Source organism: Eschrichtius robustus, chromosome 10, assembly GCF_028021215.1.
Source record: "Eschrichtius robustus isolate mEscRob2 chromosome 10, mEscRob2.pri, whole genome shotgun sequence".
NCBI lineage: Eukaryota > Metazoa > Chordata > Mammalia > Artiodactyla > Eschrichtiidae > Eschrichtius > Eschrichtius robustus.
In genome coordinates, this window is record NC_090833.1 from 24900908 (window position 1) to 25045086 (window position 144179).

Genomic DNA, 144179 nt, shown 5'->3' on the forward strand with positions numbered 1-144179 from the left:
AGTGAATGGCCTCTATATGAGCAGAATGATGATTAATGCTTTAAATGAGATATAAACAAGATTCTAAGAGTAGAAAGAGTGGAAACATAATTGTGCATTAGTTCAGAAGTCAGAGAGTCTGGCTTCAAATTATTTAAGAAGGATTCAAAGTGTCTGCGGTACTGTCTTAGGTGTTACTCGTTTTTCTAGACCAGGGCTGGCAAACTTTTTCTGTAAAGAGCCAGAGAGTAAATATTCAGCTTTGCAGACCATAGTAATATTTGCAATGACTCAATTACTTAACTCTGCCACAGCTAAAGATAATATGTAAACAAATGGGTGTAGCTGTGTTTCAATAAAACTTTATTTACAAAACCAGGTGACTGTCTGGTTGGTCCGGGGGTCATATTGTGCTGACCCCTGTTCTAGATGATGATTCCTAGTGTGTGAGATCATTGTATTATATGAAATACCTTTGCAACATGCATAGCCAATGATTACTTGTTGTTAGATAAATGCTTAACAGTCTCAACAATGATTAGTTCTGATTTGGAGTCTTGCAAGAAAAGAGTTGAGTCTTTAGATCTGAGTCCCAGACAGAAGAGGCATTGGTGGCAGGGACTAGAGAGGGAATAGTCAAGTCTAGGAAACAGCATGCATAAAGGCCCTGATGTCCTGCTAAAGTGACCCTGGGAACCACTGCAGCATCCCTGGGTAATGATATCGCAGAGATATCAAGGGGTAAACTCTACCTTGATGGTGTAATAGAGACAATAGCAACCTCCTTTCCAGTAGTGAGAATCAGAGAAATTGCATGTCAAACACCCAGTGCTTGGTTGTGTCCTGTGACGTGCTGGGGGACATCTTTTGATCCTGACCTCTACCAGCTGTCTGATGCCAAAACTGTTGGCTTAACCTACCTCAGTACTTCTTGTCCCACTCCACTGGATCAAAATCAGTGGTCCTCTAACATCTGAAGCATAGAAGAAAAGGAGCATCTTGAATGGGATTTCTTAAGGTGCTGTCTGTGGAGCACCTGGACAGAATCACCTGGAAGTGTCCATTAAAAATGGAAATTCCTGGGCCCCATCCAGAGCTCTGGAGTCAGGATTTCTGCTATGGGGCCCATTTAAAACTAGGTTTCAGGTGGTTCTTACAAATGCCAGAGTTGGAGACCTGTTCCTGTTCCAACAAGAGCATTAAAAAAATTTTTTTTCCCCAAGGCCTCCCTTTAAGTTGCCTTATCCACACTCTTAGCTCTTTGAATCCAGTGTAATCAGTGAAAGATGGAAAATTAAGCCAACCACTAGTTTGCCTGTTTTTTTCCCCACAAAATTTGCTTTAAAAATAACAAATTGTGCAATAGATAAGTTTACATCTAAGTGGGTCTTAAAGTTGCCAGACTCTTCTAAGGTGTCCCTTATCAAACAGCCCTGTCCCCAGGTAGAACCTGCACACAGAACTTCCCTGGTTAGAAAACTCTTGCAGGGCTTCTTTCTTTGCAACTTCCTGATTTGCTTTCCTAGGTGGTCTCCCTGGGAGGGAGATGTTACCTTGGATTTTCCTGGTTAGTAATGTCATGCACAGATTTCCTAATTAGAGTCCTCCCACAGGTCTTTCTTTCCTCCCTTAGGTCTTCGCCAGTGACCTCTCTAAATGGAAAATGCCGTTATGGAGCCTCTGATGACCTCATCTGAGGGGTTCTTTGCTTTGGTGATCTTTCAGTCAAGTTAGTGTATCTACGCTAAAATTCAGTGGGATGTGAATTTTATCTGTTATATATAAAAAGTTGTAGCCACCTATTTGAAAGGTAATTTTGTCATCTTTAAGATCATAGGATTAGCTCCCAGTTATTTAATTAATGAATTGTTATTGATTGTTCATGTACTATATGCATCTAAACTTGCATAACAATGAATGAATCAATCTATCATGTTATGTTGGGGGGTGTGTGTGTGTGTGTATGTGTGTGTGTGTGTGTGTATTTATTTATTTTCATGATTATGGATGTTTGTAACAAATTTGCACATTAGTGATCTCATTTGTTGTAAAAACTTCCTGGCCCTGTAGAGGGCAGAATTATTCTTTCTGTCTTTCAAATGAAGCACCAGGAAATGAAATGATGTTTCCAAGGTCACGTGACTGGCACATTGCTGAGCCAGGGCTCATATGCAGATTCTTGAACCTGCAAAGCTGTCATCCTGCTTCTCAATTTAGGCCTGGGTCCAATTCCACCCTTGACTCTTTATCCAAATAAAATTAAGGACTTGTAGACACCCTGGGAGAAGAAATCATGGAATATTTTGCAAGAAAAAACATCCAAATAATAAGATGGCTTGGGGTTCTGACACCCCAGGATCTCTCAGCTACAACTGAGGCACAATTGTGTTTTTTATGAGACATACCTCCGGAAAAGCCAAAGGAACCACTAGATGGCAGTATATGAACATTAAACGGGAAAAAGGAGCCCACTCTTCATTTTGAGTACCTTGAGACTGCCATGGTGAAAGCCTTGGCAAGGACATCCAGTTGGAATTAACCTTCCCAAAACCATGATCAGAGATCATTGTGACTTTGGGCTCCAGCCCAAGACAGGATGGCCGTGCTTTGGTTTTATGAGAAGCTAGATCCATGTTTTTCAGTCCCACTTGCATGTTAGAATCATCTAGCGTTCTGATTTCACTTGTTTTGGGGTGGGTCCCAGGCATGGATATTTTTTGTTAAAACTCCTCAGGAGCTTCAGTGTGTTCCCAGTGTCAATAATCTGTGCTAGATGGAGGCCACCTGCCCCTGGGTTGCAAGAACCCAATCAAAGCAGCAGAATTTGAGCTCATAATGAAGTTCCAGGAATGGGGTAGGCCACTGAGCCTGCAGGAAAAAAATGAGACATTAAGACATGGTCTCTGTACTCCAGAAACCCCAATTCTAAAGGGGCTGAGATTTAAAATTCCAAATAGGATCCAGGCATGCGGTGAAGTATTCCTGCAGTGCACTCCCTGATCTGCCATGCATGCTTTTGAGTATGTCACTTGACCACTCCATAACTCACTTTATTTAATGAGTTTTGATGGGACTCCTCATTGGGAAAGTGAGAATGATGAGCTAGGTGCCTTCAAGGATCTATATAGCTGTGTTGCTAAGGTCAGTATCTTTTCCCAGTCAAGTTCTGTGTGAATCTAGGAACAACTGGGCTGTTTTGAAGAGAGGTAGACTCCCTTGGCTTGGCATTAGCTCAGCATTTCAGGCAGGACGGAGGGATCCTGCTGCTGCTTTAAGGTTTGCATTTTAGTTCATTGTGGGGAAAATTAGTTGTTGATGATAAAGCCTTTAAAACATACCCAAATTCCATGTGCTTGTTTTCTAGAAATGTGTTCCAAACCAGCAGGACTGGGGACGAGAGAGGGTGTCTCCAAACCACAGAGGCTCCCCCCAATTCTTACTTCCATCTCCCCATCTCTGTATACCCAGCTTCAACATACTGCTGGAATTTCCTCTAAGCTAGGAGTGTTACTGACCAGGGTTCTTGGCCTCCTTAATCAATAGAAACTGTTAAGAGGCCAGTCAAGAAATTCAGGCAAGCTTTACTGGGACTCCTGCTGCAGCAGGAGGGAGTGAGAACAAGTAACAGTTTCCCTTGCTCTCTGAGGCGTAAGGGGTAAGGGTGGGGGTGGGTCCAGGGGTCGGGCCTGAGGGGTGGCTGAGGTGGTTTGCCCACCCCCTTGGTGGTGCTGTGTGCAGGGGGCATGCACAGTACCCTGCTTTTGCTCCCAGCTCTTCAGAAGTGGTAGTTGGGTTTTTGGTCTTTTTGTATCTTGTCCATAATTTGCCCCAACTGCACATGCACGCAGTTATTTTTAGTCCCTTATAGTTTCTTTGTATTTTGTTACTTGAGGACACGTTTGTCCAGGTGCAAGCACTGCAGCAAAGGGTCCCAGGTCCCAGGTTCCTGTCTCAGGATGACCTCTAGAAGGTTACTTCATAATCTCCCCTTTTCGTGGGGATTGATGGGGCATAGAGGAATCGACAGCAACAACCTGCAAATCCTGATCTGCAGGATTCAAATCCTGATTATGCTTAAGAAGGACTTGAAGAGCACAGACTAGCTCTTACTCATTTCACTCATTTTAATAACTGGCACAGGACCTGGTACAGAGTAGGTGTGAGTGAATGTTTGTTGAATTAAGGTTTCTGTAGTTTGAGGTATTTAACAACATCAAGCTGATTCTAAATATTCAGATCTCAGAATCAGAAATAGCTTTGGTGCTATTTGTGTCTTACAAACACAGAATTTTATGAAATAGATTGTGTTTCCTTCTTCACATTGGCTTCTAAGGAGCTCAGAGATAAGTTAGTGGTGCACCTCTAGCAAATAATGAAGAAAGACATGCTACATATTTATTTATATGATCAATTAGTTGATTATATGAGATTAAATGATGCCTGCTTTCACTTTATTTTCCTCAAACTTGATGTTTATTGTACTGAATTATTATTGCAAGCTGCCTCAAATTCTCTTTGGAACAAGGAATGAGGAAATATTAAACCTCGGGCAATGTCTGGGACAATTCCTGGTACATGCTAAGAACTCAAAATATTTATTGAGTGAGTGAAAGGTATTTTCATCTGAATCTTTAGATTGAATTCAATGTTTAACCAAATCTATCAATCAACCTGAAAGTCACAGTCTCTCAAAATAAACTGGAATAAATGGGACGATCTTCTGGGAAATAGACCCAGAGAGGCAGAGTGACCTGCCCGAGATGACACAAAAATCCAGTGGCTCTAAGTTAAGCCCAGTTATTTTTGATTCTTGATCTACAGCATGTTCTATTACTCCAAAACTACTTCTTTTGATCTTCCAAGAGAGATAACTATCTTCAAATATCTTCAAAAATGAAATATGAAGAAAGGTATGTTCATCCAGTTGCCCCTCAGGTAAAACTGGTGACAAAATGAGAGAGTGGTGCCGCCTGTGTTTGATGGAATCACTTGTTCTGTTTATTGTTTTTCCTTTGACCAAGTCAATGACAGCTCTTTTGGTGACCTGTGACGTGATTTCCTTTTTAAGCTTCATAAGGAGAAAAAGTTAGGGAATGCTGGTAGCCCCAGTCAGCACTCTCCCGGGAGGTTGGGAAGGGATTTTTACTGACAGTGTTTGTCCTGGACAGAAGCCAGCAGGCCTGTCGGCTTGAAGCATGAACTGCTTTATCTTGTCAAACATCTTTGTCCAAAACGTGGTCAAAGGAGAAGTGAGGCAGCTGAATTTTGATGGAAATTTATCTCTCATGTATTTATTCAGTGTTCCTGTAGAGAGCAAAAGAAGTCATGTTCCTATTTAACAGCCTGACCTGTCTACTTTTCCAACATTTTCTGAACCACTCCCCTTAAACTCCACAATTTTTATTACTCTATATCCAAGTGGAAGTCTCTGCCCAGCAAACACTTAAAAAAAATACTCCCTAACCCAGAGAAGTCGTTTTCCTTTCTTAATAACTACCCTTGAGTATTTTTACAGGCATGTATATAATTTGCTCTAAAGCCAAATGTACATCTTCTTCAGACCAATCAGCTTTCACTAGTATTCCATCAATGGAATGACCAACCTGGGAGCTCTGGCTCAGATGACATAATGTCCATGAGAACCTCCATGAATGATTTACTGCTCTCTATCTGTGCTCCTGCAATGGACCCATCTCCATGATGGTGTCACCATATTACGTTACTATTATAAGGTTATCTATCTGCTTTTCCTGATGGACTGTTAGCTTCTCAAGGTAAGGTGCCATCTCTCCTTCACCTGTGAATTTCCTGAGCCTACCCAGGGCCAAGGGTGTAGTAGGTGCTCACGTTCGTATTTACTCATCCTATCGTTGATTCATTGCGGTTGCTCCTATTGTCTTACTCAGATTTCTTGCCTTCCCTGTGAGAAGTGGACTCTGCAGAAATCCTGTCCAGAAAGCAATCTGATGTGCTAGTTAGTGCAGCTCACCTGTTGGCTCACTAGTGTGAATGTGATGTGACGATCACGCAGCCCAAAGGCCTGGGCTTTGTTCACAGGCACAGAAATGTCTTCTGAGTCATGCTCAGCCAGCTATTGCCTGAGTCTTAGTCCAGGGATGGAGAGACCCAGCTCTCCTGCAGTCTCTTGAGATTTCAGCTGTTGTTTTTAACTCCTGACCTTAGCTTTCTCTGGGGAGTCTTTGAATTTGGCTCAGTCCATTTGAGATGAGATTGCGGAGGCAGATACCCTTGGGAGAGGAGAGTTTGTCCTTTGGGAGTCTGTATTTAATCCAAGGTGAGATTATGAAGCCTCGGCTGTAGCCCAGCCTACCAGGCAAACCTCAGATCTTTCTCAGGCCAGAGGTATAATGGACTGTGGAAATGTAACTTGTCACCATGGAGGAGACAAACTGTCTGGAACAAAGTCCTAGGACAAGGGAATTGGAGAGGCAATAAGTTGCTTATTTTTCTTTTGAGAGAATAGACAGGACCATCTTAGATTTCGCAAAAGAGAATGCCTTTCAATGACTCTATTTGGAAAAACGCCCTTCACGTTTGAAAGTTGGTGTTGGGCATCTATGAGCCTTAAAGCTTTGCGATCTTTAAAACTCAGACACTTGTTTTTTTCCCCCTCTTCATCCTAATCTTTGTATCCATTAGGAAGGTCCTAAAAACCAATGCTCATCCTGGCTCCCACATGCTTGAATTGCCCCAGTGAACAGGTTCTTCAAACTAAGGTTGGACACTTTCTTCGACAGGCAACCCCCAACCCTTCCTCTTCCTTCCTCAAGTCAAGGAAGTCCATTCTTTCTCACACAGCACTGTTAGTTAAAAAAAGAAATTTCTCCTATTATTGAGCAGATTTCTGTCCCTGCTGTAGTTTATACAGATTGTTTCAATTCTCCCTCTCAGGGCCACATATAGCAAATAAGTTCCTTCAGCCCCTACCCCTAAGTCTTGTGCTATTTTAGCTAAAAATTCCCTTCCTTTAAGCTTTCCTGCCTGCAACACCACTTTCAGTCTTTTACCTGTTGAGCCAATCTACTTTGAACACCCTCCAGTTTGCTCTGTTGAAGTATGTGTAACCAGATAAAGCAGGAGGGCTCATGTCACACTAAAGCCCTTGTCAACAACCAAAAGTGATTGAGAAGAAATTGAGATCGTTAATGAACTTACTTGAAAACCCCAAAGGGTTCATTTCCTGAGTCAGAGCAAAACATGAAATTCACATTTTCTATCTTCTTTATTTCTTTCTTCTTCCACTTTAGTCTTTCATCTTCCTCTGTCAAAATTCTGAGACAGCTCCCCAAACCAGCCCAGTCAGGCTCTTTTTTTTTTTTTTTTTTTTTTTGTAATTAGGACATTCACCCCTTGAGAAGTCTGGTCATAGCAGTCTATTGATCTGATAGATTTTTTTTTAATTAAAATAAAAAATTTATTTATTTATTTGGCTGTGTTAGGTCTTAGTTGCGGCCTGCGGGATCTTTTGTTGTGGCACGTGGGCTCTCTAGTTGCGGTGTGCGGGCTCTAGAGCGCACGGGCTTAGTTGCCCCGCGGCACGTGGGATCTTAGTTCCCCAACCAGGGATTGAACCCGTGTCCCTGCATTGGAAGGCGGATTCTTAACTGCTGGACCATCAGGGAAGTCCCAGGCTCTTTTAATTTCTCTTCCTCTCTCCTGTCTTAGGCTGAGTTGTTATTGGGGCAGGCTGGGAGGGGTGGGAGGGATTGTAGACACATAATTAAAAAAAAAAAAAAAAGACCTTGTTATATATGGATTTAGAATTTGTCAGAGTGAATGACCAGAAGTGAAGCCTAATCTATGCAAAGCAGAGCAAACCCACCTACCTCCCCTCTTCTGAACACTCTACTTCCGGTAACAGAACATCAAATATCATTGGCTTTTGGGCCATTCCAATTCTGCTGGTGTCCCATATTAAAATTCCCATGAACTCAAAAAGCTTAAAGCAGAACTTATCCAGGATCTGAGGTTGAGGTGAGCACATTTTCTATAGGTTCTATAAATTCACAGATTCTGTAGATTCCTGGTTGAAGTTTTCTGGGAAAAGTATAAGAGGAAAAGGAAGAATAGAGTCTTCTACTTTTATTTTGTTAAATTTGAGGTCCAATTACTTGGAAGTGAAAAGATCACTTCTTTGTTTAGCATTTTTGTCCTTTTTGTGTGTGGCTGGAGGGCAGAAATAACTCTGGTGATCCCCCACAGACCACCCCATCTTGATTGCTTGAACTATTTCAGGTCCCAGAAGTCATTTGTGGGTTTGAGGTTAGCACTTCCCTCCATTCTGCATCCCAACCTAATGGGGCCCCCTTCCCCTGTTTCCCAGAGTGTGGGACTGTTGACTGCTGACTTGAGGGTGCTGTTGCAGGCCCTGGTATCTTCTCCTTTACTTGTCTTGGGTAGTGGAGTGGTCAGTGATTTCCTCAAATGGCCCTATGTGCCCTACATCTGGCAGAAATTTCTCATTTATTTTGATCAATTAATGATACCATTCCTGAGATATTTTCTTATTTTAAAAATGGCCTTTTGTAGTGTATATATGTCCATGCCACTCTCTCACTTCGTCCCAGCTTACTCTTCCGCCTCCCCATGTCCTCAAGTCCATACTCTACATCTGTGTATTTATTCCTGTCCTGCCCCTAAGTCCTTCAGAACCTTTTTTTTTTAGATTCCATAAATGTGTATTAGCATACAGTATTTGTTTTTCTCTTTCTGACTTACTTCACTCTGTATAACAGATTCTAGGTCCGTCCACCTCACTACAAATAACTCAATTTCGTTTCTTTTTATGGCTGAGTAGTGGGAAGCAGCCGCATAGCACAGGGAGATCAGCTTGGTGCTTTGTGTCCACCTAGAGGGGTGGGATAGGGAGGGTAGGAGGGAGACACAAGAGGGAGGAGATATGGGGATATATGTATATGTATAGCTGATTCACTTTGCTACAAAGCAGAAATTAACACATCATTGTAAAGCAATTATACTCCAATAAAGACGTTAAAAAATAAAAAAAATAAAAAATAAAATATATATCATTAAAAAAAATGACCTTGGTCATTTTAACAGGAATTTGGGGATGAGGAGGATTAAATCCATTAGAAGTCAGCAAAGTTTAATTTCAACCACACTGGGTGAGGCAGGATGGGAAGGAATGGTATACTGTGGTGAGGTGGTTGTTGGTTGTTTTGATGATCATAATGTTGCTTTCTACAATTTCCAAAGCATTTCCTCACACGTTATTTCATTTGATTTTTACAACAGATTTGAATAGGAAAAGTAGCAGTTATTACTTGTACTCTGCTAATTCATAAAAACATGCTCAAAGAAGTTTACTAACTTACCCAAAAGCAGAGGACTTGTGATCCCCTCAGATCTTTTGCCTTCTAAGACTTTATTCACTCAAGCTAGGTATTTGGATGCCATTGCCTCTAGTTTTGCAATACTGACAAGACCTGTAATGATATTTCCTTACTGTTTTTCTTTAAACTGACTTATTTTCTAACTTAAATAAATATATTTAACAAGAAAACTTCATATCTCCATGGTAAATAAAAAGCTAGTATCACTTTCTAAAACTGAAAAGTAACCATGAAAATAAAAACAATGAGAATGAAGCAGTGTCCTTATATTTTAGCTAAGTATTGATTCTCACTGAAGTCTCTGATCCTAAGTCCTGTTCTCTTTTTGTTAAAAAGGGAAATTTTAGCATGTTTTTAGAGAGGTGCTGAAGTCATATGGCATCAAACTGAATCTTCCTCCTTTATATCATCAGAAAGACTAAAAAAGAATTGGAAAAGGAATAATTTTTCCAACATGCAAATCAGTGTTATTTAATATTGTGTCCGTGTGGGATTCTGTCACACATAATTTAAAAATTCGTAAGTTGTTCCCACCTGTGAGAAACACTGCAGAATACCATAGTTATATAATTAAGGAGTAAACGTGGACTATAAGTTGGGCAGTTCTGGTAGGCTACATGGGTATCAATAGCAATTGTGTTAATTGAATTCCATAAATCAGTATTTACTATTCATCCATTCAGTAACATCTAATGAACATCTACTATGTGCTGACCATACAAAAAAGAAGACATAATTGCATCCCTGAAGGAAGTTTGTGGACTTACTAACATTAGCAATGGTATGAATTTCTAAGTTTTCCATTATGAGGAAAAATCAACCTTGCTTGAGGGTGAATCAAGGAAGGCTTCAAAATGTGGTAATATCTGAGGTGGGTATTGAAGGATAAGGGTTTGTCAGCTGTAGATCTCCCAGAAGGAGTACAGCTTCTAAAAAGAAACAATGGTAGGAAAGGACATGGTTGTCTTGAGGGGTAAGTAGTTTCTTGGTTTGGCTAAAGTATAGAGCCAAAAGGGAGAGAGGTGAATGAGGTAGGGAGGTATCAGAAAAGGAGGCAGAAATGGTAGACCATACCAGTCTGAGAAGAGCTCTGTATGCCTTGCCAGGGTGTTTGGACTAGTCCTGTAGACAGTAGGGAGCCATCCAGATTATGTAAGCAGGGAAATGACATGCTCAGACGTGCATTTTAGAGAGGTCACTTTGGTGACAGTGAGGAGAGATGAGAAAGGAGAGGGTAAGATGTCGGCACAGATATCTTCTTGGAATGCCAATATTAGCTTAAGTTATTCCATGCAAATTCTATTCATTAGCTCTCCTTGCTCATGTAAAGAGTTTTGGCAGCCACACTCTGGCCAGAATGGATGATGCTCTGAATGGAAAGTCTGTTGCTTTGACCTTGGCAGAATTTCCCTGGGATTTTTACTCTTATAGAATTGCTTCATAAAAGTGGTCCAGCCCATGTGGACTGTTTCAAGGGCAACTTAGAAAAAAACAACAATGTCCATTTCATAACCAAGCAATTACTGAGGAGTTTAGCCTCCTTTTGACTTTGAATAACTTGAGTGATTAGGGACTGATTGTGTGTATTATTATTATCATTATGATAACTTTTTGCAATTCCCTCAACTCACTGATGTACACATAAGATGGGGATCCACACAGTATGACAGGACAAGGAAATCTTCAAGATTATCTAGCCCTCTTTCATGGGAACCTGAGACATGGCACAGGTCCTTGATCACAGTAGATGCTTAGTAAAGGAGCCGTAGGTATTCTGCATTAGTTGTAGTGTTTTCTCTATACCATTTACCATGTGAATTAATTAACAATTTAGTTTTCTGTTAATAGTTTGTATTATTTCTTTCTGTCTACTTTATAAAGAAATGTAATATTAACCAAATAGATGAAAAATAGGCTGTCCTGATAATGATAACATGACACATTATGAAGTGAACTGGGCACTTAACTGAAAGTCAGAATTTAAGTCTTCACTAGGCCAATTCCTATATATGTCTACTGGGACAATTCACTTTACCTGAGACTCACTTTCCCTTTCAGTAAAATGAATGCTTAGGCTATCCAGGATGGCAGATAGCTTTACCTTTATGTGCCACCTTCAGGGGCTTGGTAGTGATTGCCCAGAGTGGTGGTTCTCAACCTCATAAGAAATCTTTTCAGACTTTTTTATTCGTCACCCCACACCCCATGTAATTTTAATTTAATTTATTTATTTATTTATGGCTGTGTTGGGTCTTCGTTTCTGTGTGGGGGCTTTCTCCAGTTGCGGCAAGTGGGGGCCACTCTTCATCGTGGTGCGCGGGCCTCTCACTATCGCGGCCTCCCTTGCTGTGGAGCACAGGCTCCAGACGCGCAGGCTCAGCAATTGTGGCTCACGGGCCTAGTCGCTCTGTGGCATGTGGGATCTTCCCAGACCAGGGCTCGAACCCGTGTCCCCTGCACTGGCAGGCAGACTCTCAACCACTGAGCCACCAGGGAAGCCCCCCATGTAATTTTAATGTCACAGATATACTGTGTATCTCTTTAGGTACTGTTACCCTTTGAAAGGACACATACCATTGTAATATCTAAATATTTTTCATCTTCCTAGAACCAAGTTTTGACCCCTTGGGTGTGTACTGTCTGGTTGAGAATGCGTGGCTCAGAGGGGGTCTGCTGATAGGGGTTGTGAGGCCATTGTCATGTTCAGCAGAAAAGAGGGCTGGTTAATGTCTGCCACAGGCATGGGAAAGGGGAGCAGTAGGATGTGAGCTTTGTATGGGGCTAGATACTCTGTATAAACTTTACCACTTGAACATTCTGAGATTCCATGTTCAGTATGTATATAAGCTATATCTACCTAACTAAAAGTAATTATTTATTGTTTTTAATGATTAATGTATTGGGTGTTGATACAACTGTCAAATCTGAAAAAAATCTCAAAGTAATCAGTTTAGTAGTCATAAGCAGATAGGCCATTTTTGTGGGATATTTATTTGTAATCTTTAATATTTCCTGGGTAATTAAGATATTCTCCTAAAATATGCCTACATGCCATTGCAATGCATGAGAAATTATTCACTTTTGTTCTTACAGATTTCTCAAGATATATTTTGGAGGCAGCAGTATCTGTTTCTCAATGGAATAGCTATCAGATGATTTGTCTAAAGAACTTCCACTGCCTGGATTAAAGCAAGCCCCTGAGCTTGATTGAGTGGGGGCTCTTCATAATGAGAATGCGTGGGAATAACCCCTGTGCTTTGCTATTGGATAATTTGTTGTATTCAAATCCTGCTTTGAGTCAGGAATTATAATGATAGGGGTGGAAAGATTATTCACTCTTAAGAAGCTTGCAGTTTTATGGAGGCTGTCAGCAGAAGTAACTCATACAACCTATAAAACTATAAAATGAGGTCACATCCCTTTAACAACTGTTGCTATTGGCTTGGGCTTTGTCAGCTCTGATGGCCAACGTGTATCTTCCTTGAAGCATTCTCAATTGATTCTCACAGTTCCTTTGGATACTGGCTTATGTGTGTAAATATATAGGTCCCTAGTGTAGACCTATTATGACCTCTTTGCCATGCAGTGGAGCTTCTGTTGTTGCCAATCACTGCTCCATTGGACATTGGCATCCTCAGTTGGTTATCGTGGCTAAGGAGAGGGCCTTACTTTCCTCTTTATCATTTCATTCAAATATAGAACAAGTTCTTCTCTTAATTTATCACCACACACTCGAGCCTAGATTATAAATTTAGAACACAACTCTATTGAATGTTGGGGATTATAGGAGGTAAGTACAAGCAGAAAATATTCAAAAAGTGCTATTTCCTGTGCCTGCTTTCAAGGACTATAGGTCCAGACTCACTCTCCCAAGGCCTCTGAATTGTCATTGCCCATCCTACCTATTTCAAATAAACCATTTCACTTTCTCTATAGGAGTCTCCCTGACCTACAGTGTATCTCCTTCACCAGAGTTTAGACCTCAGTTTATGAAGGTCCAGAGTAAGAAAAGAGTTGTATTCTCCTTCCGCCTCTCACTGACCAGTCTTGCCTGTTTAGTCCTCATATATTGTCCTTCTCTTGAGGATAATGTACAACAAGGACATCCATTCTTTTTAGAGGAAATTCTGCCCCTCGGCCTATGGCCCCCCAAAGACCATCACATAAGAATGCAATATTTCATCATCATTTCAGCAAGCCTAGGTTGTTGTTCATCATGAGTAACATCATAGTGTGGTTCAAAATGACTTAAACATAGCCAATGTAATCTCAGCCTCAGCTTAAAGTAAAAGCAGAGTCTTCCCCATTTTTCCTGAAGGTTTTAGATCTGTACTTCCAATCTAATGTGAAAAAATTCTAGAACACACACACACACACACACACACACACACACACACACACATTATTCCCCAAGAACAAGCAATAATATACAATCATAGGAAAGATGAAAACTAAAGAAATGTTTTCTCTAAAGAAGCTACAAAGTCTGCAGAGATACAGCTATGCTAAAACAAACATCTAACATATATATCAGAGAATTCTTTACTTTTTAGTATAAATACTTACATTCAGATTAATGGTGACTTCATTTTTTCTCAAATGTATGTTGCTTTACATCTGGGTAATTAAAGGCCCCAGTGGATTCACTTTTTAAGAACAAAGGACAAAGGATAGTATGACCCAAAGGTAAACTCAATTCTTTAGCTCCTAGAAGATAAAAACTACTGAGAACTTTGAGCTGATTTTGTTTTTTCAGCATTAAGACTTATTTAAAAAAAATCTTAGCATCCAGTTCAGTGAGAGCATCCTGTTACCTTACAGCAGGTGCTGGCAAACATTTTTTATAAAGGGACAGATAGTAATATTTTAGATTTTGCAGGTCATATGGTCTCTGTCACAACTACTCAGCTCTGCCGCTACAGTGCAATAGCGGCCATAGACAAACGTAAATAAATGAGCATGGCTATGTTCTACTAAAGCTTTAGTTAGGGACACTGAAATTTGAATTTTATATAGTTTTCACATATCATAAAATAGTATTATTCTTCTAATTTTTTTCAACTATTTAAAAATGTAAAACCAGTCTTAACTTTCAGGTCATATAGGTGGCCAGTCAGATTTGGCCCACAGGTTTGAGTTTGCTGATCCTTGCACTAGGGCCCTGTATTATATTATAAAATTATATATCCACATTAAGTTTTATGGAAAGTATTAAAATAGAGGGAAACACAGAGCACCATGGGACCATGCAGAACCAATAAACCCAACTTGGAAGAATCTTTACCTTTTCAGACTTTGTATGTAAATCTAAACACATCTAATTCCTTCCAAGAGCAGCCTGGAATCTTTTGCGATTTCAGTGTGTTTCCCTTTGGAAAAAGACAACTTCCTACATGTCAAAAGAAAAAAAAAAACTTGGAAACTCAAATGTGAAAGACAATTTTGATGAACTAGGCAGAAATAAGGCAGAAGCATATGGTTTAAATTGTACTTAACAGAGACATGTGTTTCGATCTTGCCATTATGAGAAATGTGACCAGTTTTCCTAATGGTTAGTGAGCACTCCTGGGGTTGGGCCCACAGAAGCCTAGTTGAGTGGGTATAGGTGTGTGCAAAGGGACATTCTGAATATGGATAACTTGTGTGCATGTGGACGTATGTGCATGTCATGGTGAAACAACACTCACTAATCATTTGCCTTTGGTAAAATATTCTTCTTTTACTTCCACCTGTCAAAGACCATTCTTTTTTTGAAGTTTAAATCAAATGTCATGTCCTCTGAGAAACCAGTCCCAATTTCCAGCCACCCTTCCTCCTTTTCCATTCTCCTGTCAGAATTGGTACTTTCTTTGTTCACTCTTACAAGTCCAACTTGGATGATAGCTAAATCTCACAAGATTGGGGCTCTTAAAGTAAGAATAATTTATTTTCTCCTCTTTATAGTATCTTTGCCTCATCTCATACTTGCTACAGGGTAGGCAATAAAAACAACTTGCTGAATGTGGCAAAATGACCTGAATGTATTAGTGACCATGGCTAAATGATAATACTTTAATTTTAAACACCTCACCTGTGTTCAGAAAGGTTTTTAAGACATTTGCATGTTTCCCTGATTGGGGGAGGGTCCCGCTTGGGCTTACAGAGGTTCATTCTCCCATATGACAGATTAAAGAGAACCCTGGTTCTTGGTTGTGCTAACTGTTCTTCCCTTTGGTAGATAGTCACCAGCCTTGCGTTTTTAACAGTAACTCGTGTGCACGCCTACATTCCTGCCTAGCCTGAAACATGACTCACTGGGGCTCCAGCCAAGGTGCTGTCAAGCTGAGGGCCCATTTCTGTGAATGTGGATTCAAGTTTGGGGTGGGAGATGGGGAGGCAGACAGGCTTCCAATGCAGGCTTTGGATGCTGGCTGGCTAGGTGAACTTGGGACAAGACCCTGAATCAGATACCATCAGAGGTCATCTAGTCCAACAGCTTCATTGTTTAAGTGGGAAGGCCAAGGCCCAGGGGGAATTGCCTGGCTCAAATTCACATGGCTTACTACCATAAGAGCTGGCTTCCAACTAGCCCCTTTGTTCCCAGTCTAAGATTCATTAAAATTACCCAGTTAATTAGTCAATTAACCAAACATCAGTGAGGCCTACCATGCATCAGGGCTTCTGCTGGGCACTGGGGGACCCAGATGAATCAGGCATGCTCTTCGTCTTCTCAGATCCTGCGTTTCAGTGGAGGTATAGTGTAGCAGTAATGGTGCTAGCTTGGGCTTCATATACATTTGGGTGTGAGCTGCACGTCTGCCCTTTTCTGATTGTGGGAACCAGAAAAATGAAATGCGTATGTCCACCTCATAAAGCTATTGTACAGATTTAATAAGGTAATTCATGTAAAACCCTTAACATAATGATTAGTACCTAGTAAGTGCCCAATAATTTGTAGCTATTGATTATTATAATGAAGACACTCAACCCTTGGACCAATCAACTGTCTCAGTAACCTTATTTGAAAAGTACAGGATGGCAGGCAAAATATTTGGAGAAAATTGACCTCAGAAATATAGTGCAAGATTAGCTCCCTTGCCTCCGATAAGGTTGATTCTAATCTGTCTATTGAAAAGTAAAAGGTCATTTTCTACCTTTTGCTAGAACTGAGGGTAAGGAGAAGAGAGGGATTGTGGTGATCAAATGAAAAAGAATTTCATCTGTGTGGAAACAGCTGTATTCACTGTATCCCTGGCAAGCTTAGGCTGCATGTAAATCCTGCCACATTTGCTTCTTACTTTTCACAGTGAGACATCATTTCTTTTACAAATAGAGACCAGATTCACATTACCCAGCTGACTGCTGTCCCGGCCCTGCCCTGATTTGGCCACCTCTGGGGCTCCCCCAGAGCTGGGCAAGGGCTCCAGGCTGGTCACTGCTGACTGGTTGGCAGAAGCGGGTCACAGCCTTAGAGGCACTTTTCCGATCTCGTTTATGGCCAGGGGCCCATGGGGTGCAATTCCCCCTGGTTTCATGTGGTGTTGCAATCGAAACTATTGAATCTCAAAATGGAATATAATTAAGGCCAGGTTAATAAAGTGTGTTCTACTCATAGCCAGTAAAGGGTGTCATGTTTCTCCTTGCAGCTTTAGGCAAGGAAACTTAATCTCCAGCTTTGTCAGGGAAGACTGAATCACAGGTGTGTCATCGAGCGGAAAGCCTCTTGTTTTACTTGTTACAGTTACTGCATGGCCAGTCTCATCTTGGTGGATTTGTACTGAGCACACAGAATCCAGCCCATGACCAGGCCCGAAGGAGAGGTCTTTGTGTAGGAGGACTTAGGGGACTTTCACTGTCTGCTGGATCCTGAAAGCAATCCAGGAGAAGGTACCTTTGAAGTATGGAAGTCCTTGGGAGCACAGGGATGGAGGACTGTGAACAAAAATGAAGGCTCCAGAGTAGCTTCCAGTGAAATCTTCTTAGTCTTGATCTTGTCTTTCTTGCTGATTTGAGTCCTTTTCCTTTCCTTTTTTCTTCCACTACTAATTTTTCAAGACAAAACATCACAGGCTTCCCTGACATCCCTAAGTAGAGATTGTTAATGCTTATTAGTGCTCCCTTAGAACTGGAGACTACTGTATCATCAATATTTAACAATTATGGCCACTTACTTTGTTTACTGTGGCCCAGGCTCTGTGCTTCGCACTTGTGTATGTTATCTAACCCAATCCTCTTGACAACCTCTATATTATACATGAGGAAACTAAGGCTCAAAGAGGGTAAATTTCCCAGGGTCACATATTGAATTTATTTATTCAACAGATGTTTATTCAACACCAGTTACATGCCAGGCCCTGGAAGACACATTCCTGAGCAAACAGCCAAAAGATCCCTGTCCTCATAGAATTTATATTCTAGTGGTTTGTGTATGTGTGTGTTTGTGCATAAAAGAATAAACAGGTAAATTATATAGTACGTTAGAAGAAGATCAGTGCCATGGGAAAATGCAAATGTGAGACTGAGCAGGGATTTGAACCCAGAGCTCCTTTATACCTGACACGTTCTTAACCACTCAGCTATGTTGCCTATGGTTCTTGGATCTTCTTGTAATTATCTATTTACTTCCAGACTCCCCCTCCTAGACTGTACATTTCTCTGGGGCAGGACCTTTCCTTAATTAGTTCCCAATCCTGGCAGATAGCTCAATGCCTGGCATGGAGTCAGCATTCAATGAATGTTTGCTCACTGTGTGAGTAAGAGAGTGACCATATGATGACACAAGAATATACCAGAAAGCAGTAATTTCCCAGGAGACTGGCCAGTCCTTGAGGCTGAGCTCTGCCACAAATGTATCCTGTTACCCTAGGCAGTTGTTGGAGCCCATAAAATCTGCAAAATGGGAAAAACATAATAACTGTTTTTTGACTTCCTTATAGATATGTCATGAGGATTAATGAGACAGTGCATGCTCAAAGACTTCAGTTTCTTTGAAGAAAAGGACTCGTGTTTTTCTGGCAGTGTGCTCATTGTTCAAAATTCCAGCAAGGACCTGGCATGGTATTTTCAGGAGCAGTTGGTCCCAGAGAAATAAAATTTCTCTGACAAGGTTACTAAGCAGGTTTTATGAGCTGCCTCTTTCAGGCTGTGGGCCTGTGTGAGGGTTTGCTACCATTTGGAGCAACTGTGAAAATGTATTTTTCCCCTTTGCCAAAGTGAGCTCTAAATCAGTTCAAACCCAAATTTTCATGGATGTTTCTCTCCCATTGTGGAAGTAAAATGCTGTTTTTTATTTGAGTGAAATCCCATTTGTTGGCTCTAAAAGGGCAGCTATTGGAATGCTTGTCAGCCAAGTGCCAAGTGTAAGTCACCAAGAAAAGTGGCCTTGGATCCATGTTTCCTAGGAAAGAAGGGCTCTGCCACTGGATGGTAGAACTTTAGAAAATGGGAAATCCCAGGAATGTCAAATAGCATGAAAACTAAGCAGGAAAGTTTGGTTTAATTTTCTTTTGTTGCTGATGAGCCAGCACCCCAAACCTATCCAGTCACTCCCACACGTAGAATGCAAAAGGAGGCCCTCTTGGTATTTTCCTGTTCACCTGACGCTGTGTCCTTAAGCATAATGAACTCGGTTAACTAAAAGCATTGCCAAGATTATATTTGACATTGCTAAATAGGTCAGCATTGTAACATTTGCTTGATATGGACAATATGCATTCTCAGGAGTGGAGAGCTGTTTCCTGGTGGGGAAAATCCCCTAGTATTACTCAGCAAAGACAGGTGACAGGTAATAAGAGTTTGGATTTCTCTGGTGTCTCTTCTCTAAGAGTTCAAAGGTCTTTCTTCTATTGTGTTGGCCAAAAAGTTCGTTCGGGTTTTCCATACGGAAACCTGATACTTTACCTTGGTCACCTCTATAGCTCTGTTGTGAAGGCAGAAGCAGGTGTTTTGGAGAAAGGAAAGCTGAGGCACATTTTATTGAGTTGACCTACTTCATGTTAATATTGCTTGACTCAATCAAGTTCAAGTCTCCTGCCTGATATAATAGCCATTAATCAACTTAGACTAGGCATTGAAGACCTATTATATACCAAGTAGGCTCATGCTAGACACTATATATGTGGTAGCTTATTTGATAAACATCATTATTGCTGTTTGCTAGTTTAAATAGATTATCCAAATTGACAAGTAATTTGTCATGCCATTACTTATATACTATTGTATCCAAGTTCAGTGTCTTTGTCTACATCAAGATGCCTCCTTTTACCATTTGAAAAATAGAGTTGGCTCTGATTCTGATAGAGCTATATTGTTGCCTAGGCCTGGGTTGAGATATGGGTGCCTCAGGCAGCTAATTTGGCATTTGCTCATATCAATATTTAAAATATATATTCTCACCATTTATTTTAGTGAGAGAGGAGAGAAATTGATTTTCTATTAAACTAAATTCCTTTCCCTTTATGGTTAAATTTAAAATGAGTAATTCACTACATGCATGGATGCTAACATAACATTTTAATGTATTTGGCATAGCTGTCCAACTCACAGTTTTTCCATCAGTTATAATTGGATAGTATAAGTCACTCACACTCAGAAGGATAAAGGTAACTTCCAAGAATATAGTTGCACAGTCTCATTCAAAAGGAGTTTAAAAATTGCTTTTTCCCACTTTTCTGTTTCTCATTCTCATTCTCTCTTTAGCTTTTTTGTGTGATTTACTGAACCAAATGGCTTCTTTGGAAGCCTATTAAAGGGATTAAAATTTAAATATTACACAAAATCACTTGTTGCCAATAAATGGCATGACCCCAGGTATGATTTGGTTTTAGATTTTCCTCTGGCTTCCAGGAACAAACAATTGGCTGGTCTCAGGCTTGGTGGCCTGGTACTTCTTGCCCTGAGCAACCTCCATCATAAAACTAATCAACAGCGATAGGGTGACCCCAGTGAGCAGTGGATGTAAACTTCCTAATTGAGGGTGCTCTCTATTTCAGTGAGAGTAGAACTAAGTTCAATTGTACCAGTTATGTAAGTGGAAACCTGAGGTAACTGCCAGTGGTTTTTGACTTATTCCCATGACATTTAAAATTTTGTGGTGGAGACTTCTGTTTGTATCCTTAGTCTCATCTTCTCTCCTTCATGAGCACCTAGGAAGACTTCACATTCCAGTCTTCTTGAAGTGAGATAGATTATTGTCTAATTCTGGCCAATGAACATTGAGTGGAAATGATAACATGTCATTTCTGGCTAACGAGTTTAAAAGCAAGGGTGAGTCCGCTGCTCTCTTCCTTCCCTGACAGTGCTGAACCCTGAAGCCATGTTTTAAGATGGTAGTGTCACAACCTGATCGCTCACTCCACTGCCAGGCTGGGTCCCTGAATGACTAGATGGAGCTGAACCTTCTACTGACCTGCATTAGACGTGTGTCAATACCAGGAAAGAAACCTTTGTAGTGTTGTATCCCTGAGACTTGGGGAATCTGTTTGGCATCCTGACTAATACAGTTGGTGTCCTGGGCAGCTACCTGGCTGGCCCACTCCTTTCTCTGATTGGATTTTGTATATCTTTTATGAGTTAATCCCATGTTCCTCTGTTCTTTAGTTATAAAGCGAAGGTGCTTTATGGACAGTCCAGGTTTGGCTTGAATTTTAGTGAACTCTCCAGAGGGATACTTCATGAATTCTGGGCTGATGAGTGCTGCCAACAAGCCATACAATACTCACTCAGTTTCGGGCTTTCAGGATAGGAAGCAGAGGGGGAAGTGAAGGTTGAAAAAAGGAACAGGAAGAAGAGGAGGGACTAGGCCACTGGGAATAATGAATGTTCTAAAATGATTAGAATTGGGAAAAAAAAGATACAAAAAGGACTAAAGTCTTCTTCCATTGTGGTCATTCATGGAGTCAATCAATGATGCCCTCATTGATTCACTCTTATCTCCCTGCTAAAGTCATTTGCCCAGTACATACACGGTAAGATTTGTTCCAGGCTAGATCCTGAGCTACAGAGAGAGGAAGGACACATGCCTTGGCCTTCAGTAGCTGATATTTTGGTAGGGGAAGCATTCACAGAAAAGGGCATTTGCAGTTCATGGAAGCAGGAAAGCAATATAGAACTTGCAGATGCCACTGCAAGTGGGAGTGAGGGACTTCAGAGTGGAGAGAAAGTTGCTGCCAGGGCAGTAATGTCTTTAGGGACTGACCCAAGGCTTTGAGGTCCAAGAACGTTATCTAGTCAATGTCCCTAGACCTTCGCAAGCTCACTTTCATGCTGAATGAATTCTTCCTTCTCACAGTAGTGATGTAGAAACTAAATGTCAATGCCTGAATTTGTAAGATAGAAAGATACCTTGTAGACACTGTATTAAAGAAGTAACAATAAAAATTTATCACTAATAATTACTGCCACTGTATCGAGGGCTAAGTGCAAAACATTGTGCACTACCTGTGCATTATGTCATGTATTCCCACAACCATCTCATAATGTTGGTGTTTATCTCTTTGTTATAATTTCAGAGAAAAGGAAACCGGGCCTCCAAGAGATTATGTTAGTTGTCTAAGGTCTCTAAGAAAATGGTTGTGTTGGGTTTTGAATACTGTGGAGTTTGGTACCATAGGCCACACTTCTTCACATTATGTTGTACTGCCAGCCTAGCAAGGAGAGGAAATTAATCCTTTACGTACCTTGGTGAACATGGAAGCAAAGTAAATGGAATTGGATGGCTTGGAGCCACAGGGATCCCTGCTCCATGATAGAACCTCCTCTTCAGTAACCAGAGGGCTGTTATCACTTAGGGTCAGTGTTGGCTACCCAGGCAGGGCTACACAAGCTCTGAGAAGTTATTCTTTTAGGATTATTTTTCTAGACTAGCACATGTCCTCCAGATATGAGCACTTGTTCAGAGAATAGAGTGTCAGAATGTTAACTTCTAACTCTGACAAATGGAACTGTAATAATTATACTTTATTGACAGAACCAAGGCTATATAATACTGCTTGAAGTCCTTTTGAATTACAAAAGCATACAGACCCTCTCCCTTCTCTTCATTAGCTTCTCTTCCACAAGGATTTCTTACCATGGATTGGTTTACATCTTTCTCCATCATTGCATGGTTGTGCTCTGCTCCCCCTGCCTTGAGTTGGAAAGTAAGTCAACTTGGCTTGGAAGATGCTGGTCTCTTCATGCTGTGGGGACTTCCTTGGTTCACTTTTTCAAGGACAACAGGCTGTAAATGAGAACTCCTCTACATAGACCACAGTGCACAGAGCCGAGGTAGAGTCCATGGTAACATGAAAAGGAACTCAGAGGGGTTCCACAGCGGGAGCTGCACCTGGGATGGGCGATGTGGCTGGACTTGGAAAGTTGAGCAAAATTTTTCCAGGAAGAGAAGATGGGAAAGACATTCGTCAGGAGGAGGGGATGGCATGCACAAATCATGGAAGCCTGGAGAATGACCTGAGTGTTCAGGGCAATAGTTAGCAGGTTCATGTGGCTGGAAGTCAGGATGCCTGTGGAGACTAGAAGCTTCTGGAGGCCAGAGGCTGTTCTTTCTGCATATCTAGCAAAGGCTAAACGAGAGTGGATGCTCAATCATAATTTGTTGCATGAACGCTTTGGTGGTTGAACAAATGGAGGAAAAAAAGAAGTCATGGGAAGACCTATGCCCGCCCCTAAGCCTCTTACTTTAATCAGTACCCTGTTAGATCTTAATGGGAGCGGGGCCACCAGTGTCGCTCTTTGCTCTTCACCTGTGGACTTCAGGCCTATTCTTAACTGAAAAGGACCTTTTTGTTCACTTTCTCTCCTTTTTGTAGTTATTTCTGTTTATAATTTTAACGTAATCCATCTGCCTTTATTTCTCTTAGTTTCTTTGTTTCTCTATGCAGTGTCTAGTTTTAGTGGAGAAAGATCTAGATTTGTAGTTGGAAGCCTTGGGTTCTAATCCAAAGTTTACTCTTCCTGGCTGGGTAAACTTTTGCAACTCACTCGATCATTTGATGCCTCAATTTCATCGTTTATAAAATGTGAATAATAATGCTTACCTCATAAGAATGTTATAAGGCTCAAATGTACCATGCTAGTGTTTCTCGTCGTATGGTCTGCAGATTTTTGATGGAAAATGAAGGAAACATCCATCTTGTGGCTCTGTGAGTGTGGAATGTTAAGGTTGGACAAAATATATGCAATTCTCAAACCTTTAATATGTTAAAATATCTTATGATCACCAAAAGGGGAGGATGGTGGGTAGAGTGTATAAAATGCAATATTTTGGTGGCAGGCGCTTTTTTTTGCCTACTTGATACCCTTTCCCATTTTCTTCTTTGCTGTAAGAACCCCTACTTCTTCTGGTGTCAAATATGCCCAGCTCCTTTGCAGCTGGTCTTTGGCAGTTCAGGGCTTGGTACTATAACTCTTACTGTTATCTCTGCTCGTACGGACTGCAGGTAGGACGTGATGTTTGAGTGGGGCCTTGTGGGATGAGTAGGAGCTTTCACAAAGCACGGAAGTGGAGGTAGGGAACTCTGTGCAGAAGGCACAAGGCCCAAAACAGCTCGTGTGTGAGAAGGGCCCCAGCTTACTCAGACCCTTGTCCTGGGTCTGAGTAATGGAGCGTTGTGAAAGCAAGGGGTTAGAGGGAAACGACATAAATCATTAGCTTCCTCTTCTCCAGTGACATCATTATTTGCTCACAAGATCATGCTCTGTGACCTCCCTCTATTATAACTATGTGCTGTGTTTGGGAAACAGGGCTTTCCCCAGGCCAACTTCAGACATGCTCTAATTCTCCTTGCTGAAATGCACAGGGAGCAACTGGGAGGAGCAGCTCTCCAACAATAGTGAAGGCGTTCTTTGGTCTTAATTCTTCCACTCAGACACTCTTAGGTGCTGCCCCTGGGAGGTGGGGGTGAGTATCTCCCAGTGGAATAGGGCACTGTGAGCTCAAGCCTGATGTTAGCAGCAGCAACCACCATGTCCATGGCCTTTGGTCCCTGTGCCTAAAGGTGGACAGCTTTATAGAAAAATATTAACACAGCAAGCAGGTGGGGATGACAAGGGCTCCCGAGAGACAAGTACAAAAGCAAGATTATGCCAAACAGACCCCAGAGGCTACTGACACCTGGGTTGAAAAGGAAAGGTGAACTTGGGTACTCTAGAGCAAACTAAAGGAGATTCACTCTGCTTCTGCAGGTGTACCCTTGGACTTCAATCATCAAATCTATTTCAGAGGGAATTTGTCCCACTCCACCGAATCTGAGTCAGGTGTCCTCCTCTGGGCTAACTCATACCTCAGCCCATGTTGTAATAGACACCTGCCCTGTTCTGCTGCTCCCTTCACAAGGCTGTGGGCTAGGGCCCTCTTCACACTGAGGACTTGTTCCTCAGTTTCCCCAGTACCTCATAAAAGAAATGCCCAATGAATGAAGGAATGCATTTATTTTAAACATTTCAGTGGTGTTCAGGCCCAGTTTCCTAGGTTTAGTATCATAATCACCACTCTCCACACTCTTTTATTAATTAAAATTACTACAATTTTAATTTTTAATGTATGACTAGCTATCATATTGAGAAGACCAGTTCCACCCCAGTGTTCATTACAGCACTATTTACAATAGCCAAGACATGGAAGGCAACCTAAATGTCCATTGACAGAGGAATGGATAAAGAAGATGTGGTACATATACACAATGGAATATTACTCAACCACAAAAAAATGAAATACTTCCATTTGCAGCAACATGATGGAGCTAGAGATTATCCATACTAAGTGAAGTAAGTCAGACAGAGAAAGACAAATATATCATATCGCTTTTATGTGGAATCTAAAAAACATGAACTTATTTATGAAACAAAACTTATTTTGTTTAATGAACTTATTTACAAAACAAAAACAGACTCACAGACCTTGAAAACAAACGTATGATTACCAAAGGGAAAAGGTTGGGGGGAGGGATAAATTAGGAGTCTGGGATTAACATATACACACTACTATATATAAAATAGCTTATCAATAAGGATCTACTGTATAGCACAGGGAACTCTACTCAATATTCTGTAATAATATATATGGGAAAAGAATCTGAAAAAGAATGGATATATGTATATATATAACTGAATCACTTTGCTGTACACCTGAAACTAACACAAAATTGTAAATCAACTGTACTCCAATATTAAGTAAAAATTTAAAAAAAGACCAGTTCCTTCACTACTTATAATAAGCCAAGGGTCACCCCATTGTTTATGTCTGTCATGCCCTGCTTTGGAGAAGGTGTACAGTTGACAAAGGCATTTCACACACAGGGTTCCAAAGTGGTTCTCACAATATCCTTAGTCCAAGAAGAAGCTGTCATTCTGTTTGTAGGCAAGGCACCTGAGGCTTAGGGAGACTAGTGGCCTCTCCTGCTCAACACTGTGGGTGTGTGGACAGCTGAGACTTGATTCCCCCTTCTCCTAAGGCCCCGCTCAGCAGGCCTTCTGCTTCATTTGCTGACTCACCCAAGTCAAGGGTGGTTATTACACATTTATTCCTTTAATAATAAAGGTGACTAATTACCAATTTTCTCTGTCTTGATGGTTTGAATCCTTTAACGGGCAAATAAGCTGCTTTACAGAAATGCACCAGAAGGAAAATTATTGCTCTTCTTTAAACTAAAAAGGAAGTGATTATTATAATCATGGTGATGATGCGGTCAGGCTCTCTTCCATTCCCCCAGCAACGCTTGATGCCTCACTGTGTATACATCTTCAGATGTTCTTCCTAAGTCTTCCCGTGTGAGGTAATGCTGCTTACAACCTTGGAATCTCAGTGAGAGAATATGGTTTGAAAATAAAATGTAAAAGTATTTTCTTCTCAAAATTTAGAAGATTGGGACGAGGGAAAGATCAAATACTTGAGTAAACATGGCAGAGCAAAACAGTTAAAACACATTGTAATTCTGGGATTTTTTTTTCTTTTTGACATTTGTCAGATTCCTCATTTTATGCTCATGCTTGTTACTGAACATTATTGCCTCTGAATGTCCTGATCACATGCTGAAACCAACCTGACCATCCAGCATGAAATTTTTACCTAGGATTCAAGAGATTAGGTGAACCCTGTTTCAGAGCTCCGTGCCAATTTCTGCACTCGCTTTGGGGTAACAGATCTAGAAGCAGAAGTTAACAAACTGCTTTCCATTTTTACTCCCCTAAAGGATTAGCCCCTGCCTTTATCCCGAGGGGCCCTAATGTGAAGCTTTAGAGATTGCTTCTGATGCTATTTTCTATGTGCTATTTTCTGGGTGAAACCAGGGGTAAGCACTTTTGAAGACCCATAAAAGCTGTGTAGAGTCCTCCCATTCCTCAGGACTCTGAACTGTCAGCTGCTAAGGAATATGCAGTTTGAAGTCATTTCTATTCCCAAGCCTGACTTCCCTTCAAGGAGAGGAGGAAGAAGTCCTCTTGGGCCCATGTTGGCGACCAAACTTGGGAGCGGTAAGGCCCCTCTTCCCTCAGGTGACCTCCTGTGGATGGAGAACCTGAGCCCCACCGTGAAGCTGAAGCTGGCAGTCACTCTCCAGACCTCCCTGGCAGTTCAAGGGATCCATCAGCTGCCGAGCATAGTGTGCCATGGGAACCCTCCCAGCAGCTTTGATCCCGAACCATGTGTGTTTTCGGATTGGCTTGCAGTGGAAGGAGCGTAATAAAATCAGTGAGGCCCAAAGCACCCAGGGAAATGGTAATCCTTTGTCTCTTCGAGCCAAGGGCAAGGAACCTCAGGGCTCAGAGAAGCCTTGATGGCTGTCCATTCCATCCTCCCATGGCCCACCATGTGGCATCTGGCTTGCACACCTCTACAGGTAGGGAGTGCTCTGCTTGATCCCTCTCTCCTCACTCATCCCATCCCATCCCACCCAGAAGCAGTCTGACTCTCTGAAAGTTCTCCATTCAATTCAACAAAATCCAACAAACCTGTAGTGAGTGTGTACTCCAGGCCAGGCACTGTGTTAAGCACTGGGGATGTGGCAGTGAACTCCCAAGATATCTACCCCTAAGTGTCCCAAGCGCAACCCTCCTACGTCTTCCTCCCTTCTACAGCTGTGCTCATATTTTTTTTTTTTTAAAGATGAGTGGTAAAGCAAATATTTTATTCAGATCTCTCTGCTTCATTCTGTCTCTCCCTCTTCCTTCCCATCCTCTATTCTTTTTTTTATAAATGTATTTATTTAGTTATTTATTTTTGGCTGTGTTGGGTCTTCGTTTCTGTGCGAGGGCTTCCTCCAGTTGCGGCGAGCGGGGGCCACTCTTCATCGTGGTGCGCGGGCCTCTCACTATCGCGGCCTCTCCCGTTGCGGAGCACAGGCTCCAGATGCGCAGGCTCAGCAGTTGTGGCTCACGGGCCCAGTTGCTCCGCGGCACGCAGTATCCTCCCAGACCAGGGCTCAAACCCGTGTCCCCTGCACTGGCAGGCAGATTCCCAACCACTGCGCCACCAGGGGAGCCCCTGTGCTCATATTTGAAAACAGAGATCATGTCCACAGGTTCTAGTCTTCTTTGCTGCAGACTTAACATCCTGTGTCCTGTGCTTCTCTCATGTTCCTCTTTGTCTATATCCTCCTGAAATTTGCATCTAGAAGGGAACACATAAGGCTGGCCTAGGATGGAAGGGGTGTTGCTGGACTTTATAATATGGCCCTACAGCAAGATGGTGCCTTAGCCAGTCATATCTCAGAATGTGGATCACAATATTGATTATAGATGGAACTGAATTTGGGATACATATGAGATATATCAGAAAGAAATCTCCCACCAGTCTGACACCCCATTATTCCCAACTCCTTTGATATCTTTTATAATTGCCTTAATAGAAAAGTCAGTGATCAGTCTCCAGGGGCTTTTTGAGCATGCTCTGGGTTCCTGCTGGGAACCTCTTCCCAGGCAAGGATCACAGAGTTATAAATTCCTATACTTTAGGCCCCAAAGGCCCTCCATTCACAATGTTCCCCAGTCTGCTTTGCCCTAGAATCTACTCTGTCTTCCTGATAAGTACCTCCTATGTGCATGCAGGGCTGGGGCTGGGGGGAGGGGTTAAAGGAGTAGTTTCGCTCCACCCCTCTCTCCATATAGAGCAATTCTGAGCACCTGGACGCTCCTGCCCTTCCTGGCTGCAACCACACCGTGGATTCACTGGACTACTGGCTCTGCTCTGTGACCTCCTGCTTCTGAGAGGGAGATGGTTCTTTCTGACCCTTTTCTCTGCGTCAGGTGGTCTGGCAGGGAGTAGGAGAGCGTGTGTGGGGTGGTGGGCAAGGTGGTACCAAGGCTCCATGTCTGGTTCCTCCCAAGCACTCAGTATAGTGCTCAGCACACAGTAGGTGCTCAGTAAATTTTTACTGAATGAATGAATGAGTATTAAGTAACTGATGTTACCCTGAGGAAGCTGTATTCTCTCTCAGGTTTCTCTGGGTACTCTTTTATCTTCTAATGGGGACCAAGTGTTAGAGGAGAGCCCTTCTTTCTCAGCAGGGAAGGGGAGATGAGTGTTTTTGAATACCCGGTATGTGCCAGGAACTTTATATATATTACCTCAGGAAGTCCTCATAGCAACCCTTTGAAGCAGGTGTGACTGTCTTCATTTTACAGATGAGGAAACTGAGGTACTGATTGGTAAATCACTTGCCCAGGGACATAAAGCTGATAAGTAGCATGATAGGATTTAGAATACCTCAGTCTGTCTGGCTTCAAAGACTTGGTTGTCTTTACACTGCACCAAATTGGCCTCTTGATAGGGTTGTGGTGAGAACTGGTCGGGCCTCTGCACCAGGCCCACAGTTTTCCCCAGGACACGCACCTGAGTAGGCCCTCAGTGTCTGGCCCTTAGCACCCACTTGGTACCAGGTCATCTTCTTGGGCCATCTAAAACATGTGGAGGCCTGAGAGCTGCTGCTTACCATGGTCTGGGCAGAAGATCATATCCTAGTCTACAGGGTGTTCAGGTTGATTTCCCGGACTGGCTGGTGACCATGTGAACGTAAATAGGAATAGTCCTCTGGAGAGGCCTATCCTTCTGTAACTGTAGAAGGCAGGCAGAGCATCTTCTGAATATCCCCAGGAACATTCGTCTTTTCCAACCGAATGATCTGGAGATGCTCCTTGCCTTTCTCATTTCCTCACTCCAGAGTGATTTGAAGATCAAAAAGTTCTAGAAACATATTGGCCCAGTTTATCTGTGTGGACTCAGGACTCTTTGTGCTAAGATTCCTGGGGCCTCTGGGAGAGTTTCAGCATTGAATCCTAAGCGTATGGCCTGCAGGACCCAGGCAGACTTGAGTTCAAATGCTCCAGAGTGATGCTAGGACCAGTGCTTACTAGCTGCCTCAATTTCCTTTTCTGAAAAATAGGGGTAAAGATGCCTATTGGAGTATTGGAGTACATTAGATGCTAAACAGATATCATTATTAGTGTTGATGTTGAATTGGAGCTAGAAGGTCCTTTAGATGTCAGCCTGTGATTTGACTTAAGTGTTTTCCAACTCACCTTTATATAGTATTTTTTTTTACAATTTAAGGTGGGCATTTTTGGTATTACTATTATTTATATACATAATGGGAGCATAAAATCTTAAAAGAGGTTCAGTGAGTTACTCACCATCTTTCTTTTAGTGCAGAAGAGTGGAGTGGTAAGGCTCTGTAGTCAATTCTACTGCCCTTGAGCAAGTTATCATCTCTGTGCCTCAGTATCCTCATTTATAAAAATGGGATAATCCCCCTCATGGAGTTAGCTATAAGGATTAATTGAGTTAACACTGTAAAGCATTTGGAATAGGCAGAGTGAGCACTCAGTTGAGCCTTGCTTGGAAGGACACATGACCAGCGAGCAGAGGACTGGGACTCAAAGCCAGCTCGGATTCCACACACCACCCACTTTCTGCTGTCCTGGACCATCCCTCGCCCAAATGCTACTTTCAAAATGAAAGACTTTGGTATGTTCCAGCCACGGCATGCCTGTTATTCACCTCCCCAACCCCTGGCTCTCCACCTCTGCCCCCTCCCCCAACCTCCTACTTTATTTGTTTTTAATAGATGAGGAAATCCAGAAAGGTTAAGTAACTAAGTCTTAACATAGTTTGTGGCAACCCAGGATTACCATTGGGCTCCTGATTTCTAGACTGTTACTCTTTTAGTGAACCCAATATCTAAAAATTAAGAAAGGAATGAGATACACCCACACACGGAGTGAAATAGCCTATCTTGAATTTCATTCCTGCCTCCAACTAACACTCATAACTCTTGTGATCAGTAATTCATTCCAACAGTTCTGATTTCTCCACGTGTGATTCAGCATATATTAATCGTGGCAAGTAAACAGGGTTTGGAGTCTCCATGGGAAAAGCACTTCCTTAGAAGTTCTGCATGACTGAGCTGCCACACATGCTTCTCCTGGACAGTGCCTGGAATTCTGGATTACATTTGTTCAGTTCCACATCCCCTTTTCCACCTCCCCAAGGGTAGGACAAGTGCACGCTGGGGTGGTGAGATCCACGTGTCAGATAGAGGGAGGACGGTCCCAGTGGCTCTCCGGAGGGTATGCTGAGGAGGGCTGGCTCATGTGCTGGAATTCCCAAATAAAAACACACAAAAAAACCTATCATCACATTGGTGTAGAGTTCTTACTTTTCAAGTTGGAGTTCCTGGAGCCTGTTTCCTCCTGCTGCAGCACACAGTGTTTCTGTGGGTGGGAACTCCTAGTGCCAAGAGAAGATATATGGATAAGCTTGGGAAGTAACTTTGGCATTCAAGGTGACCCTGTAGCATTTAACCTTAGCCTACCTTTGCAGTTTACCTTGCATGACATTCCTTCATGCACCCTGTCTTCCAGCCAAGGTGAACGGCTCATCCTGTCCATGCCCTGGTGGCCTCCCTGCCTTTGCCCAGACAGGCCTCTTTCTCTGGAATATCTTCCTGGAATGCCTGAGCTCTTCATCTCTACTAGCCTGATCCTACCTAGTCTTCAAGATGTAGCTCACACGTTGCCTCCTGACATCCTGTCTGATCTCTGGAAGTGATGCTTCTTCTTCCAGCCACTCAAAGGCTTGTATCATTATTCATTCAGCAAATATTTATTGAGTTCCTCCCTTGAACCAGGTACTGTTCTAGGTATTTGAAGTACTTCAGTGAACAAAGATCCCTGACTTTGGAGAGTTTACCTTCTGGTATTTCCCTTAATTTATTGCTAATGCTGGATATATGTAGTCCTCCTGACAGACATTATGCCACTCAAGGTCAAATTGATGTCATGTCTGATACCTCTAGGTATCTTTTCAATGGCTTCTTATTGCTCTTGGTATAAGCACATAAGTGCTGAGCATTTCCTACTTGACCTTCTTTGGATCCAGCCTCACTTCATATCATTCTCCTTCTAGCATTCTCTATTCCTGCTTTCTTTTGGTCTCCTCTGCTTACTCTGCTGCAGTGCCTTTACACATGCTTTCCTTCTGAATGGAATGCTCTTCCCTCTCGTCTCTACTTAGTTACCTTCAAATCTCAGTTGAAGCGTTATTTCCTGAGGAGAGCTTCCTTGGCCTCCCTGACTAAATTAAGTACCTTGCCGCTTTAGGATATCATACCAATCACTTATCACATTTGCCAGTTTACGTGTATCCGTGACTATTTCACTCATTTCTGTCTCCCATTTCAGATGGTAGTAAGTAACTCGCAGGCAGAAGTGGTGTCTATTTTTGTTTATCATTAGCAGCCCCAGCACCTAATAGGGAGTCAATAAGTATTTGTTGAATGAATCAATGTATGAATGTCCCCTAGATATCATATATGCCGAATTATCCACGATGTGCTCACACAATAGATAGTGCATTGGACTTCTATCCACAGTGGGCTCAGTTGTAAGCACTCTGTTCTTGCCTGTACATTTTTGGTTGTTTGAACATCTGTCCTAATTTGAGCTTCAGAAAACATAGCCACCCTGACTGTAGCAATGTTCTGTGCATAGAGAAGGTGCTCAATATATTTTTATGATTGCTAATTGAGTAAATAAATGAATTCAAAGTTTGGTAGAATGAGGAGGTTAATGGGAGTGAGAATCACGTATTAGAGGAAATTTTGTTGTAGCTAAAGCTGACAGTGGTATGTCTGCTAAGATATGGATGTACACATTTCAGAAAGGCTCATCAAAGGAGGTCTAGGCCTGCTAGAGGTCTGTTTATATTGTGTCAATGAGGGATAAGGTGGATCTTCCTAGAATTGCCACTTGAGGCATACGGAGTTTTACCTAAAGACCTTGCAGTCAGTGTAGAAGACTAGTCAAAATGGAAGATAAAGTTTTATGTGAGAGAAAAAAGTAACATTGGGTAGTAATTCTTTCCTCTCTTGCCATTTGCTCTCTTAAAAGAAATCAATAATAATATCTTAAGTTCACTGAATAAAGGAAAACAGTTGTCAGTTTACAAAGCAAGTTCACATCTATTAGCTTATTTTTGTTATTATAATATTCCAGTGAGAGTGATATCATTGTTACCTTTTTTTTTTTTTTAACAGATGAGGAAATTGAGACTCAGAAATCCATGCCCAAGGACATGTGACTGTTGTGTCAGCCAGGATTGCCTAGGTTATGCTGTGGTAACAAGAATTCCAAAACCTCCGAGTGTGACGAAGGTTTGTTTTCTTGCTCATGCTGTTTGTTCATTGTGTGTTGGCTAGGAGGCTCTGCACCATGCCTCATTCAAACATAACAATGTTTTCTCCTACCTCTGTGCCTTTCCACATGCTATTCCCTTTACCTGTTATCCTCTTCTTCCTTCTCTATCTGGTAAACTTTTACTTGTTCTTCAAGAATTAGATGAAGCTTCACATTTTCTTCTTTTAATAGCTGACAAATAGAAGGTTTATGTTTATTAGAACATTATGTTACCCCATTGTCTATACATCAGGAAGTGGATGCACCTCCTTTCTGTCTTCTTTACAGAGTCAAGCAATATATGTTAGCAAGATACCAAGACACCAGTGGCAAAATCTTGGGGAATCTTGGTTCCTAATGCAGGAGTGTATGTAAACATAAAGATGATCAGAAATCTATCAGCCGCCATTGGTCAAATAGCCGAAAAGATTGTACTGCGGCACAACAGACATCCCTAAATCCCTTAGCCCGATTAGTATTAGCTAACCAGGGTGACTTAGATTTTCTACTGGCTAAATAAGTAGGTATTTGTGCTATTTCTCACACTTATGGGTTATTTTTTTAATTTAATTTCTATTTTACATTGGAATATAGTTGATTTACAATGTTGTATTAGTTTCAGGTGTACAGAAAAGTGACTCAGTTATACGTATACATATATCCATTCTTCTTCAGATTCTTTTCCCATATAGGTTATTACAGAATACTGAGTAGAGTTCCCTGGGCTATACAGTAGGTCCTGTTGATTATCTATTTTATATATAGCAGTGTATATATGTTAATCCCAAAATCCTAATTTATCCCCTCCCCCCATTTCCCCTTTGGTAACTGTAAGTGTGTTCTCGGAGTCTGAGTCTGTTTCCGTTTTGTAAATAATTTCATTTGTATATTTTTTTCTTGAAAACCTTCACTGAATTGGGCTGAAATGGTTCTGAGCCTGACATTCACAAAGTTCTCTGGACTTAACGCCATCAGATTATCCTGCCATTGATGGTTTACTTGACCATCAACTTTGTGCCATAAAGTAGATTTTGTGTCTCTTGGAGGAACGTACTGTGCCTTGGTTATTTCTCCATTCTTAGTGACATTCATGAAGCCTGACTCCAGACAAGTGCTAATTGAATGGAGAATGACTTAAGCATGGTTGAGAGTTTAGCTTGGGAGAAAGTTGAGAATGATGGGCTGTCCACTATACTCATTTATACTGCAGTTCTAGTATGGTGTTTAATTTTGAGAAACTGGACCCTGTGAGGCATGTCAATTTGATTTACCTGTAAATTGTACTCCAGAGTAGTTGAGCCGTATTAAGCTATTGATCAAGATGTTTAAGATTGACATTTAAACCCTGATGAAAACCTACCAAGTACAACTGGTTTTTAGATTAATTCATACAAAGCTTCTTGCTCCTGGCAATAATAGATCATCAAAACTAACCACATCTCAAGACCATTCCGTCTAAATAAATTCAAGTAAAATTTAACCTGTCAGTTTTCTCAAGCTTTAGTTGTATCTTTTTTGTTGCTTTTGGATAGCTTGATACATTGTTGTTTTTCTTTTCTGTCATAGCTCTGGACTTTGACAGGTCATTGTTTATAATTTGGCAGGTCGCTTTAGTAATACACCTGTTGACTGATTCATTACAAAGGTTTAAAATATGAACTTTCAGTAAATGGGGAGCAGTGATTTTTTTTAATGAGTTTTCTCATTGCATCCCATTAGCATCATATTCAGAATGGAGTACTTGTTAGAAAAACATTGGACACATGTTCCAGCCTCTCTCCAAAACTGGTGTGGGCGTTTCAACTTCAGGGGACTGTGTGTGATTTTAGTAGGGCACTGCAGATATGGTGAAGCTAGATATTCCTATGTGAGCACACCCGAAAATGAATGTGGTCAGAAAAACAGGCCTTCCTTTTTGAACCCCAGGCTGAACCAGAGCCTAGGGTGCTAAGAGCATCTGTGATGCTTAGAGGTCCTCTGGTTCGTTCTCAGGTTGCAGAAGTAGGAGAATGACTCTGGTTTTGGAGTCAAAACACTGGAGTCTGTATCCCCCCTTTTCCTGCTTGTTTTGTCAAAGATTGATCACACAGGAGGCATCTTTGATTTCTTGCTGGCCAGCAGCCTTTGGCTCAGGGTTTAATAGGCTGAGGATGCCTGTAGGGAGGAATGGTTTTCCACTGAAGTGAATTTTGCAATGCAAATGTTCCTGGTGCATGGTCCTCTGTGATCCTGCGCAAGTTGCTTAAATTCTCTTAGACCTGGTCTCCTTGTTTGTTAAAAGGAGGAGGATAACATTTACCTTACAGGGAGTGGCATCTGTAACGTGTCTGGCCATACTGGTGTTCACTAATGGTCAGTTCCTTTTGCAGTCTTTCTCTTGTGTTTGGGGTGGAAGAGACTGACTTATTTACACTTCCTCTCTTCTCTGCAACTCTCAATGCACACGAAGCCATTCATGAAAGGGACAGGAGAGGCCATCTGGGTCAACCCCAGCACCTAGTATGTGAATCTGGGTGGGGCGCTATGTTTTGTGTCTCCAAAGGCTGACATGTTATGGTTAAGAATACTTACACTGAATGCTGGATAACTGAAATGTTGACTGACATTGGGAAACTCAAAAAAATTTAATTTTATTTCCTTTTGTTATTGGCATTGTGATTCCTGTTTCCACTAAAAACCAAAATTAGAGATTTCATGGTACTACTATAAAGAGTCTTTTGAAGGTATTTTTGGTTAGCCAAACCACAGAGTACAGGGAATACCCTAAGAACTTTTTTTCCCTTATGAGATTGGAAGGTAGATTTTTATAAGGGATATTCATCCAAATGCCTATCTGGCTCTTTCCAAATGTTCCAGCTTATCATGGCTTTGGTCATCTTCTGGCATTTTCTTCCATCAATATGAATTGAAAGCTTAAAGTACAAAGGAAAGAAAGAAAAAATAACCCAAGTTCTAGGACCATCTAAAATATGTGAATATTTCTTGCTTCAAATAGCAGGGAAAAAATAAGGTTATTTCTTTCTCTGTTCAGCTTCCATCTAAAGAGATCATTTTCAGGTCAGAAGGATTTTTGATATTTCCCAGACTTTCCTATAGTTCTTGAATACATTTTACAGCATAAAGCTCTTGAAATTTCTGTATGAAATACTTATAAAAACTTTTTTTCCTTATAGTTGATTTCTAATCTCATAGCGTTGTGGTTGGAAAAGATGCTTGATATGATTTCAGTTTTCTTAAACTTACCAAGGCTTGTTTTGTGGCCTAGCATGTGATCTGTCCTGGAGAATCTTCCATGTATGCTTGAAAAGAATGTGTATTTCTATTGCTTTCAGATGGAATGCTCTCTGTATATTAATTAAGTCCATTTGTGCTAATGTGTCATTTAAAGCCTATGTTTTCTTATTGATTTTCTGTCTGGGTGATCTGTCCATTGATGTTAGTGGGGTGTTAAAGTCCCTTACTATAATTGTGTTAATGTCAGGTTCTCCTTTTATGTCTGTTAATATTTGCAAAATACACAAACACGTGTAGGCTAAACAATATGCTGCTAAACAACCAATGGATCACTGAAGAAATCAAAAAGGAAATTAAGAAAATCTAGAGACAAATGAAAATGAAAGCATGATGATCCAAAAACTACGGGATGCAGCAAAAACAGTTCTAAGAGGGAAATTTATAGTGATACAAGCTTACCTCAGGAAACAAGAAAAATCTCAAATAAACAACCTAACCTTACACCTAAAGCAACTAGAGAAAGAAGAACAAACAAAGCCCAAAGTTAGTAGAAGGAAAGAAATCATAAAGATCAGAGCAGAAATAAACGAGAGACTAAAAGAACAATAGAAAAGATCAATGAAGCTAAAAGCAGGTTCTTTGAAAAGATAAACAAAATTGATAAACCTTTAGCCAGACTTATCAAGAAAAAAAGGGAGAGGGACCAAATCAATAAAATTAGAAATGAAAAAGGAGAAGTTACAAATGACACCACAGAAATACAAAGAATCATAAGAGACTACTATGAACAACTGTACACCAATAAAGTGGACAACCTAGAAGAAATGGACAAATTCTTAGAAAGGTACCGTCTCCCAAGACTGAACCAGGAAGAAATAGAAAATATGAACAGACCAATTACCAGTTCTGAAATTGAATTGGTAATGAAAAAACTTCTAACAAACAAAAGTCCAGGACCAGATGGCTTCATAGGTGAATATTACCAAACATTTAGAGAAGAGCTAACACCCATCCTTCTCAAACTCTTACAAAAAAATTGCAGAGGAAGTAACACTCCCAAACTCATTCTATGCGGCCACCATTACCCTGATACCAAAACCAGACAAAGATACTACAAAAAAAGAAAATTACAGACCAATATCACTGGTGAATATAGATGCAAAAATCCTCAACAAAACACTAGCAAACAGAATCCAACAACATATTAAAAGGATCATACACCATTATCAAGTGGGATTTATTCCAGGGATGCAAGAATTGTTCAATATACGCAAATCAATCAATGTGATACACCGTATTAGCAAATTGAAGAATAAAAACCATATGATTATCTCAATAGATGCAGAAAAAGCTTTTGATAAAATTCAACATCCATTTATGATAAAAACTCTCCAGAAAGTGCGCATAGAGGGAACATACCTCAACATAATAAAGGCCATATATGACAACCCACAGATAACATCATTCTCAACTGTGAAAAGCTGAAAGCGTTCGCTCTAAAATCAGGAACAAGACAAGGATGTTCACTCATGCCACTTTTTTTAAAATTAATTTTTATTGGAGTATAGTTGCTTTACAATGCTGTGTTAGTTTCTGCTATACAGCAGAGTGAATCAGTTATACATATACATATATCCACTCTTTTTTAGATTACCTCTCCATTTAGGTCACCACAGAGCATTGAGTAGAGTTCCTTGTGCTATACAGTATGCTCTCATTAGTTATCCATTTTATTTATGTTAGTGTATATGTGTCAATGCCAGTCTCCCAATTCATCCCAACCCCTCTCCCCAACCTTGTGGAAGAAATGTGGTATATATACAGCATGGAATATTACTCAGCCATAAAAAAGAGTGAAATAATGCTATTTGCAGCAACATGCATGGACCTAGAGATTATCATACTATGTGAAATAAGTCAGATAAAGACAAATGTCATATGATATCACTTATATGTGGGATCTGAAAAAATGATACAAATGAACTTATTTATAAAATAGAAACAGACTCACAGACATAGAAAACAAACTTATGGTTACCAAAGGGGAAAGTGGAGGGGGTAGGGATAAATTAGGAATTTGGGATTAACAGATGCACAGTACTATATATAAAATAGATAACCAACAAGGACCTAACATACAGCACAGGGAACTATCTTCAATATCTTGTAATAACCTATAATGGAAAAGAATCTGAAAAAGAATATATATATATATATATGAATTGCTTTGCTGTATACCTGAAACATTGTAAATCAACTCTACTGTAATAAAAAATAAATTATAAAGGACAAAATATATACAATTAATGAAAAAAAAAGTGGCTGCTGATCAGAATGAAAAAAAAATACTAAAAATAGAACTACCATATGACCTAGTAATTCCACTCCTAGGTATATATCCAAAAAAACCAAAAACACTAATTTGAAAAGATACATGCACCCCAATGTTCATAGCAGCATTATTTACAATTGCCAAGATATGGAAGCAACCATCATCATTCAACAGATGAATGGATGAAAAAGCTGTGGTATATATATTTGTGTGTGTGTGTGTGTGTGTATATATATATATATATATATATATATACACACATATATATATTATGGAATGCTTCTCATTCATAAAAAAGAACAAAATTTTGCCATTTGCAGCAATATGGATGGACTTGGAGGGCATTATCCTAAGTGAAAAAAGTCAGATAGACAAAGACAAATAAATACTCTATATCACTTATATGTGGAATCTAAAAAAATACAAGAAACTAGTGAATATAACAAAAAAGAAGCACACTTACAGGTATAGAGAACAAACTAGTGGTTACCAGTGGGGAGATGCAACAGGGGTGATATAGGTGTGGAGGAGTGAGACGTACAAACTATTGGGTATAAGATAGTCTACTAGGATGTATTGTACAGCATGGGGAATATAGCTGGTATTTTGTAATAACTATAAATGGAGTGTAACATTTAAAAATTGTAAAAAAAAAGTTGTCATACCCTTACCCCTAAAGGAATAAAAAATCCAAATAGCAATGTATATATCAAAACCAACATAAAGTAAAGTAGTATCTTAACAGTGAACATGTAGCATATCTGATTTAACCACAGAATATTTGCCATCAGTATACATCAAAATTGTTACATGAACAAGCCATAAGTAACTTTAGCATTCCTCTAGTCTTTCAAGCATAATGCTATATTTATTGAGATATTTTTAGTATGCAATTCAGATTGCCTTGATTTTGACAGAACTATAAACACTGTTGGGTAAAATCCCTAAGAAAATAGCATATTTTGAGTGAATCCAAATTCTAGGCATGAAATATGAGGGATGAAACTTGAAATCCTGTTTTCTGCTTTTTCCCCTCCCTCCCTCCCTTCCTTCCTCCCTCCCTCCCTTTCTCCCTCCCTTCATTCATTCTTTCCTTCCTCCCTCCCTCCCTCACTCCTTTTCTCCCTCCCTCCCTCCTTACTTCTCTTCCTTCCTTTTTTTTTTTTTTTTTTAAATTTTTTGGTGCTTGATCCCAGAAAGCTGTGCCACATTTCTAAGAAAAGATTTCTCACCCACTCCCTGGTTGATAGCACTAGTTCATTAGCTGTAATATTTTCACTAACTTCAGGTTGTCATGAAAACTATCCCAAACTTGGAAGTAGGAAAATGAGGATACTGTATCTTCTGTCATGACAGTGTCAGTGCAGTTCAATAGACTTTCTACTGACTGAGCTGTTCTATAGCTCTATAGGGACACCATGGTGACTAGTAGGTTTTTGTCTGGTAGAGAGGCAAATAATTTCTATTTGGCGGAAAAGATAGCCCCAAAGATCAAGGGTTATGGCCATGTTGGGCAATGGCCACGTTTGTATCTAAATGCAGAGATCTGTTATTTATCACCTATGTGTACCTAACTTCTCAAATACTTGTTATAGCATTTATGAGTTCCCTCATACATTCATTTTATATTGGAGTCTGAAAATATACCTGAACAGTATGTGTGATATTTTATTCATCTTTTAAGAGCAAGTATATTTTATATTTATTTATCTTGGTAGAATTAATAAATCTATGACATCCAGTGAGCTACAAGTTAGCATTGACTAATATCAGGGAGCCAAGGTGATCTCTATAGAAATTTCCATACATTGTCTTATACCTGGTAAGCGCTCAATGAATGTCTTAATTGTTGCTGTTATTATTGCTAATGGAAAGGCAAGTAGAGGGAGGCCAGCTCAATGTGAAGCACTCTTGCCTGGTGGTGCAGTCAGCTTTAACCCAACTGTTACTATCTTGGGCCAGAGGATGGAGGTAGGAAGGAAGTACCATGGGAACATTGATAAACAAGTCTAAATAAATTCCCTGGATATTAAAATATATTTTAACATACATTTAAAGGAAGAAAAGGCCAGCAAATAAATAGTTTTGATTACAAAACCACAGGCTTATGCAAATAAGTGTATAGATACATTTGAGAATTCTTTGAAAGAAACTGATATTGGAGTATGTTTGAGCATAAAATAACCATTAAAAACTTGCAAAATTAAATACTCTCTTTCTTAAAAAAATTTAGAACTCTCCCCATCATATTTACAAAGCAGTGGTAACTCTATCATGAGAGACTCATGAAAATTCAAAGCTTGATAGATTTTCAGAAATTAGCTCTTATAAGAGGCTCATCTATACCAGAATTGCCTAGGGACAGTGTTAAAAATGCAAATTCCTAGCCCCAGCCTAAGACTTGCTGAGTTAGAATCTTTAGAGAGTGGATCCAGGAAAGTAAGGGTGTGTGTGTGTGTGTGTGTGTGTGTGTGTGTGTGTGTGTGTGTGTGTGTGTGTGTGTGTGTTAGGAACTTTAACATGCCCCCAGAGGATTTGGTTGTGCCTTTGAGTCTGGGAACCACTGGTGGGGAGATCATTGTATGGATGAGCATTTGAGGTCTACAGCAGTTGAGGACCTTTGCTGATTTTGTTGTAAAAGGCTTCTTTCATTGGCATACCTTAGGCACCACTGTGCATCTTTCGGAACTATAGAGTCCTTACATAAAATTACTCAATTGAGGGGAAGTGAGCTGCACCATTATCCCAAGGGCCCAATATTGGCCAGGTCTGAACTTAAGCCTCCCCACTTTTTTCAAGGTACTTTCTGTGTTTGTCTACCTTCCTAGGAAATCTTCCACTCTGAAGAGTAAAAACCACTAACAAAATTTCGAGAACATACGAACTTTCTGTAAGGCAAATTGGCTTTGCCAATAAGAAGCCTTAAAACTGATTGTATCCTTCTACTCTTTTATTCCACTTTTTCCAATATGATCTAACAAAAACCAGTGATCAGAATTGCATACACTCATTTTTTACAAAATTATTCTTGGTAGTGTTTTTTTTTTTTTTCTCAACTGCTATCTTTTTATTTTTATTTATTTATTTTTAAACATCTTTATTGGAGTATAATTGCTTTACAATGGTGTGTTAATTTCTGCTTTATAACAAAGTGAATCAGCTATACATATCATATATCCCCACATCTCCTCCTTCTTGCGTCTCCCTCCCATCCTCCATATCCCACCCCTCTAGGTGGTCGTAGAGCACCGAACTGATCTCCCTGTGCTATGCAGCTGCTTCCCGCTAGCTATCTATTTTACATTTGGTAGTATATATATGTCCATGCCACTCTCTCACTTCGTCCCAGTTTGCCCTTCCCACTCCCCGTGTCCTCAAGACCATTCTCTACGTCTGCGTATTTATTCCTGTTCTGCCCATAGGTTCATCAGAACCATATTTTTTTTTAGATTCTGTACATATGTGTTAGCATATGGTATTTTTTTTCTCTTTCTAACTTACTTCACTCTGTATGACAAACTCTAGGTCCATCCACCTCACTACAGATAACTCAGTTAAGTTTCATTTTATGGCTGAGTAATATTCCATTGTATATATGTGCCACATTTTCTTTATCCATTCATCTGTCAGTGGACACTTAGGTTGCTTCCATGTCCTGGCTATTGTAAATAGTGCTGCAATGAGCACTGTGGTACATGACAATTTTTGAATTATGGTTTTCTCAGGGTATATGCCCAGTAGTGGGATTGCTAGGTCGTATGGTAGTTCTATTTTTAGTTTTTTGAGGAAGCTTCATACTGTTCTCCATAGTGGCTGTATCAATTTACATTCCCACCAACAGTGCAAGAGGGTTCCCTTTTCTCCACACCCTCTCCAGCATTTATTGTTTGTAGATTTTTTGATGATGGCCATTCTGACTGGTGTGAGGTGGTACCTCACTGTAGTTTTGATTTGCATTTCTCTAATGATTAGTGATGTTGAGCATCCTTTCATGTGTTTGTTGACAATCTGTATATCTTCTTTGGAGAAATGTCTATTTAGGTCTTCTGCCCATTTTTGGATTGGGTTGTTTGTTTTTTTGATATTGAGCTGCATGAGCTGCTTGTAAATTTTGGAGATTAATCCTTTGTCAGTTGCTTCATTTGCAAATATTTTCTCCCATTCTGAGGGGTGTCTTTTGGTCTTGTTTATGTTTTCCTTTGCTGTGCAAAAGCTTTTAAGTTTCATTAGGTCCCATTTGTTTATTTTTGTTTTTGTTTCCATTTCTCTAGGAGGTGGGTCAAAAAGGACCTTGCTGTGATTTATGTCATAGAGTGTTCTGCCTATGTTTTCCTCTAAGAGTTCGATAGTGTCTGGCCTTGCATTTAGGTCTTTAATCCATTTTGAGTTTATTTTTGTGTATGGTGTTAGGGAGTGTTCTAATTTCATTATTTTACATATAGCTGACCAGTTTTCCCAGTACCACTTATTGAAGAGGCTGTTTTATCTCCATTGTGTATTCTAGCCTCCTTTATCAAAAATGAGGTGACCATATGTGCATGGGTTTATCTCTAGGCTTTCTATCCTGTTCCATTGATCTATATTTCTGTTTTTGTGCCAGTACCATACTGTCTTGATTACTGTAGCTTTGTGGTATAGTCTGAAGTCAGGGAGCCTGATTCCTCCAGCTCCTTTTTTCTTCCTCAAGATTGCTTTGGCTATTTGGGGTCTTTTGTGTTTCCATACAAATTGTGAAATTTTTTATTCTAGTTCTGTGAAAAATGCCATTGGTAGTTTGATAGGGATTGCATTGAATCTGCAGATTGCTTTGGGTAGTATAGTCATTTTCACAATGTTGATTCTTCCAATCCAAGAACATGGTATATCTCTCAGTCTGTTTGTATTATCTTTAATTTCTTTCATCGGTGTCTTATAGTTTTCTACTTACAGGTCTTTTGTCTCCTTAGGTAGGTTTATTCCTAGGTATTTTATTCTTTTTGTGGCTATGGTAAATGGGAGTGTTTCCTTAATTTCTCTTTCTGATTTTTCATTGTTAGTGTATAGGAATGCAAGAGATTTCTGTGCATTAATTTTGTATCCTCCTACTTTACCAAATTCATTGATCAGCTCTAGTAGTTTTCTGGTAGTGTCTTTAGGATTCTCTATGTATAGTATCATGTCATCTGCAAACAGTGACAGTTTTACTTCTTCTTTTCCAATTTGTATTGCTTTTTTCTCTTTTTGTTCTCTGATTGCTGTGGCTAAAACTTCCAAAACTATGTTGAATAATAGTGGTGAGAATGGACTACCTTGTCTTGTTCCTGATCTTAGAGGAAATGGTTTCAATTTTTCACCATTGAGAACGATGTTGGCTGTGGATTTGTCATATATGGCCTTTATTATGCTGGGTAAGTTGCCTCTGTGCCTACTTTCTGGAGGGTTTTTATCATAAATGGGTGTTGAATTTTGTCAAAAGCTTTTTCTCCATCTATTGAGATGATCATATGTTTTTTCTCCTTCAATTTGTTAATATGCTGTTTCACATTGATTGATTTGCATATATTGAAGAATCCTTGCATTCCTGGGATAAACCCCACTTGATCATGGTGTATGATCCTTTTAATGTGCTGTTAGATTCTGTTTGCTAGTATTTTCTTGAGGATTTTTGCATTCATGTTCATCAGTGATATTGGCCTGTAGTTTTCTTTCTTTATGACAACTTTCTCTGGTTTTGGTATCAGGGTGACGGTGGCCTCGTAGAATGAGTTTGGGAGTGTTCCTCCCTCTGCTATATTTTGGAAGATTTTGAGAAGGTTAAGTGTGAGCTATTCTCTAAATGTTTAATAGAATTCGCCTGTGAAGCCATCTGGTTGTGGGCTTTTGTTTGTTGGAAGACTTTTAATCACAGTCTCAATTTCAGTGCTCGTGATTGGTCTGTTTATATTTTCTGTTTCTTCCTGGTTCAGTCTTGGAAGTTTGTGCTTTTCTAAGACTTTCTCCATTTCTTCCAGGTTGTCCATTTTATTGGCATATAATTGCTTGTAGTTATCTCTCATGATCCTTTGTATTTCTGCAGTGTCAGTTGTTACTTCTCCTTTTTCATTTCTAATTCTGTTGATTTGAGTCTTCTCCCATTTTTTTCTTGATGAGTCTGGCTAATGGTTTATTAATTTTGTTTATCTTCTCAAAGAACCAGCTTTTAGTTTTATTGATATTTGCTATTGTTTTCTTCATTTCTTTTTCATTTACTTCTGATCTGATCTTTATGATTTCTTCCTTCTGCTAACTTTGGCGGTTTTTTTGTTCTTCTTTCTCTAATTGCTTTAGGTGTAAGGTTAGGTTGTTTATTTGAGATGTTTCTTGTTTTTTGAGGTAGGATTGTATTGCTATAAACTTCCCTCTTAGAACTGCTTTTGCTGCATCCTGTAAGTTTTGGATCGTCCTGTTTTCATTGTCATTTGTCTCTAGGTAGTTTTTGATTTCCTCTTTGATTTCTTCAGTGATCTCTTGGTTATTTAGTAGTGTATTGTTTATCCTCCATGTGTTTGTATTTTTTACAGATTTTTTCATGTAATTGATATCTAGTCTCATAGCGTTGTGGTCGGAAAAGATGCTTGGTACAATTTCAGTTTTCTTACATTTATGAAGGCTTGATTTGTGACCCAAGATATGGTCTATCCTCGAGAATGTTCCATGAGCACTTGAGAAGAAAGTGTATTCTGTTGTTTTTGGATGGAATGTCCTATAAATATCAATTAAGTCCATCTTGTTTAATGTATCATTTAAAGCTTGTGTTTCCTTATTTATTTTCATTTTGGATGATCTGTCCATTGGTGAAAATGGGGTGTTAACGTCCCCTACTATGATTGTGTTACTGTTGATTTCCTCTTTTATGGCTGTTAGCATTTGCCTGATGTATTGAGGTGCTCCTATGTTGGGTGCATAAATATTTACAATTGTTATATCTTCTTCTTGAATCGATCCCTTGATCATTATATAGTGTCCTTCTTTGTCTCTTGTAATAGTCTCTATTTTAAAGTCTATTTTGTCTGATATGAGAATTGCTACTCCAGCTTTCTTTTGATTTCCATTTGCATGGAATATCTTTTTCCATCCCTTCACTTTCAGTCTGTATGTGTCCCTAGGTTTGAAGTGGGTCTCTTGTAGACAGCATATATACTGGTCTTGTTTTTGTATCCATTCAGCCAGTCTGTGTCTTTTGTTTGGAGCATTTAATCCATTTACATTTAAGGTAATTATCGATATGTATGTTCCTATTACCATTTTCTTTATTGTTTTGGGTTTGTTATTGCAGGTCTTTTCCTTCTCTTGTGTTTCCTGCCTAGAGAAGTTCCTTTAGCATTTGTTGTAAAGCTGGTTTGGTGGTGCTGAATTCTCTTAGCTTTTGCTTGTCTGTAAAGGTTTTAATTTCTCTGTTGAATCTGAATGAGATCCTTGCTGGGTAAAGTAATCTTGGTTGTAGGTTCTTCCATTTCATCACTTTAATATGTCCTGCCACTCCCTTCTGGCTTGCAGAGTTTCTGCTGAAAGATCAGCTCTTAACTTTATGGGCATTCCTTTGTATGTTATTTGTTGCTTTTCCCTTGGTGCTTTTAATATTTTTTTCTTTGTATTTAATTTTTGATAGTTTGATTAATATGTGTCTTGGCATGTTTCTCCTTGGATTTGTCCTGTATGGGACTCTCTGTGCTCCCTGGACTTGATTGACTATTTCCTTTCCCATATTAGGGAAGTTTTCAACTATAATCTCTTCAAATATTTTCGCAGTCCCTTTCTTTTTCTCTTCTTCCTCTGGGACCCCTATAATTCGAATGTTGGTGCATTTAAAGTTGTCCCTTAGGTCTCTGAGACTGTCCTCAATTCTTTTCATCTTTTTTTCTTTATACTGCCCTGTGGTAGTTATTTCCACTATTTTATCTTCCAGGTCACTTATCCGTTCTTCTGCCTCAGTTATTCTGCTATTGATCCCTTCTAGAGGATTTTTAATTTCCTTTATTGTGTTGCTCATCATTGTTTGTTTGCTCCTTAGTTCTTCTAGGTCCTTGTTAAACGTTTCTTGTATTTTCTCCATTCTATTTCCAAGATTTTGGATCATCTTTCCTATCATTACTCTGAATTCTTTTTCAGGTAGACTGCCTATTTCCTCTTCATTTGTTTGGTCTGGTGGGTTTTTACCTTGCTCCTTCATCTGCTGTGTGTTTCTCTGTGTTCTCATTTTGCTTAACTTACTGTGTTTGGGGTCTCCTTTTCACAGGCTGCAGGTTCATCATTCCCATTGTTTTTGGTGTCTGCCCCCAGTGGCTATGGTTGGTTCAGTGGGTTGTGTAGGCATCCTGGTGGAGGGAACTGGTGCCTGTGCTCTGGTGGATGAGGCTGGATCTTGTCTTCTTGGTGGGTAGGACTGCGTCTGGTGGTGTGTTTTGGGGTGTTTGTGACCTTATTATGTTTTTATGCAGCCTCTCTGCTAATGGGTGGGCTTGTGTTCCTGTCTTGCTAGTTGTTTGGCATGGGGTGTCCAGCACTGTAGCTTGCTGGTTGTTGAGTGGAGCTGGCTCTTAGCGTTGAGATGGAGATCCCCGGGAGAGCGTTTGCTGTTTGATATTACGTGGAGCTGGGAGGTCTCTGGTGGACCAGTGTCCTGAACTCGGCTCTTCCACCTCAGAGGCACAGGCCTGACACCTGGCGAGAACACAAAGACTTTATCAGCCACATGGCTCAGATGAAAAAGGAGAAAAAAAGAAAGAAAGAAAGAAAGAAGAAATAGGTAAATAAAATAAAATAAAGTAAAAAAGTAATTAAAATAAAAATTAAAAAAATTATTTAAAATAAAAAAAATTAAAAAGTAATAAAAAAAGGAAAGAAAGAAAGACGAGAGCAACCAAACCAAAAAACAAATCCACCGATAACAACACGTGCTAAAAACTATACTTAAAAAAAAAAAAAAAAATGGACAGACAGAACCCTAGGACAAATGGTAAAAGCAAAGCTATACAGACAAAATCACACAAAGAAGCATACACATACATACTCACAAAAAGAGAAACAGGCAAAAAGAATATATATGTATATATATAAAAAAAAAGAAAGAGAGCAACCAAATCAATAAACAAATCTACCAATTATACTAAACTCTAAATACTAAGTTAAGATATACCTAAGACCAAAAACAAATTAGATGCAGAAAGCAAACCCCAAGTTTACAGTTTCTCCCACAGGCCACCGTTTCAATTTTGGGATGATTCGTTGTCTATTCAGGTATTCCAGAGATGCAGGGTACATCAAGTTGATTGTGCAGATTTAATCCACTGCTCCTGAGGCTGCTGGGAGAAATTTCCTTTTCTCTTCTGTTCGCACAGCTCCTGGGGTTCAGCTTTGGATTTGGCTCCGCCTCTGCGTGTAGGTCGCCTGAGGCCATCTGTTCTTCACTCAGACAGGATGGGGTTAAAGGAGCAGCTGATTAGGGGGCTCTGGCTCACTCAGGCCGGGGGGAGGGAGGGGTATGGAATGCGGGGTGAGCCTGTGGCAGCAGAGGCCGGCGTGTCATTGCACCAGCCTGAGGTGCACCATGCGTTCTCCCGGGGAAGTTGTCCCTGGGTCACGGGACCCTGGACGGGCTGCACAGGCTCCCGGGAGGGGAGGTGTGGGTAGTGACTTGGGCTTGCCCACAGGCTTCTTGGTGGCTACAGCAGCAGCCTTAGTGTTTCATGCCCGTCTCTGGGGTCCGCGCTGATAGCCGCGGCTCGCGCCTGTCTCTGGAGCTCCTTTAGGTGATGCTCTGAATCCCCTCTCCTTGAGCACCCTGAAGCAATGGTCTCTTGCCTCTTAGGCAGTTCCAGACTTTTTCCCGGACTGTATCCTGGCTAGCTGTGGTGCACTAGCCCCCTTCAGGCTGTGTTCACGCAGCCAACCCCAGGCGTCTCCCTGGGATCTGACCTCTGAAGCCTGAGCCTCAGCTCCCAGCCCCCACCCGTCCTGGCGGGTGAGCAGACAAGCCTCTCGGGCTGGTGAGTGCTGGTCAGCACCGATCCTCGTGCGGGAATCTCTCCGCTTTGCCCTCCGCACCCCCATTGCTGCGCTCTCCTCCGTGGCTCCGAAGGTTCCCCCCCACCAACCGCAGTCTCTTCCAGTGAAGGGGCTTCCTAGTGTGTGGAAACCTTTCCTCCTTCACAGCTCCCTCCCAGAGGTGCAGGTCCTGTCCCTATTCTTTTGTCTCTGTGTTTTCTTTTTTCTTTTGCCCTACCCAGGTATGTGGGGAGTTTCTTGCCTTTTGGGAAATCTGAGGTCTTCTGCCAGCTTTCAGTAGGTGTTCTGCAGGAGTTGTTCCACATGTAGATGTATTTCTGATGTATTTGTGGGGAGGAAGGTGATCTCCACATCCTACTCCTCAGCCATCTTGAAGGTCTTCTGTATTTTTCAAATTTTCTATGATAAATGTTTATTAAGTTTATTATCATAGCAGTGCCATAAATTTTACCTTTTCAAGTTTTTCTTCCTATTTTTATTTATTTATTTATTTATTTATTTATTTATTTATTTATTTATTTATTTATTTATTTATTTATTTATGGCTGTGTTGGGTCTTCGTTTCTGTGCGAGGGCTTTCTCTAGTTGCGGCAAGTGGGGGCCACTCTTCATCGCAGTGTGCGGGCCTCTCACTATCGCGGTCTCTCTTGTTGTGGAGCATGGGCTCCAGACGTGCAGGCTCAGCCATTGTGGCTCACGGGCCTAGTCGCTCCGCGGCATGTGGGATCTTCCCAGACCAGGGCTCGAACCCATGTCCCCTGCATTGGCAGGCAGATTCTCAACCACTGCACCACCAGGGAAGCCCCTCTTCCTATTTTTTACGAAGAAATTTGTTAACTAAGTCTTGAGGGTTAACAAGATGTTAATGATTGATGTTTGACTAAGAGACTAATTCTGTTAGGAAATTTATTATCTTTCACACACTGTCAGGCAGTTTGCTGAATGCAAATGAGAAAGATTTTTATTATTTAATAAGTCTGACCTCTGCCTGGCAATGCGTTAGCAGTTCCAATTACTTTATTCATTTTAAAGTCAAAGACTTATTTTTCAGATGTAAATTCAAATTATACTCCTTCCCTTCAATCTCCTTTTCTTAATCTGTCTAAGTCAATAATGCTTTCATTTCTTTTACCTGCATGTAACAGCAGATGTTGAAGAGCCAATTAATTCTTTGGCTGGAGGGAATTGCCACACCCAGAGAGCATCTGTCCAGTCCTCCGCTTCCTTTGAGGCATACTTTGTCACACATGTGGAGAGTTTGTGCTGATAGTCCCTGCAGACTAGGGTTGGAGTTTTCCCAGGGCACCTTGATGGATAGGGCAAGAGAGTAGAAGGGGCAAGGGAGTGATTTTGAAGTACATCACAGAAACCCACCTGGGGAAGAAAAAAGTGAGGATATGATAGGGATGATGGAAAGTAACAAATTGTGGGCCAAAGAATTGTTGATGTGGGCAGGTTAGAGTATGTGAGCTGGTAAGATAGGAGGTGGGCATCCAAGAATGGGGTGTTAAGGAAAGAAATTCCAGACTGGTGTAATATTGGTTGATAAGTCCAAGATGTAACTAAGGATAGCAGTGAGAGGCCCGGCAATGGATGAGTAATCTACATGGATGATGAAGTCACCAAGACTCTTATCAAGATGATGAGAGCAGTGGTGGGAGAAAAAGAGTCACCAAGTTCTAAACTGTTCAATGAATGAAGATACCAGTAGTGAGGTGGGTCCAATGATACATCCTTCAATGAAGCTGAGTTGTTTGTTTTCGTTTTGGAGTAGGAATTAGGGAGTGGGGAGGAGAAATGATGTGGAGGCAGCAAAGGGGATCAAGGAGGACATTACCCCATGAGATAAAACATAACTTATAACTCACATAACTCTAGAGACTCACCTTGGAGACTTAAAGCTGGCAACTTTCCTCCTTAGCTCTCATTCTTACTTTTTACCTTTCCAACCTACCTAGTTTATAGCTTGGCTTCTCCCTCTTGATTCTAGAGTCTCCTGTTGGCAAGGCCCCTCAGTGTTTGCCCAGTAAAAATGCTTAATGAATGTCAGATAAAGAACTCATTTGATTAAAATGTGCTTAGGGAGCTTTCAGGATTTTGGTTTTCCACAAATTGGGAAATGAACTCTCTTTGGAAATCTGTTCCCTCAGAACCTCAGATGGCCTCATCAAATTCCTCTGGGCTTTGAGTCTTTTAGTAGTTTTGGCTTGGAATTCCTTATGTAGGCACTTACCTTTCCATCAGCATTTCTTTTCCTGAAATGACTTGTCTCATGTACCCTCCACCATTACTTGGTCTCTGGTATCCCTCAGGGGAAGGTCAGATGCCCTGCTCTGTACCCTCCACACGTGCAGGCTCACTTGTCTTCTGAAATGCACATGCATGGTAATGTGTAACAGGCCTCTCTTGAATGGGATCGGATTTTGTGTCCTGGCTCACCTAACTGTGAGATCTGTAGAAACTAATTAACACATGAAGAAATTAAGGATCAAAAAGATTGAAAAACTGGCCCAAGATCTTAGAACCCAATAAGTATTAAAAACCAGGTGATGAGATTATAAAATTTGGGCTTTCTCTATTACCCCCAAATACTTCTCACATGTTTTCTATCAGTTGGTTTTAGGGGGACACTTTTCTCTTAATTCTAACAAAGTATCTAAGTGTGGGCCTCAAATCATGATTTCTATTATTTTTCAACTCAAATGGAGCCTATATAAGAATGACAGTAACAAATCCACCCCTATGCATCAGTAACCTACACATCTTCCTGTTAATAGAATGTGTCTTTAAATTGCATGACCACTGTTTTATCTTTGGTCAGCCCCTAATGTTATTTCTGTCATAAACAATGGTCCAGATGCTCAGTGTTTGGGAGGAAACACCTTTCCTGCATAGCTTGGTCATGTGATGATGGGCGATTAGGATAACTGTGACTTCATTGCAATCATGAGTTAGGCAACCAGGAGATCACATGTGGGGCATAGGGTGATCTGCCTAACACAAGCCATTTTCCATAAGCTACTCCTCTGTAGAAATCAGGGGTTTTCAAGTCATAAAGCTATATACAGTATGTCATGGTTCTGCCCAATGGGCAAGGAAAAGGGGCAACTCATTTAAAGTAGAAAGGGCATGAGACTTGGAATCAAATGTGGATTAGAATCCTGGCCCTGAAAGTTTCTGCCTGTGGATCATCTCATCATTCTTAGTGTCAGAGTTCTCAACAATAAAACATGATTCTGATATCCCTTTCTTAGGTCAATAGTGAAAAACATATGGAGTGCCCATATATAGGCTCTAAAAGTATTACTTTGTATAAAAGGTTTTCTAGAGGATTAAAATCTTAGTATTTGTTTCAGAAGTGACTTGGTGCAAATAACATTTTAAATTATAACTTCCTTTCAGTGCAATATTTTTAATATATTAAAGCAAGGACTGTGACATGGCTATTTGAATGAAGTTGTTTTTCCTTATGTTTTACATGTTTTGTGGGGTTCTAGATGTTGGGTTCAGTTTTTTTTCAACATAGAAAAACAATGATATTCCTAATATGGTTTTGTGTATCTTAACACAGTAGGCAAGAACAGATCTTTGGTGAAAGTTAGTGTTCTTAAGAAATCAGAGTATAATTAAATGTTGTTTTCTTACTATTACTCACACAACAATAAGAACTCCTCACAAAATGTACAAAGGACTTTCAGGTCAATTATCTTCTTAGAACTAAATCCTCAACACTCCTGAGAACTAGGAGGATTAGCATTTGCTCTTCACCTTAATCTTGATCTGGTATTTGAGATATCAGCCTCTAATTAAAATGTATTTATCTTTACACAAATTCATCTAAAAATATAATTCTTCGCCTATTTTACAGACAAAATGGATCACATGTATTATCTTCATTGTAATTCTCAAATTCTCCTTGCTAATTTTCAACTTTTCAACCTCTACATCTGTAAATCTTGTCCATCAACTCAAAATAATAGTGTTTATGCTGCTTGGAGTGGGCCACGCGTTTAGAGGGAAAGCTAACGAGTGCCCTTTCATCCTCTGCAATGCCACCTAACAACTGTCAAAATAATAGTATCCTAGGCCTGTGAGATCCAAAGGCAAGTCTTGGTTTTGTGAAAGGGGAAATACAACAAAAAGAAAACAAGCTGTGGAGTTCACCTGAGCCAAGCAGCGCTCCATCCTGTTTATTATTTGCAGAGAGCTGGTGTTATTTCAGCCATGTTGTCATTTGTTGTCATTTTGAATGTGCTACTGCAGTACTGCTGTGGCCATTGAAATTCCTGCCATTACTGTGAGACTTATCATTGTAACCCCATGTTCCAGGGGTGGGCTTTCTGGCCATTGCTACTGACATATATGCAGGGGATAAAAAAGAGCTTCCAAATTAGCTGTGTGTGTGTGTGTGTGTGTGTGTGTGTGCGTGCTTACGTGTGCATGTGTGGTTGGTTAGAGGGGAGGAGGGGCCACAATATTAGTTACTTAGTTTCAGGTAATCAGTTTCATAGTCTCAGTGTTGGAGGAATGTTTAAATGCCATCAAGACTAGCCAACCCTTATTTATCTATTTTAGCCTCAAAATATTATACAAACTATAAATTCACTTTTTAAAATTAGAAAATACATATAAGCAAAATGGAAACAACAACAACTATAATTTCACCACTTATGGATAAGTATAGTTAGGAATTAGGCGCATAACTGTCCAGAGTCTTTTCTGTGGATTAGATTGTACTATAGCTGACTATTTACTTAACAATATATTGCTAAGTATATAAAATACATAGCTACATCTAATTTTTATAGTGTTCCATTGTCTAGGTTTACCATACTTTTTGTAACTAATCCTCTATTGTTGGATTTTAGTTTCTCTTTTTTTGCTATTATAAATTATGTGAAATGAACATCCTTGTACATACATCCTTTCACACCCAACTGATCCTTGAAAACTTCCAGTATTGGGAAACTGCCTATTGCCATTGACCTACCCACAGCAGATCTCACTAGGGTATGGGTTCTAGAAATGGGACCCTTAACTGAATCTGCATGATATAGGGTCTCTGGAGCATGGTCCCTGTCACAATGTGTTCCCATGGTTCTTCTGTTCTCTGCATATTCTCTAATGTCACTAATTACATACTTCCAGTAATGGCTTCCTCCATTAGACTGTGGTTGCTCAATCGTCCCAGGCTGTAGGATTATTTATGATGTCGACAATGTCACACATTGTCAGAGGTCTTCCGCCTATCTCTAATTCACAAGTTGTCATCTTTTCCCCAACCATTTTATTGCTTTATCAATGATTATGTCCATGTTAGTGAAAATGAAAAGCAATTAAAAAAAACCCCTGAGTTACAAGTACAGACTTAACTGTGTAACAAAGGGCACTAAGCCACTGATAGGTAAAAACTCCCAGGAGGTAGCAGGCTGAACAGAGAGCCTCTGAGAGCTTCTCTGAGCATTTACAAGATGCCCTGCTTAGGAAGTCAGAGGGCAAGTTCTTGAGTTAGTGCTAGGAAACGTAATGAGTCTCTGTAGCTGGGCCATCTGTCAGGGTTGTAGTGGAGGTAAGATTCTGAATATCTGGCAGGACAGTAGACTGCTCTGTACTTTCTGTCTAAGCTCACCCTGACCAATTTCTAGCATACAAGAGTAGGTCCAAGCAAATCACTTCTCTGGGGCAAAACAAGTGACCTTGGCTGATCTAGGCGGTAAGGCATGGAGAGGAGAGCAGGAACTTCATCAATCAGCGTGTAGTCCAGGCAAGCCAGCTAAAGCCCTCCTGATTATCTGCTAATCTTCACCCTTGGTTTCTTCTCCCATTTTCTTGAAGGAGTTTTAAGATGTGGAAAATTTTGCAATTTAATTGCAATTTAACAACCAACAGGAAAAATTAATCTGGAAAATCCAGATCTATTCTTAGATAGATTTTGTGTTCCACTGTGGATCAAAATTGTCTGAGTGTGTGCATGTGGGCACACACACACATACAGAGGCATAAAAAGTGGCCATGGTAGATAAATCACTCATGTTGCAGAGCACACTCAGTTCAAGGTTGGGGGTACAGTTCCCTTTGACACAACCTGCTTGATAGCTCTTGTTGGCGGAAAGCATAAAACAGCACCTAGAGCATGTACACACAGGGCACTGTTAGATAATTACATATATATTCATTTATTTTAGAAAATATTTTAGAGACAGAAAGTTTTATTGGATTGGTACTGTTTAGAAATAGTGTAAATAGTGTAAAATAGTTTAGAAATAGTGTAAAATGGACTGGAGTATATTATGTTAAAACTGTCCTCCTGCACTAATTGGCATTAGTTCTCTCCTCTTGGCATTACTTAGAATATGTCTCTATGATTGACTGTCAGAGATTAGAAATGGTTCCTGGGTCTTCTCTTATAGTGAGGTAATAGCTGTGTTTTAGTTTCAGTCAATACTGTATTTCAAGTGTCATATGTAAATGTGTAGTTCTCTACCTCCTGGTTTTGAGAAGGGCAGTAGATGATCAACACAGAGGGCACTGACAGTCTGAAGTGGTGAGTGTGGAGGTGAGAAGTGGTGCAGAAAGGGAAATGAAGAAGGAAGGCAATTGGCAAAAGGGAAATATCCTGGACTGGGGCCCTGTCCTGTCTTTTCAGTTCATCTACTCCTGGAATGGTCCAAAGAAGAAAGAAGCCAAGGCATCCACCATTTGGTGTCATACCTGGACAGCCCAGCCTCTCTCATTACATGAAGTTTTCATACACAGATGTGTTAGAAAGCCAACAAGTCAAATTATGTAGCTAAAATGAGAGACTCAGCATTAAAAATGATAGTATCTCTGGATCGAAACTTCATTTTGTAGATGAGAAATCTGAAACACAGAGAGGGGATGGGATGCGCCCGAGGCCACTCAGTGAAGTGAGTGCAGAACTCAGCTCTCCTGTTTTCCAGGTTGATGTCCTTCTCCAAGTGACATTTTGGGAACAATGTGAAGTGAAGCGGTTTAGGTTAGCAGCTACATTTGGTGACCGGTGTTCTCTAAAAACCGTCCTAAACAAGAAACTGCTTAGATAATTGCACAGAAGATATTTGGCACATTGGAATTCCTTTATTCTAAAAAACTACACATTTTTCTTTTCTGGTTTTGCCATTTAGATTTATGGTTTGGCTATTGGTCTAGCAGGCAGCAAGATATATGGTTGTTTTGCTAGGTTGCTAAATACCTTTCTTCACTCTCTTCTGAAGAGAATTTTCTGCTATTCCTCTGTGGAATGTTTTTGTCATTCATTACAAAAAGCAGGCACGCAAAATCATAGAATCACAAGCAAACCTCCCTGGTCCCATCAACATTTGAGTAGTAGTGCCCTTCTACTTCCATAAACAATAGTTTACCAGGGGATTTTGTTGCTGCTCCTGTTATGCTCTGGGAAATGGTTCTTATGATCCCCATTTCGGGGCTGTGGAAACTGAGGCTCAGGAAGGGAATTTATGTGTTCTGAGCATTTGTGCAGATTCTCTGTAACTCAAGCTTCAGAGAGGCAGCAAGAGGAACGGGGGGCTCCATTTATCCCACCTACTACTTTCCTATTTGGAGCCCCCCATTTTGGGCCCATCCAGAATTACATCCAGTCCTTCCTTTATCTCCTTTCAGTTTAGCAAACCTAATAATTTCAACTTCCCATATGCTCAGCATTAGTTGTCCAGATGAGCTGAGAGGGTAGGTCACTGCAAGGCTTGATCAAACCCCATTTCACATTTTCTCAAAATGTAGGCAGTTAACTAGGGCCTTGGCATTCTTTGGTTGTATCAGCTATTTGAAGAGTTTATTTTCTTGGTTGTTTGTACTTTCCCCCTTAGTATTTGAATTGAATTTATCTCCCATTTTATTCCTATTTTATTATACTTTCATTGCTCTGCCATTTAAAAAATAAAACCATGCTTGAATCAATTTTTAACACATGGTGTCTGAGGTTGGAAGACATGATTTTGTTTCCCAGTTCTTCCTCTCTCCAGATTTGTGACATTGGCTAAGTCTAGTCCCCACTTTGGGCTTTAATTTCTTCACCTGTAATATTAGGGTTTTGGACTAGATGACCTTTAAGGGCTCTTTCTGGTCTGAAATGCTCTACTTGCTTCTTTCTTTCTTTTTTTTAAATCAATATTGACTTTCTAAACTAAAGTTGATGGTCAGGACTTTTGGTCTAGGACTTCTTTTAGCAGAATTTGATTATTTTGTTTTAGATAGAAGGATATGGGAACTAGGCAGGTCTGGCCAGGATGGCCTCAGTTTGGGATAATCTCTATATGGTATCTGGGTTTCTCAGAAATTGTCCAGGCAAAGCCCTCTCAGCTCCAGATCCCTGAAGACATTGTGTCAGTTGCTGCAGTCTCCTGCACTGCTCAGTGTCATGATTTGACAGGCTGGGGATACGGATGCTTTCAAAGTATGACAAAACTTGGGAAGGGGAAGCTGGGGATGAAGTGAGAGAGTGGCATTGACATGTATACACTACCAAACGTAAAATGGGTGGCTAGTGGGAAGCAGCCACATAGCACAGGGAGATCAGCTCGATGCTTTGTGACGACCTAGAGGGGTGGGATGGGGAGGGTCGGAGGGAGGCTCAAGAGGGAGGGGATATGGGGATATATGTATACACATAGCTGATGCACTTTGTTGTACAGCAGAAACTAACACAACACTGTAAAGCAGTTATACTCCAATAAAGATATTAAAACAAAAAAAGAAAAACAAGTATCACAAAACTCTTAGCAAACTGTTAACAGGTAGAATTGCAGAATTTTTATTTGGTTATTTCTTTTAAAAAAACATGCTTTACCGCTTAGATTATGAACTCTGTGAGGTGAAGCTTCATATCCTCATTTTACAGAGGATGTTGCTGAGGTCCAGAGAATGAGTAAGTGAGAAAGCTGTGATGGCCTAACTCCATCTCTCTTTCTCCATTTGAAACCTTCCATTTTAGGTTAAGTTTGTGAAGTTAATCTAACATTGTGCCAAGACTCTTTGAGTCACATAGCTGCCTTCCCCTGTATTAGAGCCAGAGACAGAATTCAAGTTAAAACCCTATTAACCTGAGAAGTGGCACTACTCTTCTCAAATAATCTTGTTTCACACCAGGCTCCATTTGGGGGAAGCCAGTTGGCCTCAGGTGCCACGAGGCCATTTGGCCATTGCCCCAGAGAACAATATCCAAACTCCATAGCCTGGCATTCAAGGCTGTTCAAACTTGAGTTACAACCTGTTTACCTTAACCATGTTTAAGCCTGGCTGGCTCATGGTTCTAAGCCTTTCTAGCCTATTCTTGATCTGCTATGATTTACTCTAGTATACAGCTGACACTTGACTCCATCTCCAGTAACTATCCCTATCCCACCCTAACATTTTAGACTCAGTGTGAATACTTGGTATCCCCAGTTTATCTCAAGGACTTGGCCTGGAGCTTCCTTCATGTTCTTTAGCTTCTTTTCCAGAGAAAGATACCTTTATCTGCCTTTTGGAACTCACCCTCTGGTTCCAAGTTGCTTGGCTGGCCTTCTAGAGTACCTACTAGGGTGGCCCAGAAGTAGGGAATTCAGGACAACCATTGTAGATTCCCTGAGTGCCTCCTCTGTGCCAGGCTTGGGCTAAGCTGGGGATATAGAGATGGATTAGACACTCTCCTGCCCTAAAGGAACCTAGGACCTGGTGGAGAATAAAACTGTCTAAATAAATAAGGGTAGTAATATGTTGTGGGTGCTAAGAGAGAAATCCATATGGAGTGAGTGAGGAGTATAGAGAAGGGGCAAGTCGGCTGTGCCAGGGTTGTGGAGATGGTTGAGGAAAGCTTTAGAGATAAGGTTCTGGGTCCCCAGGGACATCCCATGTGAGGAAGGAATGCTTCATACAGAACCAAATTTCCTTCCTGGGACCAGGGAATAGATTCTCTAGAAACATGAAGTCATTGGTTTGTTAATTAGGCCTTTGCAGACAGAGTAATGTGAGAAAAAGATCAGAGTCTCTTGAATGGAGATCTTTGACATGTGGGATCCAGAGTGCTCCATAGCCAGCCAGCCTGGCTGTGGGTCTAATTAGGTCTTCTTCAGAGAAGGGTAATTCCCAGCAGCGGCTGCAGTGGAAATGCTAAATGTGGAAGGCTGACAGAACAAGACTTGTTTTATCTGACTGAAATGAGGGGGAAATGGCTCTTGATGTGACCTTTCTTCCATGTAGGGTTGTCTTTTAGACTTGGAAAAACTGGCTCAGAAACAAAATGCCAAGTGAAATGATAAGTCCAGAACATTAGTGGATAGTAGTTTCCCCAAGATTATTCTTCTTCACGTGTGTTATCTGAGAAAGGCACGTTCAGGTGTCTGCCCAGTCCCCCTCCCCACTTCACATACAGAGGGTGTTGAGTTGCCTGGCTCTCTGAGAGGGGTGTTTCACCGGACACACTTTTCCATGGTGACGTTGGTGGCAGGGCCCAGTGTCTCTGCAGGAAGTGGAGTGGTGAGAGGAATGGAAAAGAACAATGTTTTCCAGCAGGACCATTACCTTATGGAAACTGTGACACTGATTTGCAAATATCCCTTTTCTCTGACTACCTGGGGCTTTTATTAACATCAGACACCATGATGTTTTTGATTCAGAGTTGATGAAATAAAGCTATCATCAATTAAAATGTATACAAGTTAATCTCAGGATCATACTGTTGAGTGAAAAATAAAAGGCATGGAAGAATACAGACAGTATGATTTTATATAAAGGTAAAAAAATAAACTAAATATGTGTGTGTGTTTGTGTATGTGTGGTATAAAGATGCAAACATGTGTACAACTATAAAATTAAGCAAGAAAATGAAAAACACAAAATTAGAGAAGGTGATTACTAATTTTGAGAGGGAGGGAATGTTTGGGATGGGGTGGGACACCCACAGAGGATTTCAAATTAATAATAATAGTCTTTTTAAAAAAGTGAGCAGTGAGAACAGAGGTGTTCATTGTTTGATAACTCTTTATATGTTACATATATTTTATGAATATTATGAATATTTACTATATTTAGTTAAACAATTAAACTGAACTCTTCTAACAAACAGGAGTGGGTAGAATGTGTATGGGGAGGGAGGTAAGTGTGTGGCTTACACCCATACATTTGAAGGAAGGACACTTTATTGGTTGCCAGCTTACTGTGAGTCAGCATGACCATGGCTTTCCTTATATCAGCAATTGCTGTATACTTTGAATAAAACTCTGTGTGTAGGGACTTCCCTGGTGGCGCAGTGGTTGAGAATTCACCTGCCACTGCAGGGGACAAGGTTTCGATCCCTGGTCCGGGAAGATCCCACATGCCGCAGGGCAACTAAGCACGTGCGCCACAACTACTGAGCCTGTGCTCTAGAGTCCGCGAGCCACAATTACTGAGCCCGAGAGCCACAACTCCTGAGCCCATGTGTCACAACTACTGAAGCCTGTGTGCCTAGAGCCCATGCTCTGCAACAAGAGAAGCCACTGCAACGAGAAGCCTGCGCACAGCAAGGAAGAGTAGCCCCCTCTCACCACAACTAGAGAAAGCCCACACGCAGCAATGAAGACCCAACACGGCCAAAAAAAAAAAAAAAACTAAACCCATGTGTAAAAACTGAACCCAGGTACCCCTCTTGAATCAAAAGGTTTTTCTCTCCCTGACGTGGGAAGTAGGAATGAAATAATATAAGGTGAAAAAAAGGGCAAGGTACACAACTATGCACAGAGTTTCATTCTGATATTGTTTATGTGCACACATTAAAAAGGCTTGGAAAATGTCTATTAAAGTATTTAAAAGGAGCTATTTCTTGAATGATATCTTTTCAGGAGAGAAGATGGATTTTACAAGCAGCTGTCCTGTTGGTCTATTTCATTTCCCCCCATTTCTGGTGTGGTGGGTCCATCCTCTCCATCATTTTGTGCTGCCCAATGGGAGCACTGCTTTCTTTTCTTTATGTTTTAATTGTCTATGGAAGATTCTCCTTTCTGCTTTCCAAAAATGATGAAAATTTAATTTGGTCTCTGGAGCATGTTAGTGAATTCAGGAGCCAGGAGACCAGCCTAGGAGTAAGGAAATATGCAGGCTGGACAGAGGATTGTCATGGGAAATCTAGGATGTATGGTCCTGGCAAGCACAGCATAGGCCAATAGTAGCTCGCTTCCCACCTATTCCCTCTTTCTTTTTCAGTCTACTCCACTGTCCCAGGTTAGGTTTCCTGTGTAGCAGACTGAGACTTAGATTAGTGTACTGGAGATGTATTAGAGAGTATTCTTGGGACCAACATCTGGGGAAGGGAAGGGAAGAGGGGGATATGAGAGATGGGAGGGGCGGGAGGGAAGGAAGCAGGATTGGGTGGAGGGAGAACTCAGGCTGGAATGTAGTCTCAGTGGAAACCTCAGCAGACCCTGCAGGGAATCATGAAAATGAGATAATAACCCTTCAGAGCTGTTCAAAGTTAGGGTGATAAGGCTGGACCTTTATACCTCATGTCAATCAGACACTGGATGCTGGCCACCTCAGGAAATGGGCATGACCTTGGATGAGGGGTCTCTCCAGCTGAGGCAATCCCCAAGGGGGGAGCCGACAGCAGTCCCAGCAACTTAATCCCAAGTCCTTCATTCTTGAAGTGGGATCTGGGTGGCATGTTACACCATACCTGCAATCAGATTATTTTTTTGTTAAAACATGAATTTAATAATGTAACCTGCTGCTGAAAATTCTTCTGTGGCTCTCCATTGCCCACAGGAAAAGGACCAGACCCTTACCTTGGCGTCTCATGGCTTTTTGCACTCTGATCCCAATTCTTTCTTTCTGACAGTATTCCCCACCCTTGTCCATAACCTAAGAAAAACACACCATATTCCAGTTACATCAACATTTTCACATGCTGAATGTACACCTTTATATACCGTTTCCTCTGTCTGAATATCTTTACTCTCTCAAATTCTTACTCAGTCTTCAAAGCTAAGCTCAAATGTCCCTTTGTCTGGAAGGTCTCCAGGCAGTCTTTCCTTTCTGTGGGTTTTCACATCCCATTTTCCTTCTCTACTCATATTATTTTCCCTTTCTTTTCTTCTCTCCTCTCCTTACTTCTGCTTCTCTTCCTTGTTCGTGCACAGCTCTTCCCCATTTTCTCTGACTTCTTTCAAGTTCATTATGCAGGCCTTCACTGTGTCACTTATTCTGATATGCTCTAATTATTTGACTAAGAATAGCTGGCATATCAACATCAGTGTCACAGGGCCTCTTGCTTTATTAGGCGAGTTATGCAGCTTTTCTTAGAAATAGTATCAGAGTTGTTCCCAATACTGCCTCTACCGAGTAAGAGGCAGCTTATTCGTAGTTATTTGTTTTCGTATCTGACTCCTCCAGTAGAGTGAGAGCAATTTAGGGCCAGGGAGTCTGCCTGTCATCAGGTGTACCCTATGCCTAGCAAAGCCCTGTTGTAAGGGGTGGCTTTATTCAATGTCCGCTGAATGAATGAATATTGCTACATATGCCTTGTTTTCATTAGAGAAAAGGGTTGATGCTGAAATGAAAGTGAGTTCCTTTGTTAAAGAATCAGAAAAAGGATGATAATAAATGACCACATTCCTTTCTAATATGCTCAGCTTTTTATTGCTGGGTTGATGTCACTCATGAGTTAATTTGTGTGATAAATTATCTGTTGCAAATGTAGACGTTCGCTTATTCCCATTTGTCCCTTATACACATTGGTAGTGGACGCTGATTGAGGTCCTACCATGTGCCAGGCTCTGCATTCATAATTTCTAATCCTCAGAATAATCCTACTAGATAGATATTGGTACACCCATTTTGCGGGTGAAGCAAGTGAGGCTCAGAAAGGCTCAGCTAAGTTGTCTGAGATGATACGCTTTCCAATGACCAGAATTTGAACCAGGGCAACCTGGTTCCAGAGCTCTCCCACTTCCTATTACTTCCTACTGCTGAAATTCAGTGTACTGATACCATTAGTGCATATGGGCAATAAGAAATACTTTCCTGTTAGAGGTGGAAGTCTTTTTCGAGAGCAATTCTGCTATCTTTTCAAAGAAAGGCCACAAAGTTCATATGTTAAAATGAAGCGCTGCTACTTTGATGTTGGCATTCTGTCTAGAAGTGGGCAAATTAAATTTTGTCTGTGTGTAATTTCTTCAACTATGAATTAGTGAGAGAGTGGGTGAGAGTCATTATGAAAAAGAGTAATCTTAAAATACTCTGAAATATGAAAATATAATGAAACAATTCTACATTATCATTATGTATTATTATTACCAGGAAAATGCTGCTGCTAATAGCTTATCATCACAGTGATTTCTCCATGCCAGGCACTATGCCAAGTGCTTTCTATGCATCATCCCATTTGATCCCCACAGCAACCCATGAGGTAAACGTGATTATCATAGGTACCCTGTGACCTAGCACTCTTCTTCTTAGGTATTTACATGAGAGAAATGAAAATAATAGTCCACAAACGTACTTGCATAAGAATGTTAATAGTACTTTCATTCATCAGATGTCTGTTAATAGGAGACTAGATGAACAAACTGTGGCATGTTGGAATATTACTCAGCAATAAAAAGGAAGTACCACTGATATATGCAACAACATAGGTGAATCTCAAAACCATTATGCTGAATGAAGAGTATATAGTTTCACAAAAGTACATGCTATGTTGTTCCATTTAAATGAAGTTTTAGAACAGGCTTCTGTTGGTGGAAAAACATCAGGACAATGGTTACCTTTGGGATGTAAGCTTGAAGAAGGTATAAGGGAATTTTCTGGGGTGATGGAAATGTTCTATGTCATGAATAGGGGCTTAGGTTACGCAGGGACATGCATTTGTCAGAACTCATCGAAGGGTATTTAAGGTTGTGCAATTCATTGTGTGTAAATTTTACCTAAAACATTGCAAACAAATATTGAACTCTGGTTAATCATATGCCCAGATGTTTAGAGGTAAAATATACTGATGTCTGTAACTTTTCTTGAAATGCATCAGAAATAAAATGGCTTGATGGATAGAGAGAGATGGTTAGATGGCTAGATATGTGATAAAGCAAGTATAGTAAATGCCAGTATAGAATCTAGTTGGTGGATATCATGGGTATTCATGATGAATTTCTTTCAACTTTTATATATGTTTGAAATATTTCATTAAAAATGTTGGAAAATGAAATAATAGATATCCAAAGAGGGAGGGTAATTAGAATAAACTAGAAAAAAGTACCCTGTTTAGTCCTTTTTCTGATACAAAATAAGCGCTTTCACCCAACAAAGCTCAGAGGACTCTCTCTTGCCTCCACACTGGAGTCAGAACTCCATCACATTCCAGCGTTTTACTTCTTGGTCCTGCCTGATGTTCAGTTCATCTCCTGCCACTCCCTGACAAATCTCACTCATTAGCCCCTTGAGATGACTTCTTCCTCCCTGCATTCTCCATGTACTTTTAGGCCTCTGTGCCTTCACCTTATACAGTTTCCTGTGCTTGGAAGGTCTCCATCCCTGTAAAATCTATACTTATCCTTATGGGCCCAGCTCACGTGTCCCTTATTGCCAATTTCTATTATAGTGCTGATCACATTAAGGTTGTTTCCTTCTATTTCCCCCTCAGGACTTAGAGGCCTTCGAGGACGGACAGAGTCAATGTCTTAGCTATGTCTTCTATGCTTAGGGCCTGGCTTGGAGCTCGGTGCAGAAAGCAAATTCAAGAAATATTGGCACAGGCAGCAAGAGCAAGAAGTGTTGGGTAGGTGAAATAGAATAGACCTGACATTGAAAAATCCCTGCACCATTCATTTGCCACTTTGGTCTCAGATCCTTTTCTTGCCCTTTCTTTGCTCCATTCTGTGTTATAGGGAGCTGACCCCTGCAAACAACATTTCCCAGGAACCGTTACCAGCTGGCTTCTGGTTAGATTCAGTCACTGTGAGGCACTGGTGAGAGATTAGAGGGAAGAGAAGGGAGGAAGCCAGGGTATTTCTCTCCTCCTCTCTCTACTTAGGAAAGTGTCCCTTTCCTAAGGACAGTGACCAAGTCTCCTGTACAGTTCTGTCTGCCATCGAATAAACTCTCCCTCTGTGGTCCCTCCTTCTGCCAGGCAGCTCTGCCATGGTTCCAGCTGCCTTTTGGTGACCTCAGCTCCTGGGCTCTGGTGACACCACACACTCCCTTTATTCCTCCAGCCCTTGGGATGGTGGTAGCTTTTAGCTCTTCATAATCTCTGATTTGACTTTCTATTCTGTACTTGGCTTTTAGGCTCCTCTGAAACCTTTGTGGCTAATTTCTTATATAGCTAGCTTGAGCTTTATTTTCCTGACTAGAGCCTCACTTACATAGCCGCATACTTTGTACCTCAGTTTCTGCATTTTTAAAATGAGATGATTGAGATATAAGATCACCAATTTCCTCCTTGCTAAAATTTCGATTGAAGGAAGATATGCTTTAGCAAGCCGTCAACACTGGCCCATTTTGAATTTCAAACAGAGAGAAAGAAAAAGTACTCCTAACATTTCCACTTAGTACCTTTTGTCCTTCCTGATACAGTATCCATTTTGTTCAGCCGGGGCTCATCAACAGGGGAGAGAGGTGAGATTCCACCTGGAGTCCTGCCTGGCTTGGTGATTGAATGTTGCCTATTATGTGCCAATGTCAAAGGTACCAGCACTGATTATATAGTGACCAGAGGTCAGTGAGAAGCAGCAGGAGCTGGTGTGGCAATGAGGAGGGAGGGACCTGGGATCAATGCTGACCCCAGCCACTGCCAGCTCTGGCACATCTCTGAAGACAGCAAAGACCTCGGAGTTAGTGTGAGGATGGAAAGAAACTTGGAGAGGACGAGCTACTTCTCTGCTGGGACCTGCTAGTTCATGGTCATCAATTATCAGCTAACATTTTACCTACCCATCTTCTAACTTCCAAGTCTAGCATTTTCCACCTTATCAGTCTCTGTATTGTATAAAGCGTTATTTTATGTTTGAAAAGAAAGACAAAAATGAATAATATCTAATCCTTTCCCTCCGGGAACTCTCAATCAAGTAGGGGATATAGATACATGTATGACTCTCATTCATAAAAATAACGCTAACATAGCGCAAATAACATGTTTGGGGAATACCATGAAGAAGAAGGTATTCTGAGAGGAGTGTTTTGGAAGGAATTGATGGAAGGGTGAGATTTTGAACTAGGCCTTGAAAAATGATGGTCAGACTTAAGCATGAAGGAAAAGACATTGTGGCAGAGTTAACAGCCTGAGCAAAACACAGGGTGAGAAAGTGAAGTTCCTATGGGGAATAATAACTGAAATGATAGTAGTGGGTAGAAACAGATGGGAAGAAGGCAGGAATCAAGTGTTGAGTCAATATGGGATGGGGCATTTATAGTCTATTCTTATGCACCTAGGAGTCAGTGAAGGTTTTTGAGCAGGGATGTGGCAAAATCAGATCTCTGTTGTGGAAAGATTGGCCTTGTGTCCTGGGGGCATATGGATTGAGCAAGGAGAAGGAATGAAAAGAGCCCCATTAGGAAGGAGGCTATTGCAGTAGCCAATCTACCACCACTCTGATATCCCCTCAGAGGCCATGGACTCCTTAGGGTAATCAAGACAAAACAGAAATTAGTTGAGCTTGCATCATCTTAGGAATATTTACAGATCTCAAGAAGATTTGGAAGAATGACCAATATCTGGGTTTATACATGGCAGGGCTCATGCAGTGGGCTGTAAGGGGTCAAGGAATTGGGGCTCTTGTGAGAGTCCAGCTGAAATCATTGACCATGAAATCCAGTAAAACAAGGAAGGGGGTTAGCTAGAGGGTCAAATGCACGAAGTCCCACTGCAGGCAGCACTCAGCAGCTGTAATATCGGTGAGTGGGGAAGGACAGACTGTGAGATTAGTGAGGCCCTAGAGGGTTTCATAGATGCCCAATGGTCACTTCTTATACTCTTATCTCATGCATCATGAGAGAATGGGAGTTGGTCTTTACCACTGTGTTCTTTCAAGCACATGTGGAGGCAGAGGGTAGTAGGGACAACATAGGTTCTAAAGTAAGGGATCATAGGTTAATTCACAACTCTATACTTACTGACCCTGTAACCTCTGAAGCAGCTCTTCACCATGCTCTGCCTCCTTCTGCTGCTCCTAGAAAAGCAGCCTGGTCAGTGGTTAACAGGGAGGGCCTTGTGGAATTGACTTAACTTCTCAGTCTCAGTTTCTTCCTTAGTAAAGCAGGGATACTAGTATTGCCTACCATTTGGAGTTGTGAGAATTAAATGGGATAATGCAAGCTAAGCTTTTAGCACAATACATGGAACACAGTAACTAATTAATGATATAGTGTAATTACCATATTGTGTTACTAATACATAATCATAATTATTAACAACTGTAAAATGGGCATACAATCTGTAGCTCTGAGAGTTTCTGTGAGGATCAAGTAATGAATATGAAAATGCTTTTAAAACTATGAAACACTGTACAGATGTAAGATATTAATTATGATGATAACAATGACCTGTTTGAAATGAGATGCTCCCTAGGCACACATACAGAACCAGTGTTGTGTGATTGCTGAGGGAGCGGCTCATTTCTCCTGGATGGTTAGCCTGCTTTGTCTGCCCTGGCTTCTCTCACTGCCTAGAATTAGCTGATAATTGCTCATCCACCCATGCTGCCCTGAGTGGGGTGTTTGGTCTATTCTCGCTGTGGCTGATAACAAGGATGCTGCTGCGATAAGCAGATAATGGATGAAGCCAGCGTTCGCTCCGAAGGCAGCCTTGGGTGGTCACCAAAAGCCAGCACTACCCAGCCATCTGATGATGGAGAACGCAGAGCCCAGTTGCATTTAGAGCCTCATCACCTACAGATCCGTTAAGAAATTTGCCCGAAGGTCATGCAGTGGGGAAGTAGAGAAGTCGGTTTTGGAGGCCTGTTTTGATTCTAAACCTTGGGTTCTTTTTGCTTTGTGTTCTTTGTGCCTCTGATTGCCTCCTTTGAGGGTGACAGAAAGGGGTTAATTAGTGTGTTGGGATGGAGGAAGTTGGCAGAAATATCCTGATGAGCTTGAAAACCCTCTTGGCTGTTTGTATTAGAGATGATCACTGAAGGAGTGGGCAAAAGACCTATCCTGAGGGGAGTGCTAATTATTATCTATTTGAAAAAAATGACGGTTGCCATTCCCAGAAATCGTGGCAAGAGCTGATGTTCAGCCCTGGTAATCTTTCCAAGTAAGAATGAGCACTAGGCCCAGCAAAATTATCTTTTCCCTCCCAATCATTTTTGCTCCCAATTTCAATGAGAAGTAAAAAATTGCTTCAGTTCCAAACCTCAGAGTCATCTAACTCCTTCTGCCTCTTCCTGTCTCCAATCAGTCCTAAACTCTGTTGATTTTCCCGTCATAAAGGCTCTGTCTCACAGTCCCTCTATCCCTACCTTGGTCAGGGCCCTGCTCCATCTCTCTATGTCCCACTCACCCTGTGCATAGGCACCAGCGTGAGCTTTCAGAAGCAAAACTCTTTTCACATCATATTCTTTCTCAGAGTACTTCATGACATGTCCACAGTGTATAGAATAAAGTTCATGGGCATGGTGTTCAAGACCCTTCAAGATCAGGCACCTTTGTCATCACTCATGCTGCCCAGCAACACCCTCCTTACTTTCTCATACTCATTCTTCAAGGCTGAGATTAAAAATAATCTTTGTTGTGAAGGTTTTCTTGATTCTCTTGATGAGGAATAGTCAGTTACTCCTCTGCATTTCCACAGTCCTGGTTTGGGTGTGTTTATTTCATGCTGTTTTATGTATTCCGACTTATCTGAGTGTTCATTTTCCTGCCCAGATAGCAGGCTCCGTATGAGCAGAGGCTGGGCCGTATCCATCTCAGCATCCCAGAGAGCACCCATTGATCCCAAGCAGCAGGCCACAGAAGGGACTCAATTAACACGTACTCATTTGCCCCCATTCTACTGCAACTACCTAGCTGAGCCACATTAAAAAACAAAGCAAAGCAAAACAAAACATAATAAAACCCCCCAAGACCCCTACTTTTGTCTGAATAACTCATGTATAGAGAGTTTCTGAGCTCATGAGTAGATCTCATGATCTAGTTGTGCCTAAAAACTACAGGAAAAAGAGATGTTCAGGCATAAAATCAATGAGCAACACACCAAAGGTAGAAAAGCAGATCCAGGATACTCTCCTCCCTCTGTTTGCAGCTAATAGTGCTGTCCACATATTTGGAGGTGGTGGGTGTTTCATTTATTTGCTTATTTTATATATTTTTGCATTCTTCTTTTTCCTCTTACATTAGATGCATTGTCAGGTGTCCCTAAATTGGGATTAAATTATTATGCGAGCTGTATATTTTTAACATGGTAGCTTGAGCATATATTATAGTCACTTCTGTGTCACCAAGTCCAGGAAATAATAGAGAAGACAGATATTAAAATAAATCTGTATCTACCTGATACGGGGAAACTATGAGAAATCAGAAACTATGAGAAATCTCTGAAAGACAGAAAGCAGACGGATTTGGACTAAAGATGAAAGAACAGCCTGGGACAGGTGTGATAGGATTGTACCATGAAGGTGACAGCAGCACCAAGAATGTGTGGGTTCTGGGGCTGGAGGAAGCTCAGGAGACACCGAGAGGCCAGGTGATAGGGGTTCCATAGAGGGAGCAGCTAGGCGTGTTGACTTCACTTGTTGGCTAGGGGAGGGGATATTTGCTCCCAGGCAGAAGTAGCATGTGGGGTCTTTGAGCCAGAGGGATGGGCCCAAGGTTCAGGTGGCTGGCACTGCTGGGAGAAACATTTTAAAAACAGTGTCCTTAACATTTAGTAAGAGAGAGAAACCAGAGCACATGAAACAACAGTGAATGTTGTATACAGACATTTGAGTTGGGAATGAGATAAGGTCACTGACTTAGTAATTCAACAGATGGGAAGTTCAGCCTTGAGTCCTCACCATTTAGGGTCACAGCCATCTCAGTTTGCCCAGGACTGAAGGGATTTCAGAATCACTTTCTGTGCTAAAACCAAGAAGGTCCCAGGCAAATAGGGACAGGTTGGTCACCCCGCCACCATCCTTCTTTTTCTTATCTATCAAAGCAGTGTCTCATTTGACCTCTTGTTTCAAAAGCTGCTCTGGCTACTCTGTGGCTCAGTTTTTGGCAATTCCCAATGTTGGTAGTGTGGGTCTCAGATCACTTATGTAACACATGCTGTTGCCCCCTATGATTTATTGTTGTCACTGAAAACATTTACAATTATATTAATTTGGCATATGTTGAATGAGATATGTAATCATTATGATTCATGGAATCAGGAGACCCGTATTGTATTTGTCGTATGATTTTTTTCATGGCCAAACCAAGTTTTAGTTTTCATTCTAAGTTCTCCAGGTTCTATAACTGTTGCTGATGTCCATGCCCTTCTTAATTACACTGATCTAATCAACTCCAGCATGGAATTATATACACTTAACTGCAGGTAAGAAAGCAAGGTTCTGGGTCTGATTCTGTAGCAGTTGGAGATCTCTGGCCCCAAGCTTGAGAAGGTATCTGTGGACATTCCTGGGTACTCATCCAGCCAGACTTCTCCCTATCAGATGGTTTCAGCAGCTGTGTGCTATTACCCATCCACAAGTCAGGATCTTTAAGCATTTGTAACTTTAATTAATTCATTCATTTATTTGGTCAATCGGCAAACATTTATTGAGAAACTATTATGTTCCAAAAAGTTCTGGTGTTGAAGATTTAATAGTGAATGAATAGACAAAATCTCTGATTTCAGGACATATATTCTAGTGGGAATGGGACATTGATAAAAGAATGAATGAACAGACAACCACCACAAAACTAACTACAAGTAAACAAGAAAGCTGTCAGACAGTGCTGGATGCTTAGCAGATGAAAAAGGCTAGGTGCTTTGATGAAAATTTCCTAGGTAGTGACTTCTTCTTGGTGGTCAGGAAGGCCTTTCAAGGAGGTGACATTTAGGTTGAAATTGAATGGCGGGCAGCTGGCCATGTAGAGATGGGGAAATGGGACAAAAAAAGGCATGCTTGTTGGAAGAAAAGCTAGGAAAAAACTCCCAGGAGGAAATAAATCTGAAGTATCTGAGGATCAGCAAAAACCCAGGGGGGCGGGAGCTGTAGGTTAGCCTGAGGTCTCAGGAGGCTGTGGAGAGGAGTTTGGGTTTTACGCTAAGTTAGTGATAAATCTGTGGAGAATTTTAAGTAGGGGAGAGATAAGATACAAATTTTAAAAAAAATCATTCAGATTGTGGTGGAGAGAAGGGATAGAAAAATCTGAGTGTGGAGGCAGGGAGTCCAGTTAGGCTGCTGCAAGAGTGGTCCAAGGAATGATGATGGTGGTGTTGGCCTGAATGGTGGTAATGAAGGTGGCAAGAAGGAAATGATAATGGAATATATGGTGGAAGTAAAGTCGATGGGACTTGGGACTGATTTGATGTGGGAAGGAGGGTGTGGTGGGTTGAATTGTGGCCCCCAAAGATATGTCCACCTGGAACCTCAGAATGTGACCTTATTTGGAATAAGGGTTTTTGCAGATATAATTAAGATAAGGATCTTGAGATAAGATCATCCTGGATTACACTAGGTCTGAAATACAAGGTGAATGTCTTTATAAGAGACAGAAAAGAGACAGACACAGAGATGCAGAGGGGTAGGTCATGTGAAGACAGAGGCAGAGATTAAAGTCGTGCATTTACAAGTCAAGGAATGCCAAGGATTGCTCACAGCCAACAGAAGGTAGAAGAGGCATGAAATGGATTCTCCTTCAAAGCCACCAGAAGGAGTCAACCCTGCCAACGTCTAGTTTTGGACTTCTGGCCTCTAGAACTGTGAAAGAATAAATTTCTGTGGTTTTAAGCCAAGTTTGTGGTAAATTTGTTATGGCAACCACAGGAAACTAATAAAGAGGGGAAGAGGGAAGTCAAGAATATCTCCTGAGTTTTTTAGTTTTAGCTACCTAGTGGATGATAATACCATTTACTGAGATGGGGAAGACTGGGAGAAGAGCAAGATTTTCTATAACTAGTCTTACCTTCTAGAGGTGGCAAGGTGGAAGGAATTCTACATGAAGTAGAATTCAGTTCCAGCTTGCAGATCCAGGGAAGAGGAGAGGGGTAAGCAGAGGTGGTTCCAGGTCTAGGGTTAAAATACAGAGGGGAGGGCCAAGAGCATTGTTCAAATAAAAGACTGACAGGGGGATCTAGTGTGCCTCACTCTAATCTTCCTTCCCTTATTTGTGAATGAACTTGGGGCATTTCCTTAATTTCTTTGAATCTCATTTGCTTCATTTTAAAATAGAAGTTTAAAAAAATGTAGCACTTTTATTTTGGAGTGAAGATGTTATCCTTTATTTTTATCATTTTCCTAAGATGTTTATTAAAGATCAACATTTTCCTCTTTTTATTCCACCTACAATATCAAGAGAATTAGTTGAAATGCACTATTGTGGTTAAGGGGACGAATTCCCCATCAGTAGAAGGAAGCTCTGCTACCTTGCAGTATTTGGGAACAGAAATGTGTTCAAACCAGCTGCGATTTCCAAGTGCCTTAAATGTTATTTGAAAAAATTTTCAGGAATTTCCCAACTTTTCATTCAAGAAATTCCTCCCCCCACCCCCTGCCAATGCCTGGTCCAAAAGGGATCACTTTACTGTAATATGGTATTTATAAACACATCAAGGTATTTTATTGAAAAGAACTTTCAAATTGGGGAATCGAAGAAAAATCTTTTAAATCATTAAGGCAATTGCCTCTTGCTTTTCATGTAAGATCATGGATGCCATGATAAAATCAGTGCAATTGCTCAACCCTCCTGTGTCAGTTGCCTATAAATTTTCAGGATTCAGTCAGTAATCCTTGAATGTGCTGACAGATTCTTTAGGGTTCGGTTACTGCGGTTAGAAAACATCTAGGAAGCTGTAAATAATGGCCTCCCTGTCTTTGCTCAAGCTGTTTTCTCTGCCTGAAAATCCTCCCCCTTCCCCATTGTCACATCCATCCTGGTCTCCCCTAATCCTTCAGCACACTGCTTAAAGGCCCCATTTCCAGGAAAATCACTCCTTTTATTACATTCATGATGAGGTGGAGATCTTGGGAGAACTCTAGGCATTCCCTGCCCCGACTCCACACCAGCCAGCTGTGACCCCATCCTCCTTGGACCTCCTTCCCATGGCAATTTCTGTACCTCTCTCAGCTTGCTGGACACTGTCTCCCTTAAGTGCTGTAGTTTTCCTTTTCTTGTTTCTTTCTTCTCAGCATCTTGATCTATACTCTTTTCACCTCTGCTTTCGCTCATCACAGCCTTACACAATGAGGAATGGAAAGGGTCCATGAGCATGGATGGATGGATACATGCTTATAGGCATGTAGGCATGCTGAACACACATGCTGTCTATGAATTTTGAAGTGGCTCTTTCTTTGCCCCCATGCTTGCTTTGGCAGTATACAGCAGGTGCAACATAGATGGACTGTTCTGACACTTGGGTCCTTTTCAATTTAGCTTCTTGAACCACCAGTTTGGCTCCTTCTTCCTTACTTCTCAATTCTCCCTTGATTCATTTTACTGCTCAGTCTCCCATAAAACTTCTCCATAATACTCACAGCTGGTTTTCCCTGGATAATAATTCAGCTTATCTCTTGACCATGGCTTCTCCTAACTATGGCCTCTCTGGTGTGATGATAGACTCTCGAATTACCTTGGATAAAACGCTTCTGAGCTCAATCCATTCTTTGGGACTTCCTTTCTTTCTTCTACTATTGGACCTGTCTTCATTTTATTAATGGGGTGTTTTTTACCTTATTGATAGTAACTCAGGGAAGAACTAAACTCCAGAGACATTATACTCTCTTTAGAGAGACAAAGATTTAGAGAAAGATATATGGCAGCCCCAGTTTATTTATACATCAGGTTTCATGGAAACCTTGCTTTAGAGTATAGAAAAACTACCTGAGCTTTGTAGATTCATTTTCTGAACAGCTGTAGTTTTGGGAGACCCAGATCCATGTAATTACTTGGTAAATCATAATGGGGCCCCACAGTACGATGGCATGACTAAGGAGAAGGGTGGCTGTAAAGACATAAGACTGTTTTTCCAAAGTTAGGCAAGAAAATCAGATTCATTGCTTCCAAAATCCATCCTGTCTATTCACACCCACCTCATATTGATAATTTTATTGATGATATAGTTTAAAAGATATCACTAGATTTCTGACTGTCAGTGTTCAAAGGCCCTTAGAGACTGTCTAGTGTGGTGTTTTCCAAAGTGAGAGATTATACCCTCTTGGTACTGGGGTCATTTTGATGAGGTATCTAGATACAATACTAAATACTGTTGACTCATATAGTACGAGGCATTCCCTTTTTAAATTCTCCAGGCCTTCTGATTAACCAAGGAAAAGGCTGCAATTTGGAGCCCAAATGTCCTTATCACCTCTCCATTACTTACTAATCATCTTTATTTATTCATTTGTTTATAAATAAAGCAAAAGCAAACACAAGGCTCAAACTTTCTATAGGCAACTGTCTCTATGAAGTGAATTTTTAATGCCTCTGTTGTCACTGTGTTTATTTTTCATGTTTCATGATTACATGTGGCAAGGGATATTCATTTACTATTTAACATGGTAATATAAGCTTTCCATTTGCAAATATTTATATAAGTAAAATTGTGAGTTAACTAAAAGGGAAATAATGACACTTATTGAGACCCACAGAGTCTCAGGCTTTGGGAAGTCCGTGGTGAAAAATAAAGATGCAGTCCCCACTCTCTTTAGAATTAAGTCAATTTGTTGAACCTCGCAGTTTTTGTGACTTACATTTGTCCTTCTAATTTGGAGCTTCTAGGAATTATTTCCACCAAGTATGTGACTTAATTCTACCTTTTGGCAATGAACTCCTCAAGAATACATGATGCAATGGGAAGCCAGGCAAGGCTGGGATGTGTTAAGGCATTCCAGATTGGGGCCACTCCTGCAGGCAACAGGCTTCATACAAGCCTCTCTCCATTTTATGAGGCGATTTAACTCATGGCTGATTCAGGAAAGAGCTAGTCCACTAAATGCTTCCATGGCTTCTGTCAGAAGATGGCTGGGTACTGCTCTTGAAAGCTCTCAGGATATCATGTAATCCCTTTCCCCCAGCAGAAGGTGGATTGATGCCACATCTGAGAAGTGATTGGTGGTGTTGTTTTCAGGAACCACTTCCCCTCAGTCGTCATCCTAGCTTTCACTTTTCTAAATCAAGTGGGGGAAAAAAGATATTGGGGTCTGGTGAACATCTGGGTAACACATTAGTCAAAGGAATCTGTTTCTCTTTTCCTATTACAGCGAGGAAACTATCCTCCATTCCTAGCAAAATGATTAATGATAGCACACGGAAGCCAACAGCGTATGAGCTTTTACTTTACTTTCTTTTTTTTCCCTTCTACCTGTGGACGATAGGCTTTTCCTATCTGTGTTCTGGCTTGGGACAGTCAACATTCCAGGAATCTATCAGGTCTGTTTCTTGAGAGGCCTGTGGATTTGCTGATTGACTTCCTTTTTGGTGCACTTGAGCAATTATTTGTTGTAGATGAAGCAGAAATTTCTGAGGCATAAAAATCTGCCTTTGCCCTCTACTTCAATTTCTCCCTATCTTTATCAGGTGAAGGCAAACCACAGCCCAGACAGACAGGAAGGCACATTCACAAGTGTGTGGTGACCTGAAAGTGTTGGCTGACTCATGAGTGAGGTCAGGGTCACCTCCTGTGGCCACCTGATTTCAGACACCACGGAGACAACAGAGACCTAGCCCCAAGCCCCCAGCTCAGCCCTTCCTGCAATGGCTTAAGGCCTCACAGCTTCCACTGCAGTTTACAAGAGCTGGGAAGAGCTATGCATGTATGTAGAAGTGGGGATTTTTGTGTCTTCCTGTAGCCTCATGAGGCCAACGTGGCATCCTCTCTCTGCTGTAAGACCCTCCCTGCCCACAATTCTTACTTCCATTTCCATTTTTTTTTTCAGCTTGACCATTCTCCTCTGAGTACTCCCCCCCCATTCCCACTCCTGAGCACACAGGGCAGCCTCTCTGTTGTGATCTGGGTCTATAGGACTGCTTCTCTTGCCTTATTCCCCCAGATTTGCACCCCTACACTGACTGTTAACTCCTTACTTCCTCATCCTCCCCTCACACACAGAGGCCATGGAAGGCCTCAACTTAGGGCGAAATCTAAGCCATGCTTTTACCACAGAGAAGTGCCTCCCTCTCATCCAGCCAACTTCCTGGCTAGCCCTGGATCTTTGGGAGATTGGTCTTATTTGTGGCTCATTTGTCATCCTCACAGGCCCGAACAGTGAGTTAGATAAGGGTAGGAGAACTGAAAACCTTGTGTCTTCTGAAACCCATCCATCTCTGTGCCTCCCTCCTCATTCTTGGGCTCCATTTACAGCTTTTCCCAGGCCTGTTCTTTCACTCATTTTGCACCCAATTCTCACAGCTCCTGCTCCTTTAACTAATGTCCCGTCTCCTGGCTCAGTTAGTTCTCACCTCAGAGCATGGGGTCTGTGCTCACCTCCTTCATCCTCTCTCTTACTTAAGTATCTGTGAGTCCCATGGAGGCAGAGAGCATGCCTGATTCATCTCTGTTTTCTCCCTCATTCACAGTACAGGGTCCAGCATGTAGAAATCACTTCATTCGCTGACTGAAAACTGAAAGCGATGGTTGGGATATGCCTCTGTGGCATGATATCGGGATGTGATAGAGCCCTTTATGATCGTAAACACACCCAAGAACACCTGAAATGGAAGCAAAAGCCAGTGAGGGAAGACACAGAGCACAGCCCTTCATTCCAGAGTCTCTAGAGTCAGGCAGTACTGACTGAGTGCCTTTTCTGTGCCAGGTGCTGTGCTGAGGAGGGGAGAAAGATAAGATCTTTTGGAGCTTTGGAGCTTACTGTCTAGGGGGATGTATACATGTATGCCTTATACAAAATAATTTAACTTATAAAAAGCTAGTTCCATTTATGAATATTAATGAATTAGAAGTGGGGATAGAAAAATTATATAACATGTAGAAATGACAGAAATGATAAAACTTAGGAAACATTTAAGAGAGTTACATAACATGTATAAAAAAAATTCAGTTTTATTTTTATTTAAAAAACAAATGGTGCCCAGTTCGTCGAAGACCTTATAACCCAGGAGAGATCTGATTGCATCTGGTGAAGTGTGTCATTACTGAATTGTTGCAATGTGCCTCTCCATGTGTAATACCTGGTAATTACACTACATATCTCTAGATCGTTTATGTAGTTACATGAGCCTGTGTTACCTATACAAGTAAGCAAAGCTTTAATAATAAAAAGGAAGCATTTAGTCAATAGCATAAAATATCTGTAAGAGAGAGTGGTTAACAAGCTTATTAAAAGGTTAATAAGCACATTAATAAAGTTAATATATTTATGCTCATCAAGTTAACCATTTGATGATATTGATGGTGTTTATTGTAGAGCAGAGGGCATCTAGTGATTAGATCTAAATATATGCTGAATCATTAGTTTCTTTTCAGAGACATAGAAATAGATTTTTTTATTTTTTCAGTACAGTTTTATGTCTTGTGAGAACAAAGAACATCAAGCAATTCAGGGATACATTCCTTCAAGGTTTAAAAAATACAGATCAGCATGTGCACAGCTAGTCAGTATGGCCTCGGCACCTGGGAAGGGAGTCGTCGTATGGAAGGAGTACCAGCATTGGCATCCCAGGAAGGGAGGCATTTAATCTTTATTTTTAGCATGGCCATTCTTTACTTCTGGTCAATACACACTTTTCTGTAGTAATTAAAGCAGATGTACAATGTATGTTTGATAGGCCACAAACAGGCTATTTTGTGGCCTATCATGTATAAGCCAGAATGACTTCCCCATACCTCAATATATGAGCATTTCTTTTTATCACAGGTTACCAGAAACTTAGTATCTTAAAACAACACAAGTATTTTATCTTACAGCTGTAGAGGTCAGGCATCTGAAATGGGTCTCACTGGGCTAAAATCAGGGTGTCCACAGGGCTGTATTTCTTCCAGAGGCTGGAGGGAAGAGTTCATTTCCTTGTCTTTCCAGCTTCTAGAGATTGCCTCCATTCCTTGGGTCATGGCCTCACATCACTCTGACCTCTGCTTCCATCGTTACATCTCCTTCTCTGACTCCTGCCTCCCTCTTTCACTTACAAGGATCCCTGTGATTACACTGGGTCCGCTTGGGTAACCCATGGTAATCTCCCCATCTCAAGAGCCTTAATCTTAGTCATACCTGCAAAGTCCCTTTTGGCATATAAAGTAACATTCATAGGTTCTGTGGATTAGGACATGGGTAACTTTGGCAAGGGGCACTATTCTGCCTACCACAAAAAGTACCTAAAAAGAATTCTTAGCTAGATACATGAAAGACTGGGGGCTAGAGGTGTGGAGCAATGGCTCTACCATGGTGCCCTTGAGACTTTGCCTCTATCCACATAGACTATGCAGGCAAAGACTTGACCTGTGGTGCATCTGGGTGTTGGCCCTGTGATCCTCCCAGAATGTGAGAGGATGGGAGGCCTGTCATGAGAGTTTCTCATTGCCTCCTGGGTTCTGATGCTGTAAGAGGCTTAGAAATAGATTTTAAACTAGAAGGAACCTGACTATCTCTTAGGTAAGAGTAACTGAACAAATACTGTACATGTCATTTCAATGTCTCTGTATAATATGTGTTCCTTTTTAGACGAGATTGGGCGCGTTCAGGGTGGTATGGCCATAGACTGTGTTCCTTTTTAGTTTATAAAGAGGTTATAAAAATAAAATGACAAAACATTTTGTATTACTGACGTAACAGTGTTTATATAAGGTATACTTCTAAAATTAAAAAAATTAAAAGTTATGTGTATTTAAGGTGTACAACATGATGATCATATACATACACGTAGTGAAATTATTACTGCGGTGAAGCTAATTAAATGTCTTCTCATATAATTACCATTTTTCTGTGTGTGTAGTAAGAGCGCCTGATATGTATTCTCTTAGCAAATTTCCAGTATTCATTATATTATTATTAATAAAGTTTATTTTCCACTATACTTGCAACTATAATTAGAGCATTATTAAATAGAATTTATGAGAGTATGCAAATTTCTAGAGACTAAATGATGTATAGTTAAAAATCAGAATAAGCAACATTCTGCTTTAGATCTTAAAGTCAACATATCCCAAAGGTAGTATCTTTTCCCATTAGCCAGTTAGTGAGCTGTTTTCACATCTACTGATTATCCGTATGATAATCCAACTGTAGAATGCAAAATGGTGTGAAGTTGTAAACAGTAACAACAAAACAGCTTAACAGTGGCTGTGTGAGGAACTCGCAATCACTGAAACATATATTCTTAGGTATCAATTTTTTTTTGAAGGAGGTGTTTAAACCCTCAAAATATATTGATGACAAGTCTGAATTTTTTTCAGAAATGTTTATTGAATTCTAAACTATTGATATTTTACATAATGGTCTATGGAGTAAATATTTGAGCATAGGCCATCCATTCTCCTGAATGTTGGAGAAAACTAAAAGCCATTTTTCATGGAGAATTCTGGCTCAGTCCCTAGGCATGTGGCTCTCAGATCCGTGGGCTGGGTGGATATGTATGTAGACCACGGCATATTTCCTGGTTAGGAACCCAGAGCCCACTAGGGCAGTGTTTTTAGACTGTGGGTTGCAACCCATTAGCAGATCATAAAATTAGTTTAGTGTACTGCTGTCCAGTAGAAATATAATGCAAGTCACATAATAATTAAAAAATTTCAGCCACATGAAAAAAGCAGTTGAAGTTAATTTTAATAATAAATGTTATTTAATCTATTATATTAAAATATTATTTTGACATGTAATGTAAAATTATTAATGAGATATTGTACATTCATTTTTTGTACTAAGTTTTCAAAATCTGGTGTTTATTTTACCCTGGCACACCTCAGTTCAGACTAGCTACATTTCAAGTTCTCAATAGCTATATGTGGCTATTGGCTACCAAACTAAACAGCCAAGCTCAGTGCCTGCAAGTTTATACATTGAAATAGAATAGAATAGAATGGAAAGTTTCATCAGGCATTGCTCATAGTAAGGTCATAGTTTTTCAGGGGATGCAAAATGTGTTTCTGAATGAGGGTTGTGGTTTAAAAGTATGTTTGACAGACTCATAGACATAGAGAACAGACTTGTGGTTGCCAAGGGGCCAGCGGGGAGGGAGAGGGATGGACGGGGAGTTTGGGGTTGGTAGATGCAAACTATTACATTTAGAATGGCTAAACAACAAGGTCCTACTGTGTAGCACAGGGAACTATATCCAGTATCCTGTGATAAGCCATAATAGAAAAGAATATAAAAAAAGAATGTCTATATGTGTATAACTGAGTCATTTTGCTGTACAGCAGAAATTAACACAACATTGTAAATCAACTATACTTCAATTAAAAAAATTTAAAAAAATATGCTTGAAAGCTGATGTATTATAGCACGTTGATCCTTCTCCCAGCTTAAGTTTCTATGGAGATGTACTAAAGACAGTTGCTTTCTTGACAGTATGAAGAGCTCCATGGGGCACTTGCCAGGCTCACCACTTCTTGATGTCTACTCAAGCCTTAGATACTTAGATATGTATCAAGTAAGACTTAAAGGAGTACTTGAAGGATTATGCAACTCACCAGTCTGCATGTATGCTCAAACTTTTCTGGACCAATCCAGATCAGCAGAGAGATGGGGCCCTTGACTCTAATCAGGTTTTTTTTTTTCTATAATTTGATTTTGGTGTGACGTCTTCATAATAATGTTCAAAGCTGCTATAAGGACAGTGCTGTCACCATGTGTATGGGCACTTTAACACGTTGCTGAGGGAATGTGCATTGGTACAACATTTCTAATGGGCAATTCAGTGATGCATAGCAAAAAAATTAAAAATGTGTGTGCCCTTGGACCCAGCACTTCTAGGAGTTTATTCTTCCACTTCCAGGAATAAATGAAGGTGATAAATGTGTGTGTAAAAGTTCAGCTCTACTAAATGCATTGAGGTATGTTGGACTGGATCCTGGAATAGAAAAAGGACATTGGTGGAAAAACTACTAAAGTCTGAATAAAGTATGGAATTTAGTTAATAATAATATCAAAGTTTGTTTCTTAGTTGTGACAAATATACCATGGTAATATAAGATGTTAATGTCAGGAAAAACTGGGTGTGGATGTATGGAAACTCTGTACTGTGTATGCGACTTTTCTGTAAACCTAAAATTACTTTAAAACAAACTATTTATTAAAATATTTAAAACTTTAAAAATTTAATTTTTTATAAAAATAAGGATTTTCGTTGTAGTAATACTTGTAAAAGCAAGAATTTGGAAACAGGCTAAATATCCAGTCTCGAAGATTGCTTAAATAATTTTGATGCCTCATAGGATGAAGTACCAGGCAGTCATTTAAATGATGTTGTAGAATTGTATTTTTCAACAAGTAAAGATGCTCATAATATATTAAGTGAAAAAACAACTTCCAAAATGTTGTTTTATTAAAATATGTGCATAAAGAGGATTGGCAGAATGTTCACCAAAATATCAAGAGTGGTTATCTCTAAATCAATGAGATTAGAGGAGATTTTTAAAAATATATATTTTGTGTGTATATGTGTTTTCTAGTTTTTCTTTACTGTGCTTGTATTGGTTTTCTAATAAGAATTTTTTAAGATTTTTTTTTTTATTTGCAAAAGCAGAATAGATGAGTCAGAGTGCCCTGACATGGCGTGACAGCGATGAGTGTGCTCTTACCACAAACTTGGAAACAAGGGGCTCAGAAATCAACATCGAGAAGTATTAGCATTGAGTTGGGTGAAATCTCTTTAAAGAATCAGAATGACTCACAGGCCAGAATTAATGCTGGCTACAACCAAACTTGGCATTCAGAAATGCAATTCGGAATGTGTCTGTTGGAAAAGAATTGGTAAAGGATGCATGTGTCTAAAGGAAAATCCACAGAGATGGCTGGTGCCCATCTCAGCAGGCCCCAGAATGAATTGCCCTGTCAGACTGGCCTCAGTTTCTCTTTCTTCCTGATAAGTCTGCCCCATGGTGAATTGGAAGCATCATCATGTTATCCTGGCCTAATAACAATAAGCATTTAGATCAGGTTAATTCTCTGACTCTAATCAGGGTTAGGCCCACTAAAGAGTCTGCCGGTCACTTGGCTCTCCATGTAGCCTGTCCACAGCTGGTCAGGCTGACATGAGCATCCATCCACTTGACAATGAGTTTCCTCATTGTGAATTAGCAGATTTGGCAGCGAATTTGATGAATGTCTCTGTGAGCATTGTTAGAATGAGTCAGTGCTCTGGGTCCAGTCCATCCATGGCTTTGACAGGAGGAATTTATGAGCCCAGGAGGGGAGGGGCCAGATTGTAGACCCTGTAAATTGCCCAAGATAACAGTCTCCTTTGGGCCTTGTCAGGCATCCTCTCAGCCTTATCTCCTCAATGCTACGAGTTGTATTTCTCTTGGTATGTGGCAGCTCACTCATTTTTTTTGCAGTGCCTTGCCATTCCATCTGATATTGAGAAAACCACTCTGGGTAGGGCAGCAGAATCCAGTGGGGTGAGTGCTACAGGAACCAAGTCAAAGAACTCAGAGAGACATGAGAACCTGACAGACTTCCACTGGGGGTTGAGTCGTTTCAGGTATCGACCCCAGGTTGGTCGAGATAGCTTGTATCACTGTCCATCATAGCTCTGTTGTGGTGAGAGAAACATTAAACTTGGAGTCCGCAGGTTTCAGTGCCACGTTTTTGGCCTCATTATCTGGGTGACCTTGCACAAGCCAACTTTTAGGTCCTTGACCATAAAGTTTAGAATATATGTAACACATAATAATAATAATATGTATTGCACAGAATTTTTATAAGTTTAATTGCTGTGATTGATGGAAAAGTATACCATAAGCTGAAAGAACTTTACCAAGTAATGTTACTTCTCTATTCATGAGCCATAAGTAGAATTTCTGTGTGTGAGTGATTCTTGAAATGCAAGCAAATTGAAATTTTTGTGTCCTAGAAAGTGGAAAGCCGATTTAGTTTGTTATGTAACGTATAGAAATCTATCAATTACCGAAAAGACAGCCAGCAATGCCCTAGCTTGCTCAAAACTTCATAATTGAATATTTAAATTATATTAAGACTCTAATAACTAGGTTTTGTTCTGAATGATTGCTTTGCATCCAAATTATATTTCTATTTACTTTTTTTAACGTACAATTTTATAAAGGTGATTCTTTTTCTGCCAAAAATTACAAAGTGCTACAGAAGCCTCTCCAACCTAGAAGCCCCTAGAATTCTTATGGGTAATTTTTTGTGAGCTTATGGCCACATTACCTGATTCCCTTGTCTGGCCTGTGCCCTACTTGGAAGATTAAGTTCCCTTGTGACCTTTGCATGGCCACACATAGTACAGCAAGAGAAAGACCTCTGGAACTGTAGTTAGAAGACCCTCATTGTGTGGCTTCTGGTATATCATTTCACCTCTCCAGGTCTCAGATTCCTTTAATAAAATGGGAAAAAAGACTTTCTTTTTCCATTGGGCATCTTTATCCACCATCGGCTTCTTCTTATTTGGTTCACACTTTTCCCTCTGCTTGGAATGCCCTTAATCCTTTTCTCCTGTTGAAATTCTACTTGTCTTTCATGGTCAGCAGATGATACTTCTTATTTGAAGCCTTCTATTCTTTCTTCAGTTAGATAATCTCCCACCTCCAAACTCCTATAGCAGTTAAACTGTGCTTCTCTCTCACTGCATTTACTCCAGTTTAATTATTATAATAATTATTGGTGTATAGGCAAAATGATCATATCCATGTAACAGAGCTTTGTTTTTGATGAAGACAAAGCTACATGAAAGTTTATATAGATATCTTCTCTGAATACTGGATTATTTTTTAGTGAGATAACCATAAGAAAATAGATAACTGAAAAGAAAGTCCATTTCAAGGAGAGACTGAGCTGTTAAAACTATCTTAGCAGTGATAAAGTAGGATCCATCCTAGAAAGTCTGCCTCAGGAAAGAAGTTTGAGGGGAAATCTGGCCCCGTTTCTAAAATTTCTGACCCTAAGTATCTCATTTGTTAAGATGTGTGAAAGGGAGTTTGCCTTGTTTGCGATGCTCAGCAACTTTGAATACCGTTCTCATATCTGGGGAATATCTTAATTATAAATTTTGCTTCCTCAAGGAAGAAGCCAGCATTTTCAGGGCATAGGCGTGACCACATGCTCCATTAGCCAGAGCTATTCATGTGAGAATTCATTTTATTTGGAGCGATCTGGGAATCAGCTGTTGTAAGAACTCCATCTTTTTTAGTGAGAGTGGTGGTGTGGCATCTGTTCTGGGGGTCAGCGGTTGCTGCCTCTTTGTGTCCAGGCCCCAAGATTGGTGGTGCAAGCCACAGTGTCCATGCACAGCTGCAGGGACGGAAATACCTTTACTGGAGTGCTTGAGTAGTATGATTTGGGTGTTGCTCCTGGTGGGTAGACTCCAAACTGGATGTAGGGCTTTCTCCAGAGGTTCTGTGTACTATTTCAGTAAATCTCTTTTCTGCTTAAATTTGATGGACGGATTCACTCGGTTGCAACCAAGAACTCTGACTAATAAGGTGGACATAATTCTATATGACAGGATGTTGAATGTGATTCTTCCAGTTTCCTTGGAATTTTAGCAAAAATCCCAAAGGAGAAGAAAAACATAATAGGTGCACTTCCTAAAGCAAGGTACTGGGTACCTCTACCAGACCACCTGAACAACTGTAGATCTGGTTCTGTCAATATTAGCCAAATCCCTTTCTAAGCTGTATGAGAGGTGGAAGATGAACCTCCAGGAGAGTGACGAATTCCTTTGGAGAGAGTTGTCTTTATCCCATGGGTCTTTTTTTTTTTTTTTTTTTTTAATAGCTACTTTATTTATTTATTTATTTTTGGCTGTGTTGGGTCTTCGTTTCGTGCAAGGGCTTTCTCTAGTTGCGGCAAGTGGGGGCCGCTCTTCATTGTGGTGCACGAGCCTTTCACTATCGCGGCCCCTCCCGTTGTGGGGCACAGGCTCCAGACGCTCAGGCTCAGTAGTTGTGGCTCACGGGCCCAGTTGCTCCGCGTCATGTGAGATCTTCCCAGACCAGGGCTCGAACCCGTGTCCCCTGCATTAGCAGGCAGACTCTCAACCACTACGCCACCAGAGAAGCCCTATCCCATGGGTCTTAATCCAAGTAAGAGAGCCTTGGAAGGAATCATCAAATGAAACTTGAGATCATGTGTCTCCTGTAGGTTGAGGGAATAGAGGAGCAGATACTTAACTCATTCCTTGTCTGTGACTCCAAAGGCCATGATTCAGTGATGCTCATATTTTCTCCACTGGGGGCTACTACCAGATAGAAATGTATATGCATATATTCATAACCAAGTCACCTAGTTTGTAATCTGTATATAGTGCTCACACTGTCAGCTTTGTATAATCTTTTCATTGTCCTCTTGAAGCCCTCCATTAAGGAATTCCCTGTAGGTGTTATTGTAGCCAGTGATCTGGAGTGAATGGATCCCAAGTCTTGCTGTAAAGATTTTGGTACCTGAATAGGAGGAATAGTTGAACAACTCTACCACCCTCTACCCCGTTATCCCCCCTCCCCAACACACAACCGTCATCTTTGGAAATTTTGATCAAATCAGGCAAGTATTTATCGTGTTTGCCCTGAGTTCTAGACACCCCTAGCTCAGTACCTGGCAACATGGTGGATGATTCTTTCCTAGAAGACATCCATTGTGTTTGATATCAGTTTTTGTATCAGTAGCCAACAGCATTTTTAGCAGCCTAAAATGATGATTAATGCTTGTGACTTTCTGGCATCCAGTAATGTTATCCCCCATTTTCACTGAGGCTGGCAAGGACAGAGATATTGCATTTGTCTTACAAATTCACTCGGGCAGAGCCAGAGTAAACATTGACTGGAGGTTCCATTTAAGGCCAACTCATTAGAATTTTAACCAATTTGCAAGAATAATCTCAATTAGCACAACTCATTAGACTCTAATTGGACTTTAAGCCCTTCTTGTAACCTGGTAGCCTCAGTGGGGCTCCCGAGGATGTGTTGTCGGGGGTGGATGTCTACAGGGTTGTGTACCTGTGGACGTGCCAAAGAGTTAATTTTCCTACAGCAGGGTGGAGCAATCCAAAGAAAACAAATGAGGAATCAGACTGGCTTGACAAAAGCACTATATGATCGTAAAAGGCAACAGGACCCAGGCTTTGCATTAGGAAAAAAAAGAAAAAGACTTCTTTTTCTTTCTCTCATCACAGCCAAAAGATGCTGCTGATGCTAATCTATGCTCAAGATTGGTCAAAGAAAATATCTTTGGAGAACAGCCACTGCTCTCTCATTCCAGGCCAGCTTTAGGTAACCTTAGGATGACTTAGTATTACGCCAAAACTCTGTCCTGGCCCTAGTCCTAGCCTAGTACCTATCATGCGCCTGCAGCAGTGTCTCAGGCGCCTCTTCACTCTGGAAGGTATCTGTAAAGTGTCTAACCCGTGTTCTTCCAGTTAACTCTTTATAGATGCCGGTGCTTCCCCTCCCCCTTACCATCCTGGAAGTTATGAAATCTTAGAAATATGTTGATTTCAGTTGTGAAATATATCACCTCAAGACTCAAGACACCCACTATCTTTTCATGTGTTTGATTCCCGGGAGTTCATGGACTTGGAAGAGAACCCAGGGGTCCCACCCAGCAGAACTTGCAACTTGCAATAGCATGCACAGGTGCTGATTGCCATCACTTCCAGTAACAGGGGTTCATCCTGTCTTCCTGTCTTCCACCCACCCAAGTCTTTTGATTTCTGGAGCCACACTGACTATGCTGAATCCAGCTCCCATACAACAGACAGCCTTTCAAACACGTCCACAACTTCCTTGACTCGCTCTTCTTCAGGTGAAGAACTCCTTCCTCCCTCAACCAATCCTTAGGTGGTGCTGTTTCGAGATCTTTTTCCATCCTGACCTACAACCCTCCTCTACTTTTTTACTCTTTCTTATTTACAGTGAAGGGCTTAAAACAGAGAACATCCTTTCCCCTGCACTCCACTCCCAACACTGGCATAGGATATATTTTCACCTTTCTCCCCCTGGCCTTTATACTTCTGTCAATATGGTCAGCCTGTGGTGCCTTTAGCTTTATCTTTGTCAGACCTTTGGCTCATACCAAGCATCACGTCGACCAGCCTCTCATACCCTGGCCTTTTCCATGCAGCAATACAACTGGGTTCTGTGATGCCCCTAAGAGCGGGACTTTGTACTGACCTCATTTAACTTTGTCTTGTGGGATCTGGATGGTCTTTCTCAGTAACCCACTCAAGTATCAAGAAATAAGGACTGTCCAGAGCTGTGCCTTGAGGTGAGGTGTAGTCTCTGTTGTTCACCTATTGTAGCATACTGGCTTTTACTCAGAAAGCCCAATTTGTGATTTTTCTCACCTGCAAATCTCCAACCTACTGAATTCCATATTCTGGCCTTGTTTTCTGCTCATAGGGCAGTGTCTTAGAAGTGAAGAGAGCTTTGGAGAAGGTAAAAAATAGAGGAGATATTCTTCAACTCTTTTTCTTTCTTTGCTTTCTTTTCAGGGATTGAATAGTTACCCCTCAAGAATCAAGTCATAGTCTTTCAAACTTAAAATGTCATTTATTGGGACTTCCCTGGTGGTCCAGTGGCTAAAACTCTGTGCTTCCAATGCAGGGAGCCCGGGTTTGATCCCTTGTCAGGGAACTAGATCCCACATGCATGAGAATTCTCATGCCACAACTAAAGAGCCTGCATGCAGCAACGAAGATCCCGCGTGCCGCAACTAAGACCCAGAGCGGACTAAATAAATAAATAAATATATTTTTTTAAAATGTCATTTATTTCTCTATTACTTACAATCTAATAGAGGCTGGGAATGGGGAGAAGGGCACAGTCAGCATGTAATAGAGGAAAGAGCACTGCATCAGGAGCAAGACTGCTTCATGGGTATGTGACTTGTGAAGTTACACTGGGCCCTGGGCTCAGAAGAGCCCTGTGTTTGGCTTAATGCTCTGTTGTTGCCGTCTTGAAGTTCTTCCTTATTGAACAGGGGGCCCTACATTTTCATTTTGCACTGGGCCCAACAAATTTTGCAGCTGATCCACCTTGATTAGGAGTGTTTCTCTCTCTCCCCCCTCACTCCCCAATCTTGGCATATTGTCTTACCTCATATCTGCCACAGGGAAAATAATAGGATTTCCACCTCTGGCAATCTATGAGTCTAAAACAGAAAAGGTAGAAAGAGGGAGCAGTGGGCTCTGTCAAGAATTGCAGGTAGAAATGAAGCTTCACATAGGTCTTTTTTTTTTTTTTTTTAATATATTTATTTTATTCTTACATTTATTTTTGGCTGTGTTGGGTCTTCGTTTCTGTGCAAGGGCTTTCTCTAGTTGCGGCAAGCGGGGGCCAGTCTTCACCATGGTGCACGGGCCTCTCACTATCGCGGCCTCTCTTGTTGCGGAGCACAGGCTCCAGACGCACAGGCTCAGTAGTTGTGGCTCACGGGCCTAGTTGCTCTGCGGCATGTGGGATCTTCCCAGACCAGGGCTCGAACTCGTGTCCCCTGCATCGGCAGGCAGATTCTCAACCACTGCGCCACCTGGGAAGCCCCCACATAGGTCTTTTGAACTTAGTTGGTCCAGGTCCTTCATTTTATATTGGAGGAAACTCAATTCTTAAAAGAGAATGTGGTCTCCTCAAGTCCCATAACACATTGGAGTAGAGATTTCTGTGGATGACTTCCCTCCCCAGAGGAGCCTACCAGGAAGGGAGCCAATGTAGCCATCATAGCCGTTGTAGGCAAGGATGCGGCCAATGATGGAGCAGGGAGAGTGAGCTCAGACACTTCTTACTCCAGTGCCTGCCTTTCTCCTGCTCTCTGAAGCACACACACACATACTCTAAATAGATTTAAGCAACTTTGGTGCAGTTCCAGTGATAAACCCAAACCACACAGAGTCCTAGGTAGGAAATTGATCCCAGTGGTGTAGAGGAGTATGGAGATGCCTGCCAACCATACATCCTCTGGGGACCTCCAGGATTGGCTTGCCATTTGAGTGACCTGTAGGTACTTTGTCCTTCCTAATGCTGTTCTCTCCCCCTCCTTCCTATAATCCCTCTGACTTTTAACATCTCCTTTCCCAAATGCCAATATCCCCTCCATCTCTTTCTTTTCCCATAGTTACTCTTCCCTTGTAAATTTGAAGCCCCCAGCCCCCTCTTGTGTCATGTAAATACTCATGACTTGTAGCATCTGCCCTGAGTGCAAGCTTCTCTCTAACCAACTTTCTCTGCTGCTGGGGTGACATGCTGAGGCTAAGGTCAGAGGGAAGAAGGATGTGAGGGTTTAGGGAGCAGCTCCTCCACAGTTTACTTTTTCCTCCAACTATCTTAAAAATACAGTTTCACATCGCAAAGATTTGTGTCCTGTTGGAAACCCTCTTTGGATCTGTGTACTAGTTCCATGTTTCTCCTGCTGGAGTAATTTTGACTATATAATTCTAAAACACTCTTAACTCTCAGCCATGCTCCTCCGTTATATTACCTGGCCCTCAACGGCATGTAAGCTCACCTCTTCACTTTGCCTTGGACCAGGCTCCCCAACTCTTGCTAGAAGTGCTCCAGCTTCACGGCTCTTTCAGTTTCTAGAAAGTGCTCTGTATCCTTCACCTCAGAGCTCATGCTTGAACAACTCCCACCCCACTTTCCCCTACCACACTTCCCAGTGAAGCCTTCTTTGGCCATTAGACCAGTTTATGTATCTCCAGTGTTTACTCTCATTAGCATACCACTTATGGCTCAGTTACAATCATGTTTGTTTCCAATGTAGTTATGACTATTTTGATTCAGGTTTGTGTCCCTCACAAAATTAAAACACAAAGGGCTAAAATTTACCAAGAGTTTACTATATCCCAGGGGCTTTACATATGTCATGTAATGTTTAAAATATTCCTAAGAGGTAGATACTGTTACTGTCATTCCCATTTTACAGATGAGGAAACCGAGGCACAGAGAGACTTAATCCATTTATATTCAAAGTCACATGACTTACAGGTGACAGAGTTGGTCATCAGACCAGATAGGTGGTTTGGCTCTAGAGCCCATGCTCTTCACTTCTGTGCCATCTGCTATGACACTAGGAGCTGTGGCTGTGTTTGCTTACTGTGGTATCCTCCATGCCTAACTCCTGGCATACAACAGGTCCTCAATAAATACATGTTGATTCCATGATTGGTCATGGAAGTTGACCAATTACTTTTTCTTAATTTTATTGTTTCTTTGCTCCTTGTTGCACGGAGAAGGGAATAGGACACATACGTGTACACAATAATGCTGGTGGTTAGAACTCTGCCTTCGAAGCATCTGGTACTTTTATATGCAGACCACGGAACCACTGGGAAAGCAGAGCTGACAATAGGATTATGACTTCAGGACCTGGTGCTGCAACCTCACTGCTTACCTTTTAGTTACTGTGGCCTGTCCTGACCATGCTCTACCTTGGTGTCAGTGTAAAATAGCCCTGCGACACTTCTGATGAAACCCGACCCAAGAATCATGGAAAGAGATGACGGGTGGAGACCCAGCTGACATTCTCTCTTTCAGATGTGGTTAAGGGTAGAATACCCTCTCAGTGTGTCCTAAGCTTGGCTATATTGTGACTAAGGAGGATGATTCATCAGTTATCTTCCTATTTTTACTATTAAAACAATTCTAACCCAACCCAGTTTCCATTATAATGGAGGGAAAACCTCAGCCATGTTGAGTTTGTTAATATTTAAAGCAGAGATTGAAGGGGTTGGAGAGCATAAAGGCAGTCCCTCAGGGAACACACACCCTGAATTATGGTCCATTGCAGAGCTTAAGGACAAGGAGTTCTGATTACATCCCATGTTATTTCATTCAAGTATATAAAAATTATCCTGGGCCAGGCTCTGTAGTAGTTGTTGTGGGTACAGAGAGGAGTAAGACAAAATTACTTCCCTGGGTATGTGTCTATGGGAGCATACATCTGTATGGGGGGGAGGGAGGTATTCACTGTAATACCAGGCTGAGTGTGCTGGGTTAGTTCAGTTAACTTTGTTAAAATGCAAGAAGACCCTTAAAAGAAATGCCATTTGGGCTCTGTCTAAGAGAATCTGGAAGATTGATCAGAAGAGATGGTGGAAAGTGTATTACAGGTAAGTAGGATAGAATCAACAGAGGTCTGAAAGATGAAGGTATTTTGAGACATAGGAAACCATTGGTCTGGAATGGATGGTATATTAGGTATTGAAGGAAGGCCTGTACTACATGAAGAGGAGAAAGCATATTGGAGCCACACCATGGAGGATATTTACAGTTTAGCTAATGGGGGAGAGGTGGTCCTGGGGGAAGGGATCTTCCACTTCACCTCTCTCCTGTCTCCAATATCCTAAGTTAAAATTCAGGTCCAAAATAAGAAGGCCGAAGGCAGAGAAGATGAGACCCATAGTCCACAAGAGTCGTCCTTCAAGAGGCCCGACCAGCTCTCCTTCTTCCTAAGGATTTAATCCACAAATGCTTATTTCATATCATCCTTTCAGCACCATTCCACCTATGTGTCAAGCAATCTATATATCGATACTAAATTAAACCATAACTGAATTCCTACTATTTCAAGGTGCTCTGTTAGATGTTGAGAAGAGATATCAAATTGAATAAGACAAGCAGCCTTTGTGTGCCAAGTTTTTACTATATTTTTACAATAGTGCTCTGAGTTTGGTATAGATGATAAACTGAGGCTGTAAAACGTTAAGTAGCTTGCCCAGGATCATGTAGAGAGTGAGTGGTTGAGCCTGAATTCAAACTCTGGAAGTTCCTGGACCTCGGTTTCCTAATCTGTTATGTGACGAGACTATAAATACATCATGGAATAGCTGAAGATTAAATGAAATAGTATAAGTAAAGCCCTGGCACAGTGCCCCACACCTAGTTAACTATTGTTATTTTTATTGCTTTCTACAGAGTTAGTGCATGGCAGAGCTGCGACTGGGGCTTAGGGGTGTCTAAGCTACCCCCAGGGTCATGTTCTTTTTTGTAGCTCTGTAGTGTCTCCCTGCAATATGATACAGCATATTTTGGTTTAGCTTCTCAATATCAAAACTGAAGGTATAAATAGACTAGAGAACCAAGTGGCTTAAAGTCATGCTGGAAAAGTGATGAACAAAGTAGATGACTAGTCTGAAATATGTGCCAATCTGCCATTCTTCAGGATTCACTAAGCTCTCTCCTAGGATCAAATCCAATTCCAGTGAAAACCTGCATCCAGCAACTGTCGGACTTGAGCTCCTGATGGCTTGCCTTCAGATAAGAGCAGTATGACTTTATGCTCATTGCTTCTACAGCAGTCACCACATCCAAAAAGTCTTTGGAACTTGGCAGCTTTAGGCTTGCATCCTAATTCCAACTTGTGTGCTCTCTGATCATGGGTTAGTTACTTAATTTCTTTCAGTTTCAATTTCCTCCACTGTCAAATGGGAATAATAATACCCACTTACAGGGTTGTTGTAAGGTTAGATGAAAATTAAAATTATATACAGCATTTGGTACTGTATCTGACTAACAGAAACTCTCTCTGAGTGGTAGCTTTTATTTTAAGAAAGTTTACATCTTTCATAAGAAGGTCGTTGATAAGTCTTGGATAACAGTCCATATGATACGTATACTTTATTAAGTACTTCTTTGAAAGAGAGCGTCATTTCTCCTAGTCCAGCTCTTTCCGTGACATTACACAGAGAAATATACAAGAAGCCAGCAGGAAGCCCAGAAGAGATTTGCTGCCACCCCAAATTTCATTCTAAACAAACCCACTGCAAGGAAGCCTGCACTTACACAAAGATAAATCAGAATGCAGTTACTCCCTTCTTAAAGGACTTGGAAAGAGTATTTGAAATCTGCCCAAAAGTAGTTTGGGAAGGCTTAAATGTAAAATGAAGAATAAATTTTATATTAGGATCTTGGGTGATTATTTAAAATTTATTTTCCATTTTATCATGTTTTGCAGGAAAAGATACAAAAACAAGTAAAAAATGTAAAGGGATTAAATATTTAAAAAATTGTCTTTTCTTCAGCTTTCTAGGAGCACATAATTAAGTCCAACATGTATACTCCACTTCCTGTATTATTTCCTTTTTGCTGTCCATTTTTAATGTCCGTCATTATATTTTCATCTTAACTCCATTATTTCTTATTCTATTTCTGTTCTCTCCTTTTGTATTTCTAGGTTGTTTTTTGAGGGCAAAACACCTAGTTCATTTGGTCAGTTAGTCAAATTATTGTTTATTCAATTATAGGAAAAAATTAAAAACCGCAATATAAAACCAATAATAATATAAAAAAAAGAACCCAACAAAATACCCAACCTACCATCACCAACAACAACAGCCATCAAACCCTACATCCCAGCTTTCTCTTAGGGACTCAGTAGATCAGCTTCAAAGAGCTGACTGTGCTGTTCAGTTTTTGTTGGCAGTGGTGGTAAAGCCACTCTCTTTTTGTTTATAAAGTCAGCTAAATCAATCCCTCATTCATTTATTCCTCTTTAATCCTGAAGAGTTGAGTGTCCTTTCATGGTATTTCTTATTCCTAGAGTGGCTGAATTTTTCAACCAATGAAGAACTGATTTTTAATCCTAACCTCATCACTTAGGATCTAGTCACATAGTCTATGACTCTGTTTCCTTATCTGTAAAATGGGGAACTACTATGAGGATCAATTAGATAAGAGATATGAGAGCCCTTTTTAAGGGCAAAATGATGTATGCATGAAGGTGATTATTATTCCTTGTTGAAATCCTATTGCAAAACTATTTTCTCAAAGAGGCGATAGTTACCTTTAATAGTCCATGGAATCATTTGGGACTAGAAATATAAATACTAACTACTGTTTATTTAGAGATACCCTAATCCTTTCTTGGATAATAAATTATATATGAGAAACATTGAAGAAAATTCTCACTTTACTGCATTTAAAAGCATGGATTCTGTTGATCTCCTAAATAATTCTTAACCTCCAAAATTCTTGTTCTTGAATCAGTTTAGAACCACTTCCTCTACTCTTATAGGTTACAAATCTGATCTCCCAGAATTTAAAGGCATGGGACATCAGATTACCATACCTATTGTTTTTATGAATCTTTATAAAAGAACATAAACCCAATCTGATTTAATCCATCCCAATTCAACAAACATCGATGAGCATTCCAGTCGATGCTAGGTACCAGGGGAGGGACAGGAGAGTAGAAAGTTGAGCATAGACTGTAGAGAATGATGAGCACCTATGCAAGTTAGCTTGCTTGAAATTTGTCCTACTAGCTTCCTGAGAAAACAGTAATTTAATATTTGTGTTATAAAACTTCATGTTTTATAAGGTACCATACTTAACTCTTATTGTATCTTCATAATAATCATATGAAATATATATATATATTGCCATACTTAACTCTTATTTTATCTTCATAATAATCATATGAGATAAATATTCACTATTTCTCTATTATAGGTGAGAACCTTGAGGTTTAGCAAGGTTAAAATTTGTTTAAGTATGAATCCCCAGCTAGTTAATGACAGAGCCAAGATTTACACACAATAGCCTGCATCTAAATTCTGTTGTTTTTTTTTTTTCTTTCTTACACCACATTGCATTCATCTTAAGAAAGATAATACATTCAGCAAATAAATTATGTCTCATTTTAGTGTTTTAATTTGGCATAAATAACATCTCTTTCTCCTTGCCAAGTTCACTAGTACTCATCTGTCTGTTCTCATGATATACTAGACATACTAGAGCTTTGAACATCTTGGAAGAAAGGAACTGTCTAAATTCAAGGTATTAGTTTTGCTATTACTATGAGCCAAGACAAATGAAGAGTGATGAATAGAGCACCTCTTGTCTTACCAGAACCCTTTAATTAAGGAAATTGGTTATTTTCATTCCCTGTAGCTATGTAATGATTAATGCAACACAGCACAATACATTCAGAATGTAAGACATATCTCACTAAGACCAATCAACAAGTGTACTTCTTCAAAGAGGAAAGAATAGAGGCCAGATTGGACCCAGTGCTGACCTCTGATTTCTATAGTGAAACAACATGATAGATTTTGCAAATTCTAGAGAAGCTATTTATTTCCAGTCTTGGGACCATAAAATTATCTAGTGGAACCAGTTTTGAATAAATTTCTTTTATATAGGTGGAAGTGAAAAAAAGAGAAAATCAGTTTGGCCTCCCAGAGCAAACAGAAGATATTGCAGGGCAGATAAATAGCTAATTAATGCTTCATCATACAACACCCCTTATAGCTATACAAAAAAAAACAGTTCTCAGTATAATATAGACAAAGTAGAATTACAATAAAAGCAGTTAAATAACTTACTTTGTCTCAGCTACCAACATTATGGCAGCTGGTGGGCTGTGGGTATATATATTCAATTAACTGTCTTCATCGCTTAGAGAAACTGGGCTGCTGCTTAGTAGCTGTATGATCTTGTACAATTTGCCTAAATTCTCAGAGGTTCAGTCTCCTCTTCCGTATAATGGAGGAAATAATATCCATATCGTGAATTTCTATGTATGAAGCATGTGTTTGAATACGGCTCCAGCTTAAGTAAGTGAATAATAAATTGTAGTAAAGATGCTGATGTTGATGATGGTACTTTGGCACCATGTTTCCACCACCTTTTGAATAGGCCAAGCAAGCATTTCTCAACCACTAGTCTTTGGGTTTCACTGGCAGGGGCTGGGTCTTAGCCACAGCTCTGGCTCACTTCTTAGGAATTTGGCTGTGTCCCATAGTATCACATCCAATGCTTTCATTCAGTCCCAAACCTCCAGCACAGCCTATGCTGAGCAAGAAAAAATGAGGGCCCTGAAGAAAGAGTGCTATTGCCCTGCCTGTGTCCTTTGGATATTTGAAGGCCAGTCACCTGGTCCTTGGGCTCACAGTATCTCAGGCCTGTTCTTCTTCTGGGATCCTGCTGGAGTGTCTGTTGAAACTGTCACAATCTTGGGATCATGGCTGGTAGGATGAGAGTCAGAGTTATGATTAGACCTCACCTCTGTGCCACTGGCTTCTGATTGTCACCCCTAGGCTCAGAACTTCTTATGAGCTCCAGACAGCATGAAAGGAAGAATAATTGATGATTGTGGGTCCCTATGGAGCTTCGTAATCTTGCATCAGAGTTAATGAGAGTCTACTGTGTCTCCCCCACTGGAGACCATGGATCTCTCCAGGCAGTATGTGTGTCTCACTCTTTGCTTTGTCTCATGTCTCATCTACTGCCTGTTGCATTGTAGCTTCTTGAATTTTTAGTGAATTGAACTTTCTGAATTTGGTCTTTAGCACTGTACTCAATACTGATGATGATGAAGATGATAATGACAATGAGAGTGATGGAGGAAGAGAAAATGACAGAATTAGAAGGGGACAAATGTAGTCAACAATCATGGGATACAAGCTGTGACTCAGTGCTGGATGTTCAGGAGGGACAGAGGATGTTACACCAACTGTTAACTAGAGAAAAAAATGGCTCACATTCCCTCTAGAGACTTAAATTAGAAAAAGGGTTTACTCCCATGATCCACACAATAGTGTAAAATCGATAAAAGCCAACTTTTATTAAGTACTTACTGTGTGCCAGTCATTGTTCTTAGCAGCTTACATCTATTATCTCATTTAAGCCTCCCAACAACCCTATGAAGAAGTCAGTATTGTTATTATTACCTCCACTTTATGGATGAGAAAACAGAAGCATAGAGATGTTAAGCGATAGATTCAAGATCACACAGCTTGTAATTGGCCGAGCCAGGAGTTGAACCCAGGCAGTGTGACTCCAGAGCTATCCTCTTAACCAATACTGTTGCCCTTGGGACACAAGGCTGTAAAGGTACAGCACCCTAGGTGCAAAGTGAGATGTAATCACCTTGGAAAACTGGGCGTTACAAACTTGACTGTGGTTGTATTCTTTATTCTTTCACTGATCAGTTAAGACAAATTAAAAATTTAATTTTAAGCAAAAGCCATAAATCAGTTGATCAAAAAACTCAGAGGGGAAGGTAGAATAAGATCATGGTTAAAGCGGACTGAAAAAGGCACAGGTGAGGATGTTTCCTAGACTCAAGGATCCAGATGTAGACACACGTTACCTGAGTGATTGGGAAGACGGGAGCTCTAAGGCTGGAACCAGCAGATGATAGTCCATTCCCAGATACAATTATTGCCTATCAAAAAACTGGACAAAGTGGAAGCATCAATAATTCTCAGTGGACTAATAAACAGAAACAAGGGCTTGATTTTGAGTCCGTTATATTATCCTCTGGTCTTTCCTTTTTGTATAGACCTAGCTATGATGTTCTCTCTTGAATATCTTCATTTTTATATAAAACAGTTTTTGTTTCATTTTTTTCTGTGTGAGAAGGTAATACACCTCCCCAGTAAGACACACTACAGAAATTGATTATTAATCATTAGTTGTGCACAACAATTGTTTTTACATAATGGTTCTCTACATCCTGGAAGGTTAGGTGTAGATAGGTGTTAACATCTGTCACCTAATTACAAAATAGTGAAATTCACATGAAAGCCTTTGATCTGGAAGGTTGTGTAGTACAGTCTTGAACTCCGTATTAAACACACTTGGAGACCAGAGAGTAGTAGAAAATGTTCCCTTAGCTCTCTCTTCGGGCTGCCATTCCATTGAACAGATTCTGCTTCAGATGGATATCTAGAAGTGCTTTAATTCTGATGCTCCTCCATCTTTCCCTTTCATCACCTCTGTCTTCCCCCACCAGGGTCCTGGTTCAATCTTACCACTGCCCTTTGTAGCTAATCCTGGAGAGAAGCTGATGCTTTCCTGGCTCCATTCTGGAGCACAACTGTGGATTCTCACATTCTTTAGTATAGAGCCTTTACAGACAAACAAACCTTCCTGGTAGTATTAATACCTTCTTAGAGCAAAACTGAGTCATTATTATGCTGTAAGATGTCCTTACCTCCAGAGATAATGAGGCGGGAGATCACAGAACATGACAAAGATCCTGAAAGGAACAGAAACTCTATCATGCCACAGTCTGTTGAAATACAGTCATAATCTTAGTACTTTGGCCATTTGAATACCTTACCGGTTGGTGGCATGGCCTACTGGACAATTCTTGAACAAGAAATGGGGAGATACTGATTTGAGTCCAGGTACTGTCACCTACCCACTATGTGATCTTTGGCAAGTCGGGTTTCTCTCTGAGTTTTGGTATCTTCATCCATAACACAAAAGAGTTATACTAATTCAACGATTTCACTCTTTTTTAAAAAAATACTTACATATCCCTTTCTTTAAATAAATGTTCTTGGGATTTTAAACAGATCAAATATGAAAGCAGGGTGGCTCTGGGGTTCAGGGTCTCACCCATGCATACTATCTTCCTCCATCTCATGGTAGACCCTGGGGTCCTGTGTTTAACAGTTCTAATATCATTGTAATAGTTTATATCAAAGATCTTTTCCAGTTCCAAAATTCTGTTTGACAACATCAAGCAAAGGCAATAGCTTAATGAAAGTCAGCGTATACATAAAATCCATGTTAAGCTTTTTTTAAAGTTTTACTGGGAAAACAAAAACAAAAGCCAAATAGTTCCCTAATATATTTCAGCCTAAAGTAGGATTATTCTTTACCTCCAGGTGAAAAACTTGCAGTAATGTCAGAGACCATAGACTTCAAAGGAAGTCAGGAGTTGAGTTTGGGAACAGAAATCAGATTTCATTCCTATCTTCTATACTTCTTGTAAGCATAAATGCTTCTGAATCAATCTGTAGAGCATCATTCGATTTGAGATTCTGGAAAGTAGTCACACCATATCCATATTTCACAGTGCAGTTATTTCCACACAGGTCAGTTCCCCTCAGCAGATTTGTATCAGACCCCACTGAGTGTTCTGGTGTACGAGGTTCTGCACATGTAGTAGCCTTGAGGGTGTTGGGCTATTCTGCCAAAACTGTGAGTGGCCCTGGTTTGTCACCTGGTTGGCTGATTGATATTCTGCATTGCCTGATTCATAGTTGGCCCTCAAAAATATCTGTTGAGTGAGTGGATGAATTCAGTAAGATGACTCAGGTCACTGAAAGGTCCCAGTGGCCACTCAAGCCAAGCCTTAATGAGAACTAGCCTAACAGTTGACACAGACATTTAGAGACCTAGCCAATTATTGTTCTTACACACATGTGACCATGGGAACATGAGCCTATAGAAATGTTTTATGGGCTTAGATCATAACTCTGCGAAATGAGAGCAGAGTACTCAGAACCTTTGTTTTATATTCACAGGAGCAAATAATAGCTAGAATTCAGGCCTTCAAGGATGATCTTTAAAAATTAATCGATAATCTGATCCATTTAAGAAAAAGTAGAAATGTATATTTGTAAGGTGTCATGCTGCCTGTGTCTCCTTGCTGGTGACCAGAAACTCAGTAGTCTAGGATTGACTAATCTATTATCCACTTTAAATTAGGAATTTTGGTTTAACATAGGCAAAGGCAGGAAAGAATATCCTATTGGCAGAATCCTAGTTCTTTTCTCTCTAGAGTATATTTTATGCTCACTGGGTTGAACCAATTCCTCATTTTGTTTTTGTGATTTCAAACTATGTAGAATATGTTTGTAATCTGAATCTAGTTTTTGAGTTCAGGATGGTTACTAAACTGTTGTATGGAGTTGTAAAGTTTATAGAGTACCAGGGCAGCATTTCTCTTACATGTTGAAAAACAGATTTGACTTCTGAGATGCTCTCTGACAAAAGGGTTCTGAGATCAAGCAAATTTTACTGAAATGATGCAACAGAATCAGTGTTGGGTTAAAATTACTCTTAGCTATTTATAAATTAGTGTGAAATATATCTAAGAGTTTGTGTTACTTAAAATCTTGTTCCAGTTGAATATAATTTTTAAATGCTACTGATTAATACTGAAGTTACATGACTTAATGAAGTAATGAACTGCTTAAATGAAATTTTACCAAAAATGCTTAAATATAAAATAAAAGTGAATTTTAATATAATCATTTGATGGAAAATGATAAAAAATGAATTAACTCCATGCTTTCTTAAAGAGACTAGTATAATAAATGCAGTAATTTTCCCTTCATGCCCCAGGGTTATCACTATGAATACTGGGCAATGTTATGGAACAATGAGGCCTTCACAACTATATATGTGGGCCTCTTTGCCTCCAGATCCTTTAGTTCTTTGAGTTCTTGTTTTGTGTTTTTATTGACAGGCTTCATCATCTCTTCTCTGAAGTTATTACCTTCTTATTTCTCTCTCCATTCTGATCCATCAGGGTTTTTTTTGGTTTTTTTTTTCTGATGTGATGTGGGATAGGCTAGTGCAATTTTTACAACTATGTATAAAATAAGATAATTGCATTCTGAGATCCACAGCTTTAGTAAAGTGTATGAGTATTACTTTAAATTCGTGATATTTAGGGAACACTTATTTTTACTTTTCATTTATTTCTGCTCTATTTCCTGGATCTGAATAATTCCTGTCTTGAATTTGCAGAACTTCTATTTCTTAACATATATGATTAATGGATAAAAATTTTCTTCTGTTTTATTTTTTAAAATTAACATATTTTATTATAAAATACCATTAGTTACATTCTCAATTAACCATATCTATAGATTGCCTGGCAGTTCCAACCAGTCTATCACCAAGGAACTTCCATTCACCTGGTAGCAACATATCATAATTACAAACAAATTAAGTAAGAATGAAAGGCTCATTAAGTTCAGTGATTGCACACAAAAAAATAAATGAATACCATGATACAGAGCCATCTCAATCACACCAAATGGAAAATTTGCAAATGACCCTAAAGTGACAAAATAGGACATCTATCACTTCCACTGAAAGCCACTGATTCAGTGGTGTTTCCACTATTGATAAAACTGAGCTGCCTGATGATATTGTATTAGACTTCCATATTTGTTCACATCTCTGTAGAGAGAAGTCATGTGCAAATCTCTGAATAAATCATAAATACATTAAAAAGATTATTTGACCTTGAGAATGACTTGAGTATATCACAAAAACCAGAAACCATAAATGAAAATTATGAGAAATTTGATGACATCAATAAAAAACCTCTGAAGACTTTTATCTTTTAGATATACAGACTAAAGTATTCATAGATTAACTAATATGATATTTTGCATTTGCTACAAAAGAGTACAGGGTTGATGGAAGGAGGAGTTTAAAACGGGAACAAGATTGTCCGTGAATTAATTAACTACTGAAGCTGGGTGATAGGCACTTGGGGTTCACTTATACTTTTCTCTTTTTTCTCTAGCTCTCTTTTTTTGTATGTTTGAAATTTTTAATAATTAAAAAAAAATCTTTTATGTGGCTAAAAACAATCATAGAAGTTTGAACCACCACACTGGAAAAATATTCGCAGCACTAGTAGATAAAACAAGGGGCAATATTTCTAATATAAAAAGAACTATTAACCAATGCATGAAAGAAACTTTATACAAATAAAAAAGAATGGCAATACACATGAACAGACAATTCACAAATGGAGAAATACTAATATCCAATAAATATATATGAAGATTTTCAACCTCACTGATAGTCAAAGAAAAGTTAATGAACATAAAACTCAGCTGTCAGATTGGCAAAGATTAAGCAGGTTCAGGAAAAAAAAAAACCCTCAAAGATAATGAGAGTATAGGTAAATGATGTAATTTCCTATATGGTCTCTGGAAATGTGAATTGGCAGAAACCTTTAAGAGTGTATCTTGGCAATATGTTTCAAAATATAAAATGTAAATGTACATTGACATCCACATTCTACTTATGGAAATTCAAAGGAGATACTGGCACAAGTGACAAAAGTGTGAACATTAAGATATTCTTGTTAATATGAAAGATAGAATATTATGCCCATTAATAGGAAGCTGATTAAGTATTCTATAATACAGACAAATAATGAAATATTTTACAGCAATTAAAATGTTTATATTTTCCATATTTATTGCTGAGGAGGAGATCTGTGACATATATTTGAGGAAAAAAGCAGTATTTAAATATTTGCATTTTCCAATTTACAGAAAATACATGAAATTTATGTATACATGCATAGAGGAATGTCTGGAAGAATGTTCACCAATTTGTTAAGTATGACAGTCCCTATTGGTTGGATTTCTGGTGATTTTTATATTATTCTGTGTATTTTTGTATATTGTATAATTAAGAAGTATAATTGATCAAGAACCAATTTGTTAAAAATCATTTCATAAGCCTGACTTCCCCATTAGATATTGAAGTGCTAAGGGACTGTGAGCATGTAATTCAGCAATCACTGTATTTCTAACTCCTGTTGGCGCCCAGTAGGTGCTCAGTGAATATTATTGAGGTTAAATTGAATTTTATCTACCATCTTTCCTTGACATCCATTCAGGCAAGTGTTTTTATGTTGGTATAATATATGGGTCTGCCCATATTTTCCTAGCATTTTAAGAGAAGCACAGAGTGTTAGAGTTGAAAAATTCTTTCTCTTCACACCAAATTTCCTACTTTGTGGACAAGGAAAACATAGCTCGGAAAAGTAAAATGACATATTCAGGATCATAGAGCTAATGGTTTCTGAACGTGAGCTCTATGAGAGCAAGCATTTTAATCTGTTTTGTTTATTTCTATATCCCCAGTACCTAGGATCTGGCACATAGTAGGTACTCAATAAATATCTATTGAATGGATAAATGAATGCATCTTCTTACCACTTTGGGTCAGGCAGTTTGTCCATTTTTTTTCCCTCTATGATTCCTTTTTTTGAAATAGATTCTCAAAGTGGATTGTTGTATAAAAATCATTTCTTTAAAGATGCCCTTTTGAGGGGTAGGTGATTGATTGACATGCTGATCATCATTGTTATTGTCAATGAGATGAGGACAGTGAAAATAATTATAAGGAGGCCTTGTTTCCTTCATCATTGATAATTTACCTGAGCTCAGGATAGCTCAGACCTGACACGTTATGGATCAACCTTGGTAAGACTGGACAGTGGAGAGGAGAAAGGAACCAGAGTTGGGCAAAGACACAATCTCCAAGGCTTAAGGTAGACCCAGGTGCATGCCTGGCTTTAGAGAGGTCAGGGAGCAGTCCTGGAAGAACACTTCTGGGGTCCAGCATCCCAGGGATATTTCTGGAAGCAGTTGGTACTGCATCATCTCATCTGGGTCATTCAAGGTCTGGGAATCCATGCCGTGACCACCATTTAGGAGTGAGGCTGGGGAGCAGACAGATAGCAGCTCCTCAAAGTTTGGAGGAGCTGGACTGGGATTTAGTCCTGTGAATGTGGCCTATATGAGCAAAATCATGCAGGGTCCTAGTGTCTCATTAGATGGAGTGAGACCGAGCATTGGGCAACTCCAACTCCACCAGGTCAAACAATATTATTACAGATAGGTGATAGGAAACAAAAGCACAATTCTTAAGGTGGGACAAATCTAGATTGATAGATACTGAGAGTTATAGTATGGAACTACACAGGAGTCCTGGAATGAGAGAATTAGAACTTAATTATAATTTTACTAGAAACCCAAATTAGGCAACCCAAGTTGGAAGCATGGCCTAATTTCAAGTACAGTGGGAGGTGTGATAGGGAAGATTAGCTGATATATTGACCTACTTAGCAGGTACTAGCATAGGCACTGGGGTAGAAATAACTATTAAGGAAGAGAACATTTTGGAGTAGTACTAGGGCAATCAGTGGTAGAGGCTGACATCATCTATTTTCTGTCATTTGTGATGAGGTTTGTTCATGCAACTCATCTGTTGCTCTGTTTACTTTTAGTATATATAGTTCTTGTTTACTTCTAATCAACTAATCCTCACCTAATCCCTTGGACAAGAGAGACATTCATTGGAAGACAGTCAAAAGGAAAATACTGTGACACATTTAAAAATATATAGGACAGATAATTTTCATGCAATCAAAACATAGACTAAAAGTTTTAGCCCTTTTTTTCATTTATTCAAAGTAGGCTAACATTTCTTCTTAAGTTTATGTTTCTGAGCAATATTCTAATCTATTTATCATGGACAATAAAATAAAGTCATTGAAAGGTGTGTGTGTATGAGGGAGGAGACTGGAAATATTACTTCATTTTATCACATTCTTAAAACCAAGTTTGGATTTTGTTTGTTTTCAGAACTCTTTCTTTCTGTTGTGGGATCCACTGGGTCTTTTTTACTTTTTCCCTTCTATGGAGTCTGCTAGCTCCTGGTCAAGCCCCAAAATGTAGTTCAGTAAGATTTAACAGAACTCTGGGTAATGACTTTAAATGAATACCGCCCACTGTGAGCGTTGACTTTGGGGACTGTTGGCAAAGTAGATAAGTCAATTTTAAGGATTATGTAGGGGAGCTGCAAAACAGTTCCTCTCCCTGTTGATGGGATATCCTGTTCACAGCTCCTGCCTCTAGAAAGGCTTTGATTCGGCAGCAAGTTGGAGCTTTTAAACACTCCGATGGGCCTTTGTTGGCAACTGCTCTGCCTGCATGCACAGAGGGCTCATTCTTCCACAGAGGGCCACATGGCCTGCTGATGGGCCATACCAGTTTACACTGCTGTTGCTAGTGGGAGGGAGAAGCAAGCAAGCAAGCATGGATCAGCGTGGCCTATAAAGGCACCGTTTATCCCTTTCCAGCTCAGTATCCTCTTCTCCAAGTGCATGCCACCTTCAGTGTGCCTCTTGTTTAGTGGCCTTTAAGCTGCAATTCTTACAGACTGAAATACCTCTGACACTCCTTTAAAATAAATTCCTGAATATACAACAGAGGCTCTTCCAAGGTGCCATCCCCAGTGTCCCTTAGGGGAAATATTTTGTGAAGAAGTAATGTCATCACATGCCCCTTCACACACCCACCTTTCCCTTTGATCTTAGTGTTTACCTGTGGCTTATTGGTACCAAAGCAAACTGGGTATTGAACATTTGACTTTGAAATAGGTCTGGTTCTCCAATAGGCATTCTTTGAAGTCAGATCCATTATGCGTTGTTTATTGCCCTTTCAAACATACCCACATGTATTTCTAAGACCAAGGCTCTTCTTTACTCATTCAAAAGGAGCACTGGAGTTTGTTGCCATATTAATTATCCTTTGATATTTTTAAAATGGGAAAAATAATATCTCTGGAGTCCATTTTGTCCACTTACAAATTATTTTAACAATATATGTTAAGGGCAATTTTCCATTCTCTCTATTCCATTACTATCTTCCAAAGCACAATTACATGTCAATTGAATGACTCAGAACTTCTTCTGCCCAAGTAATAAATCATAAGTGTAATGGGTAAAAAGAATTTGTCATTGTTCAGTGTGTATACAGAGTTATGTGGCATATAACCTCAAATTTCTTTCAGATCATATATAAATACATAATAAAATAATAATACTCATTAGTCAACACCAAATATAAGTTCCAGATGTCTGAACATCAAAGTATTTATAGGCCTATAGGAACCGCCTTGAGACAGAAACAGTTCTTCAGAAATGGTACTGGAAGAAAGCAGGCTATAAAAACTTCCCAAATTCTCTGAAACAAAAGCTATTCTTATTTATACATAAATTATGAATGACTTTTTAAGGGCTGACTCACTGGCCAGTGCATGTGCCTACAAATCTGGTTTCACAAGAGAATGAGAGCCGACTGGACTAACAGGAATTCTACAACGAATCATTTTTTTTCCAGCTTGCATCTAAAGCAAGTCAGTTTGTCCAAGGTTTCAGCCACCACTCTTGTAAAGGCACAGTGGGTTTATTGCTCCAACTGGGAGCCCTGCCACAGCTCTGATGACATTTAAATCGCCTAGCAGGAGCTGCCTGTTTCAAGTGAATCATGGACGAGCTCTCTTGTTTGCAAAGAAGCCTTTTTTGTTCTCAAGCTAGGCCTTGGAAGAAGGGACTTGACAGCCCCCTCAAATGGTGGGATTGGAATGCCATCAGGTGGACCCCTTGCCTGAAATCACTCACCCAAGAAACTGCAATTTCTAAGTCTTTTCTCTGGACAGTGGCCCTATGTCCAGGTGTATTGCCCTGGCAGACAACAGCATCAGCTTCTAATCTCAACTGTGCCATTTATTCATGGCCTGATATCAAACAAATTAGTTGACTTTCCTCAGGTTTTCCCATTCATGAAATGAGATGTGATACAGAATAACCTTTCAGGTCCTGTCTGTCTTTGATGAGCTAGGATTTGGTTTTCCTCTACACAAAAGTAAATAAATGAATGGATTACTTAGATCATCAACATGATGTATTAGATCCCAGTGATCAAAATTGCTAATGAGTGGCCTAATTAATCATGATTTAATATACGATTTCACTGTTAACAAAGACCTTCCAGGACTTGAAACATTTCTCTCTTGCAAGGAGGAGAAGGGGCAGGATCTGATTATTTCCTGAGAGTTTAAGTATGAAAAAGTAAAGCCAAGCAACTCATTGGCAACATGAAAAAAAATCCTATTATCTTTTTCTTCTTCAGATCTTCTTCTTATAGGAATTTCTTACAGGAAGGAGGGAAAAAAGGAATGCACTTTTTTAAATGCAGTGATTCAAACCCTCCAATGACTGATAGTGTATGAATGTCAAGAATTTTGAACATGAGTTATCCATCCTAATTTTTCTACCCAAAATGCTTTTTGTTGATTTTTCTGATGACTGAAAAATGTCCCTAGCCCAGGAGTCAAGATGGCAGTGTGGGAAGACGCAGAGTTAGCATCTCCCCACAAATAGGGCATCTGCCAGCTACTGGTGGGGGACTCTGACACCCAAGGAGATGGGAAGAACCCCAAAGTGAACTGCCGCCCCATGCGCCTTGTGGGATCTTGGTTCATGAGCCCAGGGTCAGGCTGAAGCTCCTGTGGTGGGAGCTCTGAGTCTGAACCACCGGAGTAACAGAGAACCTCAGACCCCAGGGAATATTCATCAGAGTGAGGTCTCATGGAGTTCCTCATCTCAGCACCAAGACCCAGCTCTACCCAATAGCCTACAAACTCCAGTGTTGGAAGCCTCAGGCCAAACAAGCAGTAAGACAGGAATACAGTCCCACACATAAAAAAAAAGGAAAAAAAAAAGGAGACAGCAAAAAATATGTCACAGATGAAGGAGCAAGTTAAAAATCTACAAGACAAAATAAATGAAGAGGAAATAGGCAATCTACCAATCTACCTGAAAAAGAATTCAGAGTAATGATAGTAAAGATGACCCAGAATCTCAGAAATAGAATGGAGGCACGGATTGAGAAAATACAAGAAATGTTTCACAGAGATCTAGAAGAACTAAAGGACAACAACAAAAAAAGATGAACAACACAGTAACTGAAATGAAAAATACACTAGAAGGAATCAATAACAGAATAACTGAGGCAGAAGAACGAATAAGTGAGCTGGAAGGCAAAATGGTGGAAATAAATGCTGAGGAGCAGAATAAAGAAAAAAGAAAGAAAAGAATTGAAGACAATCTCAGAGACCTCTGGGACAACACTAAATGCACCAACATTCGAATGATAGGGGTCCCAGAAGAAGAGAAAAAGAAATGGTCAGAGAAAATATTTGAAGAGATTATAGTTGAAAACTTCCCTAACATGGGAAAAGAAATAGTCACTCAAGTCCAGGAAGCACAGAGAATCCAATACAGTATAAACCCTAGGAAAAACACATCAAGACACATATTAAGAAAACTAACAAAACTTAAAATCAAAGAAAAAATATTAAAAGCAGCAAGGGAATAACAAAAAATAACATAAAAAGGAATCCCCATAAGGTTATCAGCTGATTTTTCAGTGGAAACTCTGCAGGCCAGAAGGGAGTGGCAGGATATACTTAAAGTGTTGAAAGAGAAAAACCTGCAACCAAGATTACTCTACCCAGCAAGGATCTCATTCAGATTCAATGGCAAAGTCAAAAGCTTTTCAGACAAATAAAAGCTAAGAGAATTCAGCACCACCAAACCAGCTTTACAACAAATGTTAAAGAAACTTCTCTAGGCGAGAAACACAAGAGAAGAAAAGACCCACGAAAACAAACCCAAAACAATTAAGAAAATTGTAATGGGAACATACATATCAATAATAACCTTGGATGTAAATGGATTAAGTGCCCCAACCAAAAGACACAGACTGACTGAATGGATACAAAAGCAAGATCCATGTATGTGGTGTCTACAAGACACCCACTTCAGACCTAGGGACACATACAGACTGAAAGTGAAGGTTTTTGCACGGAAAAAGATATTCCATGCAAATGGAAATCAAAAGAAAGCTGGGGGCTTCCCTGGTGGCGCAGTGGTTGAGAATCTGCCTGCTAATGCAGGGGACGCAGGTTCGAGCCCTGGTCTGGGAGGATCCCACACGCCGCACAGCAACTGGGCCCGTGAGCCGCAGCTGCTGAGCCTGCGCGTCTGGAGCCTGTGCTCTGCAACGGGAGAGGCCGCGGTAGTGAGAGGCCCGCACATTGTGATGAACAGTGGCCCCCGCTTGCCACAACTGGGGAGAGCCCTCGCACAGAAACGAAGACCCAACACAGCCAAAAATAAATAAATAAATTAAAAAAAAAAAGAAAGCTGGAGTAGCAATACTCATATCAGTTAAAATAGACTTTAAAATAAAGACTGTTACAAGAGATAAGAGGGACACTACAAAATGATCAAAGGATCAATCCAAGAAGAAGATACAACAATTATAAATGTTTATGCACCCAGCATAGGAGCACCTCAATACAGAAGGCAAATGCTAACAACCATGAAAGGAGAAATCAACAGTAACACAGTAATAGTAGGGGACTTTAACACCCCACTTACACCAATGGACAGATCATCCAAACAGAAAATAAATAAGGAAACAAGCTTTAAATGACACAATAGACCAGATAGATCTAATTGATATTTATAGAACATTCCACCCAAAAGTGGCAGAATACACGTTCTTCTCAAGTGCACACGGAACATTCTCCAGGATAGATCACATCTTGGGTCACAAATCAAGCCTTGGAAAATTTAAGAAAATTGAAATGGTACCAAGTATCTTTTCTGACCACAATGCTATGATTTGGAAATCAATTACAGGGAAAAAACTGTAAAAAACACAAATACATGGAAGCTAAACAGTGTGCTACTAAATAACCAAGAGATCACTGAAGAAATCAAAGAAGAAATTAAAAAGTACATAAAAACGAATGTCATTGAAAACACGACAACCCAAAACCTATGGGATGCAGCAAAAGCAGTTCTAAGAGGGAAGTTTGTAGCAATTCAGTCTCACCTCAAGAAACAAGAAAAAGCTCAGATAAACAATCTAACCCTACACTTAAAACAACTAGAGAAAGAACAAAGAAAACCCGAAGTGAGTAGAAGGAAAGAAATCATAAAGATCAGAGCAGAAATAAATGAAATAGAAACGAAGAAAACAATAGCAAAGATCAATAAAACTAAAAGCTGGTTCTTTGAGAAGATAAACAAAATTGATAAACCCTTAGCCAGACTCATCAAGAAAAAAAGGGAGAGGACACAAATCAATAAAATTAGACATGAAAAAGGAGAAATCACACCCAACACTACAGAAATACAAAGGATTATAAGAGACGACTACAAACAACTATATGCCAATAAAATGCACAACCATGAAAAATGGAAAAATTCTTGGAAAGGTACGATTTTCCAAGACTGAACCAGGAAGAATTAGAAAATATAAACAGACCTAATACAAGCAATGAAATTGAAACCATTATGAAAAATCTTCCAACAAACAAAAGTCCAGGACCAGATGGCTTCACAGGCGAATTCTATAACACATTTAGAGAAGACCTAACACTGATCCTTCTCAAACTCTTCCAAAAAATTGCAGAGGGAGAAACACTCCCAAATTCATTCTACAAAGCCACCATCACCCTGACACCAAAACCAGAAAAAGATATCACAAAAAAAGAAAATTATAGACCAGTATCACTGATGAACATAGATGCAAAAATCCTGAACAAAATACTAGCAAACAGAATCCAACAGCACATAAAAGGTATCACACACCATGATCAAGTGGGATTTATCCCAGGGATACAAGGATTCTTCAATATATGCAAATCAATCAATGTGATACACCACATTAACAAATTAAGGAATAAAAATCATATGATCATCTCAAGAGATGCAGAAAAAGCTTTCAGCAAAATTCAACACCCATTTATGATAAAAACTCGGCAGAAAATGAGCATAGAGGGACCCTACCTCAACATAATAAAGGCCATATATGACAGACCCACAGCAAGCAACATACTCAGTGGTGAAAACTGAAAGCATTTCCACTAAGATCAGGAAGAAGACAAGGATGTCCACTCTTGCCACTCTTATTCAACATAGGTTTGGAAGTCCTAGTTACAGCAGTCAGAGAAGAAAAGGAAATAAAAGGAATACAAATTGAAAAGAAGAAATAAAACTGTCACTGTTTGCCGATGACATGATACTATACATAGGAAGTCCTAACGATGCCACCAGAAAACAACTAGACCTAATCAATGAATTTGGTAAGGTTGCAGGATACAAAATTAATGCACAGAAATCTCTGGCATTCCTATACACCAACAATGAAAAATCAGAAAGAGAAATTAAGGAAACACTCCCATTTACCATTGCAACAAAAAGAATAAAATAACTAGGAATAAACCTGCCTAAGGGGGCAAAAGACTTGTACTCAGAAAACTATAAAACACTGATGAAAGAAATCAAAGATGACATAAACAGACGGAGAAATAGACCATGTGCTTGGGTTGGAAGAATCAATATTGTGAAAATGACTATACTACCCAAAGCAATCTACAGGTTCAGTGCAATCCCTATCAAACTACCAATGGCATTCTTCACAGAATTAGAACAGAAAAATTAGAACAGAAAAACAGAACAGAATTAGAACAAAAAATTTTACAATTCATATGGAAACACAAAAGACCCCGAATAGCCAAAGCAATCTTGAGAATGAAAAACGGAGTTGGAGGAATCAGGGTCCCCAACTTCAAACTATACCACAAAGCTGCAGCAATCAAGACAGTATGGGCAGTGTGAGTAGCTGGGCTGTAGAGAGCAGGACGGTTCCTCTGTGGATGTACGGCTGGGAAGCCGGGATAGGAGGTACAACAGCATAAAGTTTGCAGTGAAGACTTAGCAGTTTCAGCTCAACTGGAATGGGAAGTATCATCTGAGGTCTGCCTCATGAGATTTACAGGGACCTTCAAGATGGCAGAGGAGTAAGACGTGGAGATCACCTTTCTCCCCACAAATACATCAGAAATACATCTACCTGTGGAACAACTCCTACAGAACACCTACTGAACGCTAGCAGAAGACCTCAGATTTCCCAAAAGGCAAGAAACTCCCCACATACCTGGATAGGGCAAAAGAAAAAAGAAAACACAGAGACAAAAGAATAGGGACAGGACCTGCACCTCTGGGAGGGAGCTGTGAATGAGGAAAAGTTTCCACACACTAGGAAGCCCCTTCACTGGTGGAGACGGGGGGTGGGGGGGGGGGGAAGCTTCTGAGCCATGGAAGAGAGCGCAGCAATAGGGGTGCAGAGGGCAAAGCGGAGAGATTCCCACACAGAGGATCAGTGCCGACCAGTACTCACCAGCCTGAGATGCTTGTCTGCTCAGCCGCCGGGACGGGTGAGGGCTGGGAGCTGAGGCTTGGGCTTTGGAGGTCAGATCTCAGGGAGAGGACTGGGGTTGGCTGCGTGAACACAGTCTGAAGGGGGCTAGTGCTCCACAGCTAGCTGGGAGGGAGTCCAGGAAAAAGTCTGGAACTGCCTAAGAGTCAAGAGACCATTGTTTTGGGGTGCGCGAGGAGAGGGGATTCAGAGCACTGCCTAAATGAGCTCCAGAAGCAGGCGTGAGCCATGGCTATCAATACGGACCCCAGAGATGGGCATGAAACGCTAAGGCTTCTGCAGCAGCCACCAAGAAGCCTGTGTGCAAGCACAGGTCACTACCCACACCTCCACTCCCGGGAGCCTGTGCAGCCCACCTCTGCTAGGGTCTCATGATCCAGGGACAACTTCCCTGGGAGAACACACAGCGCGCCTCAGGCTGTTGCAACGTCATGTCAGCCTCTGCCGCCGCAGGCTCACCCCGCATTCCGTACCCCTCCCTCCCCCTGGCCTGAGTGAGCCAAAGCCCCCTAATCAGCTGCTCCTTTAACCCCGTCCTGTCTGGCCCTCAGGCGACCTACACACAGAGGCAGGGCCAAATGCAAAGCTGAGCCCTGGGAGCTGGGCAAACAAAGATGAGAAAGGGAAATCTCTCCCAGCAGCCTCAGGGGAAACGGATTAAATCTCCACAGTCAACTTGATGTACCCTGCATCTCTGGAATCCTGAATAGACAGCAAATCATCCCAAAGTTGAGACTTTGGGAGCAACTATATAGACTATAGACGATAGACTTGGAGTTTGCTTTGTGCATCTAATTTGTTTCTGGTTTTATGTTTATCTTACTTTAGTATTTAGAGCTTATTATCATTGGTAGACTTGTTTATTGATTTGGTTGCTCCCTTCTTTTTTTTCTTTTAAATATATATATATTTTTCCTTTTTCTCTTTTAGTGAGTGTGTATGTGTATGCTCCTTTGTGTGATTTTGTCTGTATGGTTTTGCTTTTACCATTTGCCCTAGGGTTCTGTCTGTCCGTTTTGTTTGTTTGATTTTTAGTACAGTTTTTAGTGCTTGTTATCATTGGTGGATTAGTTTTTTGGTTTGGTTGCTCTCTTCTTTCTTTCTTTCTTTCTTTTTTTTATTTTTAATAATATATTTTTTAATTTTTAATTTTAATAACTTTATTTTATTTTTTTCTTTCTTTCTTTCTTTCTTTTTTCTCCCTTTTCTTCTGAGCCGTGTGGCTGACAGGGTCTTGGTGCTCCGGCCGGATGTCAGGCCTGAGCCTCTGAGGTGGGAGAGCCAAGTTCAGGACACTGGTCTACCAGAGACCTCCAGGCCCCACGTAATATCAAATGGCGAAAGCTCTCCCAGAGATCTCCATCTCAGTGCTAAGACCCAGCTTCACTCAGCGACCAGCAAGCTACAGTGCTGGACACCCTATGCTAAACAACTAGCAAGACAGGAACACAACCCCACCCGTTAGCAGAGAGACTGCCTTAAATCATAATAAGGTCACAGACACCCCAAAACACACCACCAGATGTGGTACTGCCCACCAGAAAGGCAAGATCCAGCCTCTTACACCAGAACACAGGCACCAGTCCCCTCCACCAGGGAGCCTACACAACCCACTGAACCAACATTAACCACTTGGGGCAGACACCAGAAACAATGGAAACTACAAACCTGCAGCCTGCAAAAAGGAGACCCCCAAACACAGTAAGTTAAGCAAAATGAGGAGACAGAGAAATACACAGCAGATGAAGGAGCAAGTTAAAAACCCACCAGACCAAACAAATGAAGAGGAAATAGGCAGTCTACCTGAAAAAGAATTCAGAGTAATGATAGGAAAGATGTTCCAAAATCTTGGAAATAAAACGGAGAAAATACAAGAAACGTTCAACAAGTACCTAGAAGAACTAAAGAGCAAACAAACAATGATGAACAACACAGTAAATGAAATTAAAAACTCTCTAGAAGGAATCAATAACAGAATAACTGAGACAGAAGAACGGATAAGTGACCTGGAAGATAAAATAGTGGAAATAACTACTGCAGAGCAGAATAAAGAAAAAAGAATGAAAAGAATTGAGGTCAGTCTCAGAGACCTCTGGGACAACTTTAAATGCACCAACATTCGAATTATAGGGGTCCCAGAAGAAGAAGAGAAAAAAAAAAAGGGACTGAGGAAATATTTGAAGAGATTATAGTTGAAAACGTACCTAATATGGGAAAGGAAATAGTCAATCCAGGAAACGCAGAGAGTCCCATACAGGATAAATCCAAGGAGAAACACGCCAAGACACATATTACTCAAACTATCAAAAATTAAATACAAGGGAAAAATATTAAAAGCAGCAAGGGAAAAGCAACAAATAACATACAAGGGAATCCCCATTAGCTTAACAGCTGATTTTTCAGCAGAAACTCTGCAAGCCAGAAGGGAGTGGCAGGACATATTTAAAGTGATGAAAGGGAAAAACCTACAACCAAGATTACTCTACACAGCAAGGATTTCATTCAGATTCGATGGAAAATTAAAACCTTTGCAGACAAGCAAAAGCTAAGACAATTTAGCACCACCACAGCAGCTTTACAACAAATGCTAAAAGAACTTCTCTAGGCAGGAAATACAAGAGAAGGAAAAGACCTGCAATAACAAACCCAGAACAATGAAGAAAATGGTAATAGGAACATACATATCAATAACTACCTTAAATGTAATTGGATTAAATGTTCCAACCAAAAGACATAGACTGGCTGGATGGATACAAAAACAAGACCTGTATATATGCTGTCTACAAGAGACCCACTTCAGACCTAGGGACACATACAGACTGAAAGTGAGGGGATGGAAAAAGGTATTCCATGCAAATGGAAATCAAAAGAAAACTGGAGTAACAATTCTCGTATCAGACAAAATAGACTTTAAAATAAAGACTATTACAAGAGACAAAGAAGGACACTACATATTGATCACGGGATCAATCCAAGAAGAAGATATAACAATTGTAAGTATTTATGCGCCCAACATAGGAGCACCTCAATGCAGAATTCAAATGCTAACAGCCATAAAAGGGAAAATTGACAGTAACACAATCATAGTAGGGGATGTTAACACCCCACTTTCACCAATGGACAGATCAACCAAAATGAAAATAAATAAGGAAACACAAGCTTTAAATGATACATTAAGCAAGACGGACTTAATAGATATTTATAGGACATTCCATCCAAAAACAACAGAATACACTTTCTTCTCAAGTGCTCATAAACCATTCCCCAGGATGTATCATATCTTGGGTCACAAATAAAGCCTTGGTAAATTTAAGAAAATTGAAATCATATCAAGTATCTTTTCCGACCAGAACACTATGGGACTAGATATCAGTTACAGGAGAAAATCTGTAAAAAATACAAACACATGGAGACTAAACAACATGCTACTAAATAACCAAGAGATCACTGAGGAAATCAAAGAGGAAATCAAAAAATACCTAGAAACAAATGACAATGAAAACACGACTACCCAAAACCTATGGGATGCAGCTAAAGCAGGTCTGAGGGAAGTTTATAGCAATACAATCCTACCTGAAGAAACAAGAAAAATCTCAAATAAACAACCTAACTTTACACCTAAAGCAATTAGAGAAAGAACAAAAAAGCTCCAAAGTTAGCAGAAGGAAAGAAATCATAAAAGTCAGATCAGAAATAAATGAAAAAGAAATGGAGGAAATGATGGCAAAGATCAATAAAACTAAAAGCTGGTTCCTTGAGAAGATAAACAAAATTGATAAACCATTAGCCATACTCATCAAGAAAAGAAGGGAGAAGACTCAAATCAATAGAATTTGAAATGATAAAGGAGAAGTAACAGCTGACACTGCAGAAATACAAAGGATCATGAGAGATTACTACAAGCAACTATATGCCAATAAAATGGACAACTTGGAAGAAATGGACAAATTCTTAGAAAAGCACAACCTTCCAAGACTGAACCAGGAAGAAATAGAAAATATAAACTCACCACTCACAAGCACTGAAATTGAAACTGTGATTAAAAATCTTCCAACAAACAAAAACCGAGGACCAGATGGCTTCACAGGTGAATTCTGTCAAACAGTTAGAGAAGAGCTAACACCTATCCTTCTCAAACTCTTCCAAAATACAGCAGAGGGAGGAACACTCCTAAACTCATTCTATGAGGCCACCATCACCCTGACACCAAAACCAAACAAAGATGTCATAAGGAAAGAAAACTACAGGCCCGTATCACTGAAGAACATAGATACCAAAATCCTCAACAAAATACCAGCAAACAGAATCCAACAGCACATTAAAAGGTTCATACACCATGATCAAGTGCGGTTTATCCCAGGAATGCAAGGATTCTTCAATATATGCAAATCAATCAATGTGAAACAGCATATTAACAAATTGAAGGACAAAAAACATATGATCATCTCAATAGATGGAGAAAAAGCTTTTGACAAAGTTCAACACCCATTTATGATAAAAACCCTCCAGAAAGTAGGCATAGAGGGAAGTTACCTCAATATAATAAAGGCCATATATGACAAACCCACAGGCAACATCGTTCTCAATGGTGAAAAACTAAAACCATTTCCTCTTAAGATCAGGAGCAAGACAAGGTTGTCCACTCTCACCAGTATTATTCAACACAGTTTTGGAAGTTTTAGCCACAGCAGTCAGAGAACGAAAAGAGAAAAAAGCAATACAAATCGGAAAAGAAGAAGTAAAACAGTCACTGTTTGCAGATGACATGATTCTATACATAGAGAATCCTAAAGACACTACCAGAAAACTACTAGAGCTAATCAATGAATTTGGTAAAGTAGGAGGATACAAAATTAATGCACAGAAATCTCTTGCATTCCCATACACTAACAATGAAAAATCAGAAAGAGAAATTAAGGAAACACTCCCATTTACCATAGCAACAAAAAGAATAAAATACCTAGGAATAAACCTACCTAGGGAGAAAAAAGACCTGTAAGTAGAAAACTATAAGACACTGATGAAAGAAATTAACGATGATACAAACAGGTGGAAAGATAGACCATATTCTTGGAATGGGAGAATCAACATTGTGAAAAGGACTATACTGCCCAAAGTAATCTACAGATTCAATGCAATCCCTATCAAACTACCAATGGCATTTTTCACAGAAGTAGAAAAAAAATTTCACAATTTGTATGGAAACACAAAAGACCCCGAATAGCCAAAGCAAACTTGAGAAAGAAAAACGGAGCTGGAGGAATCAGGCTCCCGGACATCAGACTATACTACAAAGCTACAGTAATCAAGACAGTATGGTACTGGCAGAAAAACAGAAATATAGATCAATGGAACAGTATAGAAAGCCCAGAGGTAAATCCATGCACATATGGTCACCTTATCTTTGATAAAGGAGGCAAGAATATACAACGGAGAAAAGACAGCCTCTTCAATGATTGGTGCTGGGAAAACTGGACAGCTACGTGTAAAAGAAGGAAATTAGAACACTTCCTAACACCATACACAAAAATAAACTCAAAATGGATTAAAGACCTAAATGTAAGGTCAGACACTATAAAACTCTTAGAGGAAAACATAGGCAGTACACTCTATGACATAAATCACAGCAAGATCCTTTTTGACCCACCTCCTAGAGAAATGGAAATGAAATAAAAAATAAACAAATGGGACCTAATGAAACTTAGAAGCTTTTGCACAGCAAAGGAAACCATAAACAAGACGAAAAGACAACCTTCAGAATGGGAGAAAATATTTGCAAACGAAGCAACTGACAAAGGATTAATCTCCAAAATTTACAAGCAGCTCATGCAGCTCAATATCAAAAAGACAAACAAACCAATCCAAAAATGGGCAGAAGTCGTAAATAGACATTTCTCCAAAGAAGATATACATATTGACACACAACACATGAAAGAATGCTCAGCATCACTAGTCATTAGAGAAATGCAAGTCAAAACTACAGTGAGGTATCACCTCACACCAGTCAGAATGGCCATCATCAAAAAATCTACAAAGAACAAATGCTGGAGAGGGTGTGGAGAAAAGGGAACCCTCTTGCACTGTTGGAGGGAATGTAAATTGATAGAGCCACTATGGAGAACAGTGTGGAGGTTCCTTAAAACACTAAAAATAGAACTACCATACAACCCAGAAATCCCACTACTGGGCATATGCCCTGAGAAAACCATAATCCAAAAACAGTCATGTACCACAATGTTCACTGTAGCACTATTTACAATAGGCAGGACATGGAAGCAACCTGAGTGTTCATTGACAGATGAATGGATAAAGAAGATGTGGCACATATATACAGTGGAATATTAGCCAGAAAAAGAAATGAAATTGAGTTATTTGTAGTGAGGTTGATGGACCTCGAGATTGTCATACAGAGTGAAGTAAGTCAGAAAGAGAAAAACAAATACCATATGCTAACACATATATATGGAATCAAAAAAAAAATCGTTCTGAAGAACCTAGGGGCAGGACAGGAATAAAGACACAGACGGAGAGAATGGACTTGGGGACGTGGGGAGTGGGAAGGGTAATCTCGGATGAAGTGAGAGAGTGGCATGGACATATAATACACTACCAAATGTAAAATGTATAGCTAGTGGGAAGCAGCAGGATTGCACAGGGAGATCAGCTTGGTGCTTTGTGTCCACCTAGAGGGATGGGATAGGGAGGGTGGCAGGGAGATGCAAGAGGGAGGAGCTATGGGGATATATGTATATGTATAGCTGATTCACTTTGTTACACAGCAGAAAATAACACAACATTGTAAAGCAATTATACTCTAATAAAAATGTTAAAAAAAAAAAAAAAGACAGTATGGTACTGGCACAAAAACAGAAATATAGATCAATGGAACAGGATAGAATGCCCAGAGATAAACCCACGCACATGTGGTCACCAAATTTATGACAAAGGAAGCAAGAACATACAATGGAGAAAAGACAACCTCTTCAATAAGTTGTGCTGGGAAAACTGGACAGCTATATGTAAAAGAATGAAATTAAAACACTACCTAACATCATACACAAAAATAAACTCCAAACGGATTAAAGACTTAAGTATAAGCCCAGACACTATAAAACTCTTAGAGGAAAACATAGGAAGAACACTGTTTGACATAAACCACAGCAAGATCTTTTTTGACCCACCTCCTAGAGTAATGGAAATAAGAACAAAAATAAACAAATGGGACTTAATTAAACTTAAAGGGTTTTGCACAGCAAAGGAAACCATAAACAAGACAAAAAGACAACCCTCAGAATGGGAGAAAATATTTGCAAATGAAACAGACAAAGGATTAATCCCCAAAATATACAAACCCCTCATGGATCTCAATATCAAGAAAACAAACAATCCACTTAAAAAATGGGTGGAAGACCTAAATAGACATTTCACCAAGGAAGACATACAGATGGCCAAGAGGCACATGAAAAGATGCTCAACATCAGTAATTATTTGCAAATCAAAACTGCAATGAGATACCACCTTATGCGGTCAGAATGGCCATCATCAAAAAATCTAGAAACAATAAATGCTGGAAAGGGTGTGGTGAAAAGGGAGCCCTCCTGCACTGTAAAATATAAATTGATACACCCACTATGGAAAACAGTATGGAGGTTCCTTAAAAAACTAAAAATAGAAGTACCATATGACCCAGCAATCCCACTACTGTTCATATACCTTGAGAAAACCATAACTCAAAAAGAGTCATGTACCACAATGTTCATTGCAGCACTATTTACAATAGCCAGGACATGGATCCAACCTAAATGTCCATCGACAGATGAATGGATAAAGAAGATGTGGCATATATATACAATGGAATATTACTCAGCCATAAAAAAAATGAAATTGAGTTATTTGTAGTGAGGTGGATGGACCTAGAGTCTGTCATACAGAGTGAAGTAAGTTAGAAAGAGAAAAACAAACAGCGTATGCTAACGCATATTTATGGAATCTAAAAAAAAAAAAATGGTACTGGTGAACCTAGTTGCAGGGCAGGAATAAAGAGGTAGACATAGGGAATGGACTTGAGGACATGGGGTGGGAGGGCAAAGCTGGGGCCAAGTGAGAGTAGCATGGACATATATACACTACTGAATGTAAAATAGTTGGCCAGTGGGAAGCAGCAGCATAGCACAGGGAGATCGTCTCGCTGCTTTGCCATGACCTAGAGGAGTGGGATAAGAAGGATGGGAGGGATGCTCAAGAGGGAGGGGATATGGGGACATGTGTATGCTTATGGCTGATTCACTTTCTTGTGCAACAGAAACTAACACAGTATTGTGAAGGAACTATACTCCAATAAAAATCTATTAAAAATAAATAAATAAACCTAGCCCAAATGTGCATCTGAAAAAGAAAAAAAAGAAAAATGTCCCTAAGAAAGGGAGTGTTTGGTTCTTGAAATGTTGAACAGGGAGCTGAGTATTTGGATCTGAGCTCCATTGTACTTTGGGAAGCTGTCTTAAGCAGAGGTAACCATACTTCTTTTCCTCCTTTTCTCAGAAGGAGTTTGTTTTTATCTGCACACTTGTCCATGTGCATAATCCTGAATTTCCTCTGATAACAAAAATTTGATCACTACAAGGTGGTAATAGTGTTCACTTATCAGTTTTAATTATTAAATAAATAACTTCAAGCTACACAGGCAATGTGGAATAAAGTCAACATGGAAGAGAGATTACTTAAATCTTGAAGCTCCAATATTGCACAATTAACAATAAATCCATTATTACTTGATGTCTTTTCTCAAACAAAAAACACATGTGACTGGGAATTTAAAAACTGAACAGGCATTGGCGAATGTTTTCCAAATATAATACACCATCCTGACAGCTAATGCATCAGCAATGTTTACTTCAGCAAATGTTTCCAATTTGGAGGGGGAAAAAAATGAGTGTCTAATAATAATCTTCTACTTTTGAACACGTATACGGTGCTTTAGAGTTTACAAAGCACTTTCAGTGTATACATCCACGCAACTGATCCTTGAAACCACCCTGGGAGGTAGACGGGACACATATTATATTATCTTCCAACAATTTGCCATTGCCTACTCTTGTCATGCTGTTTCGTGTTTTTGTGACTTCACACGTGCTCTTCCTGAGTCCTGGAATGCCCTCTTACCCTTCCTCCTCTGTGCCATTTTCCATCTAGTTAATTCCCAATCATCTTTAAAAATCAGTGCAACTGCCACCTCTTTGAAACCCTCAGTTGAAATCCTCCAGTCTGATTTAGTTCTCTCCCTTCTGTGCTTCTTCCGTGACCCATGTAGTGTAACAATGATCACAATTTACTGTAATCATTTTTTTGCTTTTCTGTCTCTCTTACTAGACTGTGCACTAACTTGATTACATGGCTCTTTTTTCATTTACTTGACACTGTCACTGTCACATAGTAAGGACTCAACGTTGAAAAAACGAGTGCACTCTGTTTATGAGATGAGGAAACTGATGCTCATGAAATTAAGTGTTTTGTTCAAAGTCACACAGCCAGAGAGGTGCAGAGGTTGAACTTTAACCTATGATGCTGGTCTCCCAGTCCTGTAGTCTTTCCTTGATATCATGCTGTGTTTGCTTTGCTTGTTTCTATTGAAATCTATTAAATGATCATGGATATAACATAACAGCATCTTGAGGGTATTTCTGCAGCACATATAAGGAACCATTGAGAAGAAATATGCTTTTTTCTAGTTATTTATTCATTTATTATTTTTAATTCACTATTTACTTCCTATTTTCGTCCAACAGGGATTTAAGGCAGCTTAAAATAATGTTTATGTAAAACAAGGATAAAAGACAAGGAGCCAGGTAAAAGAGAAAGTAAGGAGGGAAAGTATTGTGTCAAAAATCTTAGGCTAAGGAGAGTGACTGTTGAACTTAAAACTTGGCCTTGAGCTTCCTGGGTTCCAAGTAAACAAGGGAAACATAATGTGCTATATTGCTCTTATTATTATGTAAAGAGAAAGAACATCATGGCAGACAGTTTTTCCCCTAGCATTAAACTTTAAGAGGAATTTATTGCATATGTATTTATATGAGTTCATGAAAAACATAATAGAAAAGCTTTCACCTGCAGCTCACAAAAGAGAAATTTCTTAATCAAACATTTATTGAATATCTCCTCTATGTTAGACACTGTATTGGAACAAAGATTCAAAGATGAATAAGATATGACCTTGCCTTCAAAAGATTTCACAGTCATCTAGAAAACAAAAGTAATATACAGCTTACTAGACATAAAGCGGCAGAAATTTTTGACAAGAATATACATACTTAGGCATATTATCAATGTTTGATGAATGAAAGGATTGATGGCTTATTTGTTTTTGTTTTTCTTAATTCTTTCATTTAAAGTCTATGTGCTTTGCAGCAAAGGAAAATATAAACACGATGAAAAGACAACCCTCAGAATGGGAGAAAATATTTGCAAATGAAGCAACTGACAAAGGATTAATCTCCAAAATTTATAAGCAGCTCATGCAGCTCAATATCAAAAAAACAAACCACCCAATCCAAAAATGGGCAGAAGACCTAAATAGACATTTCTCCAAAGAAGATATACAGATTGCCAACAAACACATGAAAGGATGCTCAACATCACTAATTATTAGAGAAATGCAAATCAAAACTGCAATGAGGTATCACCTCACACTGGTCAGAATGGCCATCATCAAAAAATCTACAAACAATAAATGCTGGAGAAGGTGTGGAGAAAAGGGAACCCTCTTGCACTGTTGGTGGGGATGTAAATTGATACAGCCACTATGGAGAACAGTATGGAGGTTCCTTGAAAAACTAAAAATAGAACTATCATATGACCCAGCAATCCCACTACTGGTCATATACCCTGAGAAAACCATAATTCAAAAACAGTCATGTACCACAGTCTTCATTGCAGCTCTATTTACAGTAACCAGGACTTGGAAGCAACCTAAGTGTCCATCGACAGATGAATGGATAAAGAAGATGTGGCACATATATACAATGGACTATTATTCAGCCCTAAAAAAAAACAAAATTGAATTATTTGTAGTGAGGTGGATGGACCTAGAGTCTGTCATACAGAGTGAAGTAAGTCAGAAAGAGAAAGACAAACACTGTATGCTAACGCATATTTATGGAATCTAAAAAAAAAAAAGTGTCTGAAGAACCTAGGGGCAGGACAGGAATAAAGACTCAGATGTAGAGAATAGACTTGAGGACACGGGGAGTGGGAAGGGTAGGCTGGGACAAAGTGAGAGGGTGGCATGGACGTATATACACTACCAAATGTAAAATAGATAGCTATTGGGAAGCAGCCGCATAGCACAGGGAGACCAGTCTGGTGCTTTGTGACCATCTAGAGGGGTGGGATAGGGAGGGTGGGAGGGAGACGCAAGAGGGAGGAGATATGGGGATATATGTATATGTATAGCTGATTCACTTTGTTATAAAGCAGAAACTAACACACCATTGTAAAGCAATTGTACTCCAATAAAGATGTTGAAAAAATACATAAAGTCTATGTGCTTTGTACAGTTGCTGTTCAATATAAGAAAGTATGTGCTTTAGAAGCTTATAAACATTATCCATACATGGAGGCATCTTTTTCAACTCTAGCCCTCTCGGAAGTAAACCAATAATAAATTGTCTGGACTCAAGAAAACATGGTTAGAGTGAAAAGTCCACATTTTGTTCCTGTAATTTGTAACGCACTCAGAAAATCCCAAGGCTGGCTCAGAACCAGCTGACAATCCCTCCAGCTCTGGACTTATAATGGGGAGCCTATTTTTCTTTTTATTACTGGTAACTGGAAAAGCCTAGCAACTATTTTCCGTTGACATTCCCTCCAGGATGGAGAGCTTGTTTTTCCTAGATTTTCGTATATTTTTAGATGGTCATCTTGGGCAGTCTGGCTTCGTATCAAAAGTGTTTTTAATTGAAGAGGTTCTCCCTTGGGCTATTGGGTAGAAAAATACATTCTCTGTATCTCCGTGTCTATTTTGGGGGTCACAGCTGGATTCCAGTTCTCCATCTTTTTGCAAAGTGGCTGCTCTTCCATCTTATCCTTGCAGTGTGCCTGAAAAAGGAAGGAAGGAACAGAATCTATGATCAGTCTTCTAAATGGCTGACTTAGAAGTGGCAAAAGCAGGAACCTTGGGCCACCTACTCCATTTTCTCAAACTTCTGGAAAATGTAAAAAATGTTGATGCAGAAGCAGGAATGTTGATTATTGGACAATAAAAAAATGGTGGTCTCCACCTTAAGATTTGCTGTTGGATGGAACTTATGGGAGTCTTATTTACACCCAAGGACACTGCCTCCTCCTTGCGTTTTTCATTTGTGTAGTTGTCATTTTCTTAGAGGTAGAACATGATAGTGCTTAACTTTGGGTTTACGAAACCCAGAACTTTTTAAAAATCCTATGACACATGTATGGCTTTTTCTCCTTTTGCTTCCTGCTTGGTGTGACGAAGCAAAGCACACTTAATTATAAAGGAGAATCATGCTTGATATTTGATAATTTCAGAACATTGTTTAGCAATCTGGAAAGAACTGGCAAGAAGCCTGGTCTCTCACTGGGTGTAACATGGGGAAGATTGGAAGTGAACTACCCGGGATCCATAGGTTGTAGGTCACTGGTATCATGATAGGTATTTTAGCACACTAGCTCATTTAGTCCTCACAACCAAGTGTAAGAAAGCAACGCTATCCCCATTTTCCAGTGACAGATTTCAGAGATCAACTAACTTGTGAGGGTCACACAGTTGGTAGTGTGGAACGGGGGTGGCCTGTAGTTGATATGACTCCAAAGTCTGGTAATCCATTCTCTTAACCCCATGGAGGCCTGGTGTGCCCAGAACACCATGATACATCTTTAGGAGAATAAGGGATATTGACATGTTCCCTTGACAATTTTCCTTAAATGATTCTTTCCACAAGGTAGGATTATCAGTAGAGAAGAGTTTTAGGCTGTAACCCAGCATTCATCTTCTGAGGAAAACACTGATTCACCCAGTTATATTATTCAGAGGAGACCAAGAATATGAGGCATCAGCAGATGGTGGAATTCCTTTTCGGTGAAGCCAGAGATGTCAGAGAAAAAACAATTAATGACATTTCATAATACTTTATACACAGTGTATTTATCTGATTCTCAAGTTCTCTTGTCCTATTTAAGAGGGCAGGATAAGGGGTGTGACACCCACCTGGTTTCACTTGGAAAAGGGACACATGCTAAAGGCAAACCTTTGAGGTATTTGCTGAAATGGTTTGTTGGGGGTGGCTTCTTTTCAGTTGAGGCCATTGTGGTTCAAGTATGGAGCTCAGAGACCTAGATATGTGCTTCTGAGAGTTTCACTGTTGCACTCTATAGAAAGTCATTCTGCTAAAAGGAGTCACACTAGATGCTGCTTAATATCAGATGCTGCTGATAATTTGCTTTCATTGATAACAAAAAAATTTTTGAAACTCTAGTCATAAGTAAAAATCCTTTGGAAGCTTCTAGGGTATCTTGAGTTATTAATCAGCATGTGTATATTCTGGGATTATAATCAAAATATTAAACATCTGCTTTTGGCATGGCCACCAGCTGTTAAAATGGACCCAGCCTGCGGATTTGGGGCTGGATTCGGGGAGGAGCCTTCCTTGTCAGGCTCTAATCCTTCAGGGATTGGGAAGGTCTGGATTGGGGGTGGGGGTGGAGGGAGGCACTCCCATGGGAGGCACTAAGGTATCCAGAACAGCAGGGAGGATCTCAAGGGTTATTTACAAACTGATAGAAAATGTTTAACATTTTAACAATGGTTACTGCATGCCAGTGTTATGAGCTGAATATCAGGTCTGTATATACGATGAATCTAAAATAGTAAAGTCCTACAGACATGCAGTGCTATGGGGATAAACAAGGGAAACCCTGAAGCCAATGTGAAACTGCTTTTATAGAGTCTTTTCTAGGAATATTGACAACTAACACTGGAAAGATGACCTAAATATATTTAAGAATATAGTTTCTGGAGTCAGGCTGCCTGGATGTATTAGTTTCCTATTGCTACTGTAACAAGTTATCACAAATTTAGTGGCTTATAATAGTGCACATTTGTTCTCTTGCAATTCTGGAGGTGAAAAGTCTAAAATCAAGGTATGGGCAGGGCTACTTTCCTTCAGGAGGTTTCAGGGGAGAATTCATTTCCTTGCCTTTTCAGCCTCTAGAGGCCACCCACATCCCTTGGCTCATAGCCCCTTCCTTGTATCACCCCAACCTCCTGCTTCTGACAACACATATCCTATTACTGACTTTGACCTTCTTGCTTCCCTCATAAAAAGACCCTTGTAATTACCTTGGGCCCTCTTGGATAATCCAGGATAATCCTCCCATCTCAAGATCCTTAAATAATTCCATCAAAAAATAATAATAATAATAATAATTCCATCAGCAAAGTCCTTATGGCCATGTTAGGTAACATCTTCATAGGTTCTGGGGATTAGATCGTGGACATCTTTGGGGAGTTATTCTGTCTACACAATGGATACCCACCCTATCTCTGCTACTTCCTAGCTCTGTGACCTAGTGATCAGCTATAAGCACATTACTCACTCTCTCTGTGCCTTGGTTCCCTTGAAAGAAAAATGGGGGTAGTAGTAGTACTTTCCTTGTAGGATGAAGATTAAATGTGTTATTATAGGTGGAGGGCTTGGAACCATGCCTAGCCCCTAGGATGTGTTCAATGACTGCTACCTGTTGTGAACTGTGGGTATCAGTGCTCCTCTGGTGAATCTGGTCTCCAACAAACTCTGTTTTGTTGTCTGCTACTGACTGCAGAGCCAATGTCCTTGTCAGGCCATTTTATGTATGTATTTATGTATTTATGGCTGCACCGCCTGGCTTGCGTGATCTTAGTTCCTGACCAGAGATAGAACCTGTGCCCCCTGCAGTGGAAGCGCTGAGTCCTAACCACTGGACCGCCAGGGAATTCCCCTGGTCAGGCCAATTTAAGGAGACAGTGCCTTTTGGTCCTTCATCAGTCTGTTGCAGTACAATAACCTTCCTGGTTTTGTATTCCTGCAACCACTCCTTCACTACAGTCAGGGAGCTTCTTGAGTTCCACCTGCAGCATCAACCTAGCTGTGCCTCTGGAACAAGAAAAAGGATAGACTAGCTTTAAGAAATTGTAGCTCAGTGTTACGGGACTAACCATGAATCCATGCCTGAAGTCTACCAATTCCTTGTTTCAGTGACCGTCCTTGTAAGAATCTTCCAAAATGGAGTTTCATCCTGTCCTCACCCATCTTCCTAGCACAGGGTTGCTGTCCCCAGTCTGATGGAACCCCTGACATCGCCATCTTCTAGTCTTTATGCCTCACATCCCTACATCCTCCAAAGTGTGTAGCAGCACACCACCAGCATGTGCCTTCCCCCCTGGAAGGGATTTCAAAGCCCTGCCTTTGTATCAAATGTGGGGAATAAACGTCTGTTCCTTTTATAGAATAAATTGGATTTGGACTTGCAGGCGTCTGCTGTCTGAGGGTTGTCATGAAAGAAGAAAGTGGCATGTGTAGATGAGAGTGGAACAGATGTCTCCTTACAGCTTGGGGGATCTATGAATTCAGTGGAAACACTATAAGGAAAATTGTAAGATGCGTTCCTGGCATGACTGAATCCAGAGAGACTATGTTTCTTCAGAGTATTATAAGAACTTATTCCATTTCTGTAGTGTCAAGGTTTGCCTTTTTTTATATCCCTATTTGTGGAAATTTCTCACCTGTAAAATCATATGCAGGAAAAGAAAATATATTCTCTGACACTAAAAATCAATCTGTTTAAACCACTGGTCTTTCCCAGCCCCCTTTCCTGCGCCATTACCACCATTTGAAAAAAAAAGAATTTCAGTTTGTGGCATCACTTTGGTAACTTCTATTCCTTCTAAACTGGGTTGTACTATTTTGAAAAACAAAAAAAGTATTTTACCCAGACTTATTTTCCTTGTCAACTGCCTTTGCCACAAAAGACTAAATTCGTCTCTATTATAAATAGAGCTCAGTTACAGAGAAGTTTTACTGGCTACCTTAAAAGAAGCATGGTTATTTTAATGAGTAGAATAATCTGAGTTTTGTTTTCTTCATTTTCCAGCCCTGTTTTCAAATTAAAAAATAATCCTTCATTAAAAGAAATGCAAACAATTTGTGTAACATAAAAACATTATAACTCTTTAACATTAAGCATCCGAAGAGGAAGACACAAATACTCATCCCGGAGTCAGCTTTTAGTTTGATGATGTGAAAAGAATACTTGATTAGAAGTCAGCAAACCTGGGTACTGGTTCTTAGTTACTAATTATTAGGTTAAGACGTTCATGCTTTTTGCTTCAGCTCTTCATCTGTAAAATGTGGGTAATAATTCCTCCACCTCATACACTTATAACAGGGCTCTGAGGAAGTAATCTTTAAGAAAATGAGTTGGAGAGCGCAAAGGGTCATTTTAAAATATAAAATTCCAGCACAGTATAGTAGAGAACGCACAGGTCTGCAGTCAGCCTATGTGGTGAATTCTGGTTCTGTCAAGTAACAAGCTGTGGGACTTGCCCAAGTTAGTTAACCTCTCTGAGCTTTGAATTCCTCATCTGTAAACATAAAAAACCCTCTGGGTGACTGTGAGCATGGAAAGAGAGCAGAAAACAAGTGTTCAGTGATGGTAGCTCTTATTACTTTTCTCCACTGAACAAGGCATTCCTGTTTGTATATCGAAGCTATAAATATACTAGAGGTTTCCCTGGCCAAGGCGCTCTTGGAACATTTGACTCAATAGCCTTTCTCCATTTTTATGAAAAATTGATACTGTGGGCAGGCTTGTGGTTCTCCATGTCATTAAGTTCAGAAATAAATGTGCTCAACCACAAACCCCCCATCTTGCTCCAAAGGCATCTCAGGTTTTCAGTCTGCACGTTGAGTAGGGTGTACTCTTGCCTGCAAGGAGCATTCCTATCCCTTCAGACAGGGCCGAGGGCCCAGGTGGGGCTCAGGGCTGAGCAACTTTCAATGCATCGTGACTATGAATTTGCTTCACTTTTCTCAGAAAGGCCCAGTGCCTCTTGCAGCTCAGTCTGGCATGGCCTTAAGTCAGCAAGTGCAAACTCAAGTGAGGGCAGGGCGGTAACCAAATGGGTGTTGCAGGGGGCAGCAAGAAGACCATGGAGAACAGGAAATGGCAGCTCTCAGTCTGGTTGATGGTTGCCAGATAAGAATGCAGGCCCAAGTTTACTATATCCTGTTTGTTTTCCCCAAGAAAAGCCACAAATCAGAATTTTCATGTGATATTTTTCCAGTTTTTACGTGTTGGCAGCTAATCCTCATTACTCTCTAACTCTGTAGAGATTAGAGTTGTCCCATGGACTACCCTTATTTATCTTCTTATATTCAGTGCCAGCCTGTGGGCCTCTAGTCACTCTGTGGGTCAGGAGACACTACCTTTATCTGCATGAACTTAGGTCACTTAGAATCAAAATCACCTTTAAGTGAAAAAGCCACAAAAACCCCATAGAAAGATTTTAGCTCTGAAATTATCTAATATCTTTACTGTTCTTGACTGTGAATAATTTTCTAAAAGCTTAAGAAGGTGTAACCCTCGTTGATCACTATCTCTTGATAAAAATTACAGTTTTCAAACCATGTTCATGTAAGATGAAAGCACTTCAGAATAGCATGTGTAACTCACCTATACATACAGACTCCGAACACCGGAATGTTTTTGGAATGGGAGAGAGAAGTCTTGCCCAGATATGATTTCCATCCATATCAAGTTCTTCTGACTTAAAGACCCATCTAGGATCAACAATTTGCAGATTGAAAACCAAATTGGAGTGGAGCCCTTGGCGCATCTATGGAGAGAAGTGGGTTTTGGACTCTATCCCCTCCACCCTCTTAGATTCGGTAGCAGGGGAGGAGGCGCACTCCTCTAGATAGGGGAAGTGGGGAGAAGTGCAGCTGATAGTTAGCTAATTCCTTGTTTAGAATACCAGTGCTGGAAGGGCAAATATACTCTTGGAAACAGTCTAATTCAATGGCTTTAACACTGTGTTCTGAGGTCTTCAGAGGAGCTTGAGGTCTTTCAGAGGCACTGGCCTTTTAAATGACACTGTAAAGCTTACAACAGAGTATTGGTATTGCATATAAGAGGTCATTTGAGGACAGGGTCCCACTAATTAACGAAAGAAAACCCCACTGGTCTAATTTTGACTTTTAGTTGAAGAACCAGCCCAACGTCTAAATTGTCCAAGGCTACTCTGTTGAAGAAAGTCAAGCCAATCCACACCCTGGCTCTGTTGTCTCCAAGCCCTTTCCTACACTGTGTGCACATTAGCTACCTCTTTTAGCAACTGATATATCTCTTCTTAAAGGTGCTGGAGGAATTTTCAGTTGTTTTCTGAAAGTTAAAGTAGCTTGAACTGCTTTGTTTTTTATAAGTTTGGGCAATTTTTATATTTTTGACAAGGTCTTAGCAGCCACTAGTTAGCACACCAACCATATACCATTTAGACTCAGCTTTCTCTGTCTAGTGGGACTCTGACCACCACCAGACTTTATTTCTGGCTTCCATCCATAGGGACTGTGGTCAGCTGGGAGGATTAGAGGTTGCTATGTTCTAGTGGTGTGTTTTCTGAGGGTAGGTAACCTTGATTTGTAGCATTTGCCAATTTCCATTGTGTAAGTATTCCCACCATGGCCAATTTCATGTTACAAATGAGACATCACTGAGCAAAAAGTTGACAACAGATGTGCACAGTTGGCTCTCTCCAGCAGTGCTAGCTGGCTCCAGCACACCATTGTACATTCTCCTCTTCTCAGTTAGGAATTCATACACCCTTAGCCCAGCCCCAGTTCTCACCTCCATAGCCAGTGTTTTTCATTCTTCCTTACTCCAACATGTCTCTCCCTGTAATGCCAAACCAATGCCTAAGAATGGTCACTGTATCAAATGACTGATTGAATTAAAAAGCATCCTCATATTATCTAAGAATTTAAAAGTGTATTTCAAGTGAGAAAATAAGCTCATTTTTCCCATTCCATCCTTTTAAGACCCTACATCTTCCATTAATTTATACTTTTAGCCATTTCTTAAGCTTTTATTTTTAAAAGCCTAAGTATTCTGTTATTTCACTAGATGGTGCTATATGTAGTTTAGAGTTAGGGCAAGTATCAGCTCAGAAACCTGGGAGTCCTCTGAGGAACGCATGTCTTCTTATAACCAGAAGTTGTCACCACACTGAAATCAGGACATTCCAATTTACTTTATTCTTTTCCTTGCCTTTGTCTGTGGGGCTGGTGAAATCTTCTCACCAAGGCAGATTGTCCTTTGCCACTTACTTTAAGCATTGCTTTCCTCAGGGTTGGAAGGTGTTTTAAATTTTCTCATAATTGGTCATAAAGATCTTGCCATATATTTTGTAACTTTGAGCTCTGCCACCAGTCACACTTCATTTGGAAGAAGTCTCTGTCCCCTGCTCTGTGACCACTCCTTAATCTTTATTCTTTGAGTGCCAACATTCTATGTCTCTATAGTTTCATTTCTGCAAAATATGAGCTGCAGAATATGTTGCTGAAATACTTTCAAGAGGGTTCATAAAGATTTGAATTCTAAAAAACTCATTCAGTACTTACAATTTGGGGGGAAATGTATAAGTCCTTCTACATGTTTCATTTTATTTCATTCATTATATACAGGAAATTAGTATTTTAACCCAACTTCTATAGTGTTTTTTTCTACTCTCCATTATCAAGAGACACCTAGAGAACCTCTCTAAAGAGAGGATAAAAACCTTATCACCTGCATTTTGCCACTTGTAAAATAGTCATCAATCATTTTCATTGTTAACCACAATGGTTTATAGGCCTATTGATTGATTGTGTTATTAATTAAAAAAACTTTAATTCTACATTAAGCAGGGAAATGAAGAAAAAACTGTTAATTAATATTGAAAGTATCTTTTCAACCACTCTTTCGCCTCCGTGAAGAAGCCATGTTTTACTTGAAATTGTATCCCCCAGTAGAGTACCAGGTATATGGTAGATGATCAATAATAGCTGCTACATTAATTGTTAAGTTACACACTTTGAGATACTACCCAATTATTCTTTGTAATTCTAGAATAAAACCACATTGTACCCATATTGTCCCATAGAATGAGGACATGGTTTCTCAAAGACTTGTCCTTACATCCCACAGGCAATGTAAGCAAAAAGCCTGGAACTTTATCCCAGGCTTGATTCCAAAAGCCATCACCTTACTGATTTTATGAAGATTAAGTATTAGGTCAGCTGGAATTCTTTCAGGTCCTGAAACCTGGGAGAGAATTACAAATGCTTATTTGCTTTTCTTTTGGGGGGGGGTGGGTGGGTGGGAAACCAAATGTTATGGCCAGTAGGAATAGTATAGCACTTAATTTTGATAACCATATCTTTATGTTGTTCACAGAAATATCATTCTCCCTACCTAGAGGGGCAAAGCATTTTACATCACATCTTGCAAATCTTTACAACTGACCATAGAAGAATTCTTAAAAATGGAAACATTGAGGAGTACTTGACAAAATCAGATAAGCTGAATTGATTAATAATTCAATCTCCTTATAGGTTCAGATCATTTCTTTATTTTTGAGTCAGTTTTGGTAGTTTGTGTTTTTCTAGGAATTTGCCTGTTTCATCTAGATTGTCTCATTGTTGGGCATACAGTTTTTTAGAGTAGTTCCTTATAATCTATTTTATTTCTGTAAGGTCAGTAGTAATGTCTCCCCTTTTCATTCCTGATTTTAGTAATTTGAATCATCTTTCTTTTTTCTTGGTCAGTCTAGCTAAATGTTTGTCAATTTTGTTGATCTTTCTAAGGACTTACATTCCAGCAGGGGAGAGAGTAATAACAAAATGACTTGAGAAGGTCGTAAGTTCTGTATAGAAAATGAACAAGGAGAGGTGATAGAGAAGGAATGAATGGATAAAGAGGGCAGGGCCCACTTTAGGCAGCATGTTTGGAGAAGGTAACATTTTAGCTAATCCAGGAAGAAAGAGAAGGGGACTACTGGAGGAAACTGAGAAAGATGGAATAACAGGGCCAAGCGGTGTTAACAAGGTAAAAGCTTGGTATATTCAAGGAAGGGAAAAACTGGAGATAGTGGTGGAAGGGGAAAGGTACAAACAAGGTTGGAGAGTTGTGAGGTTGATTAGGTGGAGCCTTTGATGTTCTGATGAGGACCCTCGGTTTTATTATCAGTGCAATGTTTGTAGGGTTTTAAAAAGGTGAATGTCATGATCTGATACATTTCAAAAATTTCTCTCTAGCTACTATGTGAGAATAAACTTAAAGAAGCAAGGAGAGACCAGTTAGAAGGGTACTGCAGTTGTTTAGCTAAGAGATGATAGGGGCTTGGACTGGGAAGGGGTGGTGGTGGAATCAGGAATTGTCTACAGTACCTAGTTTCTGATGAGATCTCTATCCTATTGCGAAAAAGGCAAATAGATTATAGTTTTTGAGGTCAGGGTGACAGGTTGACTTTAGAGGAATATGGCATAGAGCAGCAGTCCCCAACGTTTTTGGCACCAGGGACTGGTTTCATGGAAGACAGTTTTTCCATGGAGGGGTGCAGGGGATGGTTCAGGCGGTAATGCGAGCAATGGGGAGCGATGGGGAGCGGCAGATGAAGCTTTGTTTGCTCACACGCCGCTCACCTCCTTCTGTGCGGCCCCAGTTCCTAACAGGCTGTGGACTTGTATCGGTCCATGGCCCCGGGGTTGGGGACCCCTGGCATAGAGGTAGGATGGATCAATGGACAGGTAGTGGAAGGAAGGAAACTAGGTAGGTAGGTAGATCAGTAGGTGGGTATGCTCCATGCCTTAAACTTTTACGTTATTATCTAATAGGATTTTAAAATGGCACAGTAAAATGCTCAGACTTGTACTTTTGTGAGCTTCAGTCCTCTGGCGGCTTATATAACACCATGTTGTACCTATATTATGCACAAGTGATATGAAGACTTATGCCCATGCATTTGTGTGTCTTGTTTAGGTTTTATTTTAAATTGAATCTTATTTTAAAAAAGTTTAAGGACACTCTCTTATTACTGATTTTTCATCAGGATGCCTTGCATATGGTATGGACTCCATAAATATTTGTTGAATTTAAAGTAATTGGATCCAGTCAGAAAACTAGCCTCAACTTGTATGCTTTGAAACACATATTGAATGATGCCATTTTTTTCTTCCCTCCCTGCTTCTTTCCTTCTCTCCCTCCTTGCCTCCATCGCTCCTTCCCTCTTTTTTCCCTTGTTCTGCCCCCACTTCTTCTCTTCCTTCCTTTCATCTTTTTTTTGACTCACTCTTTCTTTCTTCTTCCTGGGATTAGAAGTATAACATCTAACTGATATCCCGGTGTTTGGTTAGCTGTAGGTGAGTCAGTAGACCTTTAAGTTTGGGGCAAGGAATATTTTTACAAGAACTTATAAATATGTAAAAATCCTCAGAGTTACATGCTCAGCTATTCTCTGCTGTGTTCAGAAATATCATCATGCAGGCTACTGTTGGTTTGAAGAGATCCATGAGTAAATTAAACTTTTTTTTTTCCAATGCTCTTGAAATAGAAAAAAGCATCAGTCCAGCTGCCCAGTGAAAAATATACCAGTTGTATATGGTTTCAAAGTTCTTAAATGTTTCCAAGCTAATACATAGATAAATGTTTTTAAAAATACACATCATTCCTAATTTGAAATGGAATCCTTTCAATTTAAAGGTCAATTTGATCCTGAAGATATTTCTGAGCATCAGTTTGTAAATTTTCAAGTCTATACTTCAAATACAACTTAGAAATGAGGATGAAACATCTTGCTATGACTGTTACCATAAGCAGAAGCCTCTCCAGTTGACAAGCTCTGGAGACATCATTTCTACTATGAATATGTCCTTGCCCCATGTACACAGACTCAGATCTTCTGGTCTTTCCTAAAAAACTTAATTGTGAAGGATTTGAGGGAAAATCCAGGGTCCCTTTTCATATGTTTCCACTTTAAGTCATAGCTCTGCCAAGCATGAGAGACTGGGACCAGAGGCAGACCCCAGGTTGGGCCTGGCCAGTGCCAAGCCATGGTCCAGGGGTCAGGAGGTGGAGTGCCCAGGAGAACACTTGTCTACTTGCCCATGTCTGAGTGGACAGCAGATTTCTCAGTGGAGACAAGGGAATGTGAGCTCAGTGAGCAAAGGCAATTTGGGGTTCCCCTTCCTGTTCTTACCTGGCATGCCACTTATACAGGAGGCAAAAAACTCTTTTTTGTAACTAGGAAGAACTTTCGAGCTATCCAAAATGGGTTATATAAAGGCTGCTTAGAATAATAAAGGAAGGTGGAGAAAATGAGACAAGTTTTACCTAAATATGGGAAAATAGTCATTGTCCTCTTAACTTCTTTTGGCAACACTCGCTTTACAATTGTTGTCCATCTCTTCATAATGGAAACATTTTTAAGCCTCATTAAAAATTGCCTGGGAAATGCCCTAAAGATAAAGAGGCAAAAGTAAACAAACATACAAACATTTAGAAGGTAATTAAAGATTGTGTTTCTATCCATAGACTTAAAGAAATAGAGATTGATGGTATGTTTAAAAGAAAAACAGTACTTATGTTACCTGGATGCTTTATCCTGAAGGATCTGGGCCATGCCTCGCATTCCCTCAAGGGGTATAGCATGGAATGTGCACTTAAACTTGGTGGAGTCCTGCAAGAGTAGTTCTCCAAAGGTATCCCGTTGTTTTAGGCCAGAGGCGGGTTATAGGATGGCCTCTCCTCTCCCACTGGTTTCCCCACTGCAATGCCAGGTACCCCCATCAAGAGCATTTGGCAGCACAGTAGAGGGAGGCATGCCAGCAAAGCTCTCACAATGTTTATGGTGCCAGCTGCTTCCTTGGCATCCAACAAAGTTTCATCAGCTTTTGTTTGGGATTTTGTTGGAGTTCATGCTAATTTCTTTAAGGTCGTAAAAGGATGAGGTATTTCCACATCTGCAACCACCAATGCTGGCTCAGTGGAAAATGATGAGAAATTGTTTGGTTGCTTCTGTAGGAAGCCAAAGGCATGGGTATATAGCACTTTACAAAGTGTTCTCACACCCAGTGTTTCACTGCAGTCTCTTGGCGAACCTGGGAAGTAAATACTACTTGTACCAGCAGTTTACAAGGCTTAATAAGTTGATTGTCCCAGGGCAACTTAACCAGTAAGCAGCAGTGTCAGAACTCAAACCCAAGACTTTTTTTTTAATTAGTGAACTTTATTGCTTAGAGTAGTTTTAGGTTCATAGCAAAATTGAACAGAAAGTACAGAGATTTCTCATATACTCCCTGTCCCCACACATGTGCAATCTTTCCCACTATCAACATCCTTGGTTGCCCCAGAGTGCTACATTTGTTACAACTGATGAACTACCTTGACACATCATTATTACCCAAAGTCTATAGTCTACGTAAGGGTTCACTCTTGGTTTTGAACATTGTTTGGTTTTGACAAATGTATAATGATATGTATCCACCCTTGTAGTATCATACAGAATAGTTTCACTGCTCCCCAAATCCTCTGTGCTGTGCTTATTCATTCTTCCCTCTCCTCTAACCCCTGGAAACCACTAACATTTTTATTATCTCCATAGTTTGTCCTTTTTCATAATGTCATAACTTATATACAAAATGTAGCCTTTTCAGATCAGCTTCTTTAACTTAGTAATATGTATTTAAGTTTCCTACATGTCTTTTCAGAGTTTGAGAGCACATTTCTTTTTGGTGCTGAATAATATTCCATCGTCTGGATGTACCACAGTTTATCTGCTGAAGGACATCTTTGTTGCTTTCAAGTTTTGGCAATTATGAAACTGACTGCTATAAACATCCATGTGCAGGTTTTTGTATGGACATAAATTTCAACTTTGGGTAGATAACTAAGAGTATGATTGCCAGATTATATGGTATGAGTATGTTGAGTTTTGTAAGAAACTACCAAACTGTCTTCCAAAGTGGCTGTACTACTATTTTGTTCCCACAAGCAATGAATGATAGTTCCTGTTGTTCCATATTCTTGCCAGCATTTGATGATGTCAGGGTTCCAGATTTTGGCCATTCTAATAGGTGTGTAATGGTATCTCATTGTTTTTTTAATGTGCAGTTCCCTAATGACATACGATATTGCCCATCTTTTCATATGCTTGCTTGCCATCTGTATATCTTCTTTGGTGAGGTATCTGTTCAGGTCTTTTTTTAAAAAAATTTATTTATTTATTTATTTATTTATTCATTCATTTATTTATTTTTGGCTGCGTTGTGTCCTCGTTGCTGCGCCTGGGCTTTCTCTAGTTGCAGAGAAACTGCAACAGAGTAGCAGGGGCTACTCTTCGTTGCGGTGCGGGCTCTAGGCACACGGGCTTCAGTAGTTGTGGCTCAGGTTCTAGAACGCAGGCTCGGTAGTTGTGGTGCAAGTGGCATGTGGGAATCTTCCTGGACTAGGGATCGAACCCGTGTCCCCATCATTGGCAAGCAGATTCTTAACCACTGAGCCACCAGGGAGGTCCCTCTGTTCAGGTCTTTTGCCCAATTTTAAACCAGGCTGTTCAATTTCTTACTGTTAAGTATTGTATATTTTGGATAATAGTCCTTAATCAGCTGTGTCTTTTATAACGATTTTCTCCCAGTCTGTGGCTTTTCCTCTCATTATCTTGACATTTTCTCTCAAGTAGCAGAAGTTTTTAATTTTAATGAATTCCGGCTTATCAGTTTTTTTTCTTTCATGGATTGTGCCTTGGTGTTATATCTAAAAAGTCATCGCCATCCTCAGGGTCATATAGGTTTTCTTTGTTATTTTGAAGAGTTTTGTAGTTTTGCACTTTTCATTTAGGCCTATGATCCTTTTTTTTTTTTTTTCTTATTGAAGTATAGTTGATTTACAATGTTATGTTAGTTTCTGGTGTACAGCAAAGTAAGTCAGTTATACATATGTATATGTATTCTTTTTCATATTCTTTTCCATTATGGTTTATTATACAATACTGAATATAGTTCCCTGTGCTATACAGTAGGATCTTGTTGTTTATTTATTTTATATATAGTAGTTTGTATCTGTTAATTCCAAACTCCTAGTCTATCCATTCCCCACCCCCTTTCCCCTTTGGTAACCATAAATTTGTTTTCTGTGTCTGTCAGTCTGTTTCTGTTTTGTAGATAAGTTCATTTGTGTCATATTTTAGATTCCACATATAAGTGATATCATATGGGATTTGTCTTTCTCTGTCTGACTTACTTCACTTAGTTTGATAATCTCTAGGTCCATCCATGTTGCTGCAAATGGCATTATTATCTGTGGGTAAATAGTATTCCATTGTGTATATATACCACATCTTCTTTATCCATTCATCTGTTGATGGACATTTAGGTTGCTTCCATGTCTTGGCTATTGTAAATAGTGCTGCTTTGAACATTGGGGTACATGTATCTTTTGGAATTAGAGTTTTCTCTGGATATATGTCCAGGAGTGGGATTGCTGGATCATATGGCAACTCTATTTCTAGTTTTTTGAGGTACCTCCATACTGTTTTCTGTAGTGACTACACCAATTTACATTCCCACCAACAGTGTAGGACAGTTCCCTTTTCTCCACACCCTCTCCAGCCTTTGTCATTCATAAACTTTTTAATACTGGCCATTCTGACTGGTGTGAGGTGGTACCTCATTGTAGTTTTGATTTGCATTTCTCTAATAATTATCGATGCTGAACATCTTTTCATGTGCCTATTGACCATCTGTATGTCTTCTTTGGAGAAATGTCTATTTAGGTCTTCTGCCCATTTTTTGATTGGATTATTTGGGGTTTTTTTGTTATTGAATTATATGAGCTGTTTGTATATTTTGGAAATTAGGCCCTCGTCAGTCACATAATTTGCAAATATTTTCTTCCATTCCATAGGTTGTCTTTTCGTTTTGTTTACGGCTTCCTTTGCTGTATTTGATTAGGTCCCGTTTGTTTATTTTCACTTTTACTTCTTTTGCCTTGGGAGACTGATCTAGGACAATATAGCTATGATTTATGTCAGAGAATGTTTTGCCTATGTTCTCTTCTAGGAGTTTTATGGTGTCATGTTTTATATTTAAGTCTTTAAGTCATTTTGAGTTTATTTTTGTGGATGATGTGAGGCTGTGTTCTAACTTCACTGATTTACATGCAGCTGTCCAGCTTTCCCAACACCACTTTCTGAAGAGACTGTCTTTTCTCCATTGTATATTCTTGCCTCCTTTGTTGAAGATTAATTGACCATAGGTGTGTGAGTTGATTTCTGGGTTCTCTCTTCTGTTCCATTGATCTATGTGTCTGTTTTTGTGCCAGTACCATGCTGTTTTGACTACTGTAGCTTTGTAGTATTGTCTGAAGTCTGTGAGGGTTATGCCTCCAGCTTTGTTCTTTTTCCTCAGGATTGCTGTGGCAATTGTGGATCTTTTATGGTTCCATATAAATTTTAGGATTATTTGTCTTAGTTCTGTGAAAAATGTCATAGATCATTTGATAGGGATCACATTAAATTTGTGGATTGCTTTGACTAGTATGGCCATTTTAACAATATTAATTCTTCCAATCCAAGAGCATGGGATATCTTTCCATTTCTTTGAATCATCTTTAGTTTACTTTACCAATGTTTTATAGTTCTCAGCATATAAGTCTTTCACCTCCTTGGTCAGGTTTATTCCTAAGTATTTTATTTTTTTGGATGTGATTTTAAAAGGGATTTTTTTTTTTTTTTTTTACTTTCCCTTTCTGATATTTGTCAGTGGAAAGAAATGCAACAGACTTCTGTATGTTAATCTTGTATCCTGCAACCTTGCTGAATTTGTTTATCAGTTCTAGTAGTTTTTGTGTGGAGTCTTTAGGGTTTTCTATATGTAGGGTCGTGTCATTTGCATATAATGACAGTTTCATCTCTTCTCTTCCAATTTGAATGTCTTTTATTTTCTTTTTCTTTTCTGATTGCTGTGGCTAGGACTTCCAATACTATGTTGAATAGAAGTGGTGAGAATGGGCATTATTGTCTTGTTCCAGATTTTAGCAGGAAGGCTTTCAACTTTTCACCATTGAGTATTATGTTGGTTGTGGGTTTGTCACAAATAACTTTTATTATGTTGAGATATGTTCCCTCTGTACCCACTTTAGTAAGAGTTTTGATCATGAATGGTTGTTGAATTTTATAAAATACTTTTTCTGTATCTATTGAGATGATCATGTGGTTTTTGTCTTTCCTTTTGTTGACATGGTGTATCACATCGATTGATGTGCATATGTTGAACCATCTTTGTGACCATGGGATGAATGCAACTTGATCGTGGTGTATGATCTTTTTTATGTGTTGTTGGGCTTGGTTTGCTAATATTTTGTTGAGAATTTTTGCATCTATATTCATTAAAGATATTGGCCTGTAATTTTCTTTTTTGGTGGTGTCTTTGTCTGCTTTTGGTATCAGGGTGATGGTGGCTTCACAGAACACCTTTAGGAGTGTTCCCTTCTCTTCAATCTTTTGGAATAGTTTGAGAAGGATTGGTACAATTTCTTTGTTGTATGTTTGGTAGAATTCCCCAGTGAAGCCATTTGGTCCTGGACTTTTGTTTGCAGGCTGTTTTTATTATTATTATTATTATTATTATTATTATTATTATTATTATTATTATTATTATTATTATTATTACAGATGCTATTTCACTTCTAGTGATTGGTCTGTTCAAAATATCTATTTCTTCTTGATTCAGTTTCGGTGGGCTAGAAACGTGTCCATTTCTTCTAGGGTGTCCAATTTTTTGGAATATAACTGTTTGTAGTGTTCTGTCTCTCTCTCTCTTTGCATTTCAGTGGTATTGGTTGTTATTTCTCCTCTTTCATTCTTATTTTGTTTATTTGGGTCCTCTCTCTTTTCTTCTTTCTGATCCTGGCCAGAGGTTTGTCAATGTTGTTTACCCTTTCAAAGAACCAGCTCTTGAGGCTTCCCTGGTGGTGCAGTGGTTAAGAATCTGCCTGCCCATGCAGGGGACATGGGTTCAAGCTCTGGCCCAGGAAGATCCCACATGCTGCAGAGCAACTAAGCCCATGTGCCACAACTACTGAGCCTGCGCTCAGAGCCCGTGAGCCACAACTACTGAGCCCCTGTGCCACAACTACTGAGCCCATGTGCCACAACTTCTGCAGCCCACATGTCTAGAGCCCGTGCTCCACAACAAGAGAAGCCACCGCAATGAGAAACCCACACACCACAACGAAGAGTAACCCCTGCTCGAAGAGTAGCCCCCTCTCACCGCAACTAGAGAAAGCCCACATGCAGCAATGAAGACCCAACACAGCCAGTCAATCAATCAATCAATCAATCAATAAATTTAAAGAAAAAGGGAAAACAAAGAACCAACTCTTGGTGTTACTGATTTTTTTCTATTTTTTAATCTCTATTATATTTATTTCCTTCTTGATCTTTATTATTTCCTTCCTTCTGCTGACTTTAGGTTTTATTTGTTCTTCTTTTTCTAATTCTTTTAGGTGGTAGGTTAGGTTGTTTATTTGAGATTTTTCATGTTTTTTTTTTTTTGAGGAACACTGTATTGCTATGAACTTCCCTCTAAGAACTGTATTGCTGCATCCCATAGATTTTATATAGTTGTGTTTTCATTGTCATTTGTCAAGATATTTAATTTCCTCTTTGATTTCATTGTTGACCCACTGGTTTTTTTTAGTAGCATGTTGTTTAGTCTCCGTGTAATTGTTTTTTTTTCTCATTTCTCTTTCTGTGATTGACTTCTAGTTTCATGCCATTATAGTCAGAAAAGATGCTTGAAATAATTTCTGTTCTCTTAAATTGGTTGAGGCTTGTTTTGTGTCCTAGCATGTGGTCAGTCCTAGGGAATGTTCCATGTACACTTGAAATGAATATGTATTCTGGGTTTTTTTTTTTTTTTGATGTAATGTACTAAAAATATCAATTAAGTCTAACTGTTCTGTTGTATCATTTAGGATCTCTGTTGCCTTATTGATTTTCTGTCTGGAAGAAAATCACAATTGGAAAGTAAATCATTTAAATAAACCAGTACACAGATTTTTAAAAAATCAAAAAAATTTTGTGAAAGCGATGATAACTACAATGAGCAGCAAAAGGATAAACATGAAGATGTAAAAGAGAACATCAAAATCATAAATTGTTAGGGAGGAGAGTAAAGAAATGTATATTTCTTTTTAGAATGTGTTTTAGCCTATATGACTACCAGTCTAAAGCAAGTAGATATAGTAATGGGTTAACATACTTGAAAACCAGGGTGGGCTTCCCTGGTGGTGCAGTGGTTGAGAATCTGACTGCCAATGCAGGGGACACGGGTTCGAGCCCTGGTGCAGGAAGATCCCACATGCCGAGGAGCAACTAGGCCCGTGAGCCATAACTACTGAGCCTGCACGTCTGAAGCCTGTGCTCTGCAACAAGAGAGGCCGCGATAGTGAGAGGCCCGCGCACTGTGATGAAGAGTGGCCCCCACTTGCCGCAACTAGAGAAAGCCCTTGCACAGAAACGAAGACCCAACACAGCCAAAAATAAATAAATAATTAAAAAGTTGGCAAGAACAAGGCCCTGTCATGCCCAGCCATGCTTCAAAAAAAAAAAAAAAAAAAAGAAAACCAGGGTAACCATAAATCAAAACATACACTAGATTCACAAAAACCAAAAGGAAGAGAACATAAGCATAATACAAAAGAAAACCATCCAGTCACAAAAGGAAAAACAAAAAGAAAGGGACAAAGAAGAAATACAAAATTAACTGGAAAACAAGGTTTAAATTGGCAATAAATACATATCTATCAATAATTACCTTAAATGTCAATGGACTAAATGCTCAAATCAAAAAACACAGAGAGGCAGATTGGATAGAAAAACAAGAGCCTACAATATGCTGCCTACAAGACACCCATGTTAGGGTGAAGGACACACATATATTGAAAGTGAGGGGATGGGAAAATCTATTTCATGTAAACAGAAATGAGAAGTGGGGGTCGCAATACTCATATCAGACAAAAAAGACTTTAAAACAAAGGCCATAAAGAAAGATAAAGAAGGACACTATATAATGATAAAAGGATCAATGCAAGAGGATATTACACTCATTAACATATATACACCCAATATAGGAGCACCTAAATACATAAAACAAATATTGACAGACATCAAGGGAGAAGCTGACTGCAATACAATAATAGTAGGAGTCTTAACTACCCCACTCACATCAATGGACCATTTTGAATTCATTTCTGTGAAAGGTGTAAGGTCTGTATCTAGATTCAGTTTTCACATGTTCATGTCCACTTGTTCCATCACAATTTGTTGAAAAGATTATCTTTGCTCCATTGTATTGCCTTTGCTCCTTTGTCAAAGATCATTTGACTGTATTTATGTGGGTCTGTTTCTGGGCTCTCTATTCTGTTCCATTGGTCTATTTGTCTGTTCTTTCACCAATACCACACTGCCTTGATTACTGTAACTTTATAGTAAGTCTTAAAAGTCAGAATAATGTCAGTCCTCCACCTTTGTTCTTATCCGTCAATAGTGAGTTGGCTATTCTGGGTCTTTTCCTTCTCTATATAAACTTTAGAATCATTTTGTTAACATCCACAAAATAACTTGCTAGGACTTTGGACTAGGATTGTATTGAATCTATAGATCAAGTTGAGAGGAACTGACACCTTGACAATATCTTCCTGTGCAGAAATATGAAATGTCTGTCCATTTATTTAGTACTCCTTTGATATCTTTTATTACAGTTTTATAGTTTTTTTATATAGATCTTATATATATTTTGTTATATGTATACCTAAGTATATCATTTTGGGGTGCTAATATAAATGGTAGTGTGTTTTTAATTTTTAATTTTAAATTCCTTGTTCATTGCTGGAATATAGAAAGTGATTGACTTTTGTATATTACCCTTGTGTTCTACAACCTTATAATCACTTATAATTATTAGCAGGTTTTTGTTGTCAATTCTTCTTGATTTTCTACATAGACGATCATATTGTCTGTGAACAAAGATAATTGTATTTCTTCCTTCCCACTCTATACCTTTTATTTCCTTTTCTTGTTTCATTGCATTAGTTACAATTTCTAGTTTGATGTTGAAAAGCAGTGGTGAAAGGAGATATCCTTGCCTTGTTTCTGATCTTAGCAGAAAAGCTCACCATTTAAGTATGGTGTTAGCTGTAGGTTTTTGTTGGTGTTCTTTATCAAGTTGAGGAATTTCCCTTATGTTACCAGTTTGCTGAGTTTTTAAAAAAATCATGAATGGGTGATAGATTTCACCAGATGCTTTGTCTGCATTTATTGATATGATCATGTGGTTTTTCTTTTTTAGTCTGTGTGGTAGATTACATTAATTGATTTTGAAATATTGAGCCAGCCTTGGGATAAATTCTACTTGATCATGGTAGCCTGGTGTATAGTTCTTTTTGTACATTGTTGAATTTGACTTGCTAATATTTCATTGAGGATTTTTGCATCTATGTTTATGAGAAATATTGGTCTGAAGCTTTCTTTTCTTGTAATGTCTTTGTCTGGTTTTGTTACTGGGATAGTGCTGTCCTCATAGAATAAATTAGAAAGTATTCCCTATTCTTTTTTCTGAAGGATATTTTGGAGA